The sequence below is a fragment of the Metopolophium dirhodum genome, chromosome 4 (genome assembly GCF_019925205.1).
Source record: "Metopolophium dirhodum isolate CAU chromosome 4, ASM1992520v1, whole genome shotgun sequence".
Classification (NCBI taxonomy): domain Eukaryota; kingdom Metazoa; phylum Arthropoda; class Insecta; order Hemiptera; family Aphididae; genus Metopolophium; species Metopolophium dirhodum.
In genome coordinates this window covers 26,979,778-27,086,278 of record NC_083563.1, presented here as the reverse complement: position 1 = coordinate 27,086,278, position 106,501 = coordinate 26,979,778, and the positions used below count along the sequence as shown (strand labels likewise).

At 28.9% G+C, this 106,501-nt stretch overlaps 9 protein-coding genes across 16 annotated transcripts; 4 read left to right on the top strand and 5 right to left on the bottom strand.

The window, feature by feature from the left end:
* Window positions 1–2,331: 2,331 nt before the first annotated feature.
* Window positions 2,332–13,248, bottom strand: LOC132943945 (nuclear pore complex protein Nup155-like). 2 transcript variants are annotated; one of them, XM_061013122.1, is made up of 26 exons: window positions 12,969–13,248; window positions 12,583–12,773; window positions 12,375–12,500; window positions 12,121–12,220; window positions 11,892–12,061; window positions 11,626–11,774; window positions 11,249–11,532; window positions 10,539–10,789; window positions 9,482–9,738; window positions 9,250–9,423; window positions 9,065–9,176; window positions 8,070–8,224; window positions 7,726–8,001; window positions 7,508–7,602; window positions 7,166–7,262; window positions 5,610–5,687; window positions 5,335–5,534; window positions 5,066–5,216; window positions 4,735–4,994; window positions 4,505–4,652; window positions 4,342–4,428; window positions 4,161–4,281; window positions 3,021–3,131; window positions 2,805–2,925; window positions 2,609–2,731; window positions 2,332–2,547 (listed from the first exon to the last, which is right to left on the bottom strand). In XM_061013122.1, the coding sequence occupies exons 2-26, from the start codon at window positions 12,749–12,751 to the stop codon at window positions 2,412–2,414; spliced, it is 3,951 nt and encodes a 1,316-aa protein (XP_060869105.1). In that variant the 5' UTR covers window positions 12,752–12,773; window positions 12,969–13,248; the 3' UTR covers window positions 2,332–2,411. The 2 variants fall into 2 exon arrangements, with proteins under 2 accessions (XP_060869105.1, XP_060869104.1); XM_061013121.1 differs by having other exon boundaries at window positions 8,070–8,275; window positions 12,969–13,247.
* A 776-nt stretch (window positions 13,249–14,024) lies between these two features.
* LOC132942913 (box C/D snoRNA protein 1) lies at window positions 14,025–17,740 on the top strand. The gene is made up of 6 exons (XM_061011628.1): window positions 14,025–15,423; window positions 15,498–15,679; window positions 15,747–15,826; window positions 16,364–16,536; window positions 16,601–16,747; window positions 16,922–17,740. The coding sequence occupies exons 1-6, from the start codon at window positions 15,392–15,394 to the stop codon at window positions 17,088–17,090; spliced, it is 783 nt and encodes a 260-aa protein (XP_060867611.1). The 5' UTR covers window positions 14,025–15,391; the 3' UTR covers window positions 17,091–17,740.
* Window positions 17,741–25,061: 7,321 nt separating this feature from the next.
* On the bottom strand, window positions 25,062–44,719 carry LOC132943177 (KH domain-containing, RNA-binding, signal transduction-associated protein 2-like). 2 transcript variants are annotated; one of them, XM_061012038.1, is made up of 8 exons: window positions 43,694–43,735; window positions 43,313–43,478; window positions 42,036–42,148; window positions 37,672–37,788; window positions 30,396–30,542; window positions 27,193–27,418; window positions 25,951–26,143; window positions 25,062–25,674 (listed from the first exon to the last, which is right to left on the bottom strand). In XM_061012038.1, the coding sequence occupies exons 2-8, from the start codon at window positions 43,398–43,400 to the stop codon at window positions 25,602–25,604; spliced, it is 957 nt and encodes a 318-aa protein (XP_060868021.1). In that variant the 5' UTR covers window positions 43,401–43,478; window positions 43,694–43,735; the 3' UTR covers window positions 25,062–25,601. The 2 variants fall into 2 exon arrangements, with proteins under 2 accessions (XP_060868021.1, XP_060868020.1); XM_061012037.1 differs by lacking the exon at window positions 43,694–43,735 and adding an exon at window positions 44,646–44,719 and having other exon boundaries at window positions 25,063–25,674.
* Window positions 44,720–70,169: 25,450 nt separating this feature from the next.
* LOC132944009 (KH domain-containing, RNA-binding, signal transduction-associated protein 2-like) lies at window positions 70,170–75,920 on the top strand. Of its 2 annotated transcripts, XM_061013215.1 has the most exons (7): window positions 70,170–70,668; window positions 71,702–71,820; window positions 71,916–72,032; window positions 72,255–72,694; window positions 72,788–72,858; window positions 72,932–73,069; window positions 75,683–75,920. In XM_061013215.1, exons 1-6 carry the CDS (start codon window positions 70,524–70,526, stop codon window positions 73,063–73,065), a joined length of 1,026 nt encoding a protein of 341 aa, XP_060869198.1. In that variant the 5' UTR covers window positions 70,170–70,523; the 3' UTR covers window positions 73,066–73,069; window positions 75,683–75,920. The 2 variants fall into 2 exon arrangements, with proteins under 2 accessions (XP_060869198.1, XP_060869197.1); XM_061013214.1 differs by lacking the exon at window positions 75,683–75,920 and having other exon boundaries at window positions 72,932–74,128.
* LOC132944006 (putative GTP-binding protein 6) lies at window positions 75,841–77,873 on the bottom strand. The gene has a single exon (XM_061013210.1). It carries the CDS (start codon window positions 77,406–77,408, stop codon window positions 75,960–75,962), a length of 1,449 nt encoding a protein of 482 aa, XP_060869193.1. The 5' UTR covers window positions 77,409–77,873; the 3' UTR covers window positions 75,841–75,959.
* A 168-nt stretch (window positions 77,874–78,041) lies between these two features.
* Window positions 78,042–82,691, top strand: LOC132944010 (melanoma-associated antigen B4-like). Its single transcript, XM_061013216.1, has 7 exons — window positions 78,042–78,171; window positions 78,253–78,296; window positions 78,542–78,713; window positions 78,787–78,961; window positions 79,086–79,165; window positions 79,986–80,135; window positions 82,419–82,691. The coding sequence occupies exons 2-7, from the start codon at window positions 78,265–78,267 to the stop codon at window positions 82,476–82,478; spliced, it is 669 nt and encodes a 222-aa protein (XP_060869199.1). The 5' UTR covers window positions 78,042–78,171; window positions 78,253–78,264; the 3' UTR covers window positions 82,479–82,691.
* Window positions 82,692–83,088: 397 nt separating this feature from the next.
* Window positions 83,089–88,003, bottom strand: LOC132944008 (beta-ureidopropionase). 2 transcript variants are annotated; one of them, XM_061013213.1, is made up of 11 exons: window positions 87,878–88,003; window positions 87,669–87,805; window positions 87,368–87,536; window positions 86,647–86,745; window positions 85,479–85,633; window positions 85,324–85,418; window positions 85,058–85,258; window positions 84,865–84,989; window positions 84,602–84,794; window positions 83,427–83,513; window positions 83,089–83,367 (listed from the first exon to the last, which is right to left on the bottom strand). In XM_061013213.1, the coding sequence occupies exons 3-11, from the start codon at window positions 87,457–87,459 to the stop codon at window positions 83,308–83,310; spliced, it is 1,107 nt and encodes a 368-aa protein (XP_060869196.1). In that variant the 5' UTR covers window positions 87,460–87,536; window positions 87,669–87,805; window positions 87,878–88,003; the 3' UTR covers window positions 83,089–83,307. The 2 variants fall into 2 exon arrangements, with proteins under 2 accessions (XP_060869196.1, XP_060869195.1); XM_061013212.1 differs by lacking the exon at window positions 87,878–88,003 and having other exon boundaries at window positions 87,669–87,867.
* Window positions 88,004–88,023: 20 nt separating this feature from the next.
* LOC132944011 (ATP synthase subunit C lysine N-methyltransferase) lies at window positions 88,024–91,139 on the top strand. 4 transcript variants are annotated; one of them, XM_061013217.1, is made up of 6 exons: window positions 88,030–88,262; window positions 89,466–89,569; window positions 89,744–89,916; window positions 90,026–90,214; window positions 90,562–90,740; window positions 90,870–91,139. In XM_061013217.1, the coding sequence occupies exons 2-5, from the start codon at window positions 89,467–89,469 to the stop codon at window positions 90,715–90,717; spliced, it is 621 nt and encodes a 206-aa protein (XP_060869200.1). In that variant the 5' UTR covers window positions 88,030–88,262; window position 89,466; the 3' UTR covers window positions 90,718–90,740; window positions 90,870–91,139. The 4 variants fall into 4 exon arrangements, with proteins under 4 accessions (XP_060869203.1, XP_060869200.1, XP_060869201.1 ...); XM_061013218.1 differs by lacking the exon at window positions 90,870–91,139 and adding an exon at window positions 90,827–90,862; XM_061013220.1 differs by lacking the exon at window positions 90,870–91,139 and having other exon boundaries at window positions 88,024–88,168; window positions 90,562–90,862.
* Window positions 91,140–91,377: 238 nt separating this feature from the next.
* Window positions 91,378–103,282, bottom strand: LOC132944005 (neutral amino acid transporter 9-like). Its single transcript, XM_061013209.1, has 12 exons — window positions 102,912–103,282; window positions 102,740–102,850; window positions 102,555–102,636; window positions 98,852–98,892; window positions 96,097–96,254; window positions 95,770–95,931; window positions 95,618–95,671; window positions 95,124–95,300; window positions 93,685–93,899; window positions 93,515–93,619; window positions 91,901–92,139; window positions 91,378–91,812 (listed from the first exon to the last, which is right to left on the bottom strand). The coding sequence occupies exons 1-12, from the start codon at window positions 103,031–103,033 to the stop codon at window positions 91,647–91,649; spliced, it is 1,632 nt and encodes a 543-aa protein (XP_060869192.1). The 5' UTR covers window positions 103,034–103,282; the 3' UTR covers window positions 91,378–91,646.
* Window positions 103,283–106,501: the final 3,219 nt, after the last annotated feature.

Here is a 106,501-nt window from a genome sequence, read left to right as displayed (position 1 = left end):
TTACAATTAAAAAAATTTAGAATGCAGGTAAATTACAAATACCTTACAATTTTTACTATAAACAATTAAAAATAAATACATGTTATAAATTATAAACATAATTAAGTATAAAATTTTTCATATAACCTGTGGTTATTCTGTGATATTAGAATCACATTATCACGGTTAGGTAAAGATAATGGTAGAGAATTTATGTGACGATACCATAGAGTAACTATGGGCGATGCACATAAAAACAGCGCACAGGCGAACTCTGGTTGTTCACCTCATGGCTAAATGGCTATTTAATCTATTTAACCATGGTTCACCTCAACTGTTTGGCTCCGGGTACCACGACCACGATTTAAGATATAAATTTAAGGTATATCTTAAATCGTGACCACGACTATACCACAGATTATATGATTATTTTCATCATATAGTCAGCTGTGACTATACTGCGAGGCGGGCCGCTACAGTCTACCAAGTCACGACAAGCCCGAACACCAGGAACAGACCGAATATCCTCACGGACGCCGGCCGGTCAAACTTGTGCCCGTCGCCAAAAAATCCTAGATAAGGTACTGGCACAGAACAAAATAATTATGGCCATTGGTCATCATGAAGACTAAATATGGAGACCAAACTCGTACGGCCGACCGCTTGAAAAACTTCCCGAAATGAGATTATAATTATAATATTTCATAATGTTGATGTCATAAGAAAAATGTATTTTAAAAGTTTTTGTATCAAAATGCTTATGACATTTTTCCAATAAAGCCTGCTATAAATGAATAATATTCTAAAATATATCTTATCATAAGAAAATAATTAAGCATATATTATAAGTCCAACTTACAATATAAAACCTGATTATCCACAGAATCCAACAATGTGTAAAATGTAAACTAAAATCAGTAAAATCATGTTTACCGAAAGTTTTATTTTCAAAATCGCAGAATCGTTTAAAGAACAAAACGATTGGTAATACCTATATTAGGTATGTTACGATAATATATAATTTGTTTTCGGAATGGCAACGTTGTATTTTAAATCATGCGAAATCGTTTTTAATTTTTATATATAATATGAAATTTTCCGAATCTTGTATGTATATATCAATTACGATGTGGAGAAGATATATCGTCCACCGATATAATAGACATTGAACATTAGGATTTGTAAATTTAAAATAATTGCATTTTAACGAATATGTATTATTCACCAAGGTAAAAAATATATATATCATAATAGGCGGAAATCCATTAAATTTTCAGGGGAGGGGCTAACATTATTAACATCGATGTGAGCGGGGGGCTTCGATCCTACAAAGCTAAACGGACAAGGTTTGATTTCCTCTTTATCTATACTATAAAAGCGAAATAGAAATATTTGTTACGGGTTGGCTCCCTAAACAGTTCAAAACAAATTAAAATATTTTGAAAATTTTATGGTGTATAGAAAATGTGAATATAAAAAACCAGAGAAAATTTCATGTATATACGTTCAATTGTTTTAGAGTTGCACTAAAAACCAATATCAATTTTGTCGAAAACCGTTTTTGATTAAAAATTCCCGTTTTCCATACATTTTTATGTTGTTTTTCTCTGAGCTTTTGAAAACTATTGGGAATTTTAAATTTTGACCAACTGCACTTACTAGATTCACTTTTACATCAAACAAAAGATACTGTTGAAGAAAATCGAAGCAGTTTTACTGCTCCAAATGGTGGTGACAGGCACAAAAATAAAAATAATAATTAATAAAAAAACACACATCATCGTAAAATTAATACATTTATCGCTCCGTTCAGAATCTAAAATGCAAAATAAAAATGAGTTATACAGATTTGTTTGATAAAACACATTTTAAGCTTGGAAAACATCGTCTATGTTCCAAAAAAAAATGAAAAAGCCATCAACATGCAGACCTTATTTATAACATCCATCAAATGCTTCGAAACCCTCAATAATGCCTCTATAACTTAATGTCTGAATTTCCCTATATGCACATATTTTATCACTGTTGTAATTAGTTATACAAAAATTATTACTACCATACTATATATTATATATTAGGTACTTGTAATTCCCATCAGGTGTTAACATTTTAAAACAAAACAGATAATTGAAAGCAAATTATTACCAGGGTCCAGCAATACAAGCATTCCTCACATTTAAATCCTCATTAACAACAACTGTTTCTAATAATTTAGTACCTAAAATTAATTTATACTCATTGAACAATTATAATATCACTTCAAAAGGTAATATAATTTGGATTCTGAGTAACATACTAAATATTTTACCCAAGTAATAGACTCCAAGTTTAAATCCATCAGTGTAAAATTCATAAAAAAATGAGGAAAAACTTTTTATTATAGTAGTTATAATATATTGATAATTATTATAAAAATCTGGTTTGTTAATAAGTCAGTTTTTAATGATGTTGTCAAGTTCATTTTTGATCGCGATGACACCTTCAATCAGTGGGCTATGAGCAAAACGGCTATACAACATGTTTTGACAAATTACCAATAAATCTAATAAGTTCACAGCAATAGATCTCCTGAAAATGTTCAATTTATACCAAATAAAAATAACTATGAAAATTGTAAACTAGCTATTACCTTTGCATCCCCGATGGCCATAGATCAACATTTTGTAAATAATAACGAGCTAAACTCATGATAACTTCCAATACATGTAGCTCACTTGTCTTTTGCCACCGTGGATCATTAGTAGAATAAATCCTGCAAGACAAATATAATGATTTTAAATGGTTATACTTAATTGATACAAATATGAATAAGTAAAAGATATTACTTTTTATATATTGCCACTAATGATTCAATAGGAGCACCAATAGTTAACATAGTTGTGTATACAGATTCCAAATCTCCACCCAAGTTACAATTCAAATATTCTAACATAGTCGTTACATACTCTACAAACCGAAAAAGAAATAATATATTATAAAACAATTAGTACTGTATAATTTGTACATTTTTGAATTAATAAACCAACACTTGAGTTACATACCCAAGTCAAATGTAGACGAATTGATTGGATGTGAACTAGCCAATGACTTAATTTTTTCCAGAGCAATAGTCATTTTATTGTGTTCATCAATATCTCCACAATCTTCCACAACTAATAAATAAAAATATGAAATAATCATTTGTACGATCAACATAAAAACGTTTTTAACACAAAATAACACCTAAAAAATATCTAAAACCATGCATGAAATAAACGATGAATATATTATTTCTAATGACTAATGTATCAATTATTGTTATTGATGTTTTATACATTGAATATGATGTACACATGGTAATTATAAATTATCTAGATTTTATATAATAGTTTAAGAGGACGTCAGCCCACTATTTGTTTTCTCTATCAAGCCCACGCGCAACATAGACAAAACGCATTTGCGCAGAATCATTTTTTCTATGTTTTTATGTAATCTTTGAGTAAAATCACCAATTACAAAAAAGATAGAGAATAATATTTTTGAGGGATTAACATATCAATTTTATATTTTATTGTTATTTGACTTTGTATTCGACTCTCAAAATAAACCAAAAAATGTTGTAAATTTAAATTATGTTTAAATTGTTTTGAGACAATATTTAGACAAATTGATATGTCATTCCCTCAAAAATATTATTCTCTATCTTTTTTGTAATGGGTGATTTTACTCTAAGATTACTTAAAAAACATAGAAAAAATGACTGCGTAAATGCGTTTTGTCTATGTTGCGCGTGGGCTAGAGAGAGAAAACCAATCGTGCACTGACATCCTCTAATACCATACAGCGTACAATTCCATCACTGAAGCGTTGTATACTTCACCGTTTTGGTAAAACATTTATTATGAAATCTAAAAACATTAAAAAATACTACATTTTTTTTATATTAATTTTTATTACACCCCCAGTGATACTCAGACCCATGATTTTATACAATTTTAAAATGTGTTTTTTTTTTAATTTTAAATATGATAAATTCTCTTGTCATTAAATCAACATAGTTATTATACTTATTAATACTCAGGGTCTATTCATCTATTGGTATAAAATATTAAAATAATAAAAACTTAAGTTTTAATACAAGTTAACAAAAAACTACTGTTAAAACTTTAGTTTTATTTTAGTACTTAGTAGTCAGTACTTACCCTTTAATAAAATATTTTCCCAAATCTGGTTCACTAGTTCATGATCATCATGATTGGAAAGCTGTAGTATTGCCAACTGAGCTTCCCATAGACTATGTGGTTCGGCAAAATCACTGTAAAGCTAACACATACATATTATTATTCTATATAAACATTATCTTCATAATTTTTAAATACATACTTCGCCTAATATAAACAGATGGCTATTAAGCTTATCAATGACATCAGCTTTTCTATCAATTTGACTAGACAACAATAAATCCAATATCTAGTTCAAAAAATTTAAGTATGAAAGAATTAACAAAGATAACAAATAAACAAACGTTTAGGTCATAGAAACCAACCATTTTCTGTATTTCAGCTACTTGTAACAAGTCTTCAACGTCTCTGAGACTGGTAACATTCAAAGCTGGTATGCTCAACTTTTTACTGCGTAAGCATGCCATTGCTTGGCCCAAATACATGATTCGATCACTTAAAGTTAAGCCACTTCTGAAATACAAAACATTACGATAGATTTCAAAAATACAATAGGTGTAGTTGAAGTTTTTAAAATAAAAATAATTATAATTACTCTGGTCTTTTAGCCAATGATGCCAGAACTTCAGCAGCCTCATAATAATTTCCATTATACTCATAATATCTACACAGTACATCTTTGATATAATTATTGTTATTCTCAGATCTGGACTGAGCCAATAAAAACTTTTCCAAACTATGATGTCCCATTTCAATTGTTTCTTTTATTAATTTCTTATCTATCATCCATCTATACACTACGGTGTGCATAATTTCATCATCACAGGAAATACATAATTTTATCAATTCAGAAACCTGTTAATAGCAAACACAATAATGTTTTATATTTGTATATAGATTTATTTAACGTGGTATATAAGTAATACCAAATTAGAAGATTGTTCAGGAGTAAGTGCAGAATTTTCTAGAATTCCAGGTATTAAATTTGGTTGAGTTGGTATAAATACAGATGGATTTTTTACCATGATTGAGTATAAGTAATCTAAACTTGCGCTTATTTCTTTGTAAATATCTAATCTAAATTCATAAAAATTTTTAATGAATGTGCTTACAAAAAAAAAGAAGACTTTCAAGCATTACTGTTACAATAATTAAAATAGAGATAACATAAATAAAAGTATTTAAGTTAAATTACCTGAGCATGTAGGCACCATAACCTGGTCCATCTCTATCCAATACCATACTGTTAACAAAATAATGACCACCCAAGTTCTTTGGGTCAAGTTTTTTAGCACACTCTCTACACATCTGATATACTCCTTCCATATACGCACAATTTGTGTATTGTACACAAATTGATGTTAAATTAAACTTAGGTGCTACTTCTTTCAACACCTAATGCAACCAAATGAGACAAAATATAAAAAAAATGTCATGAAAATAAAAACAATTTGTTTAATCAATAATTACCATAAGAGATTGGTGTAGAATTCGTTTACGTTCATCTTTATTAACCGTAGACTGTGCCAATTTAATCATTTCTGAAGCCTAAAACAGTAGAATGGGCAAAATAATTGATTGTTTTTGCTAACAGTTAAAATTAAAATTAACATAAAGGTTTTATTCATACACTGTAACATATTCATCATCTAATGTTATATAATAATTTGTTTTCTCTCTAAGACCCACACTTAACACAGATCAAAACATATTCACATAAAATTGTTTTTATTTATGATTTTTGAGCAATCTTAGATTAAAATCACCTATTACAAAAATGTTATATTTTATATTTTTTTATTTTTTGACTTTAAAAACAAAAATAAAATATGTAAATTTAAATGAACATTAAATTGTCTTGAGACAATATTTAGACAAATTGATATGGTGTACCCTCAAAAACCTTATTTGCTATTATTCTGTGATTTTACTCCAAGAAGAATCAAAAACATTAAAAAAAATAATGATTTTGTCAGTTTTTTTCTCTAGATGTCAATAATATTTTATTTTTTGGGTCAAAAAGTTTGAAAATGTAATACAACGTTCCTGATATATTGTTACAATATCAGTTGAAAAATATCAAAACAACATAGGCACCATTTTTTTTTTTTTTAAATTTAAAGTTTGAATTTTTACAAAATTTATCAAAATCTAAAATTATCAATTATTGTACCTAATTAAAAAATTATAAGATTTTTAATTTTTATGGCTAAGGATTGAATACTTAAAACAAAGATTCTCATAAATAATTTATATTCTAACCAAAAAATCTAAGAAATATATAAACGCAGTTATTTTTTAATTTCAAATTTGGACAAAATTACATATTAAAACCAAGAATAACAGTTTTAGTTATTTTTTTGTTATTTAAAAATATTATTCATGGATATATGAAACTTTTAGAGTATATTATTATATTTTATAGACACAGTGGCATTTTACATTTTAAAATGTAATTTTTAGAATATTTAATGAAAGATACTAAAATGAATGACTTTAACCACAATAATATCATAAAATATACCTACTTAGTAATATTATAGGGTGACAGAAAGTCTTCATTCAGAATCATTTTATGTAAACAATGATTTTATATCATTGAATTCAAATTTAACACTATCCATTACTACAGTGACATACTGGCAATTTGTAACTAACTGTACAGCAGAGCGACATCCACTTACCCGCTTTTTTTTATTTATTTGAGTTAATTTACATTAGATTTAAAGTTAAGAATATTATATTGAACTATGTACATAATTTATTTTTGATATTTTAATTTTAAAGCAAGTTATAAGCATTTTAAAATTAAGATAATATTCTAAACTTTGAATCTGATGATATGTCATTTCAGCTTAATATTAAAAATTACAGAGTATTATGGTTTATTTTGAATTTAAAATGTTCTATGTTATGCGTTAGTAAGATGGAGACAACACATTAAGGTACAACATCTTGATACATTTTATTTTTGGCCTCGTCTGTAGTGTATTAAAATAAAAATAAAAATAAAAAATACTATTTACTTTTGCACAAGCAGCGTCTTCTGAATGATATATGGATGGACAGACTTGTCGTAATTTTGTACTGATTGATTCAACAGATGAACTTTCACTTAAGTAACTGAAAATATAAAATTAAAAATAACCTCTATTTTCAGGGTAGGATTTGAAGTTGTTAGAGGGGCAATGTTTTTAAAGTATATCACAGTTTACAGTATTACCTATATTATTAGGCTATAAAATATTTTATACTATTAGATATTAAATCAAACAAAATATATTTTTAGCAGTAATACATATTGCATATAGTTATCATTAATCAATGAGGGGAGCAAAATGCATTAATCCTGCATTGTCTATACTCACGTATCTAATAGTTTTTGTACCAAAGTTTGGCACATTTCTTGGTGTGCAAGGATTAACTCTTTGAAAGTAACATTTTCCAATATGTATTGTTCTTGCTAAAAACAATATAAAATATTTTAATTATAATTATAAATTGGGTTATTTATAATTTAGGTACAAAATTTTAACATAAAAAATATTTATTAAAAATTTGGTAAACATTTCTAATTTTTACTTACGTCATTTAATTTATTCGCTATGATATAAAATTGATGTTCGCTGAGTAATTTCCACAAATTTAATACTTCAGCGCTACGAACAACTAATTGTTTCAAACATTCTATAGATTTTGATTCAGATTGATGTGCATCCTGAGTAGCTGTACGCTTAGACACATCCAACTGTGTTTTGGTATAGTTTGCAAAAATATTTGAATAATTGTCCATGAAAGAGTGCAAAGTTTGCAAATGGATTGCAACAAATGAACAATCGTCTGGAGACACTGTGTTTACAATCTACAAATGCAAATTTAACTGTTATGAACTTACTTTTTATTCATTGAAATTGGTTATTTATATATTACATAAGTTTTCCCATCAGTAGTCTCCATATTAACGGCTTTAATGTTCCAAAGGGGTCTCAGTAAACGACTCACAAACAAATATAATCCATTGTGTTTTGAAGAGTACTGAACACTAGTGGATTCAAATGGTAAATTTGTGATGTTAGTCTGATTTTCTATAAAAGTTGGTGTAGACGGCGATGTTGCAAAATTAATTGGTCTAAAACCTAATAATGTTACATTACCTATCTCATTCTTTGAGTAAACAATATATCATGTCCATGGAGAATATATAAAAAAAAGAAAGTATATTCTCATACTCAGCTTATAATAATTATTTACATTTTACATAAAAAAAATTAATTTAATAAGACAAAAAAAACCAAAATCACTAAAAAATATTGAGAGTAACTATATACAATCATGTGCCTAGATTGGTAGTTTTGAATCAATTATTTTAAATTTTAAATTGGTGTGATATCTTAAGAGGATGTCAGCGTACTATTTGTTTTCTCTCTTTGGCCCACGAGCAACATAGACAAAACGCATTTGCGCAGAATCGTTTTTTCTATGTTTTTAAGTAAAAATCACCCATTACAAAAAAGACAGAGAATAATATTTTAGAGGGAATGACATATCAATTTTATATTTTATTGTTATTTGACTTTGTATTCGACTCTCAAAATGAACAAAAAAATGTTGTAAATTTAAATTATGTTTAAATTGTTTTGAGACAATATTTAGACAAATTGATATGTCATTTCCTCAAAAATATTATTCTCTATCTTTTTTGTAATGGGTGATTTTACTCTAAAATTACTTAAAACATAGAAAAAACGATTCTGCGCAAATGTGTTTTGTCTATGTTGCGCGTGGGCCAGAGAGAGAAAACAAATAGTGCACCGACATCCTCTTAACATTAAAATTTATAAGAATAAATAGATAAATTAAAATAAGTTTATTTGTAATAACTAATAAGCTTATTTAAGTATAAATAGTAAACACATCTTTCTTACTATTATTCTGAGGAACTCTTGTTAATTCATTAAGTGATTCATGTAGACGTTCAGTAACTAATTTAGGCTCACCACCGTGAGCTAAAAATGCATGAGTTGCGTATTCTTTGATCTGATTACAAAAGCATACATATATTGAACTAACTATTCAAGCTATTTAATAAAAAAAAAATGAAATAACAAACCTTTATATTTTTTAATGACTGATCACAAATAATAGTTAGACATGCCACACATGCTTGATTATCTGTGAAATTTTTAAAATATGTTTTGATAGCATCTGTTTCTGAACCTTGACTTTTGGCCAATAATTCACAAAGAGTGTCATAAGGTCGAAGCATTTCAAAAATTTCTAAACCCTATTATAAAAAAAAAATAATGTTTTATGGAAAAAACAAATTTTTCAAAAATACTTACTTGTGGAGCTAAAGTTATATATTCTTGACGATTTTCAAACTGTTGACGAACAATTAGTGGTGGTTGTGGTGAACTTGGGTCATTGTATATCAACCAATTTGGTCCTACATTGTCCAGTGATAATGGACACATATCCAAATCAGTAGTAAAATATCTTTCACTAAAGTTAGAACTAAATGCATATTCATCCGGGGATATACACCACAGCATTGGCCTATAATTAGTTATATCAGTATTGCATGCCATTATAATAGTGCCTGTAAACAAAATACATAGTAGAATAATAGTGGCTAATCATGCACTGCACGCTTAAGAATAAAACACACATTTAAAAATTATAGTACCAATATCATTAATATTCATGATGAAAAAAAAAATTATAACAACATTTTAGTCATGACAGAATTTTAGTTATGCAAACTTTTATGTTTTTATTATGATTTTATGATTTATTTTACTGGCAGAACATACGATAACATGTGTGCTAGCTATCGCTTAAGAGGCTGTGGTACCCACAGGTTATTTCTGTCTTACAGAACATACTACATAACAAATTTTCTTTTGCCAGTTTTAATAGTGAGCTATCAGTTATGAGTTATAAGTATGTAAAATATTAACATTTGAAGATGAAGTTATGTTTGAATCATAATTCACTTAAAAAATTAAAATATCGTAAAAAACCAACAAAAGAACACAAATAATATTCTTACCTAAATGTTTGATTATAGGTCGATTCACTCTAATATCAAAACTGATACCACACTATTGAAACTGGAGCACAAAAATTTGGTATATCGTACGTGTGTAAGTCGGAGACATGTGGATACCACGTCCACTTAAGGGTAGTACTGACTGTGCTGATAACTGTTCAATTAACCACCCCATTTTGCACATCACTGTTCGTTATATATTAATATTTCACTATACCGAGTACAAGTGAATGATTAATTAGTCCCAACTTCAAATAGATAAATAATGAACCTAATATGACGTTATTGATAGTCTATAACATTAAAGTTTAAATCTTTGGGTTTTTAACTAGAAAATAAAATTATACCTCTGTTGTACAACACGTGCTGAACACTACTTGGTTTAGATTCTCCAATAACTCTATTATATCCTGGTGGTAAACGTATGTGTACTAGTTGTAACGTGTAAGGTCTAGTATTTCTAGAGGTTATTGCTCCAGTAGAAAAATATAATCTAAATCCAGATTTGGATACAACCAACAGATGAATGTCTGGTGATTCAATTTCTTCTATGATTTTTATACTACTCAATGTAGTCATTTGAGCTATTTCTATAGTCCTGAAACCAAATTGATAATCATTTCTCAATATTAATTTCCCGCATAAAATGTATTGCCTCAACACCAAACGACAGCCATTTTACAAAGAACTTGCCAAACACTGGTTTTTACTGTAGGGGGTACAGCTTATTCGGGACATGTGTATGTGTGGCTGATTTGTCACTAAAACACAGTGGTTATCCAACCGGAAACCAGCAAAACCGGCTGATCCTTGGCCTCAAAACACATTAGTGTCTGAGACCCACCACTATGTCACTAATTAATTAATTAATAACTGTGCTACTATTAACTGTACACAATACATTATTAGTATATATACTCTTATTAGACAGTTCTTTTACGGAATATAAAACATATCTGAACTGGTCACCTGTTTGTGGGCCATGGGCAATACATTTAATACGACTCGGTGTAGGGTCAATAACAAACAAAAATTCTTTTTTTTTTTAAACATTTACCTGAGTAGTTTTGAAACTTGATGCTCAAGGTTAGAATGTGACAAAGAAACAATTTGGCTAGTAGAATTACCATCAGATCCAAGATCATACAATTCAATTGAACTATTTTCAGCTAGAGTGTAAAGTATATGCCGTGTATTATCAACAGCTATTTCAATAATGGCAGAGGGTTCGGTGATCATATATGTTAAAAATGACGGTAGAATATATGACAAACTACCGGCTGAGTGACAAATTTTTTTACAACGACTTCCATTTCTGATTGAAAACCATCCCAAATCTTTCTGTTTTGAAAAAATACTACATATTAATATTTTTAAATCTTGAAAAGCAGATAGTTATTTAATATTTAAAAAAATACTTTTGACAATAAATACCCAATAATCAATTTCAAACAGGTTACCATCTTCACTTGCAAGAAAAATGCGTCCATTGTTAGATCCAACAATTTTAGAGGTAATCATACCTTCAGCAGGAACTTCATAAATGGTATCTGGAGTAAGTTCTAATTGTTCTACAGTTTTACCTAATTATACAAACAAATTTTAAAACTAAATAGTTTAATATAATTCTCACAGCTAATTTAATTGTTGTTTATTAATTACAATTTTTGAAGCAAAAAAAAATGATATAATATAATTACCATCAACACTAGTAACTTTTTTGAATGTTACTCCTAATATTGCAATATTTAATCCAGTAGCTAAGACTAACAAATGTTTAATGTGAGGTTGAAATACATTTGGTTTTGGTTGTACCAGTGCTACTGCAAAAATAGTAGAGTTCATTCCATCAAAATAAGATAAGTCCGTTCTAAAATATAAAATTATAAAATGAAATAATTATTTAGATCATAATTAATAATATATTACCCTTCACTATAGTCCCATAAAAAGAATTCCTGATCAATTGTAACCCAAACTCGGTTGATCTCAGGAAATATTCCCAACTTGCGGTGAAAGTTTTGTGCATCTATATTAACATTGCAGAAATTAAGCGTAATATGTTTAAAAACCATATTCCACAATTATTATTGAATGGTGCATTGTGCACAAACATACATCATATACTTAACACTTCAAAAAGAATAGGAAATAGGACAATAATATAAAATTAAAAATAATACCATTCCATTGTTCTAGTAATGCTCCTGGTAATGGTACCTTGTGTCTTGATTTGAGGGCGGTGATTGAAGGCATCCCTGATTCTTCTTTAGGATAATCATATTCTGTACAACCACTAACACTTTGACCTATGTAACCAAAAAAATTGAATATTTTGATTTAAAAAAAAAAAAAAATCTGAAATCATTTATAGCATTATAAAGTACTAACTGCTTTTAGTTATCTGCATTTTCTCAACAAGTGTTGGAAATGAGTCATCTGCTGCGAAAAATCTATCCAACATTTTGCCAGATAAATCTAAACTATCTTTGGTCGCTGTTGATTGATTTATCATGGACATGGTATCCACGGATCTTGAAACATTTAATGTAGAATCCATCTTTAATCAAGTTTACATAAACCTATCCGGTAAAAAAATTATTAATTAAACAACTTATTAGAAGTATCCTTATATATACCAGATTGCATAAAAAAATTATTGATTTAAAAGTTCACTTAAATGAAATTTAAGCGACAAATAGCTCACTATTGATTCATTAAAAAAAGTTTAGTAATTGGTTATGCAATCCAATATTAAATTCATAAAATAAGATTACCTTCTAAAGTATAATTAAAATCACTTGTTCAACTAGGGAGATAGGTACTTATTTAAGTATCACTAAACATGTTTAAGTTTTATTGTTTATCATTCATAAAATAAATATATTACTGATACTCAAATAAAATTTACTTATAATAGGTACCTATAGTTCTTTTTTATAATATAATTGTTATTAACTGTTATTACTTATTTGTCACAATAATTATATAATTTCTCTGTTAAACAATTTATAGCGGGAAAACTAGATAACCGCAGAAAAATTCAGCATAACTGAAAAAACAGACTAGTGACTATAGTCGGGGACACGAAAAGTGGCGTGTGACCGACGCGATCCAAGCGGTTAAATCGTCTAATGGGTTCTTAAACGGCCAATACTAATTGCCGCGCTTTTTTAAAAATATTTTCATATTATTTATAATAATAAAAACCAAAACAACAAAATCATACTATTAATATAAAAAATTTAATTTAAAAACATCTTATCATTTTATATGGTATAGGGAGGAAGTCGTATCACCTCATGACCTCTTTCTAATGCCAACTGATCAAGGAGATACGATTTTTTCACGTGGCATTATATTTTTCACTTTCATTTTGAGTTCGGCTAATGTTTCTAGATTACTGTAGGGAATATTTTTATCTTCAAGCCATTTTTGTACATCCGATTTTCTAGAATTACTCTTAGGATATTTTTTAAAAATATATACACGCTATGTATAATTTTTTTAGATTGACTATGAATATCTTTATCATTAAAAGACATTTTAAAAAATTACAAAATAACAGCACAGTAAATAAATTACTAAAACGCACAGGCAATACAACACTATAGTGAGTTAGTGACTACTGATAAGTGACGGCGTCACACAGACACAGTCCGGTGTACACAGCATGGCCTTAATTATGATAAAAGATGTATCTTAAAAATATTAAAAAGACCGAATTTATGAATAACCTCAAAAAAAAAATGTTTATTAATATAATATTATCCTAATTTATATTATATTTCTTAGTTTAATATTCCTATTTTATACATTATGTAATTTACAATAATAAAGCGTGAGTAACTGAATAAGCATAAACATAAAACATAAAACTTGGCTTTCAGCAACAAATTTTTTACATTCAAAAAAATTCATAAAAAGTTGCATGAAACCGCCAAATCATTGGCACCAACTTTACAAAACATAACACATCAGTGTTTGTCGGTGTTTGTGAAAATCATTTATAAAAAATAAAAATTATAATTTCTGTATTTTTATTTTTCAATTTGAAATAATTACTTCGAATAGTATCGTCACAGAATAAATTAACGGTGCTTCAATACCACGGTCTTAGAAGGTGTTCAATACGCTAGCATGGCATCATTGTACGATGTTTTTTCAAATTGGTGTCACTGGAATATGCTGGTATATACTGGTATGGTATTGTGGTATAAACTGCCTTATCATTTTTCGGACAATTGCCCCCAACCCCAAATTTTGAAATGGATTTGCCTCATTAAGCGGAATGCTGATAATGTATAGTTGTCAGACCTTAATATCTTCTGCAGTTCTGCATTGAGTTGTCCCCAGGTCGTACACAGCACATTTAAGCACACTTCTTCCCATAGTTTACTTTTTAAATTAGCATCTGAATAATCTTTTAAATTTTTATTGAACAATGCCGGTCTCTTTTCTACTTCATTTATTAACAATTCACTGTCAATGTCTTCATCTCGTGGACAAGCTACTGTGGTCATTTTGTACTAATGAAATCGATCATCGATGTGACTTGCTCGGACGTTACTGAAAAAATGAAACGGCAACTATATTGTCGCCCGTGTGCGCACGTAGATACCAAACTATAGACGAGGAAACTACACGGAGACTGTTTCGTCGCTCTTCTGTCGGCGGGTCGAGCAATTAAAAAGTTGCGTCGCTGTTGCGTTGCTCTGTGTGCGGGACTACATTAATTGACTTAGTGGAATTTGTGGAAAAGACAAGTATAAATTACTCTATGGGACGGATCTATAACTTTACTGGATAGATGTTAGTAACGGATTTCATCGAGATAACACAAAATTCTTATCAAACAAATTGATAATATAATAAATAATAATATAGACAATTAGGCCATGTGACAATATTTATTTATGCGGGCATGCGGCATGCTATAAAATAAAAAATAATGTTTAATTTTTTATTTTTATCAAAAGTTATTAAAGTTTAATATATTTTTATTCACTTATAATATTATTATTTTTCATCATCGATATTCAATCACTTAATAATAAGACCACACCCTTCAGAATATGTACTACCTTATAAAGTTCACTTTGTAGTGCTTACCTCAAAAGTTGTTTACAAGTTAAATTTATAAATTCTAAATCTTAATTAATCCTGTATCGTAAACACAATAAAGTAAATTTCGTGGCTTATGTTAAAAAAAAATATGGAATCAAAGAATCGGTAAAATAAAATACAATATATCTTTTACTAAAACATTTTATCCATATGGTGAATTGTCATTTTATTTTCTACAGATTGGGCTATTGCGAGGTGTGCAGCAGTGACGCTGCTAAATACTGCTGCCCAAGGTGTGAAGTGAAAACTTGTAGTTTGTCATGTGTTAATATTCACAAGAAAGAATTAGATTGTGATGGGAAGAAATACAAAACCGGGTTTAAGAAATTAGAAAAATTTAATGACTCTGAAATGAGTCAAGGTATTAAAAGTGTTTATATTTTTTTTAAAGAAACATTATAAATTATTTTTTTTTTTACAAAATATAGATTATAGACTCATGAATGAGTTTATTGAAGCTGTCGGAGAGTTTAAAATGAAAACCCAACGCATATCCAATTTATCTGCAGTGAGTATAATTTGTAATTCAGTAATCCAAGAAATTATTACTGTTCGATTTAAATTTCAATAAATCAATATTATGTATAATATATTAACTAACTAAAAAATATCATTATAGCTAAAATTTCAAAATATTTGCATTTTTAACTTATGAATTCTTTGCAGAATTGGTTATATATTGATGTATGATTTTATTTTAATTTATTTTTTTGTCTGGTGACACTTTATAGTAGAAAAAATGCTAATTAATAATTATCAACTTTGAAGAGGTTCCAGTAGAAAATTGGATCTAGTTTGTACTTGTGTGTGTGTGGGGGGGATGGGGGTAATATTATTAAGAAAATAAGTATATAGTCTACACTTGTTAAGTAAAGTTTTAATAAATTTAAAGCATTAAAGCTAGGGTAATAATTATTTAAAGGCAATGTTATATCCATATTAATTAGTTATTATTAAACTGGACTAATAAAATTATATTTATTTATAAATATGTATTTATGATCAAACAAATTACCTGTTTTTCTAAGTTGTTTATTATGTTTAGGCTTTTCGAAGATTACGTTATCAAGCATACCAACGAAACATACGTTTACAGATTTTACCTAAATCTACTTTAAACAAAAACAATACTTCTTTTTTTAATCCTAAAGTAAATAAAATATTTTGGCGTATAGAATGGACATTTCATGGCACAGATGTGAAATACACAAACCATAAGTATTAAAATTAATTAAATATATTTATATATTTATTCAATACATTGTCAATTAAAATTATTTAGAGTCCCAGAGTATCAAAAACTAAATAGTATTGCTAGAAACTATTTCACTACGGAGTTTCATGATGATGAAGTAAAAGAAAAAATGAAGTTTTATGTTTCAGCTGGAATTACAGGTGTAATATTTCTAATGAAAACACCATATGGAAAGTTAGTATAAAATTTAAATGCATATTTTTAAGTAATAATAATATTATGTATACTTTTTTTGTGTGTTACTGATGCCTCCAGTGGTGTTAGACTGAAGTCACTACTGTTTCACTAATAATATTAGTATTTTGTACCTAATTTTCTTATTTATTGTTCATTAAAATATTGTTTCAGATATTATGAACTTGATTCTGAGGATACAATATCGTACAGCTTAAGGTATAAAACAATATTGGAATACCCAGAAATATTAGTTGTTTTGTCTATTCATAAAGATGCATTTAGTGATCTTCTTTATGTTGAGAATTCAACATTTAATAACAATAAATCAACAATGATGTAACATTTAATAAATTGATGTTTTTTTTTTAAATAACTTCACATTTGAAATTAGTTAAAATATTTTTTTCTCTATGAATCTAACTATAAGTTCTATCAAACAAAATATTATCATTTATTTCATTGGGCAATTGGTTAATTAAATATTAAAATTATAATTATAATGAAGCCCAGGAAAAATTAAAACTTCTTTTAAAAGTGCTATGTAATAAACTAAATGTGTTGGATTAGAAAAAACAAATAATTTTGGAATATCCTCTTAAACCAAATTCATTGAAATGAGCATAAATATCTATTTAGTTATTTGTTACTCATTAATCAACTGAAAATGTGAACTCATATTTTTTAAGTACCATAAAATTATTCAAATGTCATTCACCAAAATATTAAATTACATATTATAAATTAATTTTTTAATTACATCCTAGGTGCTATTAATATTTTTTTTGTATTATAAATAATTTGTATAAACTATTTTGTTGAAGAATATTTTTTGATGTCTACTAAATGATTGAATTGTTTTTATATTGTTGATATTTGTATAACATAATTATGACTGAACTGTAATATTTACTTTTAAGACACAATTATTTTGAATTTGTACAAGATAATATGACTAAAGTAGGTACCTAAAGTAATACAATAAAATTGTAATTATTTTAACTTTGATAAATTTAATTCCAAAGTTATTAGTGAATATTTCAGATTCTTTATTTGAAAAAAAATTGACACTATATTTTTGATATTTTATACTTGGTGTTAGAAAAAACCTTAGAAAGCTTGAATTAAATTTTAAAGCTTTACAATCATAAACAAAAATTATATCAAACAGAAGTCGAATTAAAGCTAAAATAAGTAGATTTCGGCTATAAATAGCTCAAAAAGGCAAACATTTTTCATGTCTAGATACTGTTATAATTAGTATTTGGTGAACATTTTAAGCCAAGGGTACAATATAGTATCTTAATTACTAATATGTTATTGTCTATGGATGTTTGTGGTAAGTATCCATTGGTTATTGAATTCTATTACTATAGTGAACAATAAATCATGTTAAAATCTATAATAATATTAAATCCTAATATAAGAAGATCCTGTGTAGGTATGCCACTGATAATTACTGACTACTGTACGTGGAACCAAAAAATGTTTTAGCAAAATTATTTAAAAATCATAGTAAAATGGTTACATTTTATTTTACATATTTTGAAAATATAACCTGTGTCGAGTGTGTCCTGTTTAACCATTCAACTCAAGTACTTGTTTAAACTCATTTAAATGCTAGTGAAGTAAAGCCAGTAAGTCATATTGTTTAAATGTTTAATATATTTGTCATAACAAGCTTTACATTTTAAATTAGTTAAAAGATTTAAGAAGCACTGTGTACTATAGGTACAATAAGTACCTAATTGTAGTTTCATAAATTATCTGGACATACATTTGATATAATTTAGGTATCTATAACAAGTCAATAATATTAATAGCATAATGTGTAATGTGTTGGTTACCTTCATCAATAAATTTCCTATATTCTAATATAAATACTAAATAGTATTATCTATCTACCTAATTAAAGTGCGGTCAGCAACACCGCCAACACGCACAATATAAAGTGGCAAAGCGCAGTTTTAGGTATAATAAAATATCTGCTCAGAGACCTATTGATAATAATTTTGTTGTATTGTGGTTTTGGCTTAAAATTACTTAAGGAAGGTATGGATATGCCCCGTGGAAGTAATGCGAAAGCAATTCGCGCGGCGTCGTCGGTTAAAAAAGGAAAAAAAAAAGGTATGGATATGCTATCTTTTTATAATAAATTAAAAAATTGGTCATTAAATTTTACAAATTTGAAGAAAAGAAAACAAATATTACCTATCGGTTATCACCGATACGGCAATACCAATTTGCAAATAAATTAAAGAAAAAAGTCGTAATGATAGTCATTAGATGGCCATAATCAGCCCCCCCCCCCCCCACATCAAATTTTGGGCTTCTGTACTAAATATTTTTGCGGGCCCTATAAAATACTATTTAATATCAAAAAGTATTAAATAAAATTAATTTTAATGGGCCCCTAACTCCAGAACAAACAGCCTCCCCTTGGGGGGGTCCTGGCCTTAATATACTGTATGCAGGGCCGGATTGGTTAGGCGAGCTACCGAGAAAATCTCGGTGGGCCGGTCGTATGAGTGATTGAGCGAAAATAAATTCATGTTTTAAATACGATTGGTCGCCTATAATAGCTAATTATAATTTTAGACGTAACTTTGAGCCAGTGAATATGTAAATGGGCCGCTTAGAAGTGTAAATCTCGATGGGCCGATACATACCAATCCGGCCCTGACTGTATGTCTGTATTGGTACTTACGTACATACGGGCTACGACCTACCAAGCATGCATAATATAAGACCCGCACAGACGTATTCAGAACATTTTCACAGATCACTCTTAAATAATATTCACGTCTAAACACACGCGCGACATAGTATTTTAGACGTGTTTTTTGTCAAACATTCCAATTGATCTATTAAAGCGATAAGAATTCCGAAAACAGATTTGAATTTGTCGTCAAGTCTACTTAAAATCAACTTTTCCTCATGTTTGATATTATCCCCCGAATTCCTAAAGATTGCTAATTCCTAAGGTCAATTGGTATGTTTGGCAAAGAACCAGTCTAAAATCATATGTGGGGTGCGTGTTAGACAAAAACAGAAAATCACGTTATCGAGTTCGTGGATACGTACGAATGTACGACGTACCTATCTGATAGCTTGTAAGTACCTATTTAATGTTTCGATGTGTAGATAGAGTGAAGTGGCACAAAGGTCCCCGTAAAATGTCGGTCCACTACCTTTATACTTTGCTCATCTAGGCTTTAAATACCTACTATGATAACTACCTAGTACCTACCTACCCAATTAAATAACTCAATAAGTAGGTACATATTCAAAATTCGATTTTGGTGCATTGCAATTATCAGAAACATAGGTAGGTACTAGCAAATATTAAACTTAAAATGCATGATGTCATCCAAAATATGAAAATATTATTAAAAACAAATGTTATAATATTATGGAATGACTGTAAATAATATGATTTATTTCAAAAATGTTGTTTTGTTATGACTTAAAGTCTTAAAACCATGTAAACAAAAATTACAAATATTTTCGAAAACATTAGTGGTACCTACTTTAAAAGAATCACCTTGTATTACCTAGGCGTAGGTATTTACTATTTACTGTAGGTACATTATCTTTAAGACTTAAGAGAATGTCAGCGCACTATTTGTTTTCTCTCTCTGGCCCACGCGCAACATGTACAAAACGCATTAACGCAGAATCATTTTTTCTATGTTTTTAAGTAATTTTAGAGTAAAATCGCCTATTACAAAAAAGATAGAGAATAATATTTTTGAGGGAATGACATATCGATTTTATATTTTATTGTTATTAATTGACTTTGTATTTGACTTTCTAAATAAACAAAAAATGTTGTACATTTAAATTATGTTTAAACTGTTTTGGTACAATATTTCGATAAATCGATATGTCATTCCCTTAAAAATATTATTCTCTATCTCTTTTGTAATAGGTAATTTTACTCTAAGATTACTTAAAAACATAGAAAAAATGATTCTTCGTAAACGCGTTTTGTCTATGTTGCGCGTGGGCCAGAGAGAGAAAACAGATACTGCGCTGACATCCTATTAAATACATATTAGATACTGATAAATCGATATGATGATACCTAAATGGTAGTTTATGAATAACGATGATCATAATATTATAACTTAATAATTATTAATGAACAATAATGATGTTTATAAAGGTATAGGTATACATTTTAACATAAGAGTGTATTATTTGTTACCGATATAGTATATATTCAATACTGTTATATTGTTATATATTATTGAAACAATAAAACCTATTTACTATGTAGCTATCTATAATAGGCTGTGAAATAATAACCGCGAGCCGCCCACAAACCAATTAGGACAAAATATGTAGGTTGGTACTGTGGTAGGAACGATTCTCAATCAAATGTGTTCAGTAGGTACTCGGGTAATAATTGGGTATGATTAACCAATTAAAATTAAATCACATCAAACTTTTAAAATTATTAACCGGAAGAAAAAAACTCAAACATAATACATAACCACGTAGTACGTACATATTGTATATTTATAGGCTTATATTGTATAGCTTTCATAAACGATCGTTAAAAATATTCTGTGCATAATGCACAACAAAAAAAAAAATTCAAAACAAAATTATAAAAAAAAAATCTATAATATTCATTAATTATAATAATGAAAACAAATCGTAATGCAACACACGAAGAAAAAAAAATGCAAAAATAATAATGCATTTTTTATATTCTTAACAATTAAATGCAATTAAATATAATCACTTTTTAAGCAATTAAAATATACATTCAAACATATTTCGATGACTTATAATATAAATATATAATTATAATATGTATACAAATTACAAAATGACTGTTTTAATATTAAACATATTATGTATAATATACATACTATTATTAGACATAGGTATTGAGTAGGTTAGGTACGACTATAATAGGTAATCAAACACAAATACGTAGAAAAAAAAATAGGAAATTTTGCATGTATTTGCAAAATACACTCAAACTTCAAAGTCTACCTATAATTTAGTATTTACCTATAATCATGTAGTTAATATAAATGTATAAAACAAAATGGACAAAAAGAACAAAACTACATATTTTGATGAGCCACTCGGACGGGCCAATGTGTTTTTAGAGCTGCGTGCGTAAAATAGTGATCAAGATAGTTATTATAATGTTATGATATTGTATTATTCAAAATTAATCTTATAGATTATTTGTAAATATTTTAAACATAATTTGAAAATACAACGGGAATTTCACAATTTGATTTTTATTTTACATTTCAAAGATTCAATTTGAATTTGAATTTGTAGATGAACCAAAAATCTAAATAATTTAGGTACACAGTACCTACACTCATACAGTTTTACTGTTATAGCAAGAGACAACAGTTAAACCTATTGTTGACAGAGAAATATATATATGATTTATATGTGCTATAGGTACCTATTGACTATTTATGTATTACATATTAGTACAATGCGCAGGTATAGACGTGAAAACATAATTACAATTTTCACTCTACAGGAAACAATTTAACAATTGGATTCCGGTTAAACTGTTCTTTTAGTTAATGAGATGCGAAAATTAATTAGTGAAAACAATAATGAAATATAAATCAGCTAGAAACTCTTACAGTAAGAATTTTCCTGTTTAAACGCTAATTAATACTTGTAAGTATTGAATATTATAACTGTAGGTATAAGTATTTAGTTAACGACTGCTGCATATTTGTACTATAGGTATGCGCACCGAGAAGGTACGGTAGGTACCTATATAATGACGCAAACGATACAATGAGAAAACATGAGATTTCACATTTTTGTTCGTCTGGGGTCATTATAACAACGGCTTTTATGAATAAACAAACATCCAATGAATGACAAAGTAGAGTAATCAAACCCTTGTCTAATTCTATTGCCAATTAATGAACTTAATTAAGTCGTAATAAATATTAAAAATAATCACATTCTACGGGGTAGTCATTTGCGGGATGCGAGTGTGTGTATATTTGCATAGTTACACATCACATATTAATAGCCGTAGAATATACATAGATGTCTTTTATTTTCTACAGATTTGTTATTGGAATTGATTGACTCTCATTATTATGCAGGTACCTACCTCTAAGCTCGAAAAACCACGTTTAGATTTTTTAATGATAATAAAATGATAATTTTTTTTAACTGTAATTCTGATATTTTAATTTAGCTGTAGATAATAGAATATAATATATTCATTGAACATTTTAATAGTATAGGTACTAACTATTTTAAATCATCTTTTGAATTTTCTTTTGAATTTCCTTCACTTTTACCTCATTCAAACAAATATTTCATGATGTTTAATTTTAGTTTTTAAATCTGAGAACCCCTAATTTACGAACCAGATGAGTTGACTATATTTTGTAAATGAATTTGCGTTTCACACAAAATTCTGAAATGATATCCCGCCGATCACATTGCCTGTTATATTAAGCGTGTCGACTGTCGGCCAACATAATATAGCCATCTTCGTATACGAATTGATATTATATTTCACTTCAATAACGTAAGATTTATGAGTATGTAATTGCGTTAACAAGAAGCGATTTATAGTTAGTGGTTAGACCATCTTTTAATAAATAAGTGCACCGCAAGTCCCCGATGGATAGGTACTTTAACCAGATAACATCATTCTCATAAAAAATTCTAACATCCATTCCTAGGGGATCTTATTTATACAGGTCCGATGACTCGTATTTTACCGCCCTTCGAAAAGGAAACTTCACGTTTTTTTCGATACCTTACACAAATATATTATATACCATAGTAGTTGATATAATATATAATACGCTGCTGTATATCCTTATACGTGTAACTGTGGAAGGTGTAAGTGTGTAACATGTGCAAACTCTAACGGTTTGATAAAAAAAATAAACTAAGCAATTGCAACATTAATATTTACTTGGAGTGGTTATCCCGGACGAGTCAACTGTAATCTATACAATGTAGGTGAGTATATAATATAAAGTACAGATTATGACGCAAATCTTTTAATGGCTCATAGTGGAAAATATTACACAGAAGTAGAATTAAATATATTAATATTTTTAAAGAATATTTTATGCCTATAAAAAAGAATGATTGTCATTGAAATTACCTATATATATATACACTATTCACGATATTATTAGCTATTAATTCAGCCGGTCTGTGAATTTAATTCACTTAAAAACTGTTGAAAATGCAAAAATATGCAAAATAAATTTTAGTATGTGCACTATATACTTACAGTGGTATAATGCAAAACAAAATTGGTCTGAAATTATTAATTCCTCTCCAACAAAGTAACAAAATGAAACACGCGAATGCATTAAATTCACAGCCCTGGTCTTATTTTATTATATTATAATATTATGCGGATACTTACTTCATATTCAATTGTATTCCAAATTATTAGATAAAGTTTACATTTATATTAAATTAAATATTTAATAATATGTTGTTGTTAATATTGTTATCATAATATATGAATTCTTATACAGATGGTAAAAAAATAACATTTCATAGCTTATGATTAAAATAATTTATAATACATAAATCATATATGCATACATAATATATGTATATGTACATACTTATATATATATTAAAATGTATATGGTATATACAATATATACATGTACAGTGTACCTACACTTATTCTATTTATATAGGTACCTACTTGTAAAATTATAATTTATAACGGAACCAAGACAACCTTGATACCTACTACCTATGTATTTAATAATAGTAATTAAGAAGATATATCACTGAATTAAAATATGAATTTTTTTTTATCATTCTGTTAATTTGTATAATATATTGTATATAGCGATTATACTATAGTCTATACAATGTTGTATATAGATGACTAGAATGTCGCATAAAATTGTTATTTTAAATAGTCCACACTTTACTAAAATAATCATATCTGATTAGTTATTACTTATTTACTTATTAATTATTATAGGCTTACAAAATATTAGCTCAAATTTACACATAAATATCAATAGTAAAGATAAACTTAGTTACCTAATGGCTAATACATGTTTATTGTTTATATATTATGTACTTAATTAAATTCTAGCATGATATATAATATTATAATAATACATTAATATCTAACTATGTTAACAATAAATAATTACAATATATCCAACTTAAAAGATAAAATAAAATATATATCTACGTAGATCAAAATATACCTACATAAAATAATCAGGTATTGGCATTAACTATTTACTATATGTTAATAACAAAGAACTGCCGAAAGTTTAATTAAATAACTAACTAAAAATAAATAAACTAACATGAATTAATGTGAATTTGTGTGCATTTATAATTATATTAAATTACAATGATTACCCAGTTTATTATAATATGTATACAATATTCATGTAGAATATTGAGTATTTACTGGGATATTATCAAGGAAAGAACCATGTTTTTATATTTTGATTATATAAATATAATTATTTAATTTATATGATTGACTTTATAATGTTTTTATTATTTTATTAGGATAGATCGTAAAGTTGTAAATTTATAATACGCTATTAAAATATATATATATATTATTATTATTATATTGTATTGAGCAATTTTTTTCTAATCATCATAATGATTAATTAAGTTTTAAAATAATTCTTAAACCACGTATAAACTAAAATAAAACTGATTTGTTTTAAAATAAAATATTAATTAATTATTTAGATTGTATAATATGATGATTAAAAAATACATTGACCCATACTTTCATGCGTTGTGACTACAGAGAAATTTGATTGGATAATCTATGGATGATGTGAATAGTAGGTATTATATTATATTATATTTAGTTCAAAAGTAGATTGGTTGTGGGGATAAAAGGCTTTTCTCTGTATGTGGATACATCTGTCTGAACGAGTCTGCAATAAAAAAGAAAAATAAAAAAAAAGAAAATATATGAATATAAAAAAAGTTTGGACATAATGATATTTAATGTATTATATTATATGGGTACTGTGTTGGTACTTCATTTGTAAATTTATATTGTCAACACCAAACATTAAGTTGGGAAAAAATGTTTAAACGAAATTGTATTGTGACTTTTACGTCGGAAAATGTATGATCTTTCGTGTGAATATTTTTAATTTTCTTTAAAAAGTGTAAATTAAAACGTAAGTACCTAGTGTAAAACTTACCCATTAAAATGTGGCGAAAATGTGACCATGTCTTTGACGTGTACTTGCGCAGTTCTAGCTCTAGCCAGAATTGCCATTACTGTTCTCTTTGATGGAGTCATTGATACTTTGGCACATTCTCCAGACAGCAGAGGACGTTTCCTCCCTGGAGTTTCTGTTAACCCGTTTGAATTGTTCGGAGTCACGTGTTTTTCTACATCCAGGAGATAAATGTATACTGACTATTGATTTGTGACTATTGTATTACTATTATTATTATTATTATTATTATTTTAAATATAACAATAAGAACAAAAGGTCAAACTATTACTTCCGAAAAGATAAATCGTTAAAATATAAAATTTGTGTTCTTCATTTTTTCTTATCCGTATTTAATTTAATTTTATAGTAAACACAATAATTTTAATGCGTAAAATACACTACGTAAGCATATAAAACAGTGCAGCTAAAACTTTTAAAATAACGAAGTTAATTATAATTTTTAATTAAATGTATTTATTTTCGATAGTTTTTTAATTACAGTATGTATACAATATATTATAAGTTATAAGTACTTATACCTATTAAAAATAGGTACCTATACTTGTTTAAAATTCAAGGTGCTAAAATATTTTAATTAACCAATACACTAAATATTAAGGTGAATTATGTAAAATGTATTTCAAAATGTGATACGCCCTTTCGGCTTTTGTAAGACCTCGGACGGCTTAATACGGAAAACCACTTTTTGCTCAATGCTCAAAGTCCCACTTATTATTAAGTTGGGTAAACAGTGAGCCCCAATAAATCTGTCTAAACACGGCGCGTTAAGCTATACAAATGTTATAATACACTGTACACATATAATAGGTGACACAAGAAATACTATTCGTGTAAACTTTCGTCATTATAACCAATCGATTTTAGACAAACTATTCAAATAGGTAGGTCTACATAGCTGCATTATATGCGTAGCAAACGTAATCATAGGACGAGAATGAGAGGGTGTTGAAAACGGAATCTTTGCACAGCTAGTAAAATGTAATGAATGCGGAGAAGTTCAAGCAACGTTCACAAGTCACAACTAATACTAGTCAATCGTCGTAACCTTTAAGTTACGTACATAAAATGTATGTATAGAATTGAAGGTAAACTGCAGCTAGATATTATACTATTCATATATACCTAATATATATATTACATTAAATGCAAAACACTAGACGACCCGATATCGCGTGTCTACGTGCCTATATTATATCGTACCTGATCCGTTAATTATTGTTTGATTGGTGTTGACGTTGCTGTGTTTGGTATGCACCGGCGAACACTCTCCGGCTGAATGAACGGCGCTGTAATTTTGGCGATTATCGTCCACGGAATGAGACGAAGATCCGCTCTCGCCGGTTTCCGAATCGGTCGCGTCCCCCGATCCCTTCTGCAATATTTGCATTTCCCACATTTGCTCTTGTCGTATTTCATCGTTGTAATCCTGTAATCGGATGAGTGGTATGTTCAGCAGTAACAAATCCAAATTTAATAATATCCGTAAACTGTAAATCTCAACGCAGACGGAAGTATTAATTAACAATTTACGAATGAGTTATTTAAGTTTTAAAACTCCCTCTCGTCGCACCACCCAGCAGTAATATAGTATACATATATAGTATACTTTAAAATTTAAATGATTATGTAGAACATTCGTTGAACAAATAATGACGAATAAAATGTCTTTTTGAGTTGTTAACAGTCGAGATGGTATAACGGCAAGTCAATGGCAGGGTAAACGTAATTAAAAATGAAATGGTTTTTTAAACAACAAATGCTACGTTTATAAAATGATCCTATGGTCTGGATTTTTTTCTTTCTCTTGTATTAAAGCGGTGAACTATCTTAAACGAGTTGACTGGAGTATATTTTTGTAACCCAGTATACAAATAAAAAAATAGTAACGCTTGTAAAAATCTCAGTTACCCTATAATTCACACCACATTGTATTTAACGTTGTAAAATAAATATACCTACCTATTACCTACACCTAAGTATATAGTAATATAGTATATAATATATAATATGCATATTCCTATTACATTTAAGATGAATTTCTATTAATATTTAATGTTATAATGTCTTAAGATTTATAATTAACTAGGTAGGTACCTATAATAATATAGTATATATTATAAGTAATAATACACGTATAGTATAGGAGTACCAGACACCAGTATAGGTACAATACACCGCATACTTTACAAACATTAAATTATATGCATATATTTAGGTATGCAATAATTTTAAACCCTCAAAGAATCAATGAAAGCACCGATGTGTTGATTTGCATTGGTTTCCTTAAACGGCTTAAACGTTGGTATCAACTACTTAATTATATACTAAAATAAAGGTACTTATATGTAAATTGTACATAAACTGACTCTGAGAATACACTGATATCTTAAACATCTTAACAACTGTTAACAATGGTATAGTATATTAGCTGTATCTAATTACTAACTACTAAGCAACTAAAATATACCTGTACCATGTTGCATGTTACGGTCAAAGTGAATAATAATTCGGTCATTGTGCATAATGTTCGTCATATTCGGGCAAAGGTGAATCTGTTTTGGTTACATTACCCGGGCATTGTGTATAGTGCCCAATTGTTAGTGGTCAATGAACATTTTTAGTATTTAGTACCTATTGCTTACAGAAAAATAAGTTCCCTGACGTCCGCGTCTATGGCCAAGTATAGGTACACTATACAGGTAGAATTTTTTCAGCAGTATACTTATACCTGCCACGATACCAAATGATTATCGATTACATTCACTCAGGCTGGTATCCAACTACTGACTGTTTTTCAACAGCTATACTGTGTTTGATCAAGTCTTTGAACTTTATATAATATAGAATTTTAGATCAGTTGAAATTACACAATTCAACGGATTAGCCGTATTTTTTCATTTTTTATTTTGAATTTTGTTAATAAAAAAAATATTTTACTTGGGTAATATTTAAAATTTTAAAACGATAGATTTAACATTTTACGAAAAATGTTATATTTTTTTGAATGAAATAATTCAAATAATGTATGTTTCAGTGTGCTAAAATGCTACGAAATATTACACAACGAAGTCAGACGGTTAAAAATTGGAGCAAAGTTAAAACCAAGTAACTATAAATCATTGAAGCGCTATGCTATGATATAGGAAAAAAATTACTTATGTCCGTATGCATAGTCAATTTATGTGACACATACATTGACTATGCATACGGTGGGCATTTGTAATTTACAAAAATTAATCATACCAGTAACTGAACCAAATACAATTAAATATTATGTTTATAACGAAGATTTTTACAAAATAATTCATGACGTGAATTTAAAAATTGGGCACGGAGGTAGAAACCGAATGGAACATGAACTATCACATCGTTGCTCGTAAAAAATGACAACCCTTAAAAATGTATGATTGTTCAACTCCTTTTGGGTGTAACGTCGAATTGCGGACAATGTGAAACTCAGCCACCTTCGTAGGCAATGTGCGAAAATTCGATTTAGTGTATACTTGCACCTGATCTGCCCGATTAACCAATGACAATCAATAATAAATAAATACTATTTCTACAAATACTATTTTTCCTATAACCAATAGCAACCATTTATAAATAAACATTTCCATCGTAAATCTCAAAATCCCTGTTTGAGCACCTCCCCGGGTTGGACCTATCGGGTCTAATTGTGAATCTAAATCTTCCCGGGAATTTCTCAAACACCCAAACATTTCATCAAAATCGGTCCTGCAGCTGTATGGGAATGCATAAATGATATTATATCATTGAATTCAAATTTAACACCATACATTACAGTGACTCACTTGTAATATACTGTGCAGTAGAGCGACATCCACTCTTTTTTAACAATCATGTTACATAAAATAAATAATATTGTATATTATTAATTGTTAACAAAAACTGTTTTATACATTTTTCATTACAATTGCCCACTGTGCTTTGGTCATTCTGTACAATGACCGGGCAAAGAGTATAATTTTCTCCATTTTCCATTGAAATTGGGCGTTGTATACATTGCTCAGGCATTGTACTACAACGTCCGATTATAGGTACACTTTGACCGTAATATACATAAATTTAAACATATAATATAAATTAAGCTTAACATGATCAAAAACTTTATTATTGCAATTTTATACAGATTGAAGTTTAATCAGAACTAACTATAACGTATTCCTGATTATGGTTTTTATTTAAAATACTGGGAGGATAATTATAAATATTAATTTATAAATTATAATATCTCCATATACCTCCACCAATTAATTAAATTCGATACACGAGATTTTATGAATTTTATATTTGATTGATTACGTCATTCATAATGTCATAATGGTATATAATATTTGAATTAAATTTACAATTTATATATAAAAATATTTTTTAAAACTTACCGGTACTAAAAATCTTCGGACTTCTGTTAACGCATATGCAATACGAGCATGTGCTTCTGCTGGAGGAGCAAAGGCTGTTATTTCAACATGAAGGTCATCTTTGAGATGAGAAAATTTTGGATCTCCCGAATTCCTTAACTTTTCTTCCTTAAAACGAAATATAGGTGTAAACAATATTAATTAAATACTTTATTTTAGTATTTACATTAAATAAAAACAAATAAGTTGTATACAACATCAAATTCCAGGTTGTTATAGTACTTACCCATTAATTACAAAGTAATGTAATAATATGCATTAAACACAATTTATAAATTCAGTTGATTGATTACATTTAAAAATCGTATCGTATTTGTTTGGTATTGTCGTAATTGGCTAAATTACTAATACACAAGAACTCTTCAAATAATAAACTACTCCAAATGCCTCCTAACCACATACACTTTAAAACTAGCTTTTGACTATTTAAATAAACTTAAAGGAAATAAATAAGTCAACTCCAAAATTACCTACATGTTTAAATAAATTAAGAATTTAAGATTTTTAAGGAACATATGAAAACCAAAATTGAACAAATTAATTAATACAAAATATATATACAGACACAAACATGGTGAGATGACTCCTTGTCAATGTAGGTATATTCTATATGCAATTTTCGAATTTTGTAAAATGTATTATTAATAATCAATGTTAATTTTAGTTCATTAAAAAGTAAAAAAAAAATGTATTTATTTTGTTTGTAATAAAAATACATTTAAAATGTGTGTATGCTAAACAACAGTAGGTAACATAAAAATAAAATTATGTTCACGATAAAGGATTAGGAACTGTTTTATTATATTATTTATAAGTTATGAATTATGAGTTATTGCACATATTTTCCAACGATAATATAGGTATAAAGGAAATAAAACTTTTAGTACAAAACAAATGGTTCAAAAAGATAATCACGATGATATTCAGGAAATATTGTTGAAAATTTTAACTTCTGATAGAAATAGTGAAGGAATCTATACTACATAATATTATATACAAGACTATATAGTAAGTTTTAAATCCTACATCAAAAGCCTCCTATTTCCTTACACGAATAAACTCTTATGTATCTACCATTACTTTTTCGTAGTTATATTGTTCATGATATTAAAACTTATTATAAAGTCACTTTTACACTTAAGTCTTTATAGTTATATCATGCTTGTTAAACTTATATAGTTCATTTTGAATAGTAGGATAGAAATAGCATATCATTGTATTAGGTACTAACTATAGCATATTTCAATATTCATTATAATATTATTAATAATAAAATGATGTATCTACCAAACACTTTTTTGTATCTGAGACGTGCTAGTAATAATAATAACATAAATATACAAGTACTTACATAAAAAAGATACTCTAATAATAATATATTATTAAACATTTCAGATAATTCAATGTTTATGCTTTATTTACCCTGACTACACGATTATATGTAGGCACAGTAGTGAAAACATAGAAACTCTATATATATGTACCTATCGGTTCTCTATATAATATATTATATAATATAATTTAATTTATCGTGTACATGTATAAATATATAATTTTAATATTCGGTATTTGTGTAATCAGGCCATATTCAGGATATAGTGAGAAGGCATGCAGGGTTAGAGGCGCAATAGTGTAATACCCAAGGGGCAAACATTTTACGATTCATTTTGATACTAAAACATTATTACTAACAGCACTATAACAATATTTGCAATTTATTTTAATTTATTCGTCACTTTGAAACCAAGTAATTAATGATTAGGTACTCAATTTTATTCAAATTGTTGCTCCATCAAAACGTCGAACTACCCAAATTTTGTTTTAAATTTATGTATATGAACCGAATTTTATGTATATTTCCATACCTATACGTAGTGTAATGGAAATTGTGTTTTAGAGAATCCTGATTATTTTAATGATGTTTTTACTATGCATTTTTTGACAAATTCCAGTTTCTAGAGCATTATTCAAGTTTTTACTATATCGTTTATGATTTATTTTTGAAGCGTAAATGTATAGTCAAAAACCAGCATATTGGTAGAGGTACAAAGTGGTCAGTAAACCGTGTAAAATATTTGCAATACTCGTCGCCCACCGTTTTTATCTTTACAAATGATGAAATAGGTGATAACAATAATTTATTAACATACTTATATTTCAGTATTTTCTGGAAAAAAACTTCACTAATATTCAACATGCCTCCGTTATAAAATTGTTTAAACTGTTAGAAATATTTATTTTTTAAACGCATTTTTATACTGCATAATATTTTAAGACTATTGAGGCATTAAATTCTCAGCTTTATAATAATTATTAATTAATTAATTAGTTTTTGTTGATAATAATAACTTATAGTTGTCAAAAATAATTATTAATAAACATATTGTAACACCTGTCACCTGTGCAATTTTGAAACCACTTTTTAGTTTTATAGGTAACCTACTCGTAATAATTTTTCCTATAGGAAGTAGCTACTATAGTAGCTGTCGCCTGACGATAATAATATATTATATATTATATACGAATATGGTATATACACCTACATATAGGTATCCTGCATTTCTTTATAAGTAAGATAAGTGAATCACTTGGGAGGGGACTTTATATTTGAAACTTTGAAAGCAATGATAAATCAATGCATTCGAAAAACATGTTTGTTCAAGGCTTTACGTTTACCTGAAAGTGATCAACATTTTTGAAGTATTCTCCGAGAACTTAAAAAAAAGACCTCTTGGCTCTTTCAACAACAATCTATGTTCAATTTTCTGAATTCTGAAGTAAATATCATATCAAAAAGAATAGGGTTACACAAAAAATAAAAATTAATCTTAAGAAAATAAAATAAAAATACCATTACATCGTTTATATATAATTACGGTGATTATAATATTACGTTATATATTATAAAAACTAATACACACGCTTCTATTAAAATCTCAAACATTTTTAATGGATATTTTTTTTAACAATTGCCGTATTAGTTTTATTACATTATATTTTATTCATAGGCGTATGATTTATACACTAGCGATACATATGTATTTTAAACTAATTGCTTAAAAGATAATTTTGGTTATATCCTTTTATTTTTTTTTATATATAGTAGACACGAGGGGGTAAGTAGGAACCTACGTTAGCGATTAGCAAGCCAGCCAGATGGGCACATTTGCACAGTGCAACGCTTAGGTACTCTAAATACGATTGTTTATCATAATAAAATTATTATTTATAACGTTTAAGGTATAAAACGTAAATTAATAATGCATTTGTATATTTATAATAATTATGTAATAAAATACAAATTACCAAACATTAAAAATCAAATCTGACTATCTGATACGTCACACACAGTTTAAAATGTTTAACACTATTTATTATATAATTTATAATTACAATATATGAATATATTATGTAAAATTATTAAAGATATGTATAATGTATGTATATATGTTATATTTTAAATTCTATTCCATTATCTTCTTGAAGAATAAAAATATAAAATATAATATTATGTATAAATGTGTAATAAATCCACCTATAGTGAAATTGTAAAAGAAACATACCATCAATAATGTCCACTGTTTGTCATCAACAAACGTGTACATACGCTTATTAAAATATTCTTAATAAATAACGTTAAATCCTATGTAAAGCGTATAAATTCCGATACGAGTTTTGATTAAAATGTATAACACGACATGCCTATCGTGTACCAGCCAATACCCATATACTGCTATGCTAATATTCATATTTGGTGAACATTTCAAGAGTCTACGATTATTTGTTTTGGAAATACAGCAAAATATCAAAAATTGATCAATAATTTACAACTGAATTTCAAATATATATGAATACATAAGTTCAAAAGCTCTTAAAAATGAATATTCTGTTTAAATAAACTTTTTTTTGTTATAGGTATAAAAATTAAGTGAAATCTTCTATTAACATTTTTAATCTTAACTATGAAAAGAAAAACTTTTATGAATTTCTAACTGAAAAATAAATTACAAAATTAATCTTTTTTTGAAAATTCTAATATAATCATTTGGTAAAAACGTCTAAGGTTATTATTTTTTAAAATACACTAATCTTATCGCTTTCTAAAACTACTTGAAATTTCAATTTAAATTTTTGACTCCCCGAAAGTACCAACTAGATTCACTTTTCTATCAAAAAAAATGCTGATCTCAAAAATCGGAGCACTTTTACTATCGAAAATGTTGCTGACAGACAGAAAAAAAATAAAAAAGAACACAATATCATTGTAAAATCAATACATTCATCGCTCCGCTCATATTCTAAAAATGATGATGATTTGGTATATTATTTTCAATTTTGTAATTTACTAAATTGATATTGTTAAGAATGTGGTCTCGTGGTCATCGCTGTTTATCCTTATCATTTATTATACTTTAAACATTAAACTGTGATCGCACATTATATCCAGCGCCACGGTCGAGGCGCTAGCTAAGTAAAAAAATAATGTAGCGGCGGCACGTCAGTGTATATTATCTTGAAGCAGGAGTTTCCCATTGTACATTTTGGTGTTTTTTTTCACCGGACCCGACTAATTGTCTATAGGATCAATTAATACCTAATACATTGGAAAAAAATCAGACAAATTGCGCAGATTATCATTTTGCAAAAATCAACAAAATTGTACGGTTAGAAGTCGAGTTATTAAAGGAAACGTGCAAACTTTTTAATGAGAAATTATAATGAAATCTGGAAGCACGGCAGCCGCATCCCGCGTTGTCGTGCCGACCGGTTCTCCCTCTCCATTTCGTGTACGCGACGCATTTCATTATTGCTTTTTCACGGTTTCACGTATTTATTATTTGTTTCATTTCGTTATCGACTATAGCTTCATGAAATCACCTTATACCTTAAATTTGTCGTATTTTATTTAATGTAATTTGTTAAGTTGTAATATTATTACTACCATAAGTAGCATTAGTGCATTAGTGTGTTATTACTGCGTTCGCACATCGCGTACGATAATATATTGGTAATATTTAATTATAAATATGCCAACTAAAGTGTAAAAACAAAGAATAAAAAATAAAGAAAAGTACTTATTGAATAAAAAAAGAAAATGGTGATAAAATAAATTCCCCAAAAAACTGTTGTCTCGACAATTTTCTAAAAAATTTATGACATCACAACAAAAACACTTCGTCAAACTCAGTGTAAAAAACGGCTAAGTAAAAACAAAAAAAAAACAGATATTTAAAGACTATAAAGAAGTGATATCATAAATAAATGCTATGTAAATTGAATTAAAGTACACTTATTTTGTTATGTATAATTTATTTACTCGGAGAGAAATTATATCCATCGACCTGGTAGGGTCGCGCTAAGTATAAAAAGAAAAGCGTGCATTAAAATACACACATAGGCAAAGTACACGTAAAAACTGCAGGACCATAATTACAGAACGCAACAAGATTCACGAAAAAAAATTTCTTGAGAAAGCATAGAACATTTTTAGTTAAATTATGAAGTTTGAAAATAAAACAATCTAATTGGAAATTTTACGTAGAAGTTACATACAAAATCAACCGAGTTATAACTAATTTAACTAGAAATTATTGTGGCGTATTTTCAACATTTTATTGGATACTATTCCCCGCGGCCCGCATTACAATGTACTATCCAACACATGGCAACCAATAAAAAAAAAACAAACAATAATAATAATAATAATAATACTAATATCTACTATTATTATTATAATCTGCAAAAAAAAAGAAAAAAAATCATTGATCAAAACCAATATGTTCCCGAAATAATAAGGTATCAACAAAAAATGAGTGATATCCCAACAAAGACAGTCCACTATACTCCATAAAAAAAAACGGCTCTAGAAATTGTGATATAATTTTATAGGTAACTTTATCTTCAAACTTTAGATATCATTTACGTTAAAATAATCTGCTAAAAAATTGAACTTAGCTTGATTTTATTATAATTTGTTTAGGATTTTCATCAACAGATGTAAAATTAGACGTATCAGCACAAATGTTGAAAAACTGTTTGTATAAGCGCTTTTAAAACATTATATTATGCTGTTTCTCAACAATCATATTGACTGGAGACTGGATTTATCCTGTTTTCGATTTGCACGGCAGCATACACCTATAATATCTATATATAGGTAATGGTGCTATAGATAGGTATACATGTATATATTTTTAACAGCGTGCAAAACAATATGTTATAAATAAAATGTCGTTAAAGAAAGGGCCGAGATTATTTGTTTCGATATTATTCATTTATACTTTACATACTATATTACAAATACTGAATGTGATTTTATGTACGCCCCGGAGGAATTACTGCAGTTTTCCGTATACATATTATAAGTATACTTTTACAATATCACATACCTATTGGTTATTATAATAATCGACCGGCACATCGTAGAGGGGACGGAGTTCGGCGATAAAAATGGAACGGAAGAAATAGCGCAATAGTACCTAGGTATATATGGTGGTAAATACGCGAACACCAATATAATATTGTGTCGTATTGTATATTATATTATGTATGAATGTTATGTATGCGAATACGTGTAGTAATTCATACGTGAAAATCCGTTTCGCCACGTGCATGTGAAATCAACCGTGTATATCGTTTAACTACGAAAAACCGTATCCGGAAAAATAGCTATTGGTTTCGGGTTAAATATTGTCGCGGCGGAGAACCGTGCAGCACTTACGTACCTACCGTCGTCTTACAGCCGCAGTTATTTTCAATTCCACCACAAGACATTTGTGCTTGTATTATATATTATATATAAACCACAGTATAGGTAGTATGGGTACTGCACAAGACTCCGGCGGCATATTAAAACGTGTGTCAGAAAAACGTTTTGTCCCGCCGTTGACACGCTTATATACACAGTGGTTAATATAATTTGCCCATCTTATTCCCTCAGGTAATCAAGCGTATTCGTCTTCCTCAACTGAAGCGTACACGTGATCAGTACACGTTATATGTTCATTATATTATGTATATTGTGTTTATTTGATCTATGTATGTGTTTGACGCACCCGGGTTTTACGCATGTTATATACGCATAAGCTGATGATAGCTCAACTTTCGCGGTCTAGCATACAGAGTATATTATTATGGTAGGTACATATAAATTCTGTACAATAATATCAATTGTCTACTCGAACAAATAACCAATAAATAATAATACTACGGTCTAAGAACACAATAATGTGATTACCTTGTTCCGATCACGCATAGATCCACGTCCAAGTATTGCCATTTTCGTTATGGTGTCTTCCTGTAATCTCTTCAATGAGTTGCCTTTTGGTCCCAATAGTTTTCCAACAAAATTAAACTGAAAACATAAGAAATATGTAAGATATAAAATGCGTTTTGACAATTATTATTTATTTGTATAAATTTCAATACATATCTACATAAAAAAAACGCGTCTTAGAAATTAATTTGTAAAAAACACAAACTTATAACAGGTACGTAAGAAATATACGTAACTACTTATATAATATTATATTTATTATTTATACTATAAAAAAATTAGAAAAATAATTATTAGAATCGATATATCAAATTATTCCATTCTGTGATGGTTGCTGGTTATTAAAAATATTATTATAAGCAATATATAAATACTTGTAATAAATAAATAATAATATCTTTGATTCGATATAAGCAAAAAATCTAAAATTCCAAACCTAAAACAACATCAAAATATGTAGAAAAACAATTAATAAAAAGCCATAGCATATGCGGTTCGATATTTTTCCTCTACAAGGAGAATCTATAAATCATAAATATGTTTTTGTTAATAAGTAACCATGACAACAAAAACGTCTATTTTGCAAAATCGGTTAGAAAAATAAAATACCTATACCCAGCCCGAAAACATAAATGTTTTAAAAAAAATTGAACATGTAACGTCATTTAAAGATAATATTTTTTTTAAAAACGAAACGTTTCGTTTTGTTCAATTATATAAATCGATTTGCATAACTCATAACGATATACTTTTATTTTATATATATATGCACACAATTTTTTTAAACAATATCTTGGAATTTTGAAGTTGTTTTTATTACCTACCACCTACGTATTATTATTATTTCATAACATTAATATTTCTAAGACAATTACATTTACATTTTGACAATTGAATAATATTGTCTAGATAGCTAGCCTAAATGCCAGAATACAACAATTTATTTATAGGTATATAGATACTATTAAGATACTATTATAACTTATAAGCTAATATATGAAAAATACACGGTCTAAATAATTCATAATATTAAAATTCTGACAGGTATGTATCATGTATGATAGTACATTTTAAATATTGGTACTTTCAATCTCACAGTTTCCTTGCACACATTTTAAACAAACTAATATAACCAATTGGTTCGGAAGCTGAGTCAACATCTAATGCCTCTTTCATAATATTAAATATTTAAATATAAAGAATTGAATAGCCCTATTACAGTACATTATATTTTTATCGAAAATGCAATTAATTTAAAGTTGAAATGTACATACCTATATTTTATAATTTACAATTATAATGAAAATAAACATTTTTAAAAATACTTTAAATTTTATTTTAACTTAAAATAAAAAGTTGAAAAACTGGAGAGTTTATTTCTACTGTACCTATAGTAGGATTCAAGTGTAATTCAGCATAAGGAGTAGGTCATTTTAATCAATTAGTTAAATTAGAATTTAATGATAATTAAAACGAAATTATTGATTCAAAAATGAAAACACCTAAATAAATCTGCAAAAAAAGAGCCATAATATTTTAAATCATGTTATGTCTAGCAAATGCTAATATAAATATTAAATATATGGTGAATTGCAATAAAAAAAACAAAATTAATCGTCAAAAACTCGTGTGGCGCTTTCTTTTTCACGGTTTTTTCGTTAATTTTTCCAATTAGAGTTCTGAGATTTTTATACTTTTGACCTCCCAAAATACCAACTATATCAAATGTGCTTACTAGAAACACTCAATGTACCTATTTTTATGATTGAATCAAATATTTGTTCAAACACGAATACTAGCAAAAAAAACTAAAACATAATTATTATAATCAATTGATACATTACTCGCTCCACTCAGTTATTAGTTATTACGCTCTATTACTCTCAATTTTGGGATTCTTAACGCAAAAGAACACACAATTTATATAATATCCTTATCTCTTTAATATGACAGTATAATATTATACTTATATACAGGGTGATAACCCTGCATGCTCAACCCAATTTTTTTACTTAAAATAAAATGTATTATAATTCTGATTTTTGGAATTTTTAAATGTATACTTAGATAATATTTTCAAATTCTTGAGATTTTTTGTGTTACTTAAGGAGTATCTTGTGTTGATACAAGATGGTTTTTTAGATAAGAGCCCCCCCTCCTCGTTTTAGTGGATAATTTTATTTTAAAAATGTTGAGTTCAAAATTGGAACGAGTAGTTTTTCAGTTATTTGTGTATACTAAGAATAATAGTACTAAAGTACTTTTATATGTTTTAACAAAATTATAAAGTAGATATAATATTGGATCTAGTATTTATTATACTTGGATTATTTTTATATATTATAGATATTGATAGATCAATATAAATTACTACAGTTTTCAAATTACTGGCTTATATCCAAACCCTGCAATTATCATAATAGACCAATTATTCGTATACACAAAGTTAAATAGCTCAAAAACTACGTTTGAATTTTGTTTCTAATACGTCATCCACTTTCAGAAATATTATCCACAAAATAATTTGTTGTTTAAAAGGGGGAGGGGAGGAGATTTCTTTTTAAAAACAGATGTTTGTAACTCCACGGGAGACAGAACACTCCTTAAGTAGTACAAAAATCTCAAAAACTCGAAAATATGATCTTTAAGTAGGTACTTACATTTAAAAATTCAAAAAATTATATTTTGAATAACTGCATTTTTTAAGTAAATATAATTCATTCATATACATTTATACTTAAGATAAATTAAGTTTAAGTACCTACCTAAACATCATTTTTGTACGAAATAATACATTTTATACCTACCGTTGGCATAAATATTCACCTTTTAAGACTACCTTACTGCATAACGAGCACACACGTTATAATGAGCGTAGATCTTTTATGAATATAAAATTTGGAGGGAGGGGCTAATGTAACGCACCCGGACGCACTACACGATGATTATCTTATACGATATTCTGTTTACGCATTAAGTATATAATATATATATATATATATATTATACATTGCTGATGTATGAACTATGAAGTACTAAACTGATGTGTTTTCAAGTGAGGGGACACACGTGCTATTATACTTGATTAAGTTGTCTACCAACTACAGCTGTGTATAATCTGCAATTAATTATCTAAAAGTAATTTAATTTTTTTAAATAACCATTGACACTGTAACACTGTTAAACACATAGTTCGTCAATTAATTTTAAAATATAAACTGAAACAGTTTTAAGAATATGTGTTATGGATAAAGTATATACCTATTCTACTATATAATAAGTAATGTGGGGACGAGGTGGCCGAGCGGTCTAACGCGTCGACTGCGGCGCTGGCAGTCGCGGGTTCGACTCCCGGCCACTGGGCGGCATTTTTCTTCGGGCAAGTCACGGTGTCCGGAGAACAAGTGCCGCCATCCCCCCACCCCGGGGCACGGCAGAAACCTACGGGTGCCCCATTAGAAATTCTGCCAAACACAACACACACGTGTACCAACCTACCCAATATAAAACCTACCAAACCTACCCAATATAAAACCTACAGTACCCTCCCCACACCCAATGGCCTATGTTGCCGCGGGTTACTCAATAAAAAAAAAAAAAAAAAAAAAAATAAGTAATGTAAGTACCTATATTATTAATTTCAAAATAATTAGTGATCATACATAAAACGTATAATTGTCAGTGTTTTTCTTTTATAATAGTATAATTAATATTAATGATATAAATATTAAATACACATCCTCAGTGGAAAATTGGGGTGTCGATGAAATGCGGGAACGTTAATAAATTTCAACAATATCGATAAGGTGCAATCATAAAATCATGTTATGCCTATAGGTTTTAGATTCATCTATTCATCTAATCATTGTATTCTCATGGATATCAATATCGTCCAATGCATACAAATATGGTAATATGTAGAAATTTATTTTACATTTAACAATGGCTGAAATATAGGTATAAAATATTACGTTGTTTCTAATGATGAGCTACCTATTGACTATTTGCCTTAATACTATTTTCGATATCTAGACAAACGTTAAATATTACTTACATAAACCTAAAAAATAATGTGAATAACATCATTTAATGATGTAGTTTTGATGTATCGATGTATCGACTAGGTGTCGTATAAATAATATGTATAAAATGTTTGGGTTTGAAACATCTAATTTATATTAATGTCTAAAAACCGCATCAATATTGATACGTCATAATATTATATAGGTCACGGATACAAATTATTAATTATAATCTAAAACATGTATAATAATTAATAAGTATTTCCTTCATCTAATTGTAAATGATGTATCCCTAGTGCATACCTTTGGATGGTCTCTTACAGGTACAGCTACCCTGATGGAAACTTTAATTGGTTTGTCGCGGGTTATGTCCACCATTCGACGAATACTCTCCGATTTGCTTCCGTTCCTAGCTTCTAAAATCATAAGAATACTTTTTTTAAATTACTGTTGTTATTAAACTAAGATAGCCTAAGGATTTGTTACATTTGTACGGTAGAAAACGCATACCACTTTAGATACTGAGTGAACAAGGGAGTTTTTGGTACCTATACCTATTACTACGAGATTAATTAACCTATATAATAAAAATATTATATTTTACATTGCTTATAAAAGTAATAGAAAAGTTTTATCTATCCCTGTCAGTTAGCTGAAGATTTAATAAATATAAATAGTATTCTATTACTAATGTCTAATACACTAAATATTCAAAAAAAAAAATGATATCATTTTTAATGAAATTATTATTTTTATTCAAAGTAAGCAATAAATACGCGTTTAATGAATGTTGTACTAAAAAACAGTAAAATGTATTGCCCTCGTTTAAACCTGAAATCTTAAAAAATGTTGGATAAACCAAATTTGAACGTAATCGTTTATCGAATTCAATGGCTTATCATCGTGTCTTTCTAATTTCAAATGATAATACAATATTCTCTGGCTTACGCCGAGGCAGGGGAAGTAGAATGAGTTATGAGTATAGATAACGACTTACGAGTGCACATCATACTCCGTCACTTTATTCTGTCCTTGTCTACTTTTTAACTGTTATTTTTATCAATTTAACATTTACACACCTAAATAATAACGAGTTAACATTTAAAAGTTTTAAATTAAATTTGTCACTTGTAGGTGCGATCAGTTTTTATCGTTCAACACCGTGCTGGCGAATACCCAAAACGTAATACTGTGCCAGGTACAGAACGTTAGTTTACGATTACGACTATCGTAAATTTGACTTTAGCACGCTAACCCGGTGCTACAATGACTACTTAATGTTAGAAAAATGAGACAAAATCGTTATTTTTACTCAATACATACGATGTCTAAGACACGATAGTAATTGAATGCGATTACCTACCTATAGATGTAATTTTTATACCATGTTTATATTATAATTTTTATTATTTGTATTTTTGTTTAGTAAGCTATTTTTTTTTTTTTTTGTTATTGTAAACAAATCATTAAATATTTTCATATAAATTAATATCAATACGAAAGGCAAACAAAAAAAAATACAGTTACTTAAGTTAATAGTTCAAACAAATCGTATAATATTTATAATTTCATAAAATTACCTGATTGAGAACTTAATTTAAGATTTTCATTTTTATTGCCGTGGAATTGATTCTCGTCGTCAACTTCTACAATATCCATGTCTGACATGATAGCGATAAATCATCCGTTTGAAATTTTATTTTACGTAAATAGTTCAGTGAATTAATTACAATAATCGCTTAAGACCTGAAATATCGAAAGCTTAAAGTTTAATTTTATAAAAAAAATAAATATTGTACCTATTATATATTATTCTTGAACGTTGTACTATGAAAAACAAATAGTGAATTTCTTTTGAAATAGTTATAATCAAATAATAAAAGAAATATCATAATAATACATACTAAATATGTATACAGATGCACGCAGATTCCAACATGATTTTATAGTTTTATACCTACTTTTAAAAGTTCTAAATACCAACTAACAAGTTACGCTGCGAAATTAAAGATAATTGTACGTATCCTGACGTAAATGGTTCCATCATTGATTAGTCTCGCCATGTAATATATTAAGTAAAAAAATTTAATAAAAATTGCATCAACTGTGTGATGGTACTGCGGTAGGCTATTTCCTGTTCGAGTTAATATTATCGGCTTTGTTTACCCATAATTTATACTCTACAGTCTACTTTAATATATAGTACTTCTAATATTATTAACACGTATTGCACAAACATCTTAAAAATATATTACGTATATAATATGTATGAATGTATGATTCAATATGATGCTTGATAATTGTATACGAAACTAATTTTATGTACCTAGGTGATTGATGATCTGGTAAGGTCTCTAATATCATGCAGGTACCTAAATTGCATGATTGTAATATGGCAATGGAATTATTATAACGACAATATTATCATGTTATTGATCTATAATATATTAATATATGGAATTAAGTGTATGTACCTATATTGTTACCTACCTGCAGTCTGTCATAAACCAATTTTTATAGAGGAAAATTAATTAATTAATTTAATAAAAATAATAATTTGAGACATCTATTTTAATTTCATACAAGTTATAATTTTTGAAAACTAAATATTATGCGTATGCATTATAAATTATAATATTAACATTATTACTGTGCACACAAATTTAAAAATCTAATTATCTAACCAACCATTATTATAACACAAAAACTATAAATATAAAAAAAACTTTATTGTGTATATTTTTTATAACAATTATATTATTAACTATACTGTTTAAGTTAATAAAATAAATATTAATTATTAATTTTATTTTGTAGATTAAAAGTTGTAGTAACAAAAATAATATTATACATTTTTGATAAATATAATGCTATAATACGAAGGTATTTTTCAAATAAATTATACCGACTTACCAAATAATACGACAAATAATAAAATATCCTCGGGAGTATGTTTCAAGTGATATAATTCTGTTGAAATGTTAAACCTATACTAAACTTTATGTAAGGGCTGCTTTTCGTCTACCCTCGTCGTCGCGACGATATCAACGCTATCTAGTGATATAATAATGTATACAATTTAAATGCATATTAAAATGTATAAATGAAATTTAATCATTAATATAATTAGGACACAAAGGATTATATAAAGCACTTCACAACTTTCAGTGACAGAGCTTATGAACATCCCAAATAATAATTTCAAAACCCAAGGAATTATAAAATACACTAACTGAGATTAAATATAGTTAAATTTGTAAAGTTTACGCTGTTGATAAACCTTATATTGTTACTGGTTATTCATACAAAAATATTAAGCTGAATTAAATATAGATATTTGAATTGAAAAAATTAATTACCTAGGTACATGCATCTAAATATGTATGTATATATAAATATACAATAATATAATACGATCGATACAAATTATACAATAAATTAATAAATAACGTTCGATCAGCAATCGTAATTAATCTCATGTCTAAAAAAAATAAAAATAAAAACAGAATGTATGACAATATTATGTTTAGTGTTTAATTTATCACATATAGGGTAGCAAGACAGATATTATGTTAAACAATATAAAGTCAATAGGTACAGATTACAGATAGTTCAGAAAAATAACAGAAACTACAGCTAATAATAAATCAACACAAAATTTTATAAATTATACATGTAAATGATCCTATTATATATTCAAGTCAAAATATTATACAACTTAACTTCATATTAAATAAATTAAGTTAAAAATGTATAAATCTTCATTGTATAGTAGGTATACTTGATCCAAGCGTTAAATAATTAAATTCGAGTTTTTACCCAATTTTCAAATTTTTAATGGTTTAAAAAATGTAAGCAAGTACAGTTCTTACCAAGCTCGCCACAAAATTGGTTTTCTATAATGCGATAATTTATCATTGCTTTTAAATTTTATATCTCAACACGTCTCTATTCTGCACTGAGTGAGCGAAGCGTGACGAATGCCGAACACCCGGTCTTTGTATCCTGTCCAGCTTCTTTAAAGTATCATTTATTATATTTGATTTCTAAAACTCCAACAAATACTGCACTCTACTTCAGTGTTCAGGGGCACTCCTAATATCGATACCGACAAACTTTACCTATAATTGACTTGATAAAATAATATATAGCGAACATTATTGTACAAATAAAGCTTACTCGGATCCACACATAAGAGTCAGCCAGTCAGGACCCAATGTTAATTACTTATACGATAGTCAATGGACCTTTATGATTTTATCGATTTAGGTTTTCAAAAGTATAAAATTTCAATTTTAACCTTTTCTATAAGACTTGCTTTTTATTTAATTCTTAAGAATTAAGGACTGCAGTATAAAAATATTGTCATTGTTTTATGGACCTTTATTTAATGACAGCTATTTGTAGTTAAGTGCTTTTCATAATTTAGGTAATATAATATCATTAATATTATCACTAAAACTATAAAAAAATATACTATTATCTTCACGTGACTATTCATGATAGTTTCACTTAATCGTTAAATTCTTAATAGTGCGAAAATTAAAAAAAAAAACATATTTTAATAGCTTATAAACATTTAACTAATAGAAAAACATACAAAACATATACGTGTTTAATGTATATAGTGGTAAGATAATCTATATTATGGAAAAATTACCATAGTATAAGGAAAAGTCAAAATAATACAAAATGCATAAATAATTAACAATAGTTTAACTTATTAATTATTAATAGATATATGTTATAATATCAATATAATATATTTGTACAAAGTATAATGTGTATATTAATTATTAGCATAGATTAAAATATATACTATATAATATACTATAAATATATTTAGTCTATGATATTAGTGACTTACTCTTGAGGAATCTTTTTTTTTATCATTTTTTCCAACTAATAATAGTTTGAACTATTAACTGGTATAACAGGTTTATGAATGGTATGTTACATCTGTAGGGAAATAATATACATTTTAACCATGAAAAAGGTCTCGGTGCCTAAAAAAAATAATTTAGGATTCCGTTCTGGTTTCAGTCCCAAGATTCTCAAAAGATTTAGGTCTAAAACGGGTCTTTTTTAAAACAGTTCCAGTCCTTGCGTTAAGGGACATATAAATTTAGATTGGAATGTATGTACAAATTATTAATCACTAGTAAATATAAAATAATGTTAATAATTATTAAATACTTGACGATACAAACAAAGTATATTATATAATAAATTAATGTAATACAGGCATCGCTGATATAAACGATAGAATAGTGTATACGAATTGTATAAGAACCAATTTTTACAGAATATTATCCTTAGAGTTAAAATTTAAAATCATAAATTTTATAAATAGCATTTTAAAGCATTTTTAAGTATATTTGAATAATTTAACATCCAAAAAAATAATACACAATCAAAGACGTCTTTTTTATTTTTATCTTTGGTATAAGAGCTTAGTTGTGCTTGATGTAAACTTTAAAACGGTCTTAATATAAAATCATTTAAAGTTTGTTAGTATATTTTATTTTTATTGAAGCTGTGTTTAAAAACCATTAAATAAAAGCCTACACAACACTAGCAGCAAACGAGTTGTGAATTGTTTTTATATGTTCTCTTTTTTTATTGTACCTATTGTTCTTTCTTTGTGTCTTAAAAAATAAGTCACCAAGAGCTATGTCATCAAATATATATTCTTTGTATTTTTTTACGTCTCTGGGCAGTTTTAAGAATAACTCCTCTATTAAAAAAAAAACTCGTTAAAAACATTTTAAAAATAATATTGTTTGTTCACGTACGGATAAAAATGGTTGATAGGGGGTGCTGAAATTTAAATCAAATTTCTGAGTAAAAATTTAACTTTATTTAGAGGATAACATTATAAATAAGATCAGTATTGATCTATATAATCATACATATACATGTAAAATAATAATTAACTCTTAATATTATAATATATATATATAGTGATTTTTTTTTATTCAATACAGAGGAGTTATTTAGTTCAACGTTTTAATTTTTAGTATTTTTTAAATGAAATGTAGGTAAAATTATTGATTTCATAAGGTCAATATTATTTTTACGACAACCTATTATGCTGGAGATGCATTTAATAAAAAACAGGGTTTATTCTTGCATGTATTTTGCATAATGATTTTTTATTGTTCGTATTGTATACACCTATAACATTCATCTTTGAGCTTTCACAACTTCACCCTTTGTTTACATATCGTCTTTAAATAATTATAAGTATACAAATATTACATTCAAAAAGGGGGACTTTTCTAATTGTACATAATAATAAAATCTTTTGTCCTCAAAATAATTGACTAAAGAATCAGTTGTATTAATTATTTATTTTCCTTTTCAAATATACAACACATTATGTTCTAAGTGCAAAGTTTATATTATACTTTTACATTTACCTTTTTAAATTATTAGATATTATTTTTATTTCTATATTATTTGATATCGATAATTGAATAAAAGCGTCTTGTGTCGAATTCTACAAAAATAATATTAACTAATAGAACTTAATTGGTTCATTATTAGTATTTACCAACTATAGGTGCTAAGTACGAGTATTATCATTAGGTACACATGCACGAGCCACATATAGATACACATACAAGATACGAAATTGGGTATATTCGGAATCTAATTTGTATTTTTAATTTAAAAATCTAATCTGTTATAATTGTTAAATGTCATAACTCATGATATAAGTTATACTCTAGAGGCTAGACAAAATAATATATGTCATGTTTAATAAAGAATATTATTTCTGAAAAATATTACCTGTCAAACTCGTAACGATACATGTACAAAGAAGAGTAACGTTATGGTATTACTGATAGGGGTTGTCGTGGTTACTTGAATAATAATATTAATGTTTTATAGTATTTATAACAAGCATATTAAAATTAGATGTCATTTAAGTGGTAATACTGTAATAATTGTGTATTGTTATAAATTTTAGTCAGGGAAGAAGTCAATACTTAAGACCCGGCAGAAGAAGAAATAATTGTCCACCATCTATTTAAATGGTTAATTATGTATGATGTAAATACAATATTAAAATATACGGTAGATATGGCCATATAGGTACAATAGAAATAATAGATACATACATGGAAATAATTATTATTGTAGGTCGTTATATTATACTCTATAGACACCTGTTATAATTTATACCCATATATAGGTAAAATTCGTATTATAGAATAACTTAGACAAAAAGGAAATAATCAAAATATTATTTATTCATTTTTTGTCTTATGAATAGGTATATAAATAAGAACTATAGCTGACTTAATATCAATTTGTTGCTAATGCCCAAAAGAAATTCCACCACGTATATGATTCTAATTTTGTTCAATTTGTTTTTAATATTCGGCAAAATGATGTTCAAAACTTTAAAAATAGAAAACAGAAAATATTTTATTTTAAATCGATGGAGTAATAGGTAACTTTTTTTTCTTCCGGTAATGGCTGCTAGCAGAAATAAACAAATATGCGGTGATGAACGATGATTTGAATAGCTGTTATGTCAAAATAAAATAACTAATTTAATCTATTATCCAAACTTTCCTTAAATCGTCAAAATCTTTCGATTATTTTTTGATTCTATAAGCCTCAGCTATTTTATTATATCATTGTATTTATTGTTTTGTTTTTGGTAGCTTAATATTTAAAAAATACAACAATATAACATAATTTATTAACCGCATTTATTTTTTAACCCCATATGTAGGTATTTTTTTTGATTTCTGCTAACGATTGGTTACGACACGACAATACGACAGCATACGACAGACTTTTAAAACAAAATTATCTACACTATTCAACAAACTGGTCGCCTTCAACGCAAACCAACACGAATTTATTATCATTTATTTTATGAATAATAATAAATTGTATTTTTTTTTACTTTTAGAATATTCGTTGTACTTTATTTATTTAATTTACTTAATTTTTGAAAACGTTAAAACATCAAATAGTTAATTACTTTATAATAAGTTTTTTAGGAAAGTATTGTATCTGAGATTAGTGACTATACCGTGCGGGTAAAAATATAGTAACCAAATATCATATACTAGTTAAAATAATTACCAATCAGAATAACAATTTTATTTTATGTAACGAGTGGCAACCACTAATGTTTATATTTAAGAAAATACTAATTTCTACATTTTCTACTATTACTATTATAATCTGTAACCAATGGCAACATTTTATAAACAAAAAATTTTTTTTGATTTCCATCGACCAACATGAATCTCAAAATCCTTGTTTGAGCACCTTTTTAAAATGGGAATTTTAGAAAATCTTTTCTTAATGCATCCTTACATGATGGTACGAAGGTACCATAAAATTATAAGTCTCTATTTATCATAATTTAGGATCTACGCGTTGAATCAGTTAGTTGGTCAGGACACGTTCGATTATATACAAAGTTATACCAAGCATATTGTCTATAAAAATAGGTACATAATATTATATAGCATAGATATAATATAATTTATAATTTTGAAGCTTTTGCCGTGAATTTTGTGAGCTGTAGTACCAACTTTTATAATAGTGAGCCATGAGGTTGAAAATACATGTTTATTTCCGTTATTGTTTTATGGTTCCTAGAAGAAATAATTATTTGGAAACATAAACAATAATAATTATATTTATATATAGGTACGTCGTAGGTAGTGGATTTACAAAAAAAGTAAAAATGTTGATTATATTTTCAAAAAATTCAATATTGTATATTTATATCACAGTGCTTAACCTAATTTGAATTGTATGTGCTAAGAATGAACCCAGCTGCCACTCCAATAAAACCTTAACCCGAAGAACTGTGCAGTATGCAAATTTAATTAATACCAATCATAAGGTATAGTAAGCCGTAAACGTATACTATTACAATGAGTAATAAAGGTATATGGACCACTGATTAATAATAGATACCTAAGTACTGAATGTATTTATGTATCTATTTGATTGTGTTATCATACTTATTATTTAATGCTGTACATAATGTCATTGACCAAACTACTAAACCCAATGGTTAGTACTAATAATAATATAATAGGTAATGCAATATAATATGTACCTATAGATTAATGGTAATTTTTATTTATTGTATTATAAACTTATATATAAAACCCATTTTGATTAAAATCAGTTCTTTGAGTTTTTAAAAATATCATAAATACCAATCCAATTTGCAAATTATTTTTTTGTTAAAGATTCAAAGTTTTTAAAGTTAAAGTATAAATACTTAGTTCCAGTTTCAAACTTTTACAAATAAAATTGTTTTATTCTTGAGGAAAATACCCAAGAATAGGACTATAAGTATATGGGGAGGGATGGGGCAGAGAAGGGATTTCCGTTCTATTTCTCGCATCATTTATTATAATATGTCAACGTCCATACTTCTATTCAAAAAAGTGAAAAAAGGATAAGAGTTGGCAACGTCATAATCGACTATTTTTGCATAATTTAAAATTTTAAATAATAACAATTTTAACAATTTAATTTTAACATAACCCAACCGAACCCTAACATAAACAATCAACATCCTATAGTCCCATAAATTAATCATTAATTAGTTGTCAGTATTTTATATAACTATACTGTTGAGCCGTAACCTCAGCAAATATTACACGCATGACCATAACAATACAATGATATTTAATAGTTTTATACGTTCCTAAAGGTCTCTGGCACACTTAGTGAATGCTCGCGACACCCAGTTTTATACGACCACTGTAAATAGGCTTTAGCCGTTCAAGTATCATGCACCACTTATATATTTTGATCTATGCAATTTCGTAATTACATCCAACTTACATATAGGTGTATTTTATTTTAAACTTTGGGAAACCTTGATTGTTGAAAACCGTACCAATATTTCACGCTTATAATGACCGTACCAGTTTTCCGTTTACCTACTTACCTACTACTACGTGTAATACGTATCTAATACAGTAATACACTAAATAATACCTATAATATTCACTACCTAGATCAATTTCTAAATTTACCTATCTATTAATTAGTTACATATGGATATAGGTGCCATCATGTATATTAATATATTATGAACCGGGAGATCGTATTTTCGTTTCTGCAAATAATGCTTATTGGCAATAATATATATATTATATATGGTTTACTATATATACGGTTAAAATAAAATATTTATGCATCCTCCTAAATAATTTACGTCGAGCTTCGCGTGGTTCAAAAATAAAATAGCCACATAAATCATTTATAAAGTATATGTTATCAGAATAAAAAAAAAAGAGGTAAAGTGGATGTCGTTCTGCTGTACAGTAAGTTATAACTTATAAGTGGGTCACTGTGATAGATGGAGTTAAATTTGAATTAAATGATATAATATCATTGTATACAAAAAACAATTCTGAGCGGAGACGGTTTGTCAGCCTAGGATATTATTTGACATTATATTTATATTGTTATTACTTATTATTGATGCGGTAGCCGGTAAGCTGAATTAATATTATTTGCATATTATCATATTTATTATTTTTTTTTTAAATTACAACAAAATAACTAAAACCGTTATTATTGGTTTAATATGTAATTTGGTCCAAATTTGAACTTAAAATAACTATAAAAAATTCTCATTTTTATGTTGTTTTTCCTTGCACTTTTGAAAACTATTGGGAATTTTAAATTTTGACCTCCCGAATACACCAACTAGATTCACTATCCCATCGAACAAGATACTGTTGAAGAAAATCGAAGCAGTTTTACGGCCCCAAACGGTGATGTCAGACACACACAAAAAAAACACATCATTGTAAAATCAATACATTCATCCATCGCTCCGTTCAGAATCTAAAAAGTAGATGAATTCCTAATAACGAATAATTAATGAGACAGGTAAATGATATTATAGTATTGTTATAAAGTTTATCTAATTATCTGTATACATAAATACATATTGATTCAACGTTGAGTCATGTTTACTATATAGTATACAATATATACCTACTAAATAAACTGTAGTCTGCAGTAATGTAGTACTATTCTACCTTCGCTAATCACGCTATTCACTAGTTCACTACTCACCAGTACCTACGCGTTTATTAATTTACTACAGTCGTATATATTACAGGCTATATAATATTATTTTTTCAATAACGAAAGATTATTATATGCACGTATATTATAATTTATAAAATAAAATAAATGTGTTTCTTGATTAAAATAATTCAATTTAAATAAATAAAATAATGTTTATTTTTTCGGCCTTCGAATTATCTTTCTTGGGAAGTTTCTGAAATTATTCCTTAATTTTCTACTAACAGTCAGGGGGTGTATTGGAGCGTATACTCATAACAATATTTATAAAGAAAAGCGTATACGTGAAAAAAATATTAAATTTTAAATTTCAAGTATACAGTGGGTATACAGTGAATGGGGTGGACAATGAGTATACATATTATTTTATTTTCAGTTTTAATTTGTATTTTTTCTTTCAAATTATATGGTTTTAACCGTAATGTAGCAAATATTATGTAAATATATAGCCTGTTGAAAAAAAAAATAGATTTATATTAACTACTTTTTAATATTTTATAAGTATTGCTAATTTGTATAGGTATTATTATTTTTTGTTATTGACAAATTATTTGAGAACTAAGAAGTAAGCAACGAATGTATGTTTTTTAACTGATTTTCTATCGCAGTGAGAAAACATTTTTTGGGATACGTTTTAGGAAAATATAACATTATTTACCAATACATCTCTGATTAACAGTTAACACTATAACCATATAGGGGTTAATATAAAAAAAGTTTGAAAGCAAACGATTCAACAAAAAAAGCACGTCTTGAAATTACATAAATTGAACATAATAATATGTTATTTTATATTATATACTACGCTTTCCTTTTATATAATCACTACAAAACCAAAAACTTTAGGTTTTATCTTCTAGTAGTAATACCTGGAATTTAAATCACGAGTCATTTAATTTTTCAAAAATAATGAGATTATTTTAAAAATTGTATTACCTATAATATCTTAATACCTTAAACCTATGACTTACGTTTACACGTCATGAGTAAGTTTCTATAGTTTTCAAACAAAAATTATATCAATTTTAATCTCAACGAGTTGAACACGAACATTTTGTTTTTGTTTTGGAAGGCCGGAAGGGAATAGCATATTTAGCTTCCTCCGCCACAGACACTGAAACACCATAACCATAAGGTGTTTTCGTTTATTAGATTTATTAAACACCACCTGGCACCTGGCACTTATTATTTACTCAGAAAACTACTACCAACGTAGACTGTAAAGTGTAAACATAAATTATAATGAATTGATAAACAAAATTATCGTTACGTCGTTACTTGGATGGCTGTGTAATGTTAATATAAGTGTATATTGTTATTGTTTTATTCGGCAAGGACTCGATAATATTGAAATTTGAAAGATAATCTTTTGAGGGGTGTGTCCCTTTTCGGACAACAAGGATTTAATGAATTATAAATTATATTAGCTGTATAGCTAATCATCATGGGCATTTATTTAGTGGTACCTAGCTACTACCTACCTAACACACTACAACGTCAGAAAACACGATATATCAGACGTTGTTTGCACTGTCGTAATTGTTTTGCATATATAATATATTAATATCATAGAGTATAAATATTATGTTACGTTATGTCGCTCATCAATATATTATTATTATTATTATTTATAATTACGACTAAACGATAATTAATGATAATGTACCTACGCAACATTAACGATTATCCTATTACGATAAAATACTAGAAAATAGGTATTGCCAGTCGCCACTATGGGCAATGAATATATTACCTGTTATGTATAATATTATGTACTAGGAGCCATAAGGTTAATAATTAATAAACGATATAGTTTACGATAATAATATTAAAGAAGGCGTATAATATGCCAGATAGTAAAAATTGGCACGGACGACAACGGTGAATAACCAGCAACCTATACACATGCCCGTTGCCCTTGCCATACCTTTATACTGCAATTATTACTATATTACCTATAACCTATATATGTATACCTTTATGACTGTTTAATGTATATTGTTGAAACTGTGAATGGGGTGATTCGTTAGGCTCATTCCCATTTACTTAATCATTATAATCTATTAAATTCAAGATTTTTGAAAATTTTAAGTAGGTATATATAATATAAATTATAATACATACTCAAAGACCATATTTTCAAATGCATGCATATTTATGAGGACCACTTCTTTTACGTGTACATTTTACAGATGATTTCAAAATTTAAACGAGTAGTTAATAAATTACTAAGCTTTACGAACTACGAATATAATAGTTCACAATAATAATATAATATTATGTTCAAAGATTTAAAATTATAGGACTTAAATAAAATTAATAAAATTATAATATTTTGTAAAATTTTTCTTAGGGCGTCCCATTGTACATTTGTTGTGCACATTTCAGACTAGTTATATTGTATTTTGTATACATATACAAACATATGTAACTTGCGGCCCTAGTATATTTTGTATATGTGTTAATTGCGGCCTAAATGTTTTTTAAATTACGTCAAGGGATATTTTTGCAAAATCAATATTTTCCTTCTTTTTTTCAGACTGGCTTTATAATAATTATTATTGTATTAATAAATTGGTATGGTTGAAAATGTTAGGTTTGTTTACGCTTAAAAAATGTATTACCTGTTAAAAATAAGTAACCATCACCATTAAATACCTAATATAATAACGAATAAATAATAAATTATCAGGTAAAAAAGTGTATGATTAAACAATAATATACAATGTACCTATACCTACATACTATGTGTTGGTTAGAATTAGTAATTAAGTAATAGTTTAATAGTTGGAATAAATATTATTTAAGATATTGATCTAAAACAAAACATCGGCGATCACGGCTTATATATACGATAATTCCAGCACCACGTCTGTTTCTTTTTCCGTAGTTTTTTTGTTTTTTGTTCCCTGGCTTCTCGAGCTGATATACGTATCCATGACTGGAAATAAACGAATATCCCGGGACGCAATTTACGTTGTATATGACTGTGACCTTTTTTTGGGGGGACACAATTTACCGACTCCGATTCCGCCAGACCTTTTTTTTACTAAGGGAAAAGGTGTATAGATTCCTACGCGAGTCAGCCCGGTTCAGCACCACATAATTCAGCAACATTTGATTTGATCTAACTGGTGTTCCAGATGACCTGCAGATGTGTGTAAGAAAACTTTAAGCGGTGAACAAATTTTATTATACGATATAGTTTTGAAGAATATTGTGATAATACGCAGATTTTATTGTTTCCAACGTTAAAAAACTTAAGAGTTATTACACAATAGTAAATATTAGTTTGCCGGTGGCACATTCTCATGCGCTCAAAAATTGTTTACTCAACTGTCTCAACTTTACGCGACTCATGGTAAATGGTAATATGCGGGTATTATATTATTATAGATACAAATGTGGTGCCAAATTAGTTTACGTTCTCTTGTCCGGTATGTCACAGAATACAATATACATAGGTATCACCGAATGTTTGTAGCATTAAATTCGATTAAACCGAATGTTAAACCGAAACTTTTCATGTTAGATTTTGGAGACGCCGCCCTCAATGCCGAGATGCACGTTTACCCAGTCCTACATTCTACAAGTCACGATACATTTATGTAAACTATTGACACTATGTCCCTGAAAATTGATTGTTTCGAATCAATTATACTTGCAGGTACCTACAGAGTTTTACGAAAAAATCAAAATGTATTAACAGATTAACTGAACTCGTATAGATTTTCTTGAAAACACATATTATACGATATATACCTATAACCTATTGGTAGACCAATAAAGTAATAAGAGGTAATAAGTGAAACCTTATTATTTCATATTAATATTTCGAATTGTTGTGAATTAATTCATATTATAGACATTCCACGCACAATAACGGCTTTAACTCGATGTGCATCCATCCATATGGTCTTCTATTGACATAAAAAATGAAAATGATTTAAATTAGTTCAAAGTTGAACAAGCAATATTCCTTTCAAAAAGGAAATATAATAAATTCAGTTTAAGCTGTACATTTACGCATTCAATCGTTGGTATACCTACTGAATCCAATTCAAGAATAAATCTATTCTAGTATATTTAAAGGTTATGCTGCAAATGTTCACCTTCAATTAATATAATATAATTATATTTGTTTCACTTGTCATATCATTTTTTTAAATCACGAGCTACTCGCATGTGTCGTCTCCGTCTTACAAATGTACAATATAGCCAAAAACTATTTTGGGGGCAACAACTTTACTCCGTCTATATTTATAGTAGAATTACCAAAATTACACACCACACAGAGAAGAACTTTATCTGTGACGTAGCGTTTTAATTTTTTGATAACACTAACCAATCATTTTTTATAATTAAATGAAAAAAAAAACCTAATGTTTTCAAACTGATAACTTTAATTGTATTTATGTTATCCAAAAATTAAAAAAGCTATGTCACAGACATTCTTCCCTATGCGTTGTGGAATTATGGTAATTCTACTTTAAATACAGAGGGAGTAAATTGTTGAACAAAATAGTTTTTGGATATGTTGTACATTTTTAAAACGAAGACAACATGTACAATGTACATGCGAGTAGTACGTCCTCTTAATAATAGTATAATAATATGAAATAATATTTTTTGATTATATAAAAATTATATTTTATTTATTTTGCTGATCATTTATACTATTTTTTTTAATTTAATAATGAAAATATGAAATAATATTTGTTTTTATTTATAATAATTATATTAAATTAAAATTGTATTTTTATATTAACTTCGCGCTCTTATAATCCGCACTCTGATAGTTTAGGTACTGGATTAAATTTTTGGAGTTTGGTTTTTTTTACTCATTATATTTGCGAACAAATGAAGTGGAATCCTAAACGGCTAAACGTTGTTCTGCGGTGCTGAAAATGTAAAAAAAAATAGCAAGACACATAATTTTAGTGTAAATATTCAAAGATTTAAAATTGAAAAATAGGTTCAGGAAATCGTATTTGTTTTAGTGTATATTTATCCTAACAAAAACACTCCGTCATACTCCGTGTAAAAAAAAAGTATAAAAAAAGGCTCTAAAAGTTGTAATATCATTTTATATAGGTAGCTAAGTCTTTGAACTATAGATATCATTTTTGTAACATAAATATGTTACAACAATCTGCTAAAATTTGAATTTAAATAAATATAATATATATTTTTTATTTTATATATATTTCATTTTTTTAGCAAATAATTTTAACATAAATTATATCTATAGTTCAAAAACTTAACTACCTATAAAATGATATCACAACTTTTAGAGCAGTTTTTTTAGACCTATCGTTTATTCTACACGCGCGGAGTATGGTGGAGTGCTTTTCTCGGGAAATCACTCATTTTTGTTGATACCTTATTATTTCGGGAACATTATATTGGTTTTACAATGACATTTTATTGATTTATTTTATTTATTGATTGGCGATTGCCATATTGATGTCGGATAGTGCATTGTATTGCGGGCTGTGGGGAATTATCTAATAAAATGTTGAAAATTCGCTACAATCGTTTCTGGTTAAATTGCTATAGCTCTGTTGATATTGTTCAAAATGATTTGAAAACAAGGTACATCATGCACTTCTACGTACAATTTCTAATTAGATTATTGTATTTCCAAACTTAATTATTTAACTACAAATTGTCTATGCTTTCTCAAGACATTTTCTTCGTGAATCGTATTGCTTAAAATATTACATTTATGGTCAGGCAATTTGCACGTGCATTTTACCTATATGTGTATTTTACTTTTCTTTTTATACTTACAGCGACCCTGTCGGGTCGTTGGATTATTTATTTTAGTAAAATCATAATTTAATTTACTGTAAATGAATATAAAATAATTCTGAAAATGTGTAATATTTTTAAAAATAATTTTTCAATATTATAGTAATTATTATACATTGTTAATATTACAAATAAGTTGGTATATAAGTAATAGTAATAATAAGTAGGTATGGTTATTTCTTTTTTAATTATAACAAAAAGACCATTTTGTCCAATACTTGTTGTGTTAAAAATCCCGTTTTCAGTAATTGTTTGTTTTTTCCTATTATTATGAAGAGACGAAGTGTATTGCGAACCACCCCAAAGTACAAATTAGAATAATTAGATCCAAATTCTAAATGTGAAATCATTATAAAATATCCAGGGCTACATTTAATAAAAAAGCGCTGCAAACAATCACGACATTATACCATTCTAATACGGTTCGAGCCTAACCTTTGAAGTTCAATCCGTTTTAATTTTAAATTCAGAGTAGTGCCGTTGGAATAAAAATGTTTACATTATAAATGTATATTAGTTTTACAATAATATGTGTTTTTTTATTTTCATGTCCATCAGATTATGCGATGTTTTTTAAAAAATTAGTTCTAGAAGCCGAATACCAAACTACTTAATAGAAAAATAAATTACTTATAAGTTATAATAATATGATAAAATAATATAAAATCAAGTTTTAACACATCAATTACAGTGGCTTGAGTAGCTTATTACTTAATTGCCGATATACACTCGAAACCATATAGCAGAGCAACTCCCAGGCTTTTAGATTTAAAACAAGCGTCAAATAAACTAGATACAAACAAAAAGTTTTAAAAATAAGATGAGCCGGTAAGAACTTTTAAAACCACTTGTATACTATTTTATACACTGTTCAAACTTACCCATAATATACGTCAAATATATGTACCTATTTCTAAATTGCCATGACGGCATGACCCCATTTTTTGGTGTCAGGTTGAGATTTAACTAAGTAGCTTAATAAAAAAATAACAAGCTTCGGGTAGCATAAATAGTTGTAAAGTTTTAAAACTAACCATTTGGGAGCAGATTCAATTTCAAATTGAATTTTCTCAAAACTATGTTTTTGAGTTGTGGCTGCTTGCACCAAGGGTGTAACTATGACTGACGTGTTTGCAAACTTAATGTGTATGAAGTGCGTATTTGATCATTTCAATAATATCAAATAGATATACGAGATAGGTATAATAGGAGGTTCCTAAATCCTAAGTATCTATCTATTTTAATTGAGTGAATATTACAATGTTACATTATTTCAATATTTAACTAGGTACTTCCTAAATAGATAAACTTGTATAAGGTATACAACTATTGAACAAGTATATTTATAGTATAGGCATACTATATACCTAAAATAATAATGTATTTATATTTAATATAGCTACAAAATATGTATTTGAAGAATGTATGGAAAGAGATGAAATCTTTACCTATAGCGTCAAAATTATAAACACGTATATTGGTAAACAAATATATTTAATATTGTCTATGCTGGTTAGATGGGATAATATAAAGTGACCAAAGTGACTGTCTTATTTTTACCGCACGAGATGCGCATTTGCGTACCTATTTAAAATTCTGTATAGTATTACATTTTTGTCTGCACTGCAGATACCTTAAAACAGTAAAACGTCACATAAGCGAATATGTGCAAAAACACAAATATAAATATAGGTATCTACCTAAATTATATTTTACAATTTTACTATTACCTAATATTTAGGGCTCGGTATTATATATACTAAAAACGTACGAAATATGCATGTATTTATGCACTGATTATCATTCAAATATGTACTTAAAATATGCAAAAATATGCAAACAAAAATGCATTTTAATTAGTTATTAAATTAAGAGCAGCTGAAATACATATATACCTAGTTGTGATAGTTGTAGTATATCACACAATTTGTATCCATATTTTTTTATTTAAAACAAAATCGTTGATTTATTTACACCGTGGTTCGTATACATCGAATTAGTAATTTTTCCTTAATGTTGACTCGTCCGGAATAGTCCAGAAAAACCAACGAACAATGGTAAAACAAATGGATATGAAACACTTCGGCATTCGTAAAATACAGAAATATGCAGTACACATAAAAAAATGACAAAATATGCAAAAATATGCGAAATAAAATTTTGTGTTCTTTCTATCTATTGACTATAATTCAAACTAGTAGCTTATCTAGCTACTTTTTGGACTGTTAAAAAAAAAACATGCAAATGCTTAATGCATATAAATCCAGGTCCTACAGTAATATTAATAGTATTATTATTCGTTCGGCATTCTCGCGTACGAAAGTACCTAGTGAGTACGCGCGGTCGGTGGCGAAAAGAGACGGAAGTCAACGAAACAATATCGGCACACCGTGCGTGTACGATAGTGGAAACACGTAGGTGTTATATTAAAAATATGTCATTTATTGTACAAGAACTTTTGCAACGAATCCACCAGATGCAGGTCCGTGGAGAGAAAAGCTCGGGCCGGGAAGAGGGGGCTGCGCAAGGGCCCAAAAGTTTTGCAATGATCCACGAACGTAAAACTTACACTAACGTGGTTTTACTTACACAGTTCTATAATAATATGGTTTGCCACCGTCGGTCATCGGGTATACCAAATAAGGCGAAAATTATTAATTACGCTCGGACACGACAAAAACGTGTGTTCTCGATAATATATTACCAGTAGAAGAGGTTAGGTTACTGTAGTAGGTCACAATAACAGTGGCCCGTACCTCCTATAGGGCCAACCACCAGCCGTTGCGCTGGATTATTATCTTCCATAATCCATTATTATTTTATCTGATTTGTTAATATATTACGACAGAATAATCAACACCAACAATATTACAAAAATCAAATTAAGAAATGTATAAGAATTTATAATACATTTAATGATTTACCCTTTTAGATTCTGAGCAGAGCCACGGATGACATTTATTCTGATGTAGATTTCAGTTAAACAAAAAATCCAGTTGCACATACTCTTTGAAAAATCCGGGCCCCGGGACCCGAGGCCCTCCGCCCCATTCATTTGAGTGAACCAATGTGTGAATCAACGAAAATTATTTTTGTGGTTTATAGATAATATTTGTCAGTTCTGACTGTTCTGCTACTTTTTTAGCCGAACGTGTGTTTCGTTATTTACATGAATATAAATGTGAATATTAACTTGTGGCACAAACTGATGGACCGGGGACTAGCATATCGGTTTACAGACTCTGGTCTCTGGAATCACAATGCAAAAATGTAATTTTTGTTCATTGTTATGGTAACAAGCCTAATTTAATATTAAAACAATCTGTTGATTGTGTAAAGGAATGTAAAATATTTTTTAACAAAATCTCTGGACTTTCATATATTTTTTTTAAATCTACAAAAAGAATTAATGTTCTTGATCTTATAAAGACAAACAGATTTTTGTCTGTCGCTTCAACACGATAGGATTATATTATAATAGTAGGCTCATCGAAATTATGTTTGATCATTGAGTAATGACTAATGAGTAATGAGTATACTTAGAAGTTCTAAACCTCATGTATTCAATTGTAGAAAACGATGAAAATTATAAAAGTGAAACATTATTGTGTCCAAAAAGATTTTTCAATACAATTCAAGATTATGATTGAGGTGATCACTTATTAGTTATTACTTATTGTAACAATCCTATTACCACTCTGGGTAAAATCGGAACAGTACATGAATAATGAAATACCGTCAAAGTCTAAAAGATAAAAAGTTAATTACATTTCTGTGGATAAAAAACAAAGTATTGCAGGGTCAACATGGAAATTATTGATACATTAACTGTAAAATATAATAAAAGGTTTTCAAAAATTACTCAACTAAATTTATTTTTATGATTAGATTTTTCAAAATTTGGCAGCATGGCAATTAATTACATGGTGAAATTATATTTTAATTGTTAAAAGTTGGGTTATACATTTTTTTATTAGTTAAATAGTTATGTAGGCTATAGTAGGACCTACTGGCTACAAATTACAATACATTAAAAATGTAATTTGTAAAATCTACTACCTAATATAATATAAGTACAATTATAATATATATCCACAGTTCACCAGTACACAACACATTTTTAATAGATACTTTTGTTTTTCTGCTAACTCACAAATGAGTGGCCTTACTAAACCTTATTCATAATATTTATTAAAAATGTGACAGAAATGAATGAAAACTATTTATTTTTATATACACAATAACTTTCAAACGTCATGAAATTAAAACACAATTAAATATACTTTGTTTTATACAAACCCCATCAGCCATAATTAAATTTTAGTACCTTTGAAAAAGCCCTGTTTAAGCGTAATATAACAATTTTATTGATATAAATTAAAGCAAAAAATTAATTGTTTAATCACTAACCATCAGTTAACCACACAATAATTTTAAAAGACAAATTTTGTTTTAAACGTTTAGACAACGTTTAAGTAAACAATATCTATTTCAGTTGAATAATAATATAATATTATTAATATTACATTGTTACGTACAGATGTCAGATACGAACAACTACACATATAATACAATATATAAATAATAAATATATAATAATAACATATCATGCTGGCATAATTTCGTGGACAAAATATTATATCTTTTGAAAACGACTTGTTTTTTTGCCCTAAACGAACATTTTTTAAGCATTGTATACGTGGTGTGCATACTGGCATACTGTATATATTATACATGATATTCTGCGTATATTATACTGATACTATTTTATTTCTTATACTACAACTTACAGTTAACAGTACCTAAACGAACTGCAGAGTGCAGACGCACATCTCTCCCACCGGTCTCACCAAACCTAACTTCACTGCTCTCTTGTATTATAATTTATATTTATATTGTATCTTTACCCACCTGGGCTACCTATATCCAGGGCTGGATTTAAGGTTGTGGGGGGCCCAGGGCCCACACAAGATTGAAATATAAGAATTTTTAGTTGATCTATATGCTTTGAAACTTTAAAATTATATTACTGCTGAGTTATTCTCTCATCGTGCTATTAATTTCTTATCACATCAATTTTGCTTATTGAACATAATTAATACAGATTTATAAAATGTTAATACAATTAATAAGTATATACAAGTAACCTTTAAAGTCATCTCTTTTCATTTTTTTTGAAAAAATAAAATACTAAAGAAATATATATACAAGTTATTAATAATAAACATACTTTTCTTGACTTCTTAATAGTCAATAGAAAATTGTTTTATGGTATCTTCAAAGTCCAAGGACCTAAGTACATCACTTTCGATACTTAAAATGGTTAAGTTGGATAGACGATCTTGTGTCATTGTAGTTCTCAATCTATTTTTTATAAGTTTCATTTTTGAAAACGAGCGTTCTCCAGTTCTCCACTACTGTTTGCCACCATTAACACCAAGTACATACGCAGAGCAATGTCTACATTTGGAAAGGTAACTTTTAAATTGTCTTCGCATAGTATCCTGAACAAAAATAATGGCAGATAATAATAATTATGAAGTTTCTATAATTCCTAATTTGACGACCGACGGCTCGCTCCGACGACCGGCTGCACGTGTCCGACGACGACGCCAAGAGAGAGGGAAATAGGAGCTCGGCGCTCGCTCGGCCGTCAATCTCTATGGACAGAGTATAGTTGCGTAATTATAATATAATTTACTATTCATAATTAAGTAGAAATGGAAAAAAATTACCTCACAATCTAGCCCCGTGCCACCCCCCTAAATCCGGCCCTGCCTATATCTAGTTTATATATTTAATAATAACATGTAAATGTTTTTTATGTAACGGCATCACATAAAATTGCTCAACTATATATTATAATATACAATACCGTAATATTATTGCAATAACGAATCAATGAATATTAATTTACGCTTTGAAAAATTTTAACACAATCATAAAATTCCATGGGTAACCTATCGTATTATATTAATACGAAAAATTTGACAATATTAAAATTTTAAAATTATTATAGAAATTCGAGAAGAAATACCAAGAGTGAAGAGTTATAACTTAATATCCCAATGCAAGTACGCTGTACTATAGATTAAATATACTATTTAGTAGTATATTTATGGTATATAAGGTATATTTAATCTAATGGTTGTAGTGGTTGTACCTATATACTCGTATAATATTATACATGATATTATATACTATGACGTGTAAATGATTTAATCGCTCGCTCAGAACCTAAAATAGAAAATTAAAAACCTCTAAAATAGCCATTTGAAAATGATACAATATAATATGGAAGATGCTCATAAAAAGATTTTCCCTTATTTTTGTCGTTTTTCCTAATATTATTAAGAAAATACCTTTATATTTTCTGCGATTTCGCCCTTTAAAATAGTACCAACTAAATCCAACTTGATCAGAAATCATCCCCAATGTTGAAGATCAACGCATTTTTTCTACTATAAAACACAATATATACCACAACACATACACAAAAAACAATAATTGTAAAATCGCAATACGCATTGGTCGTTCCGTTCGGAATCTAAAAAACTTACCTATAAAAGTATAAAACGAGTATATACGACAGTATAATATAATGCAGATCGACATAAAAATCCTCGTTAAAATATTATAATACAATTATACTAGTTATAGTAAACTTCTGCGTAGGTTAGGTTAGGTTTAAAGCTGCAGGACCGGTCGAAACGATCAGAGACGACGTGGTGGTCGCGCCGACGGTGCAGGAAACGGCGGAAAAGGAGCAGAGTGGTGAGGCAAGGGGCACCGCTCCGACCAGGGGACTAGAAGTCAGAAATAGTTTTGGAAACTCGATCGGTTGGCTGGATCTGGGGGTCAAAACAGAAATACGCGTAGCTCCGCGCAGGGGAACAGCGAGAGTCGTCTCCTCTGCGTGGAGAGGTATAACGAAAGCCGTACGCGCATTGTGTTGTTGTACCCCGAAGTAAAACCGTCCGAAAGTTTCCCCCCTGGCCGAGGGCAGCGGACAAGACGAGACGACGTGGGGTCGATGTAATAGGTACGTGACAGTGCACATTTAGGTGGTAATCGGCGGTAAGTCACCGATACACGTTCTCCGGCCATCCTGCGGTAGCGCGACGGGATCGCGGACGTTGCTCGCTTGAGGTCGCCGAGACACGTGAGACCCTCTGGCAGCGCGGCAGGCGCCCGGCTGCTCCGGTCCGGGAGCGACGACGACATGACGACGGAGGCTAGCGGTACCGGCATGGGCAACGACGCCGCCCCAACGGTACCTGCAGTGACGTGCAGTGCTGCACGAAAACGACTCGTGACGGCGGTGACAGAGACTTCAGAGCTCACGGTGGGTGACTGACGGATGACTATAATTACAGCGTAGCTAGGGACACCATGGACGTCAGCAGAGCCGGGCTCGATAAAACGAAACGTTTCACAGGGTTCGGCGGTGCGCGACTCCTTGACCATCGGCTGCTGCTAATGATATTGTATATATCTATGGCTGCTGCAGACACCGCGGTGCCGAAGGAGACGCCAGGGTGAAAACCATGGAGTGTATCACACTATTACTGCATCAGGACAGCAGCGCGTTGCGATGCTGTCCGCAGATTCTCTCCCCTTTTCGCCCAGTGTTCCGATCCCGCGCCGGCCGAGTCGTAACGCCGCCGATTCCACAGCTGCACCGAGATTATAGTCTTCGTCGCTCGCTCCGAGCTTTGCAGGTCACCATCGTCGCCGGCACAACAGTAGTCTTCAGCACCTGCAGCACCGTCAAGCAGCGCACGACATCGCGCACTCGCCTCTCGTCGCCAACCATCGTCGCTATCGCAGCCGTCGTGGCCGGGCTTCGCCCGCTGCCATGGTCGTCTTAACGTCTCGAGCAAACGCGCCCGTGACTCTCGTCCACCCCGCAGGACCACCCGTGAGAAAGGTGTAGAGGTGACCAGTGGTCTAGTCACCAACATCATCAGCACCACCGACTCGCCATCACGTACCACCCCCCACATCGCCTCGTCTTGTCCGATGCCTTTTTTTTTCATTTAAATTATTATTTCTTGTTTTTTGCTACTTTTTTTTGTATCACATAATATATTTCATTTTTCGGCGTTTAAAATGTTAAAGCACTAAGCATTAATTTTCTATATTTCATGAGATTATGTAATACAATTATTTATTCTATACACAGTAAAATATGTTGTTCCTTATTTTTCGTATTAAAGGTGAGTACCTACGATTTTATTTATTTCAACAGAATAATGGCCCCACTGAACATGATCGTGTTCACGCGGGACCCACAAAGAATATTAACCAATAATTTTTTTGTTACGTACCAAATCTCTATGAAATACATTGAAGGTAATGGCCACGTGAGAGTATAAATTTACCGGAGTGGTGACATTTTTTCTGCCCCAAAATGTGATAAAAGAAGAAAAATGAATTTAAGAAAACACGCACACATAATTATAAAATCAATTCATTTATCGCTCAGCTCAGAATTTAAAACAATGATAATAATAACTATTAAGTATTAACTATAGTTTTTGTTATTGTTGTTGTATGAACACCACATTGTTTTTTTCGTAATACTAAGTAGGTACTGCGTCGACCCGTCGAAATGATTTTCGAATGAAAATAAAATTTGGTAAAGCATTATGCTTTTGGATCAACATATATAAAGAATTAATGATGCTATTAATTCAGACTCTCCACGACAAATGTTAACTTAAAAAACAGTTATAAAAGATGAAAACTAAAATAATAAAATATTTAGGTATAGCTTTAGTATAAATAATGATTTATTGAGTACCTACGTAGTTTTCCAGACGTTTTAAGAGCTTGCATCATTTTTCTTATAATGCATGAATTGTATAAACTGTGGCAGGAGCAGAACAATCATTTTCCAAACTAAAATTAATAAAAAATTACTTAAGAAACGCATGTGGACGAGTGCGTTTATCCGGTATAGCAATTTCAAATATAAAAAAGAATACGAACTAAAAATCTAAATATTGAGAAAATAATTGACAATTTTGCCGAAGCAAAATCGAGAAATGATATTTCTTATAATAGAATATCTTAGATATTTATGTAATAATTATATTAAATAAATTATTTATTATTTAAGATTACTCTTAAATATTATATTACCTAATACCTATATAGTTATATTAAAATATGGTTATACATTTATAATGCAATTTGATTTGAAGTGAAAATATAATGGTATAATACTGTAAATTGTTTTTCAAGGGGGCCCCTAAATATTCTTTTGCACCAGCCTCCTCAGACGCACTGTATATGAATATACCTAACAGTGGCATAACTTCGACATTTAGGTTCGACGAGAGAGAAATGTTTATAACTTCGTGTGTGTATTCTTATCCCCTCGTTTTAATTAGACTGAAGGAGGGGGAAGAAAAAATGTATGTTTTTTAAGGTCTCACATATTGAGAACGAAAGCTGCTGTCTTTTTTAGCAAGAATCGTTCCTATTACTACAGCTTTTATTAGGCTGTTGCACTTTTCACTGCAGCCGAGTGAGATAAAGAACCGATTCTGCTATTCGACCAGGTCAAAACTAAAATATTTAACTACCTGTCTAGAACATTTTTTGTTTTTTGTAAAACGATTATAGTTGAGAAAAAAATTTTTATTTCATCGATAAATCTTGTACCTACCTAAATAACGCTATGAAGGTATTTACACTTTACATCCGCCCACCAGATCAAATTTCCGTAGCATCACCATGGTCGGGTGGAGTGCGCCATGGGAATACGAAAAGACAAATACGAAAAATAAAAGTTCGCCGCTATACCATTTCCGGAAAAAATATAAGAATTGTTGGTCGAGTGTAGCGCCGGAAATCGTCTTCCTTCCCACATCCGCTCCACAACTGCCAAGGACACATCCAAGGGGGTCAAGGGGTGAGGCCAGTGCCAGGTTAACGAATATTCCCCCTAAGATCAGATTTTAAAATGCCGCCCTTTACAACCATTGTACCCAGCATAAAAAAATTAATTATATAAATAATATTATGATTTATATATAATGTTATAATATATTTTAATATTAGGAATTAAAAAAAATATTAAATCTGTCTGTTTACTTGACGAGACAATATCAGAGGTAATAAAATTAATTCAAAAAAATATAATATAAGAAAGAATAATAAAATCTAAATGTACGTATGCATTTTAAAGTTGATAGCGTCGATAGCAGATAGATACAGTGAACTGCAAATGAACGATTTTACATAATAATATAATATATACATAAATGATAAATACATAGGTAATATATTATATCAACGGCGATTATATTACATTCCTAATAAGTACTACATTTTAGTATTCTACAATATATAATACATAAATACTTATTACTTACTATATAAGTAGGTATAAACAATAATTTAAAATTTGTAAAAAGTTAGATATAATAATAAAAACAACAGGTAAATCGATTTCACAAATTATAATTTGTTTATAGTCTTATCAATGACAAAATTCAAAAATATTCAATATTAATAGCTGCCTGCTTGTTACTCAGATTATGCATCAATGGTCAATCGGTTTTTTCCTTCCGTAGTTTTGGTGTTGTGGATGAGAACAACATAAGAAACTTGGTAGGTATATATTATCTTGTTGGACGTGAGAGAACTTAAAAGTTCACTTGTGAGAGCAATTTAGGAGCATCAAACGTCGATGAATCCATCAAAGAACTTACGTAGGAATACTGAGTTAGCTTCAACACGCCTAAATGACTTTATCAGCCAGAAAGGAAATGCCAAGAGCTTGCGGAGACTAGATAATAGGTAGTCATGCGGAGGATGGTTTAGGCTCAGTATAGGTATATGTATAATATATTATAGGCTGCAGATGACAGATAATTAAATTATGAATATAGGTACAGTATAATATTTACACCATCTGTAAATGATAATTTAACGACAAGCGTAAACGATAGACTTGATGAATTTGAAAAATGTAAGTACAAGATTAGGTACACGATGTTTGTGATGTGCCGTGCATTCAAATTAATGCTCTCCCCCCCCTCCCGCGCCAGATCGCACCGTCCCTAAGTCAGTCGCAGCTTGCACGCGGGCGACAGACTACGGACGGAGTGACACGTCCGCGGCGGCTTCAGAGGGTGGATGACGTGGTCGAAGGTTGGTGGGTACGCGTGAACGGTACGCGAGGCAACGACGGGGTCGATACACTCAAATGCGCACCGAACCGTGTCACCCCACGCGGTAACGGGCTCATCGTGTACGACGAAATTCTGCGGCACATAACCGGTGCCGCGATCTGTCGGCCACCGCACCGCGCTACGGCGTCATAGAGTAATATACTTTTCGTTGGTCGCGGCGTATCGATTTTCATTTGTTTTCGAACGTTGCGCCGTCGTTGCGGAACGTTGCGCCGGACCGTTTCGCGCGTCCTGCTCCCCACCATACCGTCCCGCCAACTACAGCCCGCCGCACACCACTACCACCACCCTCGACCCATGGCATTACCGTACGGCATTCATATTCACGGTTCATTGTATTGTCGGCCATTTTCAACGCGCGTTCCCCAGCTAACCAAACTCTCGTCACTTGTTATCCGCCGACATATTTTATTATTTTTTTGTTCGTGTGTCACGTTTTGCACCTACTGCATACCACTTACCTTTTCACGTCGCGATATACACCTAAAACCTTTTCGTCACACAATTTGACGCAGCCGACCTACTGCCGCCGCCGCTTCGTCTGACCCGTGTGTGTAAGCACGGAACGCCGTAAAGTCAAAACACTGTCACGCCGACAATAGTTCCACTGTTATTTGGCCGTGTTGCCCTATAGTTTTCGTCAGTGTACCACCGTTCCCCGAACAACATGTCTTCAACCGAAATGAATGACGGCGCCAACGGAGAGATGACTTCCGAGTCCAAACCCAACGAATACGTGTCGGCTCTGGTCAAGGAGAAGTACGCTCTGGAGGCTGCCACCCATCTGAATACTATGAAGCTCATCGACGAAGGTCAGTAATTTGCCATGTCATCGTAGGTACCTACCCGAGCTAATTTTTATGTCTACTGTTAATCGTAAACCGCATCTTGTGTGCGACTTTATTTACCAACCCCGTTCAACCTATTTCCTTTTAAATAAAAAGTTCCTTCTAGGTACATACCTATATATATATTATACTCTAATCTATATATTTCTTCCAAGGTATCTATTGTAAGTATAAACAAACATTTTTACCAGTTTACACACAACAAGAGTTTTTACCATCTAACTTCCATCTAATTTTATTATCGAAACGGAATTAGTATTCTTTGATATAATAAATGTATAGATACCTAGGTATATATTACAAATTAAATGCCCTGTCATTAGACACCGTGATTAAAACAAAATCATAAAATACCTTGGTAATTGGCACCTAGTAATAATTTTAGACTTAACTTGAAAACCTTACCTCCGCACAAAAACTGACTAATAACACTTAGCCCATTCCTTAAACTCAATCTCAACAACCAAAATTATAATATTTAATTCCATGATAAATCTTGTCTTTATGGTACCTACCTATTCAAATTGAAGGACCGGCAATATTTCAAATATCCGACTTTCAATCTTTCTAATACATTCAATAACTATTACTGGTGCTATGATATTATATAAATACAACTCATTACATAACATCTAGAAAATTATAAATTTCACAAAATTAGCTAAAATTGTTACCATAAAAACTTCTAATTTAACACATAGCTTCAACTTATATACCTGACATACAAAATTTTCACTCAACGTCCAGAGATGTAACAAATTACCAATAGGTGAATTCCCCAAGCAATGTTATTAAGTTGTTATATTATATATAATTATATCCTAATGACTACCTCAATAAATTATATCATATTTTAATAAATCAAAATACCTATATAGGTCAATATATAAAAACAGTTTTGAATAATTACCGATGTCATATATGTACAATTTATTTATTTATTTAATAAATAATATATTATTTATAAATTAACTTAATTTATTTATTTTCATTGTAGAAATTGCCAGAGCACAAAACACCAATGGAAAACCAGAATCTGCTTATTTGGACATAAATAGTGATAAACCTATTCGGCTAACTGCCAAGATTATGGTTCCAGCAAAAGAATTCCCAAGGGTATTAATTTTTAACATATTATTACCTATATAAATTGCTAAATTATTTTATAATTTAATTATTCATAAATTATATAATTAATTTTACATTTTCAGTTCAACTTTGTTGGTAAACTATTGGGACCTAAAGGAAACTCATTAAAACGTCTCCAAGAAGATACTATGACCAAAATGGCAATATTGGGCAAAGGATCAATGCGTAACAAAGAAAAAGTATGTATTTAGTTTTAAAATATTTTAACAGGGTGAATTATCAATTTGATAACTGGTGTTTTATGATGTGCTTTATATTTATTTTGTATCTATATATTTTTATAAAGCAGTATTTTAACCAATAGGTATTATGAATATTAAAATGCATTTAGTTGCAATAAACTTATTATAGCAAAATATTCTATTCTATCATTTGCTGATACATATATTTATATTTTATAGGAAGATGAAATGAGAAGTTCATTAAACCCAAAGTTTGCGCATCTTGCAGATGAACTTCATGTGCAAGTTACTGCTTATGCGCCTCCTGCTGAAGCTTATGCTCGTCTTGCTTATGCACTTGCAGAACTTCGGAAGTTTTTAATACCTGACCATAATGATCAAATTGCACAAGAACAAGCACGTGAAATGCAACAATTTGGAGGTGCTCCACCTGTTCGTCATCCAGGACCAATAATTCATGCTCCCCCACCTCCACCTGCAGTAATTCGCCAAATGCCACCTCAGCCACCTCGTATGCCAAGAGCTCCAGTTCCAGGAAAGTCCAAAGTAATGAGCATATTGGACAGAGCTCGATCAGCAATGGAAGGATCAAATGCTTATCCTGGTAATGGTGGCTATGGTGATTCTGGTTCATCTCATTATTCTCATTTTGATTCTGGGTAAAATATGTTATATTATTTTATTAATTGTTTAAAATTAATCATTCGGTTATTTCAATAATGCCAGATATTAATAGTGAATGAATTTAATAGGTATGGTGGTGTAGCAACATACAATGGCGGTGGTAATGATGATTACTACTCAGGAAATTCATATTCGCAAGGTAAAACAATTAATTATATTATTAATGTAAAATATTATATTCTAAATTGTAACTTCCCTTCTTTTTTTTTTAGATAATTCTCAAAGTGGTGGCGGACGTGGTTGGAAAAACTACAATACTGGCGGTAGTAGTGGACCATCCAAACCGACTGGTAATCAAGGTAGTCGGTATGGAGGTCGCAACGCCCCATATACCAGACAAAAATAATCAGGTATTTGTCAGGACTATTTCTATTGTAAATGAATATTGACAACAAAGAGAAATATTGGGTAGAAAAATTTTTTTTAATGATTTGACATTTCATAATTATCTCAAAAATAATTTTCCACTTAGTAAAACAAATTAAGATTATCTTATATATATATTTTTTTTTTATGCGTATATAAAATATAAAAGTATTGTACATCCAATAAAAATTGTGTATTACATGGGATGCTGAATTCCAAATCATATTTTTCTTAAGCTAAAACATAATTGTGTAAGGAATACAACTTAAACAATATAATTTGTAAAATGGAGTGTAAAATAAAAGTTCTGCACAAAACTTCTTGATTAGATTATTATTATAACTTTATATCAAATATTGTTGGGCTACTTATTTTATTATTATTTTTTTTAAATATGAATTTGTCTTTAGGAAAATTTTTATAATTTTTTGATGTATTTTTGATTATTACTTTTTATAGATACTTAGAACATAACATACATTGTTACTAAAGGATAGCACCACTGCCACAATATATTTTTATTCAATAAATAATAGTAATTACTATTGATAAAATATTTGAGTTCCTTTACCTGTATAGTATAATATAGTGAAAATAAAAGAATAATGAAATAAATTTGTCTACAAATACTAAATTGCATTCATAAGAGTTAAAACATAATCACTATAGTATTTATTAATTAGTTGACAATAATTAAATATTAATAAAAACAAAAATAAACATTAGGACAATAATAAAAAAAATTCTATTGTGGCAGAGGTAACAATCCACTTAAAATTAAAATTCACCTGTTGCTTGCTGCTAATATTACAGATGCTGATTTATTATAAAAGTAAAAATTTAAATCCGAACCCAGTGATTGATGATGATGATTATTATAATAATAACAAACCAATTTACTAATATAATATTTTTAATTATTATTTTATTATATTTATGTGTTTGATTAAAACTTAATAGAACCATTGGATTCATTTTAAAATGTCACTTATATATTATGTAATTGCTAATTAATAAATTGGAAGAAATATTTGTAGTATTTATTGTTTTATACAGTTATTATTTACTTATTTATTATTATTTTTTTTTTTATCATTTTATTATAAAAATATGGATTACGCATAATCTAATGCTATCGATAGATGTTTAGATTTATAATAATATTGTAGTTTGTTAGGAACAACAAAATTTATATAAAATAAAAACTTACAAAAAATAAAATAAAATATTTACAATTTACTTGATCTTACTATATATACATATTATATTATATTTACCCTCATAATATATACTATTGATATAGTTATTATATATTTGTGTGTTATGGATGATGTGCATATTGTGGCTTTTGTCGACATTTAAATAGTCTATACTATATTTGCAAGCTTTGAAAATATGAAAGTCATTAGAGGTTATCAATTATAATTTGTGATCAAATTGTGCCTACTTAATCTTGTGGAATAAGAACATTTTCCATGATAAATATTTTGTACTCTTTATTTCCACCGTCTAGCAATTGTCATTAATGTTATGTAACAAATAATTAATTTTAGTATAGTTTAATTTGTTGCTTATTTATTTGGTTTTGAAAAGTTTTGTCGCTAGCTATACGAGTTAATAATTATGAACAACTGTTAGTATAAATTGTTGGCAGATGTTAGCATTGACCACAAATTGCACATCAGCTGTAACATATTTTTATTTATATATATTATATACACGTCAACCTTCAATATTTAATAATTTAATAATTGATAACAATAAAGTTTCAGGTGAATCCTTATAACCAAATATTGCACGACCCAAACCTAATTCCTCACCATGAAAAACATGTACTGGATAAAAAAAAACATGATAAATGATAATAATTAATAATATTTAAATTGATCATTATGTTATCATTTTAGGAGTATATATATATATAGCCATTACATTTATGACATAAATTAACTTCCAGCAAACGAAAACCAATATAAAGAGGAGTGGCGATGCTTTAAAATGCGTAAAAATTATTATCGTGTTGATTGCCGATGATTCAGGCGGCCTTGGAAACCCCTATTTTAGAGAATAATATTGTCTCTAATTTTGTAGAAAAAAAAAATGTGATGAAGTCTAGTGCACTTCATCACCGTACATAGCATATTTAACCTGGAAAGTGATAATATTTATATAGGAATACATATTATATTGTTATAATTATGTCTAAAATGTGGTAAGTTGTTTAAAGTTTAATAATGTCAAATGTCACTAACTAACTCGATGCCTTTGACAAAAAAAAAAAATAACATACAAAAGTTATAAATAACTATAAACTCAGTTAACTATACATCAATAATATGAAGGAAAAAAGAAATCAAAATTGAATGAAAATATTTAAATAACAGGTACATCTTTAAAATTTAATTTGTTAATATATACATAAATATAAATTATTTAAAAACACTACGCGTTTTTATATTATTTATTTTGTTAAAAAAATAAAAAAATAATTGAAAGATCCGTTTTTGTTAATATTTTTTTTTATTTATATAATTAGTGCATCTACATGAAATGTATTTTACTTTACATTATTTTAATGTCCATCTGTTTTGTTTCAGGAGAATTTGGTTCCACCACATACATATTCGTTGATTCTTTGCTGTGACAAAGGTGGACAACTTACCAGAGTACAAATTTTTTTACTGTTTTTTTTATTTGTTGTGATTTCTTCTTTTAATTTGTGGTAATGTAATCTTAATACCAAAAAGACTGCCGATAAATGTACAATTTTTTTACTTTTGTAATTTTTATTGTTTTATTTCAATACAATAAAAACTAGTCAATTATTTATTAATATTTTGTTTACATTTATTTAAAACATTTTCTACATTAAGACTAATTGTTTATTTTTTTTCGTATAAACAAACTTTTAAACACATCTAGATCAGATTGGGTAACAATAACCTCCATTACAGAATAATCACCATCCGTGTTGATATTGACAATAGCTGTGTGTGTTCTTAACCATTCATATTCATCTCGGCCAGTGCGGACCCGAATTTTAATTGTTCGTCTACCAGTAGCTTTCATTATTTGACTTTCTATTTTCTTCTTGAGCTCGTCCAAACCCTCCCCAGTGGTACAAGATATAAATACTGAACTTCCATCAAGCTCTACGTTATCTAGACGATCAACTTTGTTCCCAACATCAATCACGCCGTTCAATAATTCTGGGTTGATACTTAAGTTCTTTAACGTCTCCTCAACATGGGCTTTTTGTACAATGACATTGGGATGAGACATGTCCCGTACGTGGACAATAACATCGGCGAACATAGCATCCTCCAACGTAGCGACAAACGGTTCAATGAGTCTAGTCGGTATATCTGATATGAAACCAATGGTGTCTACATAGAGTACAGTCATGTTGGACGGCAACACGCCACCATGCACGGTCACGTCGAGCGTGGCAAACAGGCAGTCCTTAGGCACTAGGCCCACATCACCAGTTAACGCCCTGACCAGTGATGTCTTGCCAGCGTTGGTGTATCCAACCACAGCAACAACGGGTAAGTCCTTGTTAGTCCTATTGTGCCGCAGGTGTTGCCGGTGGCTCCTCAACTTCTCCACTAACTTCTTGAGTTTCTTCTCGTATGCCTTGAGCAAATCCTTCTTATCGTCGTACACGAGCTTGCCGCTGAGGGCTATCTGGCCCGCCTCAGTGCCCAGCCGCTCGGTGTACCCATCCTGCACGCCGCGTATTCGTGACCAGATGTACGGCAGCTCGGCCAAGGCCACTTGCAGCTTGGCCTCCCTAGTGACGGCATGTCTGCGGAATATCTGCACCACCATCAGGTACCGGTCGTAGACGGGCACACCGAAACGGTGTTCCAGATGCTGGTGTTGGATCGGCTTCAGTACGTTGACGCTGACGAACACGGCTGTGATGCGACGGTCGCGGGCAACCCGGAGCGCAATCGCGTCCACATTGCCGGGACCGAAAAACGTATGCTTCCGGTATGATGTGAGGCCTACTAACAACGTGTCCGTCACTGACCATTCGGCCAAGGTACGCACCAGCGACCGGCTCTCATCCGCTTTGACTTCCGGCCTCGTGCTCCTGTCCTTGTTGGCTCCCCATTTGATGTACGGCTGGACGATTAGCACCTGGTGGCCGCCGGCCGGCGCTAGTTTCAGCTGTCTGTCGATTAGTTCTCTGGCCTGAACGTCCTCTGCACTGCCGCCGCCACCGTCGTCGTCACCACCACCACCGTACCACCTGACAAAACAGCCGCGACGCCCAGCCATCACTGTTCGCGCGAAGCGGCCCATGAGTCCCGGCATTTGCGCACCTTGTCCTTAGCTGCGATGTAAGAAGCCGCCGCACCCGCTGCCGTGGAAACGGCTAAGTGGGTCCTGCGTACCGCCGGAAACCGCTTGATGAAGATCTGCTGCGTCACGTGCACCGCGGCGAACGTGAACGCCAGCGCGCCTAGCCCGGTGCCGTAAGATCTCGTCAAGCAGTCCAAGTACGAGCTGAACCCCGGACGCGTGTCTTCGAAATGTTCTTTGAGTGCTGTCGAGCTGCTTCTGTTCATGGTACGCGACAGTGTCTGATTACGATGACTTGGTTGAACTCGTAAACCACTGCGACTTGCGAATGAACACCGGACCGACGGCAAAGATAAATTAGCAAAACCGACCTAATTATAGCAACTACCAAGTGATATTTTTAACACTCGTCATCGTTGACTCCATAGTCCATCGTCCAACGATTCAAACAGTACCGCGGATTAATAAATATTAGAATATTTTCCTTTTATCGTTTTTTTTTTCGTTATCATATTTAACGATAACAAATTGTCGCAGATAACGCCATAACACTATAAGATATCTTAAATCGTGATTATAGTTGACCAATCATGGGCAATGACCATGGTTTGAATCACGATCATTTATATATTTCCCTCCAACATTCAACGATAACAGAACGAACGACCACAATTAATACTACAATAGTGAACAAGAATTAAAATATTCGTGCTAGTGATACCTACACAATTTACAATTATTATTTTATAGATTTATTTAAATTAAATCAGCTATTGTGAGTAAAAAATCTATTAATTATAATAATTTAATTGGTTTTCTTTGATATTTTACTGTTACTGATTCAATTGCCTTGTAGTTCCTTCGAATTATGTCGGACGAACAGGACTCGATCGAAATTGAGTGAGTATCAAATAATTCTTAAATAATCATGAAATAGAAATGTTCTATTATAATTGATTATATTGATTATAATTGTTTTCACATCACTTAACAATCTAATAATTTAATAAGAAATTACTCTGTTACTGTAGTCTGTATTTCAAATGTATAAATATATATAATTTTATTTCTTGGCCCTGGCTTGTATTGTATTAAAAAATAAAATAGTTTGTTACTTGTTTTGAAATTATATGTACATTTTTTAGAAATCCTAGTAAAAGTGCCACTATTCTCTGTGTTCAGTACCTTATATCACAGCACATGAAAACTAAAGGTGTCATTAAAAAAGACGATCTGATGAAAACTGTATTCAAGGGTCGCAATCTTGGAAAAAATTATGAAAAAGTTATGGAAGAAGTGAATAACACACTAAAAAATGTATTATTTAAATTATTTCAGAAACGTATATTTTTGTGCAAATTTCATTAACTTTTAAGAATTTTTATTTCAGACTTTTGGATTTTCAATATCATACATTAAAAATGATCACAAACATTTCTTAATTGTGAATAATGTAGATGAAATTGAGACTAAAGAATTAACTTCTTCTGAAGAATCAAAATATCAAGTTTTATTGAAACCAATACTCGGGGCTTTAGTTATGCTTCGTGCACCAATCAGTGAAGGTTTTTATAAATTTAATTTTTTGATTACGACATTTTTATTTACTTAATTATAAGAATTAGGTTTGATTTACAAATCAAAAATAATAATATGATTCAACTTAAAATAAAATAAATTTTATTTCAGGTCAAATGTGGAATATACTAGAGAAATTTGCATTGAAATTAAATTTAGACATGGACTTAACTAAACAAATTGTTAAAGAGGTAAATATTTATTTATTTAATATATTACAATTTATATCCAGAAATGTTTACAATAAATGAATTACTTTAAATTTAAAAACTTTTTTAACTTTTAAATAATGAGAATGGCTAAAATATTGATAAAATATGTTCTTTTGAGAAAGTTGGAGATTGTATTTAATTGTTAATTTAGAGCAGTGGTTCTTAAATATTTCAGAATCACTGAAATCACCTATAATTTCATAACTAGATTTGCAGTATACATCTTCAAAATAAAACAGTATTTACTTATACAGTATATATTTTTAAATTGCATAAAATTTTATAAATGACATACATAACATTTTACATATTAATATATAGAAAAATATTAAGTTTTATAGGTAGTACAAGTCAAGACATTGAAACTAAAAATTATTTGTCTATAAACATTTTTATTTTTCATTGATTTCCATATTTTGGGCGAAAAAAATGTCCTTAAGTTCGTGGAGCACCAGTTAAGAACTACCGATTCATAAAACTATAGACCCAAATAAGCCTGAAAAAAATTAAGTATACTTAGAATTCTTGGAGTTCAGTTTTTGTTATGTAGGAAATTAAACTACCTTATTTTACTGAGTTGTAAATATGATTTTGTTTTTTTTTTTTTAAAATGGACATAATGGTTTTTTTATTTAGAGCCTAAAAAAAGACACTTATAATTAAAACAATTTATTTTAACTTAGCCTAGTATAGAACTTGGTTATTTTTAAAATATTATATTAGTTGTATTTATTTAGTTACATCATATTACACAAAATATAATACCTATAATATATTACAAATTTTGATTTTATTTTAGAAATTTGTAAAAGATCAATATCTTCAATACAAAATTACTGATGATACAACCATATCGCTTGATCCAGAAAAAACCAGTTATTGGTTTACTTTAGGACCTAGAGCATTTGAAGAATGTGATCAACTAACATTATTAAATCGAGTTGGTGAGGTAAGTACAAATTCAGTTCTGAATACAGAAAAGTCATAGACAATCAGGCATGGGCTAAACATTTTTTGCTGTCATACAAACAAATAAATATTTACATAAAAGGAGTATCAAAAATTGTATTATGTATATTTATTTAAAACTTATTTGTAGTCCATACGTCCAGATTGGTTTAAGAAGCGCTTTGTAGATTGTAAGTTTGGTATTTAGAGTGGAGTACTTATTTTTAGTTAAAACAGGTCTAAGCATACGCAAACGATTATTTAAGGTTATTCTTTTGGTTTGAAGGTGTTTCTTCCATGTCAATCTTTTATCAAGGATTAATCCTAAGTATTTGGCTGTGTCAGAAGTGGGAATTGGTACGTTGTTAAGGGTAATGTTTGGGCATGTTCCTTGTTTGAGTGTGAATGTTGTGTGCTGAGATTTATTTTGGTTAATTTTAACTCGCCATTTTGCATACCACTCAGATAAGAGATTAAGATGCAATTGCAAATTTAATGAGGCAGCTAAGGGATCTTTGTTTATGGATAAAATAACTTTATCGTCGGCATAATCGGCTACGATGGTTTGTTGCATGGAAGGTTGATCAGCTACATAAATGTTAAATAGGAAGGGGGAGAGTATGCCGCCTTGTGGTACACCCGCTTTAATTGGTGCAATGCCTGATGTTGAAGAATTAAATTGAACTTGAAAGTGTCTATCGGTTAAGTATGATTTAATCAAAAGGAATAAGGCAGAGGGGAGAAATTTTTTTAGTTTAAATTGTAAGTCTTCGTGCCAGACACGATCGAAGGCTTGTGATACGTCTAAGAAAACGCAAGAGCAGTAAAGTTTTTTTTCCAGAGTTGTAGAAATAGCATCAACAACTCGGTGAGCTTGATGTATCGTGCTGTGAGAGTTGCGGAACCCAAACTGAGAATTTGGGAGTATGTTGTTGGAGGTAATATGCGGTAATAAACGTTTTAAGATAAGTCTTTCCGGAATTTTTGAGAGGAAGGGCAAGAGGCTAATAGGTCTGAATGAAGTAGGAGTGTCGAGAGGTTTGTCAGGCTTAGGAAAAAGAATTATTTTGGTTACATAAGATTTCACTAATGGGTGGCTGCTTAAATCACGCCTGTCACGTATCATGTACTTATATCATATAAGCTTATTGTGCAAATTGTACAGATTGTTTATTTCAAATAAAAAAGGAAAAAAACTTATTTGAACAATATACAATGAATTTGAGGCTGATATGAGTCAAATTGTCTGTAAAATATTTGGGAGGGCTTCTACACAAATTAGAATTGGTATGCAATATTCAACTTAAGGATACAACTATTTATGTAAACCAGTATATAATAGGAAAATTATTGTTTGAATTTTAGAGAAGTCTTAAAAATCTGCTATAATATAAGGATAACATTAATTTTAATAATCTATTTAAATATTGTGTGGTATTGACTAGTCAGTAGTCATAAATCACAATGTTCCTAAAATTGAATTAACAAAAACTTTTTTTAAAGTTTTTTAAAACTTATTTCAAAGTTTATATGGGGAAACATTAATTCAGTTAAAACTATTAATTTTGAATTATGATAAATGTTTCTTTAATCACTCTTCAGTCATCATATTGCATTTTTATTTTCTACTTCTATTAAATTTTAAGTCTTAATTTATTAATTATTATTATACTTCTGGATCTGGATATTTTAATTTTCAGTTTCCAAGACTGGTTGATGGCTAATATTTTTTATTGATAATAATATAAATACTTGTTTTTATTTTAATATGTTACTAATTTGAGGTATACTTATATAAACTAGTAAGACTTAATACTATATAATGTATGTGTTACTATCACTATTATTTTATCAAGTAATTATTGGAAGTTATAAAATTAACTATTCCTTGGTTCAAAAGACAGAAACATTAATTTTTATTTCCTACGATGAAATGTTCATTGACCAATGATAAAAACCGTTATAACCAGTCGCTGTATAATATGATGTAAGAAAATGTTTTGTGCCTTCACTTGATTATTTTTCGTCATGGTTGGCCCTAATGTTACATCTTATTTAAGTATAAGACCACTTGATGTACTAAAAATTATTTTTTGAATGCTTTTATTTTTACTAACAATTGAGTTTAACACATAGGTGAACAACGCGATTTATTTTATTACTACAAAAATATCTTAAATAATCTTGATTGCTTAAAAATTTACTTATTTTAATCTTACTGATGTGTTTTATATAACGAATTAAATATCACAATAATTGTTGTAACCTCATTATTTTTTTACAGTTGTACAATAAGCCTGCCTCTTCATTCAAGCGTGTATATGCGGCCTTAATTGAGAAATAATTTTTATTTTTAAGACATTTAATCATTATTACATTGTCCCAAGAATATACAATGTACTCAACCTATTAAGAATATACAAAAAATGTATTTAAAGTTTGCTTAATATAAATATGACTACTATAGTAGCTATTAATATAGGTACTTTAATTTGTAATTAGTATTTTCAATTTGTGTACATTTATAACTTTTATACTTAAATTATATTTCTGACTGATTCAAGTTAAAAATGAAAATGTTATTCTTTATTTTGAATCCTTTATCTCAATCATCAATAAAACGTGAATATCTAAAGCAAGCCGACAGACCACTATTCTTTATTATGTACAGTGGGTCATTAGAGCATACTATTAACTATATTAACTATACTAGTTATGGACAAGTGATTCTATGGTAATATATAAAAAAAATTTAATTCTTCAAATTCTAAAAGCCACGTATTATAATAGATCAAGTTGGTTTAAAAACAAATTAAGGGAAGATATTTAGTCATGATTTGTTAACACTAAATCATCAACAGCAGTGTTGAACCATAGAATATTCTGTGGTTCAACCAACACTTGTGCTGATGGCAGTCCATGGTGTTATTGGAACACAAAACAACAGTTACTACTTGTTTTAAAATTGTAATTACATCACACGGTGCCCATATATATTCAAAAATAAGTGTTATATATTATAATATTTAGTATGCTAAAAATATTCAAAACAAAAATGACAATGTGTTATAAACTAAATTGACAAACTAAAAATGTATGACAATGTGATATAGAATATTGTTTTAGATTTACAATTAATTGTGTATTGCTATTCTTTTTTGATGTGAAAACAATTACTTAGAGTTTACAATGTCTGCCAAAGAATCTGCATATAAATCTAGTCTTCGAGTCATCTGAAAAAAAAAAAAAATTAAAATGTATGTTACAAAAAACAGTTTAAAAATAATAATACTTGGAAACCCCAATGATCCTTCACTTGTCTACAAAGATTCAAGTCTATTTCTGAAATTAACAATCCATCACGAGTCCTAGAAAGGCCCTAAAAAGTACAATATAAAATATAATAAACTGGAATTTCAAACGACTACAAATTTAATAATTTCATTAAAATAAAATAAAACGAAAAATCACTAAGTATTACACAACAGTGGACCCCTAATATCAAAACACGGACACCTGGGGTCTGAGGACCACCAATTGGGAACTACTGCTTTATTTACGGAAAGTGAATTATAATATTGTTTGTACTCACTAAACTCTATTTCCCGTAAGTTGACCCACTTTTTTTTTGCCCACGCAGAGTATGGTGAAAACATTGACAATATAATACACTGTAGTTCTACAGTTTCACGTCGTGAAACACGACGGTGTATACGTACTATATTGTCACAACATATTCACCATACACTGCGTGCGCAAAAAAAAGTGGGTCACTTACGAGAAATAGAGTATAGCTATAGTTTTCATTATAATTTGTATATATTACACATTCTATATATTTATATAGTGTTTTGTAAATTATTAAGTTTTTTCCATCAGTAAAGAAATAGTAATAATATTAAACCAAAAATAACAAATTTGTTTGATATAAAAAAAAAACTAAGCAATTATGAGTGTGCTATTTCATAATCTTTATTATAATTAATAATACATTTTATATCTATATTTAGGGGCTGGAGTAGTAGTCACACAGTTGACTACGACTAACACAGTCATCGGTTCGATTCATAACAGAGTGCAAAAAAATTGTGTGGTTCTACGTGATCACCAATTTTTGGTCACACTTTACTGGGAGTGAAAACCACACATGTCTCCTCTTAGCGAAGGGGTATGTATCATACATATAGTGATATATACATAGATAAATAGATCACATGATCTCCCTACTACCCACTTCTGATAAGCATTGACAAAGACCTTGAGGTCGTTTCAATCAACAAATACAAAATACATTTAAGCATTAAGCTAGATAATAAATTTTGTTTATGTTGAAGATTGTTAAAAAAGTTAAAAACCTTAATAATAATAAAATCTAATTTGTTAAAACAATTCAATTTTATTGTTAATTTGGGTTGTTTTTTTTTTATCATTTTAGTAGATTCTCAAATAAATAATTAAATGTCTTACAGGAGTTCTTGAACCGTCAGGAGCTGTAATATAGCTCGATCCATAAAAATGGCCAAAATTTTTATGTGCTGGTTTACCATCACCGCTAGTGAACTCAGACGGGAAAGTTTCTGTACCCACTCTGTTGATGGCACAAGAAAAATAACTATTGGCAACTGCAGCTGTTCTAGCCTCAATTCCCCAAAGTGTCTCACTACAATATGTAACATTAAAATGTAATACATTTGAATTTTTTTTATATTAAGTATTGTATTCATATTTACCTTAGACCATCAATTGTAGCTGAAGGGTTGAAAACAATTTCAGCCCCATTTAACCCAAACATCAACCAATTCAGTGGATGGTGGCGTCCATAACAAATATTGATTGCAATTCGACCAAAAGCTGTCTAAATTAATCTACTATTGGGCGTTTTTGTTGTTTTTATTTTATAGGCTAATTTTAGAAATTATATACCTCAAAAACAGGATGTCCCGTGTTTCCTTCCATGTAGTAAGTAGACTCGTTAAAATCACCCACTCGAGGTATATGGTTCTTTCTATGTTTTCCAATTACTTTGCCAAAGTTATCTATGACTACAGCTGTATTCCATATCACTTCTTGTTCATCACGTTCCAAAATTGGTGATATGATAACCATATTGTATTGTTTGCAGATCTGTTGAATAATATATGGCTTAGTTGATTTTAAATGCACGAGTTATTATGTTATGCTTTACCCACGTCTTTTAGAAATAAAGTTGTCGGCCCCGTTTCAACTGATTCAGCAAACTCGCACCATGGAAATTTTTCTCTTGTACAAAACACAAAGGGCATTGCTAAAAATTTATATTTTATTAATAAATATACATGTATGAATTTTTCATAGGCTGTCTTACGCCAGGCTTCTTGAAGACATAACACATTCACGTTAGCTTCAGCCGCAAGTGATATTATCTTGCCTATCTTTTGATAAATTGCGTTACGTTGTTCAACTAAAGGAGCTGTTGTTGGAAGAACAATTTGATTTTGAATAACTCCAACTCTTACAATCCTTATAAAATTCATAGTTCTTAAAATATTTACTTTACAAAGATGACATTTTAGAGTCGGAGCGATAAATTGATTTTACAATGTTGTGATTTTTATTCTTATTTTATTTTTGAGTCGTTTTTGGAGCAATAAAAGTTCTTAAATTTTCTAGGAGGAAAGTGAACCTAAATGGTACTTTAAGGGGTTAAAAATACAAAATTCACAGCACTTTTCTTAATAATTGGGAAAAACCAAATGGAATTATGAAAAAACAGGAATTTTACACCAAACTCGTTTTTTGACAAAATTGATTTCCTTATTTACTTGTAATTTTATAATTATTATGACTTTAATATATTGATAAACTTAACCCATTAGCACCCAAATTATTATTTTTTTTTTAATCATAGTTTTGTTGCCATATGTTAACGCTGGGAGCTGGTTAAATGTATATTATTTACTATAAATGTCAATAACAAAATGCTTGTTCTGTCTTAAAACTAGAAAATTGAATACAAGGCTATTACTGAGATCCAAAATTCTAAAAAATATAATTGCACAATTCATTTTTTTCATTGACATTTTAAGTTTAAATTTAATGATATTCGATTTTTAAACAAAAACAATATATTTTGTTGCAATCCAAGAATATTTGTGGAGATTTGAAACTTTTACATATATATTATTACAATTTACTATATACAATGAAATTTTCAGAATATTTATATTAATTTTAAGTTATTGCCTATTTATACTGTATTACTAATATTAAAATACATTGCTATAATAGCAATAAAAATATATTTAGTAATATAGGCTAACTGGAGATCACTGCTCAGAATTGTTTTTTCATATAAAGTGATTTATTATAGAATTCAAATTTAACAAATTCATTACAGTCTAACATAGCAGTGACCTACTCAACAGTGAAGTATGCCCAACACCTACTGCACAGCCAAGAGCTACCTAATTGCCACATCTCATATTTAATAATTTAGAATCACACCACATTTTTAATAAAAACATTTATAATACCGCTTTTCTCGTAACTCTTCAGTCAAACTATCAAATTTGAAACCTTTAACTTCCACATTATCTACATTATTTATGCATGACTCTGGCAGTTTAAGTTCCCTGAAAAGTGTACAATTTAATGTTAAAATCTTTGTTTGCTTTAATTATTATTATTTTAGATTAAAACTATATCACATAAATTAATATTAATATTTAACTATAATACAATTTGGTTTTTGTATATTATACTATATTGTTATCTTCTAGGATATATAATAAAAAAATAAGATGAATAAACCTCTTTGTAAATATAAATTATCCCTTTTCTAAAAATATCTCTGAATGGAAACATATTTCTTGAGCAATTATTGAAAATAATATAACGTAAGTATCTAATTATAAATCATCTGAAAAAAATTCAACATTTAATTTTTAACTGAACTATTATATTATATTTTTTTAAAGAAATTATCTATTTACTTCTGTATTTAATACAAAATAATGTTAAAAAAAAACTATTGCAAATACTAGAAGTTTTCTAAAAGTTTTCACTTTTCAAAATCAGAGTAAAATATCAAATTATGAAATTAATTCAAAGGGTATTTTTTTAAAAAATCAAGTTATCTGTTCTCTTTTTCTTTGCATATTAGTCATTACAAAAATAATTAACACCCTGTAGCCTGTAGGTTAGAGGTTTAATCATCAAATCACAATTATTTCACAGTTGATAAAATAAACTCACTCTAATTTTTTTCCATACAAGATCCTCTGCACATGATTTAATTCTTCCTGTGGAATATATTTCTCCAAACAAGTATCAATATTTTGAAACATTTTCAGTCGTAGTGGACAGTCAAAATATATAAAGAACGTCTCGGTGGTGACACCTTGAGTAGTGTTACACTTGTACACTAATAAAATAATTTATACATCCATTACTTAAGACAAAAGTTATACATTGAGTGGTACCTATAATATTATGTATCTATGTCTATATCATATTATTATAGGTGTTCAATATTAGTGTGGATGCATCTACTTACGTTTATAAGACAGTTGTTGGGTGATGAATAAAAATAAAAATAAAATCGAGCTATAATTTATGCTTCAGCCTGATGTTCTATAAGACGACTACTGACGTTTTTCGATTTCGTACTTCATAATCCATATTTCATATTATCTTTATGATATTATTATTTAATAATTAATTAATAATTAATAATACTTTACAAACTATCTAGTATCTACCTACTTGTTTTTTATACGATCCGAACTCCGCCCAATTTGTATACAACTATGAGTGATTTACGATTTTAGATAAGAAAAAAATGCACACGACTTCTACACGAGCACGTGATTTGTGATTACAGTTTTCAAACGGTTATCATTTAACAAGTAACAACACTTGCATTATTTCTTTTTTATTGGTATAAAAATTAAAAAATAATTATGAGTACATAATACCTATATTTGTAGTTACTATAAGTTATTAATTCTAATTCTGGATTTCAAGACTTGAGAGTCGAGAATAAGTCAGTAAATTGTAAATATACTGTGTTACTTGATACGTTTACTATAGTTATGTAAAAATAATTAATAATCTTTAACTAATTGTTAAAATACCCCAAAACACTTAAGTAAGTAATCTTGATTGTATCGGTATTAGAAAAAAAAAACGTATTGAGATAAGTGAAATATGTACATCAATCATCAGGTTATATCATCCATGTCCACATATGTAATAGATAGGTATTCGATATAGAATGTATTTTTGTTTGTTTAAAAAAAAAAAAAATATATGAAGAATACCCATAAACTAAGATAATTATTATCTACAATTTATCTTAGTTCATGAGAATACTGTAACGATTATCACGTTACAATACCTAATAATATAAATATCATAAAATTATCTACCTAAATGTTTGTAAGAAAGGCGTGTATTTATTTTGTGGCAAATACCAAATTATGGTAATAACTAATAACTAATAAGGTATTAATAGTTGAGTATTGAGTAGAGCAATTTAAATTTTTAAACATTTAGTCATCCACAAAATTAGTACTCACATGAAATGTTTTTTTTCAGTTTTTTTTTTTTTTTTTTTTTTTCAATCCTTAGATTGGTTAAATGACTTTGATGGCTCTCCACTTATCCCTATCCATTACAGCTACTTTTAGTTCTTTATAGTTGGTTTTCTCTATATCGTCTATGATCTGTTTCATAAATGGTGTTCTTGGTCTACCTCTTCCAGCTTTTCCTTCTATTTTTCCTTCTATTATTGTCGTTATCCATTCATTATTTCTTATAATATGTCCGATCCATTTTTTCCTCCTTTCTCTGATTGTATTCCATATTGCTTTTTGTTCATTCATTCTTAGGTATACTTCCTCATTTTTAACTTTCTCTGTCCAAGAAATTTTCAGTGCTCTTCTCCAACACCATGTTTCAAATGCTTCAATCTTTTTTCTTTCCGCTTTTAGTATCGTCCATGTTTCTGCCCCATAGAGGGCTATACTCCATACAAAACTCTTTATAAGATTTTTCCTGGTGTTTAAGCTAACAGTGTTTGCCGTTAATAGGTGCTTCTTTTTGTAAAATGCCTGTTTTGCTTGTGCTATTCTGCTCTTTATGTCCATTTCGCTTCTTCCATCATGTGTTATTTTGCTTCCTAAATATGTAAAACATTGAACAGTTTCCAGCTTCTCATTTTCAATCGTTATGTTCGAAAGCAATTCCTGCTTGCTGCATATTAATATTTTTGTCTTGTTCTTATTTATTTTCATTTTGTATTCTTTACAGCTATCATTCATTTTTATTAACATGTTGCCTTTTTTTTCAGTATGTCCAGTGATTTTCCTATTGACATAAATCAATCATTTGAAAATGTGCAGTCAGTTAATAGTAATAGAAGCCTTAAAGGATTGTTTTTCGTGGGATTAACTGGTATGTATGGATATATATCTCTTAATTCCCTACAACATTCCATGAAGTTTTTTGTCGATCTTATAGTGTGCCAAACAATTTAAATTTGTTAGGCTTATATTTTCAAACGATACATACAAGTATTCATTATCCTAAAAATTTTATAATTTAGACTATTGTTATTGGTTATCGTAGGTGGTATTTCCATTGCATTGAGCGTAATTTGTTATCCGTTCATATCTCCAGCTTTAAGGAAAGTATGTTTACCATATGTCCCAGCAACCAACTTGCAAGTCCAAAACGTTCTGAATGTAATCAAAGGACGAAAAGGGAAATTAGTGGACTTAGGCAGTGGCGATGGAAGAATAGTATGTAAATAAATATGTTTTATACATTTACAGTTTTGTATGACACTATGACTAATGGCTATAATATCATTTGTAAGTGTTTTAATTTTTAAAATAATATCTTACATAGGTTATGAATACGGCAAAAGCAGGATTTGAATCAGTTGGTGTAGAGTTGAATTTTTGGTTAGTGATGTATTCACGTTTGGTCGCCATGAAATCTAAAATTCAGCCTTCTCCAAAATTTATTCGAACAGATTTGTGGAAATATCACTTAGGACCTTTCACAAATGTTGTAATATTTGGTGTTGAAGAAATGGTTAGTAATAATTTATTAATTTTCTATGAATATATATATCCATATAATAATATATTTGTAACACATTTTTATGCAACCCAGTATTAGATTATAAATTGTATTTTTAAACACTATATTTTAAATGTGCTTTAATTTTAATTTTTAGATTGTCCATTTAACATAATTTTAAGTATTGATAATGTAAAACTGTAATACCACAGAATATATTCTGTGGTAATACTGTGTATAGTATATGTATGTAGTAGTGTGTATAATCAATGTCCATAACCACATACTTAAGATTTAAGACCTTAATTTAACTATATACCTAAAGGTCTATTTATTATAAATACACATTCTTTTTTCAGATGTTGGATCTTGAAAAAAAGTTCTCCGAGGAATTGTCTGAAGGAACAGTAATAGTTGCTTGTCGCTTTCCGCTCCCAAATTTGGAACCTTATTTAGTCATTGGCACAGGAATTGACAGAGTTTGGGCTTACAGAATATCTAAGACCAAACCATAATCCACCAGAACATGTTTTTATAGGTAACCATATTATCTATGTAATTTATTTTAGTATAAAAATGTATATTATGTAGCTGGAAAACTGACATGTAATTGTCTATGTATAGTTAAATAACAAATAAAATGAATAATTTGTAAACAAATATTTAGAACAAAAATAGTTATTGAATTTTCAATTAAAATTTAATAATGAGGAAATAAATGAAATTGTGAATCAATAACAGTTATATTTCAAAAAATGGAAGTGGACTAATTGAAGTTGATTTATATTACAACAGTGGAGATTAAATTTAAGGGTTGAATAACTCAGGTACTCTGATTGTATTTAAAAAAATGTTAATATTCTATACTTGTTATATTGATAATTAATTAATTATTAGTTTTTATTTTTCAGTCAATATATATTTCACTAATAGTTCATACTCAGTTGTATTATGTGTGTATACTCTGCGCCATGAGAGAAGGAACCAACCCGAAGGCATTCCCCCACTTTGTGAAATTTAGTTCCTTCTCTCGTGGCGCAGAGTATAGTAGGTAATACTGTAGTACTACAGGTGGTTCCTATTAGGTAATTATCCGGACAATTAATAATATATACAATTTTAATACATAATTTGAGTACGAGTACCTGAACATTTGAAACAAAATACAAATGGGATCAAGTAAATGTATTTTTATTTTCTATTATATAACAAGGTAGTGTATAATAAATAATAGTTTAAATAAATAATTTAAGTTAAAAAAATACATAATGAAATGTCAATGGATATCACACTCTTATCGTTAAGAGATCACAGTAAAAAAAAAAAAAAATGCCTTTTGATGAAAAGCTAAAGACAACCAATAAATGAATATGAAAATAAATTGGGTATATTAATGTCAATAATATGTTACAGGTTTTGCTTTATCAAAATTTAACGTTATTATTTAAACAAAAAATTGAGCAATTAAATTAGCTAGTCCAACTAATGATATTGAAACGTGAAAAATGACTGATCCAAATGTTAAAAGATTTCTTCTTCTCTGAGATGCCAAATGTAACATTGTTGGTAATGTATATATGTAGACAAATCCACAAATTGCTCCACTAAATCTAAAGAAAATACAGTAATATATTTTTATGTACAGTTTAATTAATAAAACATAGTTACACAAACAAAAAAAATTAAAGATTTTCTTACCGTATTACTGTTCCTATATGTGGCATGAAGATTGCAAATAATATGCATATGAAAATGACAAAACAATTAAGTGCAATAACGTGTAAAACACTTGGGTATATTGATAGCTCAAGAGCTGCAAACACTTGTACTCGTAGCATATATGATATCAAAGGGTATACAGTCAATAATTGAAAGAATAGAAAAACTCTAGCAATAATGCTAAAGACATCTGTTCTAGGAAAGTTGTTTAAAAAGTTCTGAAAAAAACAAAAGTTATCAGCAACTGACTTATTACTGTTATTATGTACATATAATAAAAGATTTAAAACATAATAATTAATAATAATATGTGGCTCAACTTTCAAGTACCATAATGTATTAACTCAACTGACTATGACTTATTTATACAAATATTGATGGTAAAAATAAAAACCATTAGTCGCATAGAGAAAATAGTTTTTAAGACTGTACTAGACTTTAATATTTTATGCAGCCTTGATTATTTATGAATTAAACATTTTTTTTTTTTGCTAAGCCCGGCTGGTCCTGGCGCTCAGAACACATTTGTGACTGCACCACACCAGGCCACAATTTAAAAATTTGTAAAGGTCAAAATAATTATTTTTAAAACTGAGGCTTGATTTAATGATTTGTGTTTTGTTTTAATGACATAGTATTCAACATTTTTTGTCCAATGTTTTTCTTAGCTTATTGTTAGTAGTTATAATAGTTAACATTAAGAGGAAGTCAAATGTGTTATCTCTGTCTTACAAACATACAACTGTACACTTGGTATAACATATCAAATTTGAAATCAGCAGAACTAGTTTTGTGTTGTCAGGCTTTAATATTAGAGCAAATTAACCTATCATAAGACTTAAAGGTAGGTATAACTATATAAGTGGTATAAGAATATTTTCTGCATGTGTACGACATTTTGTATGATATTTCAATTATTATGCAAGTTATCAGTATGTAAAAATGCTCAAAACACCGTTAAAAATTAAAATATTGTAAAAAACCAACGTACAAATAGAGATTCACTCTAATATTAATGGTAACAACACAAAATTGATTCTTTTGACTTAGATTTGCTATGCTCTATGTTGTAATTTGCTTTGTGAAGCTGGAGATAAATGACAACACGTGTAGGTATGAAGTCCACTTAATAACATATAGCAATGATTAATGAAGTGTTTGATATAAAGAATTAAATCTGTTCATGTACAAAAATGTTATTTAACTAATAGAAATAAAAATGCCAATATTTCAACTGTTCTAAATTTAAAAAAAAAACTTATAATAATTGTATTTTACAGAGATGAATGGGTTGGTAATATGCATTTTTTATTTTATATTGACATTTAGATTAGGTTAGGTTAGTATATAATTTCTTTATCAAGTAGGTAATGAAATGATTTGATAGGATTTGGATTTTAAAATGTATATTCTTATTTCTTATTCTAGTTTGTGTAGTATGTACTATATTATGTACATTGTATTTTATTATCTATAATAGAGTTATAGTTCATAAATCATATTATTGACTTTTGGCGAACTCTGTACTTTGGCCCCAGAGTGTTCATTAGAAAACAGTTTGTAGAATATTAGTAGTTGTTATAATATACTTACATCCTCGATGCAAGATTTAGCTAATGGAAAACACACATAGAAAGTAATTCCAATCAATAAATACGTTAGGAGAACAAGAGTGAATGCTATCGATAGATCACGACCCTAAATGTATTGAACAAAATTTCACAATTAGTATTTGATTTTAAAATAATAATATAGTTACTTGCGTTATGTTTTTGATTTTCATTGTTTCTCATTATTGTAATAATAATATTATGTATGAACATCGATAACGTAAGCATTCCAGATGTTGCAGGAAATGTGTTTTTATAAAATTCAGAATAATCTGTTAATCCTTCTAGCGTTGGAGCAGACATATTTATTCCCCAACTATAAGATTTTATTAGGACAAATATGAATAGATACAGAACAGCCAGAGTTCCTAGAAAATCAATTTTAATGTATTTAAGTTTTATGTGGATGTACAGAATGATTCACCAAGCATGCTCACTTCCATTTTTTTCCTTTAATAAAGAATTTATTCATATTCTAATTTTTAAAACTTTTAAATACACTTAAAGTCCATATTATCAAATTCTTGAAATTGTTTGTACTTTGCAAGCTATATCCAGTCGTGATAGAAACTTCTGTTTTTCAAATAAAACCCCCCTTTTTAATGTAAATTATTTATTGAGTTTGAACATTTTTATGTAGAGGACAGAGGTACCTTTTCAAGGTTACCTAGGTTAGGTTAAAAAAACATAAAATAAATGTAACATTGGATCTAATATTTACTATACTTGGACCATTTTTACAAACTATAAATATTAACAGATTAATATCAATTAGGTACTACGATTTTCAAATAGCTATACTGCTATAGCCTTTCACATATTCCATACCAATTATCATGAGCCTGTTGTATTTAAAATACAAATTTAAATACTTCGTAAACCACTTGTTCGAATTTCGAATTTGATACAACATTTTCAGCAAAAATGTCCGCTAAATAATTTACAGTAGAAAAGTGTTTTGTCATTTGAAAAACAGAATTTTTAGTCTTCACAGGATCTTCCCTAAATAGAACAAACAATTCAAGAATTTGAATAAACGATAGGCGCCCCGTACCCAATGTGTAAAAATATCAAAAATCAGATTTTGAATAACTGCATTATTGAAGAAAAAAGAGGTAAGTACGCATTGTGTGAATCATCCTTTTTACAGTGATAAAAAGGTTTTCTATCGTGTTTGTCCCTGTCAATAAATATTATATTTATAACATTTTTTTTAAAAGTTTTTAAACTATTTGTTACCATTATACATACTAATTATCTACTAAATTTCTCTTTTGAAATTGTATTTAAGATTTGAAAATTATTAACTGTATATTATGATAAATAATAATAACATTCTTTTAATTACCTACCAGAAAATTTGCTCCGATAAACTGAATAAATTAAAAATATTTTTGAGTGAAAATACTTACAAAAACTAAATGAATAACTGTGTCCATCTACAATATTATTCAGTAATTATGTGCCCAATCAAAATCAAAGAAAACGAACCATAAAAAAAATATATATAAATATAAATCATCGACTTGGCAGGACAAATGCTACTGCTTTAAAGCTACACCACGCGTGTAGTCGAATGCCCATTAATTTACCCAAAGAATTAAACTTCGTGAAAAACGTAGCCGATCTGAAGTTCAACAGCGGGGCAACAATCACGACGAGAAATATCGGTACCGTCGTATTGAGATCCCAAATTCGTTCGTACAATGTCCACTGCCTGGTCGTGTTGGACGTAGCATTTATGAAGTTCGCACTGTTTGGGCATATTACTGAAACGAAATAATTGCAATAATTTACATAGTGTAATACGCAATTTTTTTATTTTTTTTTGGGGGGGGGGTGTGATTAGCACCTCTGCTTTTTAATTTAGCACCCTCATAATGTATGCTATTTGTGGACTGACTGAAAAATAAGGAGGTTCATCGCCCCAGTTTTTTCATTGAAATGTTGCCACTATGTGCATACGTAAGTACCTACGTCAAAACTTATAAAGTTCACATACAACTCAGACGATATTATGTCAAAATTAGTCAAATACAATTTATTTTGAAGCATAATGGATTTAAATTGTAATACCCCGACTTACGGTTAGTAGTGTTGAACTCAAACGCCCCGGTGTTTTCGTCCGCAAAGAGCAAATCTGCAGCCGCGCCAAAAGTTTATTTTATAAATATAGGTATATCAATCGGTCACAATAATATTATAATTTTTTCTGGAAAAATTACAATTTTGTCTTACCGTGAATATATCCGACAGAATAATATAAAAAATTCGACATCAATATCCAGTATACTATGTTGGCACCTAGTAAAATGATGAACGAGAATAATTTCGCTATGACTTCGGCCCAAGGGCCCAGCAATTTTTTGCTCAATTGTGCTACTTCTCCGGTATCATTTCCTTAAAAAAAATAAATGAATATCACAATATAAGAAAATGTAATTTTTTCTTATTTTATCGCTCAATCGATTTTTACATTGGTAATATTTATCAACCTTTTTCACTTATTGTCAATTTTATTCATGGGCCATTAATCATTAATCATAGTTTTTGAAATATATTTACCGTGAAGTACTTGCACTCTAAGAATGCGATTTGACGTGTATAAGCATAGTGCAGCTATGACGAACATTAGTATTAACCCCATCACTAGTCCTGCACGTTCCACGCTCCAAGGCATTGCCAATAGGGATGTTCCCATTATTGTGTTCCATATTGCGAAACTAAAATCAAAATATTACATTATTTATACTACCTTTAGTCTGCAGATCAGTGGTCAATCTATATCGGTCAAATAAATAAGGATGATAAACAGGTTGATTAATCGTCATTTAATGCGGCGGTAATTTTTTGAGATTTGTCACGGCGTGGTGCGACGACATTATTTCAAAATTAATCTATGCAAAGGTCAAATATCCGAGGAGTCACATATAATATGTGACATATTCAAGCTCTTTCCTGACGAGGCATTGAAGCTGATCAACAGTTAATTAATTCCCTTTCAAATGGTTTTGAATCCTTCAGATCTTCTTGGAAGAATCTCTTTTAGAGTGCCTTTTTATATTTCCCGAAATCAGTTTGTTTTTATATCCCAAATCAGACCATTTGGCATTTCGTACGGCAATAACCCCTATCACCGTATGTTCAGAACCCATAAACTCCATAAACAACCTACATTTTCGTATTTTTATATTATGGATCTTACTGTACCTATGTCCTATATTATGTTTGTTAACCACATTGTAACTTCCGTTTGGCGTTTTTAATCCAATATATATATATATTAAGTGTTAGTAATAATAATAAAAAAAGTTAACAGTCAACATAAAAAAATGTTTAATAACGTAAGTAGATAGGTAGGTGAATTGCGCGTACATATCTATATATACATATATACCGAGTTATTGAACGGATATTGAATTAACTGAAGTAATTATCCATATGATATAAAAAAAAATATTATGGTGTTTTTAAAACCAAAAATTCGAAAATTATAAAATTAGAATTCTAATAACTTTCATTAAATTTATACGGCATTATAGTTCTCTATGAATGAATAATAATCGTTTTAATCCATTCTATCCTTTCAACCCTCTATTGCTCATAATCGTAATGTAAATATGGCACTGACCTTAGGTGTGCACAGTGATTTTCACAATATCACAATAATCATCTTTTATAACTCGCGACCAAACTTAGCTGAAAATATTTGTGAATTTTTATTTTGAAAATTTGAGTGCCCTATATTACTCATTATTCATTAAGCAATTATTATTATAATATATATATATATATAAGGAAACCCTGCACCCGTTGGTATATTTTACGGGTTGTTGAACCCTACGTCGGTAGACCCGGCGTGCGTGAGGTGCAACGACCCCAGACTCTCCAGGGTTAGTTTGGCAGATCAATAAACCCCTTTTGCCGCCGCCGCTGTCTACGTTAGTCTCGGGGAACCGCGCGCATTCCGCTGCCGACGTCGCACCGCGGCTTTACCCCCATTCATCGAGAGCCGGCCGGCCGGCCGGTCGGCGGTCACTATTATATATTTATACATATATTTATATAAATATATAATATACAAGACATGCTCGTTTACGACGTCCGTCACTCTCCGACCACAGTAAAAAATATTATATAGACTATCTCGATCAGTGTATACATTTTAAACGATATCCCTCACTGTCTCGCTTGATGGGCCTCTATCTCTAAAATATATACGGCACGGTCGTTCGCTTATCCACAACCTCAGCGGGGATGACACTGCAACAGCAGACGTCAGACTGCACCGAATAGTAAGGTAATGCACACGCGCATATATATTAGCTGATGTAGAGTAGTCAGTAGACGTGTGTATTTAATACTATAATAATAATTAGTATGTAATCTAATATAATATGAACTGTGAATAATATAATATTATAAAATATAATAATATGTTAGGAAAAGTGCGTGCGTGCATGATGCATAATCATATATCGACGTATCTTACATGAGTTTTAAAATACTCTGAATTTTATTCTTAACCCGATTTTACCCGCGCGGTTTCTATACACGACACGGACATAGGACTCAAATATACTATAAGACTAGTAAGACTCAATGGTATTATGACGTGTTGGTGAATATTATAGACGAACTCATCATTGCATGTTGCCACGTGTCGCAATAGTCACAGCGGATATCCGTAAATATTTAATATATTTATATAAAGGTTATTACCTACATTTTAAGTAGTATTTAAAAATATTGATTATACATTGTTCGAATTTTAGTTTTTCAACCTTGAAAATCCCAACCTTTCGTTTATTGTACACATTTAAACCTTTAGTTATCGAATTCAATCAACGGTTCAACGTAGACAGAATTATATGCGAAAGCTGGTAGCTTATTATAATTATTGTTGATATGTATACCTATTATAGTAGACAATTGTTTTTGACTCTTTTAGAAAATATCGTGACTTTGCTACAACTTACAAGCAACAACAGTATTTTTTATAAATACCTATATATATTTGTTGGGTAATAGTAAGTTTGGAATCGTTTTATCGATTTTAAAACGTATTCACCTCGTTATTATAATATCTTATGAAATACAACGAACGACCGTAAAAATTAATTAAAAAAAACTATTATATATTTTTACTTTACACAATTTGTATCATACCTACTATTTACGATGTTATTTGAACTATGACTTCAGACTTATTGATTTACATAAAATATATTATACTAGTTAAATAAGTACCTAATTACCCAACACTTATAATACTTAATGAATGATAATATAATTTAATATTTAAAAATAAAATACTTACATGGTAATTATACTATTTTGGGTGTATGGCTCATTGGTAATCTATAAAATATTTAAACATATTGTTGTTAATTTAATAAGTCATACAATGTGATATTGTAAAAATGTACCTATATAATAATTTTGTGAAAATATTTACTAAAATAAGAAATTTAACCTATTTAGATTGAAACTTTAAAATTATAATGTACCTATTCATTGACCAGAGTATTGGAGATTTATACAAAGTTATATACAGTAGTCACTCGATAATTCGAACCTCGATAATTCGAAAAACTCCATAAATTGAACTAAACGATGAGTCCCCCGAGAAAACCTCTATAATAATAAGAAAATACATATATTCCGGTCCCCTCGATAATTCGAAATGTCTGTCGGTGGGACACCCTCTACAATTCGAATTTTTTTCCACGAACCTCTATAATTTGAATTTCCTTAAACGCGATTATATGTAAGTTCATATGTATATACAATATACATATAAAGAGTATGTACAATCTATTCAAACACTCGGTAAATCGAAAACCTCTATAAATCGAATTTTTATCTCGATCCCCTGAATTTTGAATTATCGAGTGACTACTGTATTTATAAATGATCATAATATATTAGTCATGAGTAGAGTCCATATTTAAATAATTTTGATTATATATTAATAAATTATTTTAAATTTTGATCGGAGCGATGAATATACCTATTGGTTTTACAACTATTGAATTTTGTGTATTTTTTTTTTTTTGTTTATAATATATTTTATTTTTATACCCATCATAACCTTTTGAATCAAAAAAAATAGCCAATCTTCAACTTGAAGGGTGATTTGTCGTTTCTAAAATGAATTTGGATTAAGTTTGTAATTGGATGGAGGGAGTACAGTGCCTACTATTCAACATGATTAGGAAAAACGGGAATATTTAAGCAGTTTTTTTGTAAATCAAAAAAAAATTTACTGTAGATACTTGACATTTTCACAAAATATTAAAATTTTCTCTACCATTTGCGTAATTTGACTTACATTTATGGTGTTACAAACTTTTTAATTTTATATTGGATATTCTGTCCCCCAGTCTGCCCTTCAATGGCCCCATTCCTATGATACAAAAATATAGCGATCATTAAAAGAAAAAATATTGTTGAACTTAAAGTAGTTCTGAACTACTTAAGTTAACTAACAAAAATTTTGCAAATTTTCGGGAATCTTACGAATTTTGATCAAATTTAAATTACTTATTAAATAAAATCGTGCATATAAAGCATTAATACTTTTATAATGCTATAATAACAACTGATTAAAAACCTCAAATAATATTTTAAAGCAATCTAATCCAACATAATATTTTTATCGATATTTTTTGAGTAAAACTAATAAAAATTTAAAATCTATATTGTCAATAAATAGCTCAAAATGAATAAAAATATTTTGAAAATGTTTTATCGCATAGAAAATGCGAATATAAACATTTGGCGAAAGTACCTATTACAAGTATAGTTAAGCTATATGGTTACGGTTTTTCGTTTTTGAATTATAACAAAATATAAAAATCTATTGAGAAGATTATAGCTAATTTGCATTTCAAAAGCTCATAAAAAATGTATGTAATTTAACGGTAAACTTTTATTATTTGATATACCTAGGTAGAAAACTTTATGAGGAATTTGTATTAATTTTTTTTATTCTTAGATATAAATAGAATTTTTTTCATGAATTTCTATCTAGAAATTAATTTTCAAATTTTTGCGTTTTTGAAGAATTTAGCCAAAAGTTCTAACTTTGAACGCTTATTAAAATATATATATTGTGACAATATATTTTTAATATTTTCAAAATATGGTAGGATATGAACAACTTATGAGGAACCTTCAAACCTTGTATTAAATTGTATAAGTTTTTGACGGATAAAAATTTTTTTACCGACATTTAAAGAAAAAACTAAACATTAAAAAAATCAAAAATGTTGAATTTCTATTAATAGCTCAAAAAGTACAATCTTGTACAAAAAATGTTAGTATAGATATACATTTTGTGAAAATTATAAGTATTTATACAGTTAATTGTTTTTGAGTTAGGTACACCATAATAAAACAATATCAAATAAACTGGTTTTACGTAAAAATTCCATGTTTTTCTTAAAATAAATTGTTTTTCCTGATTATTTGGAAAATGACTGGAAATCTTTTACTTTTGACTCCCCTCTCCTACTCCCCCCCCCCAAAAAAAAAAAATCCTGCTAGGTTAAATTTGTTATCAGAAACTACACCCAAAGCTGAAGAGGAAGCATTTTTGCCACCCCAAAAGATGAAAAAAAACCATACGTTTATGGCCCCACTCAAAATCTAAAATAAATTACTAATGGTACCTATGTATATAAAATTATTAAATATTAAAATATCATGATCAATTCTCGCCGGCTCCGCTCAGAATTGAAATTATTATATGCAATGATTTATACTATTGAATTTAAAAAACCATCACGGTAACTCGTCCATACATACATAATACATACATCAAAGCGAGTTTTTATCATTGTTATGACATGTATATTTTCCATTCAATTATTGTTTGTTATTTTTGTATTATTATTATAACTAAATTTTAAATCTACCAATAACAACTTATTCTGTTATTATTATACGTGAATTATTTTATTATCAGTTAGTTTTAATCATCTTTAGTTAATAGTTAATATTTTTATTTTTTAATTCTTAAATAAAGAAATAGTTTATTGAGTTTGTAACATTTTAGATTCTGAGTGAAGGCAATGGTTTTATAATGATAGTTTGTACGTTATTTTTTTTAAATATTTATAAATGTATACAATTTCATACCTTATAAAACACTTTATTAAATTTAAATTAGTTTCCTGTAGAAATTATAGAATGATTAACTAACATTATATTAATATTCAAATCATTAATATGCGACTTAAAGTTTTCAAAAAATATTAAATTAAATTTAGTTTTTTTCTAAATTAACCGATTCGTGTTCAAAATATAACCACAAAAAATGGAATACGATATTATTTTCAAGGCTTATTATATCATATTTCTGTTTACAAATTACAAGTACCCAACTATATAGGAGCATTATAAACTATACTATGTAGGGTAGTATAATATTTCTATATGTACGAAAAATGTAATTATTATAGCGTGTGATTGTGGTTTATGAATTAAAATAAACGGTTTTAATTATTTTCTATACACATATAAATATATAATATAATATAACATATTTTATCGTTCTTTAATTTTTAATCTATTTGCTATAGGTACCTACCAATAATTATTTTAAATGTATTATTTTATTTTTAATATTTTTTATTATAAACGTATTTACATAAAACGCATGTAGCAAATATTAATGATTAGTATATTTCTTATCGTAAATTTTAGTTTATAATATATCTTATCAATTCATTATTTATTAAGTGCCTAATACAGACGTAGGTACTGTTATATGTAATTTTTAAATTTATAATGCCAACAAAAATAATTACAAAGTATAAAATGTTAGGTTAAAGTAATTATTATTTAAAATACTTGTAGTAAAATATTAATGATGAATTAGTCTTAACGATAGTAATATTGTATCATTTAGTTCTAATGACGATTATTATTTTGTTTTATTTACCTATTAGTTCTTAACTATTCATTAGTTGTTTGTGCGAAATTGTAAACTGAAAAATGAAAAAATGTAAACTTACAGTATCGCCTAATGGAATGTAAGGTTGTAATTTTCGATAAAATTTTGGCCTGTTTAGTATATCATAGTCCAAACTAAAAGATCTGAAAAAATATTACATTCATGTTACACAGTTTAATAAATGATTACTATATTTACTTAGAACATGAACATGTATTTAACAATGTATCTGATTGTCGAGCATACCTCAAGTAATACGGATATAGTAATTCATTGGCCTTTGACTGAGTAGTAGGTGTTTTATTATTCTCTAAATCACTGTTTTCCGAATCATATTTAAATATGAATCCATTGTCTCTGAAAAAAAATAGAATTTTTTTATAGACACTATGGTATAGTGTAAAAATGTTGGACTTACAACGCTATGCTTGTTCTGCTCAATTCTGAATTTAATAGTGGTTGGATTTCACAATCCGTAATCATAGACTTGGCCCTGGGTCTACTGGACCTTTTAAACGATTTCTTAGAAACTCGACCCATTGCTTTCAAGTGTTCATAATAGAAACAAATAGGAAAATTGTTTTAATAATAAATTGCAATACACATACTCCACATGGTTACATATCTAACGCACTCGTAAGACTCGCTCGTCTTTTATTTTTCCATTTACACTACTGCTACCTGCTGTGCTATGTTGTTCGAATCTTATCAATAACAATGACCCTTAAACCCTATTCACCTTGTTCTCGTAGCCTACTTTATGGAATCACGCGCGTCTATATTACAGTATAGTAGACCGTCAATAATTTTCGGGCAAAAGATGCATAACGTTTAAATAAATCAGTTTGGTCAAAGGCGCAAAAAGGAAGGCGTGGTTTGAAAAAAAGAAGATAATAACAATGCTTATGCAAAAACTGAGATTGAAAACAAGGCCAGATTAAATTTAATTCAGTAGTTATAGTCAGCACCGAATGGCGAATATCGATTCGCATATAAATATATATAATCAATTATACTATGTATACCTATTTATTATATACCTACATTTGTGTGATAAAAATGTAATTGCTAATTATTTTTAAGGTATGCACCTACGTACTAAGTGTGTATTCGCTAACATATTTTTATGCAATCTTGGATATTATTGTTGAACGATTTTCATGGCCAATCAGTCTGTTCAATATTTATAGATCATTGAAGCTGAATAACATGTTATCGCGGTATTCCGTTAATATATATTTAGGCGCATCGTGCATATGTGCTCAGACATAATATGTTATATTAGCCAATAGTCATAGCCCATAACCTATTTAGTCAAATCGTACAATATTTAGTAACTATTCACTACTATATTTGATGTAAAATGTCGATAAATATAAAAATAATAATGAATCGCATAAACTAAAAGTGACGAGCAAATATATAAATAACACTACTTTAATAATATTCAAGAAGTTGTCACTTATTAATATTATTATAGGTACTTCTTATAATTTTTACCTTATAATTAAAATGTCGAAATATAACAATTAATTATACTTACCATTGTTACAGTTTAGATTTTATGTAATATCATATATATATATATAAAGTTTTGAGTTATTTTCGTAATGATTTTGTTACTGTAGCTAGAGCGCATAAAAAAATTGCTGGAGGATTCCACAGCCATAGGACATGGCTCATAATAGGTTCTACATAGTAATTATAAACGCGTGTGGTACAAAGTGCTTATATGCGAATACTGTGGTCCGCGACTAGTTTGACATTATATTATAGAGAAAGGTGACGTCTTGTACACATTCAACATGGTGTGGATGGAAAACTGATCAGATGACCTATGGGCTATGATATAAACAACTTTATTTTTATAGTTTATTTAAGGGGTGGGAGACGAGAGTTGATATTGTCTATAGAGAATGTTTATCCAGCCCAGATTAAAAATAAAATCTGCTCGTAAATGAGCAGTGGTGGATCTAAGATTTTTTATTGAGGGGGGAGGGGGGTACACGGGTAACATACATTTTTCAATACAATGTTAAATACATATTTATAAAAACACTTATATACATATTATGCATTTTGAATAGTATAGAATTTTTATTTGAATCTGCTACAGTTAACACGAGTCTATAAAACTCAATCCGAAAACTGTATCTTACAAAAAACTCAAATTGGTATATTATGAATATGATATGTATATTGTATATTATATTTATTATAATATGTAATATCGATTAACGGTCAGTCATAATAAATTGGAATTTACAAATTTAAAATATAGGTAGTAAATGTTTATTACCTATATTGGTTACATATTGTTTTTAATTTTTAAATACAGTTTGTACCCCCTAATTGAATTGCACTACCTGTATTTATAATAAGCGTTATCATTCAAAATCAAGTTGATAATTTAATTTTAAAAAGTATTGGGTATTTTAAATTATAAATGTTAATAAAATATTACTTAAATAATTAGAAAAAGTATTTTGATGTCAATTACTTATCAATAGGTTACATACATGCTTTAAACGGACTCTAAGCTCATTACAAATAATTGTTAGGTTAGATGTGATAAAATGAAAAACATTTTGTATCGAAGATGGATTTAAGAGGACGTTTCACCGTCATTAAGTGTTGTCTCCGTCTTACAAGTGCGTAACATACCAAGTTTTACACTCAGCAGATTACGTTTAGCTCCGTTAGTTTAAAAATTAGAGCGAATTGACCTCTTATAAAATTCAAATGTAAGATTATTATATAGGTAATGTCATAAGTTTTTTATTATATTTTAATTTTAAAACGAGTTATGAGTATTTTAAAATTTAAAATAGTTAGTTTATCTTAAAATATTCATAGACTGCTTCAAAATTAAAATATAATAAAAATCCTTGCCTAGATACCTTTAAGTTTTAAAAGAGGTAAGTTCACTCTAATTTTTAAACTAACAAAGCTAAACGTGATCAGTCGAGCATAAAATTTGGTATGTTACGCACGTCATGTAAGACGGAGACAACAAAATATGTTAGTGCAACTTCCTATTAATATATTTTTATTTTAATAGACTTGATCAATTTAATATTTTAATCTTTATATTTTAATTGTTGCATAATATGACTCAAAATAGGTTGAATTTAATTTACCCGTAAATGTGATTCTATTATACGATGTACGAATTTATCCAGTCATTTGGCCTAGTTTATGGCTATTATAGTCCTGCCATTACATATTATAAATGTATGATTGTATATATAATGTGTACACTATGTGTGGGATACAGAATATGATCAGTATATTGTTATAATGTTATGTAATTCGGAAATTTTGGATTATAAATCTAAAATAAATCTAATTGGTATTTGGAAGATACAACTTATTGATAAGATGATCCGTGACCGTATATCGTATATTATCCTATATTGTTATACGGGCTTTACGATTGCTGATAAATATTAAATCGTATTTTTTTTTTTTTTTTTTTTTTTATTGGGTAACCCGCGGCAACATAGGCCATTGGGGTAGATTAAATCGTATTATTGTAAACTGTAGTGTTATATATTATATAATATACTTACATGTAACATAATATTCTGTAATAATATATATCAGGCATTCGCGGGCGGCTGCAAACCAAAACATGTCACCAAACAACGACTATTAGTATACGTCTATAATACATCTAACACTATTCCTGGTAGCTAGTAGCTCCTCTCCCATTCATTACAAATCCCACAAGAATCCCTATCATATTATACTCATAAGTCATAACGTTAAAAATCGCGTTTTAATGAATCACTATTTTTGTACTTTCTGTTTCCGATTGCTGTTTTTCACACGACTTTGCCTCATAAATGTAGATTCTTAATTCTTATATGGATATGTGCATAAAAAAAACACAACATTAATGAATTTCATCCTTGTGTTGTATAGAATATAGATCATAGGCCCAACTGATTAAAAACTGTTTAATCATATTTTACTTCAAAATATCAATTGTCAGGGTCCGTGCTG

Coding starts and splice junctions, on each gene's coding strand:
- LOC132943945 (XM_061013121.1), bottom strand. CDS start 12,751: ATGGATTCTACATTAAATGTTTCAAGATCCGTGGATACCATGTCCATG. Junction 5,688..7,165: donor AAGACGCTGCTTGTGCAAAA/GTAAATAGTATT, acceptor CTACTGTTTTAG/GCTTCAGAAATGATTAAATT. Junction 3,132..4,160: donor GGAAAATATTTTATTAAAGG/GTAAGTACTGAC, acceptor TTTATTTATTAG/TTGTGGAAGATTGTGGAGAT.
- LOC132942913 (XM_061011628.1), top strand. CDS start 15,392: ATGTTAAAAAAAAATATGGAATCAAAGAATCG. Junction 15,424..15,497: donor AATATGGAATCAAAGAATCG/GTAAAATAAAAT, acceptor TATTTTCTACAG/ATTGGGCTATTGCGAGGTGT. Junction 15,680..15,746: donor TGACTCTGAAATGAGTCAAG/GTATTAAAAGTG, acceptor TACAAAATATAG/ATTATAGACTCATGAATGAG.
- LOC132943177 (XM_061012037.1), bottom strand. CDS start 43,400: ATGTCAGACATGGATATTGTAGAAGTTGACGACGAGAATCAATTCCAC. Junction 30,543..37,671: donor CTATGCGTGATCGGAACAAG/GTAATCACATTA, acceptor TTTCGTTTTAAG/GAAGAAAAGTTAAGGAATTC. Junction 25,675..25,950: donor TTTTCGCCACATTTTAATGG/GTAAGTTTTACA, acceptor TTTTTATTGCAG/ACTCGTTCAGACAGATGTAT.
- LOC132944009 (XM_061013215.1), top strand. CDS start 70,524: ATGTCTTCAACCGAAATGAATGACGGCGCCAACGGAGAGATGACTTCC. Junction 71,821..71,915: donor CAGCAAAAGAATTCCCAAGG/GTATTAATTTTT, acceptor TTACATTTTCAG/TTCAACTTTGTTGGTAAACT. Junction 72,859..72,931: donor AGGAAATTCATATTCGCAAG/GTAAAACAATTA, acceptor TTTTTTTTTTAG/ATAATTCTCAAAGTGGTGGC.
- LOC132944006 (XM_061013210.1), bottom strand. CDS start 77,408: ATGCCGGGACTCATGGGCCGCTTCGCGCGAACAGTGATGGCTGGGCGT.
- LOC132944010 (XM_061013216.1), top strand. CDS start 78,265: ATGTCGGACGAACAGGACTCGATCGAAATTGA. Junction 78,962..79,085: donor TCGTGCACCAATCAGTGAAG/GTTTTTATAAAT, acceptor ATTTTATTTCAG/GTCAAATGTGGAATATACTA. Junction 80,136..82,418: donor TATTAAATCGAGTTGGTGAG/GTAAGTACAAAT, acceptor ATTTTTTTACAG/TTGTACAATAAGCCTGCCTC.
- LOC132944008 (XM_061013213.1), bottom strand. CDS start 87,459: ATGTTTCAAAATATTGATACTTGTTTGGAGAAATATATTCCACAGGAA. Junction 85,259..85,323: donor CAACTTTATTTCTAAAAGAC/GTGGGTAAAGCA, acceptor ATTATTCAACAG/ATCTGCAAACAATACAATAT. Junction 83,514..84,601: donor CTGACGGTTCAAGAACTCCT/GTAAGACATTTA, acceptor TGTACTTTTTAG/GGCCTTTCTAGGACTCGTGA.
- LOC132944011 (XM_061013217.1), top strand. CDS start 89,467: ATGTCCAGTGATTTTCCTATTGACATAAATCAATCATTTGAAAATGTG. Junction 89,917..90,025: donor GCAGTGGCGATGGAAGAATA/GTATGTAAATAA, acceptor TATCTTACATAG/GTTATGAATACGGCAAAAGC. Junction 90,215..90,561: donor TATTTGGTGTTGAAGAAATG/GTTAGTAATAAT, acceptor TTCTTTTTTCAG/ATGTTGGATCTTGAAAAAAA.
- LOC132944005 (XM_061013209.1), bottom strand. CDS start 103,033: ATGGGTCGAGTTTCTAAGAAATCGTTTAAAAGGTCCAGTAGACCCAGG. Junction 96,255..98,851: donor CAAAATAGTATAATTACCAT/GTAAGTATTTTA, acceptor TTTTGATTTTAG/TTTCGCAATATGGAACACAA. Junction 93,620..93,684: donor ATGAAAATCAAAAACATAAC/GCAAGTAACTAT, acceptor CAATACATTTAG/GGTCGTGATCTATCGATAGC.